The 139380-nt window shown below is 44.3% G+C and overlaps 2 protein-coding genes and 1 long non-coding RNA gene across 8 annotated transcripts; 1 reads left to right on the top strand and 2 right to left on the bottom strand.

Annotated features, from left to right (window-relative positions):
- Positions 1-14291: 14291 nt before the first annotated feature.
- Positions 14292-15850, bottom strand: LOC106571535 (uncharacterized). The gene is made up of 2 exons (XR_001320939.3): positions 15630-15850; positions 14292-14429 (listed from the first exon to the last, which is right to left on the bottom strand). It is a non-coding gene; the product is annotated as an uncharacterized LOC106571535 (long non-coding RNA).
- LOC106571525 (NACHT, LRR and PYD domains-containing protein 3) lies at positions 14680-29910 on the top strand. Of its 3 annotated transcripts, XR_014378979.1 has the most exons (10): positions 14680-14797; positions 17542-17842; positions 18238-18273; positions 19195-20929; positions 24161-24334; positions 24416-24595; positions 24765-24917; positions 25010-25047; positions 27127-28585; positions 28796-29910. XR_014378979.1 is itself a non-coding variant. In XM_045693624.2 (9 exons), exons 1-9 carry the CDS (start codon positions 14795-14797, stop codon positions 27729-27731), a joined length of 3225 nt encoding a protein of 1074 aa, XP_045549580.2. In that variant the 5' UTR covers positions 14680-14794; the 3' UTR covers positions 27732-29910. The 3 variants fall into 3 exon arrangements, 2 of the variants coding, with proteins under 2 accessions (XP_045549580.2, XP_082812826.1); XM_045693624.2 differs by having other exon boundaries at positions 27127-29910; XM_082956700.1 differs by having other exon boundaries at positions 17531-17842; positions 27127-29910.
- A 9778-nt stretch (positions 29911-39688) lies between these two features.
- Positions 39689-100669, bottom strand: map3k1 (mitogen-activated protein kinase kinase kinase 1, E3 ubiquitin protein ligase). Of its 4 annotated transcripts, none has more exons than XM_014144678.3 (20): positions 100140-100669; positions 67752-67902; positions 65809-66027; positions 65394-65594; positions 62245-62361; positions 61652-61803; positions 59396-59520; positions 57972-58053; positions 54595-54763; positions 54135-54389; positions 51883-52004; positions 51212-51303; positions 50770-50962; positions 48735-50145; positions 46286-46438; positions 45761-45923; positions 45121-45252; positions 44249-44391; positions 43120-43251; positions 39689-42746 (listed from the first exon to the last, which is right to left on the bottom strand). In XM_014144678.3, exons 1-20 carry the CDS (start codon positions 100628-100630, stop codon positions 42597-42599), a joined length of 4653 nt encoding a protein of 1550 aa, XP_014000153.2. In that variant the 5' UTR covers positions 100631-100669; the 3' UTR covers positions 39689-42596. The 4 variants fall into 4 exon arrangements, with proteins under 4 accessions (XP_014000153.2, XP_014000160.2, XP_045549577.2 ...); XM_014144685.3 differs by having other exon boundaries at positions 59396-59517; XM_045693621.2 differs by lacking the exon at positions 100140-100669 and adding an exon at positions 89076-89216.
- Positions 100670-139380: the final 38711 nt, after the last annotated feature.

The following is a 139380-nucleotide window of genomic DNA, read 5'->3' as shown; positions in this document are numbered from 1 at the left end:
CTGAGTAGCGTTGTCGCTAACAAGCTCGGTAGGTATCCCCCATCTTACAAACATACCTTTGAGGCGGGTGATGACCTGCTGGGTAGTGAGCGGGTGAGCTATCTCTATGTCCCTACAATAGTAGTCCACCACTAGGAGGTAATTCTTACCCTCTAGCTCACACAGGTCAGCTGCAATCTTCTGCCACAGACCCTTGGGTAAAGGTGTCATGACAAGGGGTTCTCTCTTTTGAGTTGGTTTGTTCTCTGTACAGAACCTGCATCACGTTTCTCGCGATGTGGGTGCTGATGCCCGGCTACCACACCGACATCTTGGCTCTTTCTTTGCCCTTTGTCAGCCTCATGTGACCTTTGTGTATCTGTTGTAGAACTTCTCTCTGTGAAGCTGAGATGACAATCCTGTCTTGATATAGCACAAGTCCGTCCCGCTCTGATAGATGTGTGTGGTATCCCTGTAGCGTGTAGAGTAGCTGCGCCATTCTCTGAGGCCAGCCTTTTCAGATGTAGCCCATGACCATTTGGAGGTGTGCATCGTAGCGTGTCGCCTCTCTGATGTCATCCAGCCTGTGTGCAGACACTGGTCTGCTCTCCCCCACAGCTTCCACATATGCTTTGACTTCTTCTGTGTCTGACGTGTTTTCTTTCACTGGGTTTCTTGACAGTGTGTCAGCCACCACTAACCGCTTCCCATGAAACACTGCTTTCACATAGAAACGTCTGAGGCGCATGAGCAGTAGCTGACACATGAGTGGTGCTTTGTCCAGGTCGTACGTGTTGATCAATGGAACGAGTGGCTTATGGTCTGACTAAGACAAAGCTGCCCATGCCCTGCAGGTAGCAGTCAAACCGTTCACATGACCATATACCTGCCAGGCACTCTTTTTCAATTTCCGCGTATCTGTTAGTGAACGTGAAGAAAATGCAACAGGACGGAGCTCGCCACCCTCTTGTTCCTGTAGGAGGGTAGCTCCGAGGCCATAGCTGCTTACGTCCGCACTGACCACAGTTGGTTTGCCGGTGTCGTAGTATGCTAATACGTTTGTTGACACTCTGTCTCTTTTTTCAACAGCTCAGTGATGGGGTGTAGCACTGATGAGAGGCCCGGAAAGAATTTCCCCAAGTAGTTCACCAGTCCCAGCATTTGGCGAAGCTCAGTGATGTTTGTTGGACTGGGCATCTCGGAGACGGCTTTCACAATGATGTCATCCGGCTTTATCCCATCCAAGTACAGGATCTCCGACTTCCCACAGTGGCACTTGTCTTTGTTCAGCTTTAGTCCTGACTCTTTGATGGTCTGTAGCACTTGGCTCAGATTCGTGTCACGGTCTTCCTTATTTGCACCGTAGACCAGCATGTCATCGATCACGACAACTGTGCCCTCGTGTCCTCTCAGGAGCTTGCTCATCTCCCTCGGAAAGCTCTCTGGCGCGCTGTGTATTCCAAAAGGAAGGCGCTTTTTGGGGGAAAAAGTTTTGCCCATGCTGCAGAGGGCTGTATCAGTCCACTAATACAGGACTATTAAAGGACCAGCACTGCAGAGGGCTGTATCAGTCCACTAATACAGGACTATTAAAGGCCCAGCACTGCAGAGGGCTATATCAGTCCACTAATACAGGACTATTAAAGGACCAGCACTGCAGAGGGCTATATCAGTCCACTAATACAGGACTATTAAAGGACCAGCACTGCAGAGGGCTATATCAGTCCACTAATACAGGACTATTAAAGGACCAGCACTGCAGAGGGCTGTATCAGTCCACTAATACAGGACTATTAAAGGCCCAGCACTGCAGAGGGCTATATCAGTCCACTAATACAGGACTATTAAAGGACCAGCACTGCAGAGGGCTATATCAGTCCACTAATACAGGACTATTAAAGGCCCAGCACTGCAGAGGGCTATATCAGTCCACTAATACAGGACTATTAAAGGACCAGCACTGCAGAGGGCTATATCAGTCCACTAATACAGGACTATTAAAGGCCCAGCACTGCAGAGGGCTATATCAGTCCACTAATACAGGACTATTAAAGGACCAGCACTGCAGAGGGCTATATCAGTCCACTAATACAGGACTATTAAAGGACCAGCACTGCAGAGGGCTATATCAGTCAGCTAATACAGGACTATTAAAGGACCAGCACTGCAGAGGGCTATATCAGTCCACTAATACAGGACTATTAAAGGCCCAGCACTGCAGAGGGCTATATCAGTCCACTAATACAGGACTATTAAAGGACCAGCACTGCAGAGGGCTATATCAGTCCACTAATACAGGACTATTAAAGGACCAGCACTGCAGAGGGCTATATCAGTCCACTAATACAGGACTATTAAAGGCCCAGCACTGCAGAGGGCTATATCAGTCCACTAATACAGGACTATTAAAGGACCAGCACTGCAGAGGGCTATATCAGTCCACTAATACAGGACTATTAAAGGCCCAGCACTGCAGAGGGCTATATCAGTCCACTAATACAGGACTATTAAAGGCCCAGCACTGCAGAGGGCTGTATCAGTCCACTAATACAGGACTATTAAAGGACCAGCACTGCAGAGGGCTATATCAGTCCACTAATACAGGACTATTAAAGGACCAGCACTGCAGAGGGCTGTATCAGTCCACTAATACAGGACTATTAAAGGCCCAGCACTGCAGAGGGCTATATCAGTCCACTAATACAGGACTATTAAAGGCCCAGTGCACTACTTTTGTGATATATTTTTATATTGGGATTTTTCAGGTGATGCTGCCGCACCCTCAGCACCCCTACTTCCCGTGGCTATGTCTGTGTCTGAGGAAGCGGCCAGATGAGTCTCACACTTAGGAGAACAATAGGTGAAACTGGTTTGACAGGTGTTGTCACATTCCTAACCACCCACTTGCTCATGAGATTGGCCACCAAAGTAACGCTATTTGGTGGAGGGTGTGATTTTATTGGAGGGCTAGTCTGTGATTTAAATGTCAGTTGGTTGTTCGTTGCTGAGTCGTGTCACTGCAGCAAACTGATGGAAACAGTTGGACCACAGGCCAGCTCCCTGACACACAGTGGCCACGTTCCAGGACGGTTTTATTGCAGTCAAGCTGCACATGGCAACCAATGGCTGCGTGCTACATCATCATCTGTGCAGTCAGCATCAGATTGGGCGTGTTCCACAGCTAATGCGAGGCGACGCAACAACCAATGGTCGCATGCCACGTCATCAACTGTGTCATCGACTGACAAATTGCTATAACGTATGACGTAGTTAGCTGATACATAAAATACCTATCCAGGCGATCTGTCAGGCGTCAGCCATGTCTAAGCATAGGAACTTGCCAATTGCTACATCATTATGATGTGGTTAACCGATACGTGAAACACCTATCCAACATTTTTTTATATATATATTTAGATATCAAAATGTACCTTTACCAGTTGAATGTAATTTTTTTGTTGTATCACTATCTTTCTGAAATATTGTAACAAAATATGCAATTTAGACAATATACGTGCACATCAATATCCATTACACATCATTATCCATGATACATCAATATCCACGATACATCAATATCCATTATCCATGATACATCAATATCCATTATCCACGATACATCATTATCCACGATACATCAATATCCATTATCCACGATACATCAATATCCATTATCCACGATACATCAATATCCATGATACATCAATATCAGGAAGTTAAAGCTTGGTCGCAAATGGGTCTTCCAAATGGACAATGACCCCAAGCATACTTCCAAAGTTGTGGCAAAATGGCGTAAGGACAACAAAGTCAAGGTATTGGAGTGGCCATCACAAAGCCCTAACCTCAATCCTATAGAACTGAAAAATCGTGTGTGAGCAAGGAGGCCTACAAACCTGACTCAGTTACACCAGCTCTGTCAGGAGGAATGGGCCAAAATTCACCCAATTTATTGTGGGAAGCTTGTGGAAGGCTACCTGAAATGTTTGACCCAAGTTAAACAATTTAAAGGCAATGCTACCAAATACTAATTGAGTGTATAAACTTCTGACCCACTGGGAATGTGATGAAAGAAATAAAAGCTGAAATAAATCATTCTCTCTACTATTATTCTGACATTTCCCATTCTTAAAATAAAGCGGTGATCCTAACTGACCTAAGACAGGGAATTTTTACTAGGATTAAATATCAGGAATTGTGAAAAACTGAATTTAAATGTATTTGGCTAAGGTGTATGTAAACTTCTGACTTCAACTGTATATATTTGTACATATATACATTCAGATGGGTCATGTACATTCAAGGACATTTTTACATTGCTAGAGGGAAATGCGTCTCAACTACTGGCCTTGGGACTCCACTACATTCCTAAAGAAAATTTACTTTTTACTTCATGGAATGTCCATGATGTAAAAATACTTGAAAGTACTACTTAAGTCTTTTTTTTTGTATCTGTACTTTCTCCAATTTTTTTTTTTTTTACAACTTTTAATTTTACTTCACTACATTTCTAAAGAAAATAATGTATTTTTTTACTCCATACAGTTTCCCTGACACCCAAAAGTACTTTGAATGCTAAGCCGGACAGGAAAATGGTCCAATTCACACACTTATCAAGAGATCTTCCCTGGTCATCCCTACTGCCTCTGATCTAGTGGACTCACTAAACACATGCTTCGTTTGTATATTATGTCTGAGTGTTGGAGTGTTCCTACGGCTATTTCTTAAATAAATAAAAAAAAGAGAATCGTGCTGTCTGGTTTGCTTAATATAAGGAAGGTCAAATAATTTATACTTTTACCACTGATACTTAAGTATACTGCTCAAAAAAATAAAGGGAACACTTAAACAACACAATGTAACTCCAAGTCAATCACACTTCTGTGAAATCAAACTGTCCACTTAGGAAGCAACACTGATTGACAATACATTTCACATGTTGTTGTGCAAATGGGATAGACAACAGGTGGAAATGATAGGCAATTAGCAAGACACTCCCAATAAAGGAGTGGTTCTGCAGGTGGTAACCACAGACCACTTCTCAGTTCCTATGCTTCCTGGCTGATGTTTTGGTCACTTTTGAATGCTGGCGGTGCTTTCACTCTAGTGGTAGCATGAGACGGAGTCTACAACCCACACAAGTGGCTCAGGTAGTGCAGCTCATCCAGTATGGCACATCAATGCGAGCTGTGGCAAGAAGGTTTGCTGTGTCTGTCAGCGTAGTGTCCAGAGCATGGAGGCGCTACCAGGAGACAGGCCAGTACATCAGGAGATGTGGAGGAGGCCGTAGGAGGGCAACAACGCAGCAGCAGGACCGCTGCCTCTGCCTTTGTGCAAGGAGGAGCACTGCCAGAGCCCTGCAAAATGACCTCCAGCAGGCCACAAATGTGTCCGCATGTGTCTGTTCAAACGGTCAGAAACAGACTCCATGAGGGTAGTATGAGGGTCCGACGTCCACAGGTGGGGGTTGTGCTTACAGCCCAACACCGTGCAGGACGTTTGGCATTTGCTAGAGAACACCAAGATTGGCAAATTCGCCACTGGCGCCCTGTGCTCTTCACAGATGAAAGCAGGTTCACACTGAGCACATGTGACAGACGTGACAGTCTGGAGACGCCGTGGAGAACGTTCTGCTGCCTGCAACATCCTCCAGCATGACCGGTTTGGCGGTGGGTCAGTCATGGTGTGGGGTGGCATTTCTTTGGGGGGCCCCACAGCCCTCCATGTGCTCGCCAGAGGTAGCCTGACTGCCATTAGGTACCGAGATTAGATCCTCAGACCCCTAGTGAGACCATATGCTGGTGCGGTTGGCCCTGGGTTCCTCCTAATGCAAGACAATGCTAGACCTCATGTGGCTGGAGTGTGTCAGCAGTTCCTGCAAGAGGAAGGCATTGATGCTATGGACTGGCCCACCCGTTCCCCAGACCTGAATCCAATTGAGCACATCTGGGACATCATGTCTCGCTCCATCCACCAACGCCACGTTGCACCACAGACTGTCCAGGAGTTGGCGGATGCTTTAGTCCAGGTCTGGGAGGAGATCCCTCAGGAGACCATCCGCCACCTCATCAGGAGCATGCCCAGGCATTGTAGGGAGGTCATACAGGCACTTGGAGGCCACACACACTACTGAGCCTCATTTTGACTTGTTTTAAGGACATTACATCAAAGTTGAATCAGCCTGTAGTGTGGTTTTCCACTTTAATTTTGAGTGTGACTCCAAATCCAGACCTCCATGGGTTGATAAATTGGATTTCCATTGATTATTTTTGTGTGATTTTGTTGTCAGCACATTCAACTATGTAAAGATAAAAGTATTTAATAAGATTATTTCATTCATTCAGATCTAGGATGTGTTATTTTAGTGTTCCCTTTATTTTTTTGAGCAGTGTATATTTTAGCAATGACATTTAATTAGTATTTTACCCAAGACCCAACATTCACTTGGTGGCTTGAAGTATGAGTGCTGAACTAGGATCTGTTTAGCATTTCTGAGTAGAATGAATAACATTACTTTGACCCGGGGGACTGTTTCCAGTTCAGCATTCTTAGCCTGAGACATTTCATAAATGCGTACAGAGGAGTACTGTTCAACGATCAGCTTTGCCTAGATCATACTGAATCAGTTGTCTCTGGAATAAGATTTTATGGACAGGGGTGGGTTTGATCGTAGATCAGCACTCCTACTCAACACCAGTTGCTGTAACCTAACATTTTATAATCCATTTTCCCTTGCTGTCTAATGTCCTTCCGGAACCCCACCTCAACATTGTTCTGTCAAGGCAACAAAAGCAAGTTGGCATGCTCTTGCAAGGATTTTAACTCACAACCTCTCCTTTGGGAATTCACGACCATAACCACTACTACAACTATTTCTAAACTATCTTCAGGGGGACCAAGATCAAGAACACCTTTGAATGGTCTACAAAGCATTGTACATTTTTTACATTTTATTGTTGCATTGTTACTCCACAACATAATATGTTATCACAACTCTATTAAAAGGACATTCTATACAAGTTGTCACTTCATTCGTGCTATTTGATGGGAACTAGCCCCTACACACCTCAAGTTTGCTCTTTCAGGCCCACAAAGGCAAAAATAAAAATGTTGCTCCTCCGGGATTTGAACTCTCAAACCTTCCTGTCAGAGATCAACCACCATAACCACTAGTCTACCAGTCAGACAGAGTTAACATAGAGCATTTGGATGTATTGAGACTTTCCCCCTTTTCACACGCTATTATTACCTTACAACCTTATTCTAAAATCGATGACATTTTAATTTTCCCTCAATCTACACACAATACCCTATAATGACAAAGCAGAAATCGGGTTTATACATTTTAGCAAATTCATTCAATTTTTTTTTTTTTTAAGAAATACCTTATTTACATAAGTATTCAGACCCTTTGCTGTGAGAATCAAATTGAGCTCAGGTGCATCCTGTTTCCATTGATCATCCTTGAGATGTTTCTACAACTTGATTGGAGTCCACCTGTGGTAAATTCAATTGATTGGACATGATTTGGAAAGGCACACATCTGTCTATATAAGGTCCCACAGTTGACAGTGCATGTCAGAGCAAAAACCAAGCCAAATCAAATTTTATTTGTCACATGCGCCGATTACAACCGCTGTGGATCGACCTACCCCCGCCACACCAACCTCTCAGAATGCTCTCGATGGTGCCAGGGGCGAAAATCTGATATCAACTTTGGAGGGGACAATTACATTACATTTTCTCAAGAGCAATTCTTGAGGGGGACACCAAAAGTAGTGCTGTAACACATAGCCTACGTTGTAATATGGTAAATGTATATTGAGGAACCAAAGAAATAAGGTGTTTGCCGTACTCCTAACTACCGGTACCCAAAACTACACAACTAATCACAACAGCAATACCATTGCCTTTAACAAATCTTAGTTCAATCACCAGTTTAAGTTGAGAGTGGGGCTATCCATGGCATTTTCCAATTATGTTCCTATTTTACAAGTCAAAAAAATTGAGAACCTTTCATAATGTTGCCAAACAAAGACTCAACAAACTTACCTGAGACTCCGTCTCTGCCAGTCTGTCCCTGCATATCTGTCCCCAACTCTGCTGTCTGTGTGCCATCTGTTGCCTGCTCTGCCTAATGACGTCATTGTGAAACATTTCCATTAGAATTTCATTTCTTTCTTATGAACATTTTATCAACTCGTCTTTGAGATATTAGGCTACTAGGGTTCTTACTTTGCGTTTTGGTGTACTGAAAAATACTCTGATGTCCGTCTTTTTTCTGCCATTTTTCTACCTGGCTGGCTACACACACACAATATGTAGGTTATTTACAGTAGGAGATGGGCTTCTATCGTCTTATCTTCTATCATTCTATAAGGGCTTCGATCTAAAAGGTAGCTAGCAAATGTGAAACGGATTGCAGTGACAAGAGTTGACAGCTGTATGAGTTCACCATTTACACAACATATGCTGCAACCTTTTGTAATTTTAATCGTTTGTTTCATATTGGCTGGCTTCTAACAATAGCTGAATTTGCAAAGCTAGCGAGCACCAATTCAGTGGTGTTTGCTATAATCTTTGCTACCCGGGTTAACCTGTTATGGCTAGGGGGCAGTATTTTCACGGCTGGATAAAAAACGTACCCGATTTAATCTGGTTACTACTCCTGCCCAGTAACTAGAATATGCATATAATTATTGGCTTTGGATAGAAAACACTCCAAAGTTTCTAAAACTGTTTGAATGGTGTCTGTGAGTATAACAGAACTCAAATGGCAGGTCAAAACCTGAGAGATTCCTTTACAGGAAGTGGCCTGTCTGACCATTTCTTGAACTTCTTTGCCATCTCTATCTTTTACTAAGGATCTCTGCTCTAACGTGACACTTCCTACGTCTTCCATAGGCGCTCAGAGCCCGGGAAAAAACAGAATGTCGTCATCCCAGCCCCAGGCTGAAACACATTATCGCTTTTCTCAAGTGGCCGATCAAGGGACTGTGGGCTTAGGCGTGTGCCCTGGCCGCCCCCGTCTTTGTGATTTTTCCTCTGTTTGCCGAAAAGGAGATTCCCGGTCGGAATATTATCGCTTTTTTACGAGATAAATTGCATAAAAATTGATTTTAAACAGCGGTTGACATGCTTCGAAGTACGGTAATGGAATATTTAGAATTTTTTTGTCACGAATTGCGCCATGCGCACGACCCTGATTTTCCATTTCGGATAGTGTCTGGGACGCACGAACAAAACGCCGCTATTCGGATATAACGATGGATTATTTTGGACCAAACCAACATTTGTTATTGAAGTAGCAGTCCTGGGAGTGCATTCTGACGAAGACAACAAAAGGTAATCAAACTTTTATAATAGTAAATCTGATATTGGTGAGTGCTAAACTTGCCGGGTGTCTAAATAGCTAGCCCGTGATGGCTGGGCTATGTACTTAGAATATTGCAAAATGTGCTTTCACCAAAAAGCTATTTTAAAATCGGACATATCGAGTGCATAGAGGAGTTCTGTATCTATAATTCTTAAAATAATTGTTATGCTTTTTGTGAACGTTTATCGTGAGTAATTTAGTAAATTGTTAGCAAATTCCCCGGAAGTTTGCTAGTTCTGAACGTCACATGCTAATGTACGTTCAGAACGTCACATGCTAATGTAAAAAGCTGTTTTTTGATATAAATATGAACTTGATTGAACAAAACATGCATGTATTGTATAACATAATGTCCTAGGTGTGTCATCTGATGAAGATCATCAAAGGTTAGTGCTGCATTTAGCTGTCTTCTGGGTTTTTGTAACATTATATGCTAGCTTGAAAAATGGGTGTCTGATTATTTCTGGCTTGGTACTCTGCTGACATAATCTAATGTTTTGCTTTCGCTGTAAAGCCTTTTTGAAATCGGACAGTGTGGTTAGATAAAGGAGAGTCTTGTCTTTAAAATGCTGTGAAATAGTCATATGTTTGAAAAATTTAAAAGTTTTTGTATTTTTGAGGAATTTGTAATTCGCGCCACGCCTATCATTGGATATTGGAGCAGATGTTCCGCTAGCGGAACGTCTAGATGTAAGAGGTTAAATAAAGGTGAAATAAAATATATAAATAAAAGTTCCCTTGCGACAATTTAGCTTTTGCAACGAGACCATTAAATATATTTAAAACAATGGTAGAAGAGAGTGTAGTTCTGTTCAGTTTATCGCTAACATTATCACAGGGACTTTGAAGCACTAACTTACATGCATGCTGATCTTGGAATAAATTGACGATAGCAAAGATTCCATCTTTGACGACGCCACATAAATGGAATAGGTACTAGCTAGCTTGATAGTTAATATTTGCGCGCTAGCTCTGCATATTCAGCTAGTGTGTGTGCGCGATTTACTGGATTAACCTCACGTCAGTTACGTGCATTGAGTGCCTTTCAGACAGTAGACACGACCCCTCTGTTACCTAGCAAGCTAAGGAACTGGCAGTGGATCAAACCATTGTGAGGCAAAGGGTGGGGGGGTCGCAATCTTTTTAAACTTAAAAACGCGCTATTAAGTGTCTATAATCAGCACAATTGCTTTCATTGCGTATTATTAATATTATTTAAATTACATAGTTATGTTTCAGTGATATATTGGGGGGGACAAATCATATTTTTCCCAGGATGGGGGGGTCGTGTCCCCCCCGTCCCCCCCGGGATTTCCGCCCCTGGATGGTGCAGCTGTAGAACTTTTTGAGGATCTGGGGACCCGTGCTAAATATTCTCCTGAGGGGGAAAGGTTTTGTCGTGCCCTCTTCACAACTGTGTTGGTGTGTTTAGACCATGATAGTTAGTTGGTGATGTGGACACCAAGGAACTTGAAACTCTCGACTTGCTCCACTTCAGCCCCATCGATGTTAATGGGGGCCTGTTTAGCCCTGCTTTTCCTACAGTCAGCCCCTATGTCTTGCTCACATTGAGGGAGAGGTTGTTGTCATCAGGCCAGGTAGCCCTGAGGCATGGTTCCAGGGCTCAGGTCCTCTGAGAGGGGAGGGAGAGAGAGAGAGAATTAGAGGGTGCATGAGATAGGAGAAATACTCCAGATATAACAGATTGTGTCAGAGGGCTAGGGTCAAACTATTGCAGCATAAATACTGGAGGCTGAGATACGAGGGGTAGGGAGACACTGTGGCCCCGTCCAATGATCCCCTCCGGACAGGGCCTATGATGTAGTAGACCCTATAAGAAAACATTGTTACTTTTTGCATTTATTATGCTTTAAGTCTTACAAATACACAAAAACAACACATTTCTCAATTTTGGTGGAAGTTGGCCCTTAGCTAACCACAACTTTCCTGTCAAAGACGTTCATGAACTACGACAGCTATAACTTCACGATCTGACAGTGTGGGGTAGAGAAATCCCAACTAACGGGTGAAAAATTAACCGGGTTTTTTCTGTGTATATGTAGAACTGTATACAAATACACTAATAATGCATCCAGTCTCAGGTTATTGGTGATACTTTCCATTCTGCCCTTTGACCCCTTGCAAAGGGCCTTAAATTTCCACATTCTGGTGACATCCTGACCAACTTTGTTCGCATTTCATTGTTTGATCTAGCATGTGACTATTTTTTCCCCAGCACCTGTCCCATGTTGGCTGACCTACTGTGCAGTTAAATGGAAAGGTGCTACATGATGTGGACATGACATGTGATTTGGGATGAGGGGAAATGTCAATCAATGACAATTGAAATTGCTCATTTATTCTGCACATCGCTATATTTATTCATGTAGACATACCTTGAATATGTGGGTGAAGCATTTCATTTGTAGTCTTTCTTAATTTGTCGTTTTGAAATATATTTAACATCATTTGCTGGGATGTCTGTAAGAAATCACTTATGATTATCATTATTTCAATTTAGTGTAATGACATCACTCACTTCTCCTGAAGGGTGCACATATTATGATTCACTATTCGCCATAAATGTAAAAGCATTAGATTAGCATATGCATGGGCCAAAAGGAGTTTCCAACATAATTGAAAGGGAGCACTTTGGGAGAACTGAGATTCGGTACAAATTACTGCGCAACTCCTTCCTCCCTCCTTGAAGTAATCACTGCTTAGACAGGAACGGGCAGGTGAAACCAAGGCCTCCACTACATGGTTTTAACCTGTCTAGTCATTTCTAAATCAGGGATTACTTCTAGGGAGGAAGAAAGGAGAGATGTATGTAAAAGATTGAGCGAGCCACTGTGGAAGCTGCACAACCCAATCCTGTTATTTGCATATAATATACTTTTGTCCTCTGACCTGTATGCTGTCTGTAACCATTCCACAGATATCTCGTACAGTGGAAACACTTGAGCCTCACTCCTACTCCAGGTAAATTCATTAGCATGAAGTTTGATTTATGAATTCAAGCTACCAATTAGTATTTGGTAGCATTGCCTTTAAATTGTTTAACTTGGGTCAAATGTTTCGGGTAGCCTTCAACAATAAGTTGGGTGAATTTTGGCCCATTCCTCCTGACAGAGCTGGTGTAACTGAGTCAGGTTTGTAGGCCTCCTTGCTCGCACACGCTTTTTCAGTTCTGCCCACAAATTTTCTATAGGATTGAGGTTAGGGCTTTGTGATGGCCACTCCAATACCTTGACTTTGTTGTCCTTAAGCCATTTTGCCACAACTTTGGAAGTATGCTTGGGGTCATTGTCCATTTGGAAGACCCATTTGCGACCAAGCTTTAACTTCCTGACTGATGTCTTGAGATGTTGCTTCAATATATCCATAATTTTCCTACCTCATGATGCCATCTATTTTGTGAAGTGCACCGGTCCCTCCTGCAGCAAAGCACCCCCACAACATGATGCTGCCACCCCCGGGCTTCACGGTTGGGATGATGTTCTTCGGCTTGCAAGCCTCCCCCCTTTTTCCTCCAAACATAATGATGGTCATTATGGCCAAACAGTTCTATTTTTGTTTCATCAGACCAGAGGACATTTCTCCCAAAAGTACAATCTTTGTCCCCATGTGCAGTTGCAAACCATAGTCTGGCTTTTTTATGGCGGTTTTGGAGCAGTGGCTTCTTCCTTGCTGAGCGGCCTTTCAGGTTATGTCGATATAGGACTCGTTTTACTGTGGATATAGATACTTTTGGACCTGTTTCCTCCAGCATCTTCACAAGGTCCTTTGCTGTTGTTCTGGGATTGATTTGCACTTTTCGCACCAAAGTACGTTCATCTCTAGGAGACAGAACGCGTCTCCTTCCTGAGCGGTATGACGGCTGCGTGGTCCCATGGTGTTTATACTTGCGTACTATTGTTTGTACAGATGAACGTGGTACCTTCAGGCCTTTGGAAATTGCTCCCAAGGATGGACCAGGTTTATGGAGGTCTACGATTTTTTTTTTCTGAGGTCTTGGCTGATTTCCCCATGATGTCAAGCAAAGGTAGGCCTTGAAATACATCCACAGGTACACCTCCAATTGACTCAAATTATGTCAATTAGCCTATCAGAAGCTTCTAAAGCCATGACATAATTTTCTGGAATTTTCCAAGCTGTTTAAAGGCACAGTCAACTTAGTGTATGTAAACTTCTGACCCACTGGAATTGTGATCAAGTGAATTATAAGTGAAATAATCTGTCTGTAAACAATTGTTGGAAAAATTACTTGTGTCATGCACAAAGTAGATATCCTAACCGACTTGCCAAAACTATAGTTTGTTAACCAGAAATTTGTGGAGTGGTTGAAAAACGAGTTTTAATGACTCCAACCTAAGTGTATGTAAACTTCCGACTTCAACTGTATATACATAAACTGTATGAAATTATTTGATATTGTAAGCCATGAAATGTAGATTAAATATTTGTGCAATGAAAACTGCAGAAAAATACAGTGTATATATATATATAAAAATGGAATGTAGTGGAGTACTTTAAATACATTTTTGTTAAGTAATTTACACCACTGGACTTGAAAGGAACACCTCAATTACCTTGACTAACTGGTACCCCCTGTATATACCGTCGCTATTGTTATTTTACTGCTGCTCTTTAATTATTTGTTACTTTTATTTCTTATTTAACACATATTTTTCTTAAAATAAATTGTTAGTTAATGGCTTGTAAGTCAGCATTTCACTGTAATGTCTACACATGTAGTATTCGGCGCATGTGACAAATACAACTTGATTTGATTTGTTACACATGAAAACATGTTGTGAACCTGATTTGTTACACATGAAAACATGTTGTGAACCTGGTGTAACATTATTGAAACTGTGCTGACACCTGGTGGACATCAACAGGAACTACACCACCCACTATAAAACAGATGGGATGCTTTACCAACATTGCTCTTTTTTATTAGACACTAATATACATGTCCAATATACAGACATTTAAAAGTCGTAATGTAAAGCACAAACGACTGGAAAGTTCTTCAAAAGCAGCTGTAGTGAGTCAAGCATCTTGAGGTTACCTGAAATAGATTAAAGCATATATTTTCTAATTTATTTAACTAGGCAAGTTGAACTCAACAACATCGACACAGACAGAAGTGACCTGCTATATTTGGGAAACAGGATTAACACAGAGAGAACTTGGCAAAATACATTGTATGTTTTTGTAGGCTGGTATATACAGTATCATCGGTAACAATTGTGTAGAAGCCACCTAGCTAATAAAATACTGGGGCTGGCAGTCATTAGTTACATTTCAATCATAGCGATAGCCAAATTGAGGCGCAATAGAGTTCACCGGCGAATAGCGGAAATAATAACTAAACCAACGAACGAGAAATGGTGGAGGCTACCAGAATGACGAGAGACGTTTTTCCGAATAAACATGGTGAGTGAAAAACGTCTTTACATAGCCCACTCCCTACCCGGTATCTCGTTCTACCGCTATACGACTTTGTATGCGTTGTTCGTTGGCAACCTTGATATTTATCACGTTTTTGGAACGGATTCCTGCTTACAATCAGAAAACGAAAAAAGCTAGACAGTCAGGGAGAATCGGAAATGCTAAATAAGATGGAGGATTGTGATTGCGAAATGAAGGGTAGAGTCCTAGATAACATCAACTGTTAAACAATGGATAAAATACTTTTTAGTTGTTATGGTTAAAATGAGCAGAGCAGTATTCCACTCCTAGGGGACTTCAGTAGTGTGCTGAACCAATTTACACGTCCATTTCTAGTAACAAGACCCACCAGAACTAATAATACCACCTGATGCTTCAGATAGTGTGGGCAAGTGTTGTTACTGGTGTAGAGGTCTAGGCGGCACTGATCTCGGCACCTACAGCTATTTATACCGAACCCGCTGGCTTTCTGTCCGACTCACCTGCTACCGCAGGACCTGGACCCAAACCCAACCCGTCCCGCTACGTTTAGGCGCATGTGACGCAGCTCACTTGCCAGCAATTATGCGCCCCATAGGCAATATCAAAATGCACAGAAATAGGTTAAATTACCAGAGTCTCACATGGCCCTTTATTAGGCTTCCGGTATTACTAGACATAGTTTGAAGAGCGCAGAGTTGGACTTGAACTTTCTCTTCATTCAATCAATAACATTTATTTCTAAAGCCCTTTTAACATCAGATGTCACAACGTGCTATACAGAAACTCCAAACAGCAAGCAATGTACTCTCTTAAACTACTACGTTGTATAACCTACCTTTTAGGAGTGGGACGATTTTTCAGGCGGAGAAAAATATGGGTGTTAAATATTTATTTATAGGCAATGTAGTAAACTATAGTCTAATCCTATTTAGGAAAGACGAGTGCCTACTCTACTTCAGACCACTCTCACACGACATGTATGGCTACTGAACTGGAAGCAACAAGGACGACAGTCGACACTTTTAGGAGGTCGGTTTCCAGGCAGAGACTAAATGGATAGTCAATGTTTATTGAATAATAAAATGTGCAAGGCTCGCTCACCATGGTAGCCTGTGCGCGCGTTTTCCTTTTCAATGATTATCCATTTTTTTATTGTACTTTGACTCACGTTGAGCGCCCTCCACTTCTTTCCATTATCAGTATTTATTTTTCAGACACTGTAGTAAACTATAGTCTAATCATATTTAAATGAATGTAAAGGTAACTGCCACGTTATTCCCCACATGCTTAGGTAGACTATTTCATTGAAAGCACAGGTATAGGCCACCAGGCGCACTTGCTCGGCCAGCTGGGAGAGTCAGCGACTGAAGCAGTGAATTGTGAGTGTTCATAATGCGACACTAGGTAGGCCTAGGCTAACGCACACAAAGCAGAAAGATGCCCGTTTCCCAATAATCTGCGGGACAACAAAAACCTTTTCACCCGTCTTCTCAGTCTGACCGCGCCGCAATGATCTCTGTCCGGACTCGCAGGTTTCAAATGGTTGTGAGAAGTCATAGTTGATGTACATTGTTATATCCATATTTGTAGTGCACAAATTAAACGTTTTTTTCTTATTCATGGAAACTCCGTTGACTAGGCTTGATTGAATAGGACCCTCAGTCTGAAGGCAAGTTGCTCCAGTAGTTCATAGTAAAGTCAATAATACTGATGAATGAAAATGTAACAATTTATTATGTTCAGAGTCAGCACATTGACAAAATCACAGGAGGAACAAGAAACTTCTCTCCAATTTTGGGTGATAAATGTTTATAAAACGAAATTCCATGGTTGAATTGCAGACACCTATCCAATCGTCTTAGGTTTCTACAAGTGCCTATAAGGGGCAGGAATAGGGCTGTAGGGGTTTATTTGAAAAGGGTAGATAACATAATATCACAACTGGTTTCTGCCTCCAGCAAAACTTCCTTGGCTCCATGTGATGTCATATTACAGTGGGGTTGCAGGAGCCTGTGTCTTGTAGAAAGGGAAGGAAGAGGAGGTGCTGTTATAGAATGTATGGTATGTGAGCAGGTGAACTTGAATAATATGCCCATGTTAATTAGTAACTAACGTCTAGTTATTGCAATATCACACTCTATTCTAGTAAACCAGTAACAGGACAGTCACCTCCAGACAGGAGCAGCAGACCTGAGTTAGTCATGAGACAGAAGATAACTTTCCAGACCAGTTCACCATGTCAGCAGCTGTGCAGGGGGTCAAAGACCAACAGTAAAGATCAAACTGGAATATTCAAGTTAATACACACTCGACCTTCAGAGTGGCTGTTCCCTAAGTGAAATATGCAATTACATGTTAAACGTGACAGTAGGATCTCGCCGCCTCATGCTTGCTCTGCACAACAATAATACCCATTGTAAAAAGCCCATCTGAACTATCTTGGCTTAACGATAAGAATCTTTCACCATTTTCCTACCTCCTCACTAGGCACAGATGTCAGTTCTACGTCTATTTTGGAGTAACATTTGTTTGAGATGTCAACGAACCGTGAAATCAACAAATGTCACTATGTCATTAATTTAGGTTAGAAGTTGGATGAAAAAAAGACTAAATGCCCTTATGTTAACTTTTTGCAAATGTAATCCATTGTTCACATTGATTCAATGTCATCACATTGCTTTTTTTTTGGTTGAAATGATTTGGTAACAAACACACAGACAATATTGATTCAAACAGTTTTTGCCTAGTGGGTCATGTCTTCAACTGACCGATCAACAATGGAGACACCTGTCCCTGAGCAGCTGCTGGCCATTCTGGAGGACAACCTGTGTGAAAAAAAACTTCAGAAATTCAAATGGCACCTGGTCCAGGGTGTAAAAGGTTTCCCTCAACACATCCCAAAGGCCCGGCTGGACAAAGCCGACCACCAGGACACTGTGGATAAGATGGTGGAGACTTACGGCCTTGAGGGTGCAAAGAAGATCACACTGGAGGTCCTGAGGAAGATGAAGCTGATTTATCGCACTAATATGTGGACAGAACCAGCAGGTTAGATGATTTAAAAACATTTAAAGGGATAATAGTCATCATTATAATAGTCATATTTGTGTTAGTATTGAAATAGCTATGGTCTGGCTCTGGCCTGTTCAAGAACTACAAGTTATACCCATTAGCTTATGTCATGTTCATGACAATATTATGACGCTGTGATGACATACAGTTAATGTGTTTCAGAATGTATTGCCAAAATTCATGGTATCAATGTACGTACATTTTGTTTAATAAAGGTTTGGGGTTGGTGCTCCATTGTAGTTTTAGCACGGCTGTGATAGTCGACGGTACTACTCAGATAGCGCCTTTATATATGACCTCAGCACGTGCTTAAAGCCATGCTAAAACCACCATAAATCACACAGCCTCTCTCTCCCCTCTCTCTTTCTCAGGCCGGAGTGCTCCAGCAGTGGTTCAACAAGTCAGAGGTGAGCAATACAAATGAACACAATGGCTACATTTGACACGTGGCACGTCATATTCTGTTTGTAAAGTGGTTTTCTGGTTGAGAACCAGATAAACGTTGTCTTTTCTTTTCATGACAAAACCAAAACGTCCTAGGAAGAATACCACAAAGTTGCTACTTTCCACACAACAAGTACAAAACCTGACCAAAAGACGACATCATGATGTCAAACACATGCAGTTATCATGACCATTAAATCAATAACTAGGGGCACCGTGCCCTGTGGGCAGTCTGTCATCTGATTAATGCAATTTCATCTGATGACTGTAACCATAAAAAAATATTTAAAAAATATGACTGAAATTACCACAGAATCTTTAACTCAATAACCCGTCTACTAATAAACTATGGTCAACTTCCTGTCTATTTGAAATGTAATGATTATTTTGCTTATGATCACTGTCACCCTATGTGTTGAGCTATTCAATTGTCATAGAAAATTATTTTGTTGCAAATGCAACTGTGACCATGTAAAGAATTGTTAGGCTACTCATACTCATACATGTTTTACCCATACTCCAGCAAGCTATCACAGGTGTGTAGAATCTGTAGAAAAGCTTTTCTTGTGCCGAGTTGCGGTAGCTCTGTAAAGTCCTGAAATCGGATCTTTGGGCTTCGTTTGAATGGCACATGGGAGTTACCACAGGTTATGTTGATGAGTCCTCCCTTTTACCTGGGCCTTTTCCCATATTGACCTAGAACATACAGGCTACACTACAGGCTTATCAGTTTTGATAATCTAGCCGAGGCTACTTATTAGCCTACTGTCTGGAATTTATCTTGCGTTGGTCTGCAAATGTGATAAAAAATGCATGTGTTTTATTATAGGCTAAAAGTGTAAAGAATAAACTGAATCTATCTTTGTTTCCCCTTGCAATTGAAGATGAACTGAAATCGTACCTAAAGAAGAAGTATGACCAAATATATGAGGGGACGTCAAAGAAAGGGGATTTCGTCTATCTAAACAAGATCTACACTGAGCTTTACGTGATAGATGGGGCCATGGGAGGGGTCAGTGGTGATCATGAGGTCAGATGTCTGGATTCCAGAACACCAGCCACAGGAGAGACCATTAAGCTCAGTGAAATATTCAAACCACAGCCTGATCAGAAGAAACGAATCAGAACAGTGCTTTCACTGGGCATCGCTGGCGTGGGAAAAACTGTCTCTGTTCAGAAGTTTATTCTCGACTGGACAGAAGGAAAAGAGAACCAGGATATTGACTTCATCATTCCACTTCCTTTTCGCCAAATCAATAAAATAAGAGAAGAAGACTGCAGTCTGATTGACCTGCTTCATCAGTTCTTCCCCTTCATGGAACCAATCGATACTCTGGAGGAAGGTTTTAAGGTTCTGTTCATCTTTGATGGTCTGGATGAGAGTCGACTCCCTCTGGCCCTTAATCATAATAAAGATGTGGCTAAAGATACAAAAACAGCACCGCTGGACGTCCTGATCACAAACCTCATCACAGGACAGCTCCTCCCTTCTGCTCTCATCTGGATCACCTCCCGACCTGCAGCAGCCAATCAGATTGATCGAAACTACATCCACCAGTGGACCGAGATACGAGGGTTCAATGACCCTCAGAAGGAGGAGTACTTCAGGAAGAGATTCTGTAATGATGACCAGGCCTACAGAATCATCAACCATATAAAGTCTTCAAGGAGCCTCCACATTATGTGTCACATACCAGTGTTTTGTTGGATTTCAGCCACTGTTCTGAATGATATCCTGGGTAAAACAAAGAGTGGAGAGATGCCAAAGACTCTGACTAAAATGTACGAACACTTCCTGCTCTGCCAGACTGATAAAATGACAGAACAGAAGTATCCCACAGGTAGTAAAAACGCTGTCCTTCAACTAGCAAATCTAGCATTCTGTCAACTGCAAAAAGGACAATTGATTTTCTATGAGAAAGACCTGCGAGAGAGTGGTATTGACATTGAGGTGGCTATAGTGTACTCCGGTGTGTGCACTGAAATATTTCTGGAGGAGGAGAAAGTGTTTAGCTTTGTGCATCTGAGTGTTCAGGAGTTCCTTGCAGCTCTGTATGCTTACCACTGTCACACAACAGACAACAACAATGTACTTCTCCCAAAGCTGACAAGGAAACATTCAATATATTGTTTTGGATGTATTCCACAGTCTTGGACATCTGTGTTTGACTTCCATAAGACGGCAATCGACAAAGCCTTAGAGAGCCAGAATGGACACTTGGACCTTTTTCTCCGCTTTCTGCTTGGTCTTTCACTGGAGTCCAATCAGAGACTCCTGAGTGGAATCCTACCAGAGACAAAGGACAGAGAGGACATTGAGAAAACAGTCAGCTACATCAAGGAGAAAATCCAAGAGGGCCATTCTCCAGAGAAGAGCATCAACCTGTTCCACTGTCTGAGTGAGCTGAAGGATGAGTCTCTGGTGCTGGAGATCCAGAGCTATCTGAGATCAGGGAGTCTGTCAGTGAATGACCTGTCACCTACACAGTGGTCAGCACTCACCTTTGTGTTAATGACATCTGAGGAAACACAAGAGGCATTTGACCTGAAGAAATACATCAGATCAGAGGAGGGTCTCCTGAAGCTGTTGGCAGTCATCACCTCCAGCAGGCGTGCTCTGTAAGTAGGCTCCTAAAGTTGAAGTTGGTCTTTGTATATCCCAGGGACACAAGTTCTATTTTGGTCTCCATAAAATCATCAAATCGTATTTGTCACATGCGCCGAATGCAACAGGTGTAGACCTTTATAGTGAATTGCTTACATACAAGCCCAACAATGCAGTTAAGGAAAAATAAGTGTTTAAGTAAATACATTTTTTTTTTAAAGTAACAAATAATTAAAGAGCAGCAGTAAAATAACAATAGCGAGGCTATATACAGGGGGTACCGGTACAGAGTCAATACAGTACGTGTAGGTAGAGTTAGTGACATTTCCACATGATCTGCTCTTTCCAAAGTAGAATTGACAATATTTAAATGAATTGCACCATCCTTGCTAATTTCAAGTGCTTGCCACCAGACGAGTAATGAAATGGATGTGCCATTCAAAATGTAAAAATGTAAAGCAGACACCTCCATCAGGGAGAGTGATAGATCCGAGAGGGATACTACTACTTTATACAACGGGTGGGTCTAATCTTGCACTCTGATTGGTTAAAACCGCATTCCAGCCGGTGTCAGTTCCACAAGTTACCACCGGCTAAAGCTATGACGTTGAAATGCCTATTTACTCTGTTCCATCTCACTGTCTCATCAGCCCAGCCAGACAAGTATAAACTTCATCTCCCATTTCTTTTAGACTAGCAATTGTTTTTCAGTAGCGGAGATTTGTGAAAAACCTGCGGTCTGTCTCTCTGACATTTGCAACATTGTTTGAATATTGAAATTCGATCTCCAGCTGTCCCATAGTAATGAATGAGTCGGGGCGAGACAGACAGACAGACAGACAGACAGACAGACAGCTTTTCTCAGGTAGCTGAAATCATGAATTGGCATCATTTTTATGGAAATGTCAATAGAAAACAGGTAAGACGAAACAAAATGCAGCTTGTTTGCAGTCTTTCCAGCTTCAGTTTGAAGTGATTGTGTTAGCTGTGTTGTTGGCTAGCTCCTCTTAACAGTGTCCTGATGAGAGCACACATTTTCTATGCCAGGTGAAATCGTGCATCATTAGCTCATTGTTATGGATGTATCCAAATAAATGTCTCAAGAAAACAGTTAAACAAATGCAAATGCAGCTTCTGTTGTTATTCTGGCTGCACTGTTTGACGTGACTGTATGTTAGCTGTAGTTGGCTAGCTAGCAAGCAAGGGATAAGAACATTACCAGCCAGTATGGCAATAGAACATTTAGAATGAACGGCTGGGTCGCGTCCATAGATACAGAACATAAAGACTGAACGACTGGATCGCTCCATAGATACAGAACATAAAGACTGAACGACTGGGTCGCGTCCATAGATACAGAACAAAAAGACTGAACGGCTGGGTCGCGTCCATAGATACAGAACAAAAAGACTGAACGACTGGGTCGCGTCCATAGATACAGAACATAAAGACTGAACGGCTGGGTCGCATCCATAGATACAGAACATAAAGACTGAACGGCTGGGTCGCGTCCATAGATACAGAACATAAAGACTGAACGGCTGGGTCGCGTCCATAGATACAGAACATAAAGACTGAACGACTGGGTCGCGTCCATAGATACAGAACATAAAGACTGAACGACTGGGTCGCGTCCATAGATACAGAACATAAAGACTGAACGGCTGGGTCGCGTCCATAGATACAGAACATAAAGACTGAACGGCTGGGTCGCGTCCATAGATACAGAACATAAAGACTGAACGACTGGGTCGCGTCCATAGATACAGAACATAAAGACTGAACGACTGGGTCGCGTCCATAGATACAGAACATAAAGACTGAACGACTGGGTCGCGTCCATAGATACAGAACATAAAGACTGAACGACTGGGTCGCGTCTCTGGCGAACGACCAGCCGGCCTGGGTATCAACCCTGGGTTTTTGTGTCAGGACTATATCTCGTGGAAGGATGAAATAGTATAAAAAAATACATCAAAATAACGTTTTTCATGAAAATATGTTAATCATTATTTGAATATGTGGTAACACTCGTGCAAATATGTCCCCACAACACCGGCTTCTCTGGCATTATCACTTAAATACAAGACACCTCCATCAGAGAGGGATGGATCAGAGAGGGACGGATCAGAGAGGGACAGATCGGAGAGGGACAGATCGGAGAGGGACGGATCGGAGAGGGACGGATCGGAGAGGGATGGAGCGGAGAGGGATGGAGCGGAGAGGGATGGAGCGGAGAGGGATGGAGCGGAGAGGGATGGAGCGGAGAGGGATGGAGCGGAGAGGGATGGATCGGAGAGGGATGGATCAGAGAGGGATAGAGCGGAGAGGGATGGATCGGAGAGGGATGGATCGGAGAGGGATGGATCGGAGAGGGATGGATCGGAGAGGGATAGAGCGGAGAGGGATGGATCAGAGAGGGATAGAGCGGAGAGGGATGGATCGGAGAGGGATGGATCGGAGAGGGATGGATCGGAGAGGGATGGATCGGAGATGGATGGATCGGAGAGGGATGGATGGATGGATCGGAGAGGGATGGATGGATCGGAGAGGGATGGATGGATGGATCGGAGAGGGATGGATGGATCGGAGAGGGATACTACGACAATATAAGATGTTTTAAACACAATAGTTGATATTAGAGGAGCCAATACTGCCATGTGATTTGATGTATAGCATTGTTGAAATAAATGTTTCATTCTGCTTTAGCTTAAACGACAAGTGCAGTTAAAAATGTTATTTTCTTGTGTTTAATGTATATTTCCACAATATGAGGTAGTCACAATTTCACAGTATTATTCCAATGTTGATAATGCCCTTTTAATGTAAGAGCTGTTTGAAAAGACCACCTGAAATGTCAGCCTGTTTTGGTGGGATGGAGTTTTGGCCTGCATGGTGACATCACCAGGAGGTGAATTAGTTAATAGACCAATAAGAAAGAGTTCCAAACCTCTCTGCCAATAACAGCTCGTTGTCAGTTTTCCCCTCCCCACTCAGGCCACTCCCAGACAGTCCTAGCTAAATTCAAAATTCTTGCTTGAGAAATTGCTCTTGCTAAGAAGCTATTTTGGTTTATTTTTGACCGTTTTGATTGTTTTCAATCACAGTAAGGTACATAATTGTTACCCAGAAATTATTTGATAATGAGGTCAAAACTGCTGCATTGGACCTTTAATGCATACACTATGACAAAGAGTTATGCAATTTAACATGTGTGTCATTCTGTAAAAAACATTCTTCTCCAGACTAGATAGCTGTAACCTTACAGCAAGATGCTGTGAAATGTTGGCAAAAGCTATCGGCTCAAACTCCTCTTACATGAAAGAGCTGGACCTGAGTGACAATGACCTACAGGATTCAGGAGTGAAACTGCTCTCTGCTGGTCTGAGGAGTTCACTCTGTAAACTGGAGACACTAAGGTGAACAATTCTGGACTTGAATTGGGCTCTGTTTATTTGTTCAATTGCGCTTTCTTTGTTCATATTTGTATTTGATTTCAGACTGAATAGATGTAACCTCACAAAGAACTGCTGTGTAGCATTGGCCTCAGCTCTGACTCTGAGGCCAAACGCCTCACACCTAAGGAAGCTGGACCTGAGTGACAACAATCTACAAGACTCGGGTGTCCAGAAGCTTTCTGATAGACTGAATGATCCACAATGTAAACTGGAGACACTGGGGTCAGTTGCTTTGGGTTATATGGGGCAATTTTCTAGGACCTTGTATAAAATGTCTGTAGCTATCATAATGTATGAGTGTTCTCAATGTAGGCTTGAATAAAACGTTATCTAGCCTTTGGTTTATACCTGTGAACTGAAGAAGAGTTGATGATAGCAACTGTTCCTACAGGTTGTCGTTCTGCGGAGTCACAGAGAAAGGCTGTGCTTATCTGGCTTCAGCTCTGAGGTCAAACCCCTCCCACCTGAAAGAGCTGGACCTGAGCTACAATCACCCAGGAGATTCAGGAGTGAAGCTGCTCTCTGCTGGACAACATACAGTCAGGTGGGTCACAACAATACATACTGTGAAATGGGTGATAAACACTAATACTACAAAATATTAATTATGTGCATTCTCTGCTCTTCTCTTACTAGTTTTCACCCTGGAGGAGAATACTGGTTCAGCGTTAGATGTAAGTGTGTTCGACTTTGCTCTCAGTCTGCATGTTAGCGCTGGATTAAAATTATACTAAAAAAAGAGTTCTGTACTTTGCCCTTAACAGCCTCAATTTATCAGGGCATGGACTGTACAAGGTGTCGAAACACGCTGGCCCATGTTGACTCAAATGCTTCCCAAGTTGTGTCAGTTGGCTCGATGTCCTTTGGGTGGTGGACCATTCTTGATACACACGGAAAACTATTGAGCGTGAAAAACCCAGCAGCGTTGCAGTTCTTGACACAAACCAATGCGCCTGGCACCTACTACCATACCCTGTTCAAAGACACTTAAATATTTTGTCTTGCCCATTCACCCTTTGAATGGCACACATACACAATCCATGTCTCAGGTGTCTCAAGGCTTAAAAATCCTTCTTTAACCTGTCTCCTCCCCTTCATCTACACTGATTGAAGTGGATTTAACAAGTGACATCAATAAGGGATCATAGCTTTCACCTGGATTCACCTGGTCAGTCTGTCATGGAAAGGGCAGGTGTCCTTAATGTTTTGTATACTCAGTGAACAGAAATATAAACACAACATGTAAAGTGTTGGTGCCATGTTTAATGAGCTGAAATGAAAGATCCCAGACATGTCCCATATGCACAAAAAGCTTATTTCTCCCAAATTTTGTGCACAAATTTGTTTACATCCCTGTTAGTGAGCATTTCTCCTTTGCCAAGATAATCCATCCAGTTGACAGGTGTGGCATATCAAGAAGTTGATTAAACAGCATGATCATTACACAGGTGCACCTTGTGCTGGCCACTCTAAAATGTGCAGTTTTGTTACACCACACAATGCCACAGATGTCTCAAGTTTTGAGGGAGCGTGCAATTGGCATGCTGACTGCAGGAATGTCCACCAGAGCTGTTGCCAGATAATTGAATGTTAATTTCTCTACAATAATTTGGCAATGCGTCCAAGCGGCCTCACATGATAATGCACGGCCCAATGTCTTAAGGATCTGTAAACAATTCCTGGAAGCTGTACATGTCCTAGTTCTTCCATGGCCTGCATACTCACCAGACATGTAACCTATTGGGCATGTTTGGGATGCTCTGGATTGACACGTACGACAGCATGTTACAGTTCCCGCCAATATCCAGCAACTTTGCACAGCCTTTGAAGAGGAGTGGGGCAACATTCCACAGGCCACAATCAACAGCCTGATCAACTCTATGCAAAGGAGATGTGTCGCGCTGCATGAGGCAAAGGCAAAGGCTGACTGGTTTTCTGATCCACGCCCCTACTTTTTTTTAAGGTATCGGTGACCAACAGATGCATATCTGTATTCCCACATGTGAAATCCATAGATTAGGGCCTAATGAATTTATTTCAATTGACTGATTTCCTTATATGAACTGTAACTCAGTAAAATTGTTGCGTTTTATATTTTTGTTCAGTATATATTAATGTTTCATCTTAAATGTCCATTTAGTTAGGCAATTTATGTTAATAATTCATAGGACAACAATCTCGTTTGATAAAATAGATATGCCTAATATTTATAATCTCAATTGGCTTGATTTAGTTACAAAATAATGAAGTGGACAGTTCTTTACTTTAAAGGTTACATTTCCCTAGCGCCATCCCTTGACTAAAACATGTGATGGGGCTACCGTTTTGTTGCTTTTCCAATCCCAGACTGTTGTTTTAACTGTGCGCTCCGTAACTCAAAAAACAACAAAATGGCTGTCTGGCATCTTTTTGAGGGGTTAACAGCTAAGGGATGCGGCTGGAGAAACCACTCTCAAATAGACCAGAGCTATGGAGTCCATGAGATCAAAATGATCATTTTAATTAACCGTGTTTTGAAGCTATCGTGTTTTTGTTTGATTTATTTTGTACAATTACTAATTATGGACTTAATAATTTTGTACAATTATTAAGTCCAAAAATGGATGTACCAATTCCAGATTGCCCCTTGAAGACTAATGATTAATATCCACTGTATCAGTATGCATTTTAATAGAGCACAGTTTAAATGACTTGCTTACACTTTACATCGTTATGTAAATATTGATAATTTTTTTCCTTCATTCCTCCATCAGATGTCTGTAACCTCACACTGGACCCGAACACAACATACAGAAATCTATCTTTGTCTGAGGAGAACAGGAAGGTGACATGGGTGACCAGGAAGCAGCCATACCCTGATCACCCTGAGAGATTTGACTACTATCAACAGGTGCTGTGTAGAGAGGGTCTAACTGGCCACTGCTACTGGGAGGTCGAGTGGAGTGGGAATAGGGTTGAAATAGGTATGACATATAAAGGAATCAGCAGAAGAGGACAGATAGATGACTGTGTTTTGGGACACAATGACAAATCCTGGTGTCTAGATTGTGATGGTAACCAATACACTGCCTGGCACAATGATGAGGACACTGCCATATCTGTCTCCTCTCACTCCAACAGAGTAGGAGTGTCTCTGATTTGGTCATACGGCAGTTTGACCTTCTATAGCATCTCTTCTTCTAACACTTTGACACACCTGCACACATTCTGTACCAAATTCACAGAGCCCCTCTACCCAGGGTTTTATATTACAAACAACTCTTCAGTGACTTTGTGTCATAGATACCGAATGAGAAGTTCCCAGGCTCAATTTCCACCGCATATAGGCAAGAGCCTGATACACTATGCAACAGAGTGAGACTTGAAAGGAGCGCACCTTAAAATCGAGGTGAGAGAGAGAACCTGCTACAGTTGTTTAGATAGGATTTAGAAAATTAAGATTCTGAGTTTATAAAATTGAAAACGATTTCTAAGATGCATACTTTCACATATCATTAAGTCCTGCATTCAGACACGAGTCCTGCATTCAGACACGAGCCCTGCATTCAGACATGAGTGCCAGAAATGTTCCAAAAAGCGGAATCAAAGCAGAATAGCAAAACTAAGGGCTTGTGGAATGGAATATCAGCTGCAGGATAGTAAAACTTGGGGCTTGTGGAATGGAATTTCAGCTGCAGGATAGTAAAACTTGGGGCTTGTGGAATGGAATATCAGCTGCAGGATAGTAAAACTTGGGGCTTGTGGAATGGAATATCAGCTGCAGGATAGTAAAACTTGGGGCTTGTGGAATGGAATTTCAGCTGCAGGATAGTAAAACTTGGGGCTTGTGGAATGGAATATCAGCTGCAGGATAGTAAAACTTGGGGCTTGTGGAATGGAATATCAGCTGCAGGATAGTAAAACTTGGGGCTTGTGGAATGGAATATCAGCTGCAGGATAGTAAAACTTGGGGCTTGTGGAATGGAATATCAGCTGCAGGATAGTAAAACTTGGGGCTTGTGGAATGGAATAGAGCTGATCACAGGCTATGGGATCAAATGCAAGTTTAAATGAGCAGGACTTGTCCATACTACTCTCTCTATATGACGAATGATAATGTTAATCTCAGCCCACCCATAGCTGTCACTATTGATGAGGAAACACCAATCTAGGTGCTTTAAACCAAATACAGCATCTGGTCCTGATGGGGTTAAACCACAGGTGCTTTGTGAGGTCCTGATGGGGTTAAACCACAGGTGCTTTGTGAGGTCCTGATGGGGTTAAACCACAGGTGCTTTGTGAGGTCCTGATGGGGTTAAACCACAGGTGCTTTGTGAGGTCCTGATGGGGTTAAACCACAGGTGCTTTGTGAGGTCCTGATGGGGTTAAACCACAGGTGCTTTGTGAGGTCCTGATGGGGTTAAACCACAGGTGCTTTGTGAGGTACTTCATTACGCACATGTCTATGTTACTCATTATGGCAAATATCCCAGTGGGTGCAAAACACCACGCATAGTCATGAGAAGTGTCAGTCTGTAAAAAGGCAAATGCAGGGCAGCAATTCAGGCCAATAGCACTGACCTCAGTCACAGATCATGAAGTGTTTTGAGAAGGTTGTTCAGGAGCAAGTCTGTGCTTTCCAGGACCCTCTACAATATAGAGGAGAAAGATAGGGGTTGATGACCCTATGCCCTGTTTTTGTTTATCTATTTTAAACAATGTTTATTTTTTTTAACAACCATATTTAAGGTGTGACTACTTAAGGTGGACTGATGGTGTAATCGTTTATTGCTCTTTATTGTTTTATATGTATATTATTGATCCTTCTGAAGTGATGTATTGGACCTGTAAGATGGGACAGAGGTCCTCCACGATTAGCTAATGTATTGAAGGATGTATTGTACAGTCATTTGGTATTTTATTAGGATCGCCATTAGCTGTTGCAAAAGCTGCAGCTACTCTTCCTGGGGTCCAAACCAAACATGAAACATAACACAAGAACACCATTAGACAAGAACAGCTCAAGGACAGAACTACATACATTTTTAAAAAGGCACACATAGCCTACATATCAATGCATGCACACTTTTCCATTGATTCTATTGGATTTAGTCTATTCCAGTGAATCTTTTGTCTCTTATGAACATCATTATGAACTTGTTTCATCAGTCACTAGTACTCTGCTCGTTGTCTTTGCTGGTAACATCACATTTCTCCTCTGGGGATTAATTCATCTCTCGTTAACAGATGTTCCATTTCTACAATTAAGCAAGATTTTAGTTCTGGGTTAGGGATGAATGAATTTAACAGGACTGTGTCCATGTACATCTCAGATGCTATCTGGTGAGTGCAAGTTGATTACCTGTTTGTTGTGAATAAAAATGGCTGACCAAATGGAAGCGTTGAACTATCCAGGGATACTTAAATAGATTTAGCAATAGGAACACTTTTTTTGTATTACACGACACTTGATGTGACGTCACAGAGGACAAAACAAGCTATAAAAAAATGCTTTATTTCTTTTGTTTATCTGAAATAAATCATATTTAACAATGTAATCAAGTCTCAAGTAGTGATTTTCTACTGAAAGAAAATAAAGGCCTATAGATGCGGTAAAGAGGTCAATGGAACAGAGACCATGGGGGATAGAAGGATGACGGATTGGCACACACCAAACAAATCTGATCTAACAAGGTGGATATTCATCAAATCAGTCATGATTGGTGTATTTTAACAGGCCCAGAATGTGGTTACTAAAGTCAGATTTAGATATATCTGGCTGTTTTAGCTGCATAACATTTAGAAGTAGTCCGTTTTCAGGTTTAGAAGAAGTGACTGCTAAATGCTAACTCCTGTTCGTATAATTTAAGCTGGTAGCATAGCTAGCATACAGAAATCTGTGGTGGTAGATAAAGTCGTTTTTAACTAATGCAGTTGATTGGTGACTATGACATGAACATGTATTGGTTTTAACATCCATACAAGCGTTATACTCTGATTTTACCTCAACATATATATATATATATATATATATATATATATATATGTGTATTTCACAGTATATTACACTAAATGTAGGATAATTTTGCTGGGGGGCAATCAGGAGATTCGGGATCTTTCCCCAACACGTTTCCATGGCATTTCCATTGTTTTGGTTGAGTTCCATTGACCTCTTTACTGCATCAATCAAATTGAATACTATCAAACAACTATGATGTAATAAAGAATGACATTTTGATAGAACATTACTTATGCCATAACAAATGAGGTTCCAGGAATTCCACGACATGGCATTATTTCATTCTGTGCTGCTGAGCTGATCTTTTCAAGTTTCAAGTTGTATTTATTACACTCATGTGGCCGTCACTACAAAGTGAGATCCATACAACATATTCATAGAAAAAAATAACAAATTTAAAAAATGCAAATCAATAATGTCCTGCATTCTTTAAAGTGACTCATTAATCAATGAGCAGAAATATGGGTTGATGACCTCATGTACCATTCTAGACTTTGGTATAGTCAGTGGGTTTTGGCTGCGGGAGTTCCTGCCTGACACTTTGATTCAGTCAGGGGGTTGCAAGTCTCTGAATTTAGATTTTAGGAGGCTGACAGCGAAGTCAGTACAGAGTTGTGTCCGTCTTCCATGAAGCCGGAGTAAGGTCAGGGTTTGAAGGTCCTCAGTATAACTGGAGTATCCTCCTAGGATGGTGAGGCATGCTATCTTCTGAAGACGCCCCAGGCCATCAGGCTGGCCCTGGGTTAGTGAGCTGTGCCAAGCAGGAGCGGCATGCTCCATCGTGGGGGTTAAGTAGCTGGTGTAAGTGCTCAAACGGTCTTCCTGTGCAACATGGAACCTTTTAAGGCAGCGAAGGAGAAAACGTTTTCTGTTGCACTTCGTCCTTCTGTACCATTACCCCTAAAATCTTTACACTATCACACACTTTGAGATCCCGGAAGTCCAGAAGTCAGTGGTGATTTGAGCTACAGCTTACAAGAAACGGGACACGGATATGGACACATACAAGAAATCCCGCTACGACCTCCAACGAGACATCAAACATGCAAAAGGACAATATGAAAGGAAGGTGGAATCCGACTCCAACGCTCGTCGTATGTAGCAGGGCTTGCAGATAATAAAGGATTACAAAGGGAAACCCAGTCGTGAGTTGCCCAGCAATGCAGAACTCTAGAATGAGCTAAATGAATGGCTTTTATGCTCGCTTTGATGAATATACCACCGTGCCTTGCGTAAAAGCCCTTGTTTTCCGCATGACTGTGTGATCTCGCTATCCGTGGCCGATGTGAGCGAAACATTAGAAACAGGTTAACAATCACAAGGCTGCCGGGCCATCCGTAATACCAGGCTGTGTTCTCAGAGCATGCACAGATCAGCTGGCAAGTGTCTTCACTGACATGTTCCTTGTCCCAGTCTGTTTCAAGTTGACCACTATTGTCCCTGTTAACAGGAGCTTCAAGGTAACATTCCTAAATGACTATCGCTCTGTAGCACTCACATCTGTAATTATGAAGTGCTTTGAAAGGCTGGTCATGACATTCCAACATCATCATCAAGTTCGCTGACGACATTACGGTGGTAGGCCTGATCACCGACGGCGATGAGACAGCCTATAGCGAGGAGGTCAGAGATATAGCAGTGTGGTGCCAAGACAACAACCTCTCCAACGTCAGTAAGACCAAGTAGCTGATCATGGACTATAGGAGAAAGAGGGGAGAGCACGCACCCATCCACATCAACGGGGCTGTAGTGGAGCGGGTCGAGACCTTCAAGTTATTTGGCGCCCACATCACGAAGGACTTAAGATGGTCCACACACACCCACAGTCGTGAAAATGGCACGGCAGCGCCTCTTCCCCCTTGGGAGGCTGAAAAGATTTGGCATGGGCCATCAGATCCTCAAAAGGTTCTACAGCTGCACCATCGAGAGCATCTTGACTGGCTGCATCACTGCTTGGTTTGGCAAATGCACCACTCTCGAACGCAAAGCGCTACAGAGGGTGGTGAGGACAGCCCAGCACATCAATGGGGCCGAGCTCCCTGCCATCCAGGACCTCTATATCAGGCGGTGTCAGAGGAAGGGCCGAAAAATTGCCAAAGATTCCAGCAATAGACTGTTCACTCTGCTACCGTCCGGCAAATGGTACCGGAGCGTCGGCTCTCGGACCAACAGGCTCAGAGACAGCTTCTACCCCCAAGCCATATGACTGCTAAATAGCCAGACTGCTATATAGTCAATTAATGGTACCCTATGCACACTCAGACTATATATACACACCATATACACACTCACACACTACATTGACACTCCCACACATATTCACATAAACTACATACTCACATACACACACATACCAACAACAGAAATGTACGAACACACTTTTACATTAATAAATTGCTGCTTATTATTATCTATTCTGATGCCTAGTCACTTTACCCCGCCTTCATGTACATATCTAACTCAAATACTCCGTACCTCTGCACATTGATCTGGTACTGGTACTCCCTGTATATATAGCTGCACATTGATCTGGTACTGGTACTCCCTGTATATAGCTGCACATTGATCTGGTACTCCCTGTATATAGCTGCATATTGATCTGGTACTCCCTGTATATAGCTCCACATTGATCTGGTACTCCCTGTATATAGCTGCACATTGATCTGGTACTCCCTGTATATAGCTGCACATTGATCTGGTACTCCCTGTATATAGCTGCATATTGATCTGGTACTCCCTGTATATAGCTCCACATTGATCTGGTACTCCCTGTATATAGCTGCACATTGATCTGGTACTCCCTGTATATAGCTGCATATTGATCTGGTACTCCCTGTATATAGCTGCACATTGATCTGGTACTGGTACTCCCTGTATATAGCTCCACATTGATCTGGTACTCCCTGTATATAGCTGCACATTGATCTGGTACTCCCTGTATATAGCTGCACATTGATCTGGTACTCCCTGTATATAGCTGCACATTGATCTGGTACTCCCTGTATATAGCTGCACATTGATCTGGTACTCCCTGTATATAGCTCCACATTGATCTGGTACTCCCTGTATATAGCTCCACATTGATCTGGTACTGGTACTCCCTGTATATAGCTCCACATTGATCTGGTACTCCCTGTATATAGCTCCACATTGATCTGGTACTCCCTGTATATAGCTGCACATTGATCTGGTACTGGTACTCCCTGTATATAGCTCCACATTGATCTGGTACTGGTACTCCCTGTATATAGCTGCATATTGATCTGGTACTGGTACTCCCTGTATATAGCTCCACATTGATCTGGTACTGGTACTCCCTGTATATAGCTGCATATTGATCTGGTACTGGTACTCCCTGTATATAGCTTCACATTGATCTGGTACTGGTACACCCTGTATATACAGTGCATTCGGAAAGTATTCAGACCCCTGGACTTTCTCCACATTTTGTTACGTTACAGCCTTATTCTAAAATAGATTAAATAGTTATTTTTCCCTCATCAGTCTACACACAATACACATAATGACAAAGAAAAAACACATTTTTGGCAACTGTATTAAAAATTAAAAATTTAAATATCACATTTACATTAGTGTTCAGACCCTTTACTCAGTACTTTATTGAAGCACCTTTGCCAGCGATTACAGCCTTGAGTCTTCTTGTGTTTGACGCTACAAGCTTGGCACACCTGTATTTGGGGAGTTTCTCCCATTCTTCTCTGCAGATCCTCTCAAGCTCTGTCAGGTTGGATGGGGAGCGTCGCTGCACAGCTATTTTCAGTTCTCTCCAGAGATGTTAGATCGGGTTCAAGTCCGGGCTCTGGCTGGGCCACTCAAGGACATTCAGAGACTTGTCCCGAAGCCACACCTGCGTTGTTTTGGCCGCTTAGGGTTGTTGTCCTGTTGGAAGGTGAACCTTGACCCCAATCTGAGGTCCTGAGCACTATGGAGCAGGTTTTCATCAAGGATCTCTCTGTACTTTGCTCCGTTTATCTTTCCCTCGATCAAGACTAGCCTCCCTCCAGACGTGACGCTTGGCATTCAGGCCAAATAGTTGAATCTTCGTTTCACCAGAACAGAGAATCTTGTTTCTCATGGTCTGAGAGTCCTTTAGGTGCCTTTTGGCAAACTCAAAGCGGACTGTCATGTGCCTTTTACCGAGGAGTGGCTTCCTTCTGGCCACTCTACCATAAAGGCCTGATTTGTGGAGTGCTGCAGAGATGGTTGTCCTTCTGGAAGGTTCTGCCATCTACACAGAGGAACTCTGGAGCTCTGTCAGAGTGACCATCGGGTTCTTGGTCACATCCCTGACCAAGGCCCTTCTCCCCCGATTGCTCAGTTTGGCCAGCCAGACAGCTTTAGGAAGAGTCTTGGTGGTTCCAAACTTCTTCCATTTAAAAATGATGGAGGCCACTGTGTTCTTGGGGACCTTCAATGATGCAGACATTTTTTGGTACCCTTCCCCAGATCTGTGCCTTGAAACAATCCTGTCTCGGTGCTCTACAGACAATTTCTTCGACCTCGTGGCTTTTTTTTGCTCTGATATTCACATTCACTGTCAACTGTGGGACCTTATATAGACAGGTGTGTGTCTTTCCAAATCATGTCCAATCAATTGAATTTACCACAGGTGGACTCCAATCAAGTTGTAAAAACATCTCAAGGATGATCAATGGAAACTGGATGCACCTGAGATTCATTTTGAGTCTCATAGCAAAGGGTCTGAATACTTACGTAAATACATTTGCAAAAACAAATGTTTTAACTTTTCGCTTTGTCACATTTCAGCCTCAGCAATCTACACACAATACTCCATAATGACAAAGCAAAAACAGTTTAGAAATTTTTGCAAATGTATTAAATAAAAAAACAGAAATACCTTATTTACATAAGTATTCAGATCCTTTGCTATGAGATTTGCAATTGAGCTCAGGTGCATCATGTGTGGAGATGGGAGAACCTTCCAGAAGGATAACCAGGGTCTGGGAGACTAGTCAGGATAGAGAGAAAGATGAACAGAACAAAGTACAAAGAGATCCTTAATGAAAACCTGATCCAGGTTCACCTTTCAAAATGACAACGACCCTAAGCACACAGCCAAGACAACGCAGGAGTGGCATCGGTACAACTCCTTGAGTTTCCCAGGCAGAGCCCGGACTTGAATCCGATCGAACATCTCTGGAGAGACCTGAAAATAGCTGTGCAGCAACGCTCCCCATCCAACCTGACAGAGCTTGAGAGGATCTGCAGAGAAGAATGGGAGAAACTCCCCAAATACAGGTGTGCCAAGCTTGTAGCGTCATACCCAAGATGACTTGAGGCTGTAATCGCTGCCAAAGGTGCTTCAACAAAGTACTGAGAAAAGGGTCTGAATACGAATACTTATGTAAATATGATTTCAGTTTATTTTTTATGAACTACCAAACATTTCTAAAACCTATTTTTGCTTTCTCAATATGGGGTGTTGTGTAGATTGAAACAATCCTGTCTCGGTGCTCCCCCCCCCCCCCCCCTCCTCCCTCTCTGCTGATGACTTCGTCAACCATTTTGAAAAGAAGGTTGACGACATCCGATCCTCGTTTGCTAAGTCAAACGACACCGCTGGTCCTGCTCACATTGCCCTACCCTGTGCTCTGACCTCTTTCTCCCCTCTCTCTCCAGATGAAATCTCGCGTCTTGTGACGGCTGGCCGCCCAACAACCTGCCCGCTTGACCCTATCCCCTCCTCTCTTCTCCAGACCATTTCCGGAGACCTTCTCCCCTACCTCACCTCGCTCATCAACTCATCCTTGACCGCTGGCTACGTCCCTTCCGTCTTCAAGAGAGCGAGAGTTGCACCCCTTCTGAAAAAACCTACACTCGATCCCTCCGAAGTCAACAACTACAGACCAGTATCCCTTCTTTCTTTTCTCTCCAAAACTCTTGAACGTGCCGTCCTTGGCCAGCTCTCTTGCTATCTCTCTCAGAATGACCTTCTCGATCCAAATCAGTCAGGTTTCAAGGCTGGTCATTCAACTGAGACTGCTCTTCTCTGTGTCACGGAGGCTCTCCGCACTGCTAAAGCTAACTCTCTCTCCTCTGCTCTCATCCTCCTAGACCTATCTGCTGCCTTTGATACGGTGAACCATCAGATCCTCCTCTCCACCCTCTCCGAGTTGGGCATCTCCGGCGCGGCCCATGCTTGGATTGCGTCCTACCTGACCGGTCGCTCCTACCAGGTGGCGTGGCGAGAATCTGTCTCCGCACCACGTGCTCTCACCACTGGTGTCCCCCAGGGCTCTGTTCTAGGCCCTCTCCTATTCTCGCTATACACCAAGTCACTTGGCTCTGTCATATCCTCACATGGTCTCTCCTATCATTGCTATGTAGACGACACACAATTCATCTTCTCCTTTCCCCCTTCTGATAACCAGGTGGCGAATCGCATCTCTGCATGTCTGGCAGACATATCAGTGTGGATGACGGATCACCACCTCAAGCTGAACCTCGGCAAGACGGAGCTGCTCTTCCTCCCGGGGAAGGACTGCCCGTTCCATGATCTCGCCATCACGGTTGACAACTCCCTTGTGTCCTCCTCCCAGAGTGCTAAGAACCTTGGCGTGACCCTGGACAACACCCTGTCGTTCTCTACTAACATCAAGGCGGTGACCCGATCTTGTAGGTTCATGCTCTACAACATTCGCAGAGTACGACCCTGCCTCACACAGGAAGTGGCGCAGGTCCTAATCCAGGCACTTGTCATCTCCCGTCTGGATTACTGCAACTCGCTGTTGGCTGGGCTCCCTGCCTGTGCCATTAAACCCCTACAACTCATCCAGAACGCCGCAGCCCGTCTGGTGTTCAACCTTCCCAAGTTCTCTCACGTCACCCCGCTCCTCCGCTCTCTCCACTGGCTTCCTGTTGAAGCTCGCATCCGCTACAAGACCATGGTGCTTGCCTATGGAGCTGTGAGGGGAACGGCACCTCCGTACCTTCAGGCTCTGATCAGGCCCTACACCCAAACAAGGGCACTGCGTTCATCCACCTCTGGCCTGCTCGCCTCCCTACCTCTGAGGAAGCACAGTTCCCGCTCAGCCCAGTCAAAACTGTTCGCTGCTCTGGCACCCCAATGGTGGAACAAGCTCCCTCACGACGCCAGGACAGCGGAGTCAATCACCACCTTCCGGAGACACCTGAAACCCCACCTCTTTAAGGAATACCTAGGATAGGATAAAGTAATCCTTCTAACCCCCCCCCCCCCCCCCCTTAAAATATTTAGATGCACTATTGTAAAGTGGTTGTTCCACTGGATATCATAAGGTGAATCCACCAATTTGTAAGTCGCTCTGGATAAGAGCGTCTGCTAAATGACTTAAATGTAAATGTAAATGAAACAAAAATAGCTTCTTAGTAAAGAGCAATTTCTCAAGCAAGAATTTAGCTAGGACTGTCTGGGAGTGGCCTGAGTGGGGAAACTGAAAACGAGTTGTTATTGGCAGAGAGGTTAGGAACTGTCTTTTCGTATTTATTCTATTAACTCATTTACTGCCTGGTGATGTCATCAGGCATGCATAAACTCCATCCCAACAAAACAGGTTGAAATTTCAGGAGGTCTTTTCAAACAGCTCTTACACTTTTATATATACATTTTTTTGTGGCACTTTGGGTTTTTGAAAAGCGTGTTACAATTAAAAATATATATTATTATTGAAGTCAGACAAGGCATGTCTTGGTTGAATAGACTTTTAGGCCAGTATTCCACTGAGTGACTTGTACTGAACCAACTGACAGGTCCATCTCCAACACAACCGCTGTGTCAGTCTGGAATATCTTAACTGGCATGTTCTCCTCTCTTCCTGAATGTGTGCTGCCATAGAAATAGAATGAATACAACGAGTGTCCCCATTCCACAGACACTCTTTTGCTTGTTTCAGCAACGAGCAACAAAGTTTAATCACGTTAAGAGTCCATGTTACAGCAGAAACTGACTCAACCGCACGAACCAGTCTTCAGTTAAACGTTTGACGGTTATTTTCTTTTCATGACAGTCTTCATCCATAACCGCCGGCTCCGCGGTAATTGTGCTAGCCCTATCCTCCAGAACAAGTCCTACCACATGATGCTTCGGACACTGTACTCAAGTGATCATGGTTTTGATAGGCCTCACCTAAGAGTTATTGTAACAAAAATAAATAGGCTTTAACGAAACACAAAAAATAAAAAATTAGCAGTAAACAGTAGCCTACCAAGAAAGTCATTGGTCACTATCTTCCTCCTCCTGTGCACTGAAACCATCTCCTTCGGTGTCGGAGTTGAATAGCCTCAGAATTGCTTCATCCGATATTGGATCGTTTTCATTGTCGCTCTCGTCACTTTCATCCGTAGGCAAATCCCCCGCTGAGCCCTCTTCAACACGCAGCAGTCCAGCCTTTGAAACCCGTTGATGATAGTGGATTTTTTGACAATGCTCCACGCTGTCAGGACCCACTGGCAGACTTGACCATAAGTTGCTCTTCGCATGCGGCCCGTTTTAGTGAAGGATTTCTCCCCACTTGTCATCCAAGCCTCCCACTGAACACGGAGCGCCACCTTAAATGCACAATTTACACTGATGTCGAGTGGCTGCAAATACTTTGTTGTGCCCCCAGGAATCAGGGTGACAAAATGACTACCGTAATCAGAATGATGGGAAGTTTGAGAGCGCTCGATTTAATCTAAACAGTAAACAAAAAAGTTGTTTGACCGTAACCCATTCGGCAATTTCATTGGTCTAATGAAAGCTTCATGCCGCCAAAAAACTGAGCACGTCACAGAATGTTTTTATTTTTATTATTTTAATTTTTTTAATTGAAAGCGGGAAAAATCCATATATTAGCCGCGTCATTGTTTAAGCCGCGAGGTTCAAAGCCTGGGAAAAAAGTAGCAGCTTATAGTCCGGAAATTACGGTAGTTATTTATTTTATCTTTATTTAACTAGGCAAATCAGTTAAGAACAAATTCTTATTTTCAATGACGGCCTAGGAACAATGGGCTAACTGCCTTGTTCAGGGGCAGAACGACAGATTTTTTTACCTTGTCAGTTCGGGGATTCAATCTTGCAACCTTTCAGTTACTAGTCCAACGCAGTTAAGGATCCATCTCAGATGACCAGGTTTTATTTAAACTTTATTTTAAAAGGGAAGACATAGGTTGGACTGAATAGCACCGGCATTCTGAAGTAGAGGTTGCTCTAACTCATAGTAAAGTCAAGGATACTCGTCTGTATGACCATTGATAAACTGAACACAGTAGTTATGTGGTTCTGACGCTTTGACAAAGAATTGACAGGAGGAACAAGAAACCTTTTTCCCAATTTTTTGTTTATTTACCATAAAGACAAACACCAAAATAAGTTCCAATTTATGCAATAAAATGCTTAGAATGGGGTAAAAATTGTAATAATTAAAATATCTTGATACATTTTAACTTACAGGATACAGCTTAAGCCATTTTTTTTCTTAATCCAGAGATTTCATGAGTTTATTTGCACAGTAAAGGTGCTAATATAAGTTAGCCCTTAAGCCCTGAAAATCTTTGAAAAAAACGAAGTAAAAAAAAAAAAAAGATTATATATATATATATATATATTGAGAAAGTGAACTTTGGTAGAAGAGACTCTATAGGACACCTGAGGTAGTAGAGACTGGAATAAAACAGCAAGATGTTCTTTACAAATAAAAAAGTACCACCAAGTGACACAGGAAACTGGAAACAATTTCACACAAATTTCAGTCCAGCTTAGATCCAAAAAAAAGCACATAAGATTACATCACATCAGCATAAAATAAGACAAAATAGATCAAGACCAGCAAGCTGGCTGAGACAGGTTGGACAAGAGGATTCAGAAGGCATTAAGAGATTGGTAAGAATTATAGACATGACAAATTGAAGTAATACTGATTAGCTTTTATGAATGACAGAAACAGATTTTTCTTCCAGTATATAAAAAAGACCAGAGTGCATAACTTTAAAGCTTTTAAAAAGGCATAAGAAAAATAACCCGAAGCAGGAACAAAAAAATAAAATGGAAAAGAGTGTGGTATAAAAATACAGTCAAGTACAATCATTTTAGCTACCAAACTTCACATGTATTTACATTTAACTCTTCAAGCTTGATCAGCTTGTACTCCACGTAAAGAATAGGATTTGTTTTAAATAGATTACATTTTCTGCTTAAAAAATGAATTTTTGAAATTGTCTCAAGCCCTTGCCATTAAGGGATTCCAAATAAAAATAGCAATTAAATGCATATTCCCATTTTAAAAAAGGTTGAATTTGGAAACATTCTACATCTTAATTATCATCCTTTTACTTTCTTAATGGATTACAACCAGAACAACAACACTTGAAGAGTTATAGTTCATAAATTAACACCATTTAGGAACATGCTTGAGAATTCTAATCAAAAAGAGATGGTAAAACATTTTCAAGCAGAAAAGTCAGTCTTAAATCAGAAATATCCCTCCACCAAAAATAAAAAACATTGTACAGCATTTATATTCATTATATAGAGTATCCACAATGGAAAATAGAAGAGTCATAGAAAACCTCAGATGTACATGGATTTTATAACAATTTGTTTTAAAAATAGAGCCAAGATAAAAAATAAAAAAATGTGTTGAATTGTAGCGTGACATTCTACAAAGGAACAGCACCAGAAGAATGGTAGATCAATATTGAATATAGCGGTTTTGAATGTATGGACACAGCATTTAGGGCTCATAAAATGATTAAAAAAGGCTAAAATATGTGCGATGCACATGGCTCAATTGTAACAGCGAGAGTTAAGAGACCAACAGGGTGTTTTCATTTTAACAGTGTGGCACGACATCAAAATGTTGTTCGGAAAACTTACGCCCATACACAATAAACGTCTCAATCTCTTAAGGATAGCTTTGAATATACAATAACACCAAAAAAAGATAGCTATAGCTTTTTGGGGTGTTATTGTATATATATATATATATAAAATCATAACTTCATACATGGGATCTTTCTATCTCAAAAAAAAGAAAGAAATCAAAGAACAAAATAACATTTGAGACAATACGGGCATCATAAGCGTTCACATTCAGCGTTTTGCTAGCCAAACTAGCCATGTTTCTGTTAGATATATCACCGCTCCCTGAAATACTTAAGTAATCTTCATGATTATTCGACTAAGCTTTATGGCCCAACAGTAAAATGCACATCTTAAAGGCATCTTTATAGAAATGCAGTTATGCACAAATTCAACCGATTAAAACTGCTTCATTATGCCTTTCTTCTACACATAGGATACTCTAAAAACAAAAACCGAGTCGGAAACTTATGACCCGACGTTACAACATAACAGTGTTAAAAACCATTTTACTCCGTCGTCTCCAGATTGCGGTTCTAAGGACTTATTTGTTGACTCACGGGGGGTTAAAATGGGAAGAAGAACTTCTCGAAACCATTGCAAAATGGCTACCAAAGTGCTGAAGGAACCATTTCTTTACCAGAACAGAGGCTTGATAAAACAGAGCAATACAGACTACAGTATACCAACATGGCACTAACTAAAAAAGCACCGTTTTCGTAGTAGAACTTTTGCAACTCGCTTTTTGCATTTTGTGCTAAGGTACAGCAGTTTGAGGCCATAGTAGTAGAACGGGAGGGTATTACCCAGGTATCCCATCCATCCCAGGCCCTCCACTCATGACTGGGGGCAGTTTGGTGTGGATGGAGGGCGATCTGGGGTTAGGGAGGCTGGTCTGGGGTGGATAAAGGGCGATCTGGGGTTAGGGAGGCTGGTCTGGGGTGGATAAAGGGCGATCTGGGGTTAGGGAGGCTGGTCTGGGGTGGATAAAGGGCGATCTGGGGTTAGGGAGGCTGGTCTGGGGTGGATAAAGGGCGATCTGGGGTTAGGGAGGCTGGTCTTGTGTTATGGAGGCTGGTCTGATTGTCAGCGGTGGGAGGAGGAGAGAAAAGCAGGCAGGCTGGCTGGGCCTTCAGTAGTAGACACTATGGGATAGGGAGGCTAGGGGACTGGGGGAGGATGTTGGGGACCGGGGGAGGCTAGGGGACTGGGGGAGGATGTTGGACTGGGGGGGAGGCTAGGGGACTGGGGGAGGATGTTGGGGACTGGGGGAGGATGTTGGGGACTGGGGGGGAGGATGTTGGGGACTGGGGGAGGATGTTGGGGACTGGGGGAGGATGTTGGGGACTGGGGGAGGATGTTGGGGACTACCAGTTGAGGCGGAAGACCGGGTGCTTGAGGAGTTCCCTGGATGGGGGCCGGTCGGCAGGCTGCAGCTCAAGGCAGCGCAGGGTGACGTCCCTCAGGCCAGGGGTCAGTTGGGGAGGGATGGAGGGCGCCGTGGTGGCACTCGCAATCTGGGGGAGGGAGGGAGGGAGGGTGAGGTCATGGTACTGTTGAAACCCAATCAACCTTTGGATGAAACAGGCCAATAGGGTGCTTTTTCAGGTATATGTATTTTACAGCTATACGTGTACATCAATCCTAAAACAGTAATGTTGTGCCAATTCCATCTAGTGATGTAGAACAGTGACTGGTTTTTAGTGGGTCACATATTCAATGGTAACGTTAAAAAGAGTACTAATAACATTTCTAGGATTAGGATATTTCTGGTTGTGAAGACACATTGATCACATTTAAAAAAAATAAAATGTATTTATCGCTTATCTAACTGAATAGACATGGTTTCCTTAAAATCGAACTTAGTGGCTGTGCTTGTATTGGTGGCACCTTGAATATGAGAGCGAGGTGGTTGGAGTGTTTCTCTGCGTTCCAGGGGGGCTTGGCACACGACATCTCGATGATGGCACAGCCCACACTCCAAACATCACAGCTCCGGCCGTACTGCTGTCCACGCAGCACCTACAGAGTCGAACACAAAAAGGTATCAACATCTGGACAACTGCGTGACGTTTATTGAATAAGCCTTTACTGCACGCGCCCACTACACACACTTAACTCTACTCCATTCATAGTCTAGCATTTGCAAATAGCAGCAGAAAGGACTGAAATGGCAAGTCATTGTTTTATAGCACTTGACTGGGTGTTGTTGAGGAGTGGCATAGTTACACAAGACACTTTTTGGTGGATGGACATAATGTCAAACCAAAAGGAGTGAAATGTATTTTGGAGCCTCCCATAGATGGGCATTATGTTTTGTTGTGTCTATTTAGTTGCCCTGTTTCTACATTTGTCACATGACTATGGCTTCAATTTATTCCCAGGCCAAATCTTGCTTTCGTATGTTTGGTGAAAGCCATTTAAAATGTCCTTGGCTTCCGACAAAGCTTTTTTCCGGCGGTGAAACCCAGCCGCCATTATGCGGGCCATTCAGAGTCACGTGTTCGCTACGGAAGTGAATTAAAGTGGATTTAGATTTCTCAGTAACTCCCAAATGTAAGAGCATTTTAATCCCCTTTGAAAGAGAAGGCCCCCACAATGGAGGCCGACCCCTTAATGTCTTGTTATTGTAGTGGCTCCCAAAACCTTGTTTAATTAGGAGGGAGTTCAACTGCCCAGGCCTCCCACAGCATGACAGCCCAGTTTAATACCAGGATGATCAGGGCCCTCTTCAAAACTAACAGCCCCCACAGACGGCTAATGCTTCGGCTTCTACCTCTTTCAGACCCTCTCCACAAAGAGGATACAGAGGACTGGGGGGTTTTGATCTTAGGACATTGGTTTAAGTGGCGGAATTTACTCGTTTTATGCGAGCCATCACTTGTACGCAGTGTGTGTGTGTTCGGCTGTGTCTGAAATGCACTATGGCTCCAGTCAAAAGGATTGCACTATAAAGGCCGGGAACAGAATGCTAATTCTAAACGCAGATTTACTCTCTCTCCCTTTCATCCATGCGTACCTCTGGGGCCATGAAGGCGATGGTTCCCAGGAGTTGGCCCTGGAACTCCCCTGCTCCAGTGCCCTTGGAGGCCAGTCTGGCTGCAGCACCGAAGTCAGCTATCCTCAGTCTCTGACCTGTGCTGTCAATCAGCAGGTTGGCACCTGGAGGAGAGAAGGTGAGTTATAGTATGACATAACAGGACAGGTAGGGTGAGGTGTGTTCTGACTAGTCACCCAGTCTGTAGTTAATTATTCCTGACCTGTCCAGTACAAACCCAGTAGTCAGTCTGTAGTTAATTATTCCTGACCTGTCCAGTACAAACCCAGTAGTCAGTCTGTAGTTAATTATTCCTGACCTGTCCAGTACAAACCCAGTAGTCAGTCTGTAGTTAATTATTCCTGACCTGTCCAGTACAAACCCAGTAGTCAGTCTGTAGTTAATTATTCCTGACCTGTCCAGTACAAACCCAGTAGTCAGTCTGTAGTTAATTATTCCTGACCTGTCCAGTACAAACCCAGTAGTCAGTCTGTAGTTAATTATTCCTGACCTGTCCAGTACAAACCCAGTAGTCAGTCTGTAGTTAATTATTCCTGACCTGTCCAGTACAAACCCAGTAGTCAGTCTGTAGTTAATTATTCCTGACCAATACAAATCACAAGCCCTTATTATAGTTTCTTATTTTTACACTACATTTGTCATTTAGCAGACGCTCTTCTACAGAGCGACTTGCAGTTAGTTACCACTCACAGTCTCCAAAGTTCCACCCGTAAAAGGTGAAACACATGGAATCAGTGTGTTCCCTGAGAGCCCACCTTGAACCCTGTGACAGGCAGCTCAATAGCAGCAGGGACTTCCTGTGCGCTGGATGGCGTGTATGTGTGTGCCCTCACCTTTGATGTCTCTGTGGATGATCTGGTTCTCGTGGAGGTAGGCCAGGCCTCGGAGCAGCTGCTCCGTGTAGTTGATGATCACAGCCTCCTTGAAGGCTCCATACTTGTTCAGGAGATGGGACACACTGCCACCTGGACACAACAGAGAGAGGATCAACCCATGAAATATAATGACTATTTATCCTAATAATGGTACACCCAGTACTTCTATTTCTACGGGAGCAACATATGTGATTGTTATAGGAGGAAGCACAATAGTTTATAGTAGGGATGGGGTCAAAAGTTACAATATCTACTATCAAGTTCAACTTCTGGTTAGTTCCAATTGGACATGACTTGTCTTATTTACATACAGGAAGTTAATGCTGCTGATACATATTCATCACTCATTAAAGGTACAATTAATACTATTTTATGTACCCAGTTCTGAAAAGTTGAATAAATACAAAATGAATAATCACATCAAAGATAAAAAGCAAGAAAAGAAAAATCTATCAAATTATTATTTATTTTTTTATCAACTAAATCAAAATTGAATTGAACAAATGAGGAAAGCCCCCCCCCCCCCCCCTTAAAACATCCAAATTTTTTCAATGTGGGATATCATCATCATCATCATCGAGGAGGAGGAGGTCGTTACCTGCCATCCACTCCACCATCAGGTTGTAGTTGCTCTTCTCGCAGGTGGCCCCCAGCATACGGATGATGTTGGGGTGGTTGAGGTGGGCCATCATCCGGATCTCCTCCCTCAGAGCAGTCACCACCTCCTCTTGCTCCGACGATGTGTTCCTGACGTAGGTCACCTATAGTCAGGGAGGACATGAACACACAGGGTTATCAGGGGAAGAGAGCTGGACATTCTCTCTTTAAGGGCAACATCTCAGTTTGAGATCACTAGCTAAAATGAAGTCACAACTCTGACATGGAATCCCCGGAGTTTCTGCACCAGGGGACACAAGAGCCCAATGGGCCCCACCTAGCAACAACACCTAGCCCGTATTCCCTAAACACTCCTGTAGATGGGAAAGCATTGAATAGGTATAGATGCGCTATGGTAAGAGCTCTGACTGGCTAGGACACATTTTTATAACCATCTATTTCTCTGACATCAACAGGTGTGCATCAGGGCAGACATCTGTGGTTGCCATGTGTCTCCTCTTCTCACCTGTTTGACAGCCATCAGGGTGCCAGTGCCCACGTCCTGGGCCTGGTAGCAGGAGGAGAAGGCCCCCAGGCCAATCTGCTGGCCCTTCAGCCACTCCTGGCCCTCCCTGTAGGGCTGCTTGGCTTTGGTATGGCCAGGCAGTGTCTCTGGAGTCTGGGGAAGCATGGGATGACAACACGTCAGTATGACACACACATACATTACATACAAACCTGAAGTCGGAAGTTCACATACACCTTCGCCAAATACATTTAAACGCGGTTTCACAATTCCTGACATTTAATCATAGTAAAAATGTCCTGTTTTAGGTCAGTTAGGATCACCACTTTATTTTAAGAATGTGAAATGTCAGAATAATAGTAGAGACAATGATTTCATATTTTATTTCTTTCATCACATTCCCAGTGGGATAGAAGTTTACATACACTCAATTAGTATTTGGTAGCATTGCCTTTAAATTGTTTCACTTGGCTCAAATGTTTCGGGTAGCCTTCCACAAGCTTCCCATAATAAGTTGGGTGAATTTTGGCCCATTCCTCCTGACAGAGCTGGTGTAACTGAGTCAGGTTTATAGGCATCCTTGCTTGCACACGCTTTTTCAGTTCTGCCCACAGATTTTCTATAGGATTGAGGTTAGGGCTTTGTGATGGCCACTCCAATACCTTGACTTTGTTGTCCTTAAGCCATTTTGCCACAACTTTGGAAGTATGCTTGGGGTCATTGTCCATCTGGAAGACCCATTTGCAACCAAGCTTTAACTTCTTGACTGATGTCTTGAGATGTTCCTTCAATATATTCACAATTTTCCTTCTGCATGATGCCATCTATTTTGTGAAGTGCACCAGTCCCTCCTGCAGCAAAGCACCTCCACAACATGATGCTGCCATCCCCGTGCTTCACGGTTGGGATGGTGTTCTTCGGCTTGCAAGCCTCCCCCTTTTTCCTCCAAACATAACGATGGTCATTATGGCCTAACAGTTCCATTTTTGTTTCATCAGACCAGAGGACATTTCTCCAAAAAGTACAATCTTTGTCACCATGTGCAGTTGCAAACCGTAGTCTGGCTTTTTTATGGCGGTTTTGGAGCAGTGGCTTCTTCCTTGCTGAGCGGCCTTTCAGGTTATGTCGATATAGGACTCGTTTTACTGTGGATATAGATACTTTTGTACCCGTTTCCTCCAGCATATTCACAAGGTCCTATGTTGTTGTTCTGGGATTGATTTGCACTTTTCGCACCAGAGTACGTTCATCTCTAGGAGACAGAACGCGTCTCCTTCCTGAGCGGTATGACGGCTGCGTGGTCCCATGGTGTTTATACTTGCGTACTATTGTTTGTACAGATGAACGTGGTACCTTCAGGCGTTTGGAAATTGCTCCCGAGGATGAACCAGACTTGTGGAGGTCTACCATTTTTTCCTGAGGTCTTGGCTGATTTCTTTTCATTTTCCCATGATATCAAGCACTGAGTTTGAAGGTACGCCTTGAAATACATACAATTGACTCAAATGATGTCAATTAGCCTATCAGAAGCTTCTAAAGCCATGACATTTTCTGGAATTTTCCAGGCTGTTTAAAGGCACAGTCAACTTAGTATATGTAAACTTCTGACCCACTGGAATTGTGATACAGTGAATTATAAGTGAAATAATCTGTCAGTAAACAATTGTTGGAAATATTACCTGTGTCGTGCACAAAGTAGATGTCCTAACCGACTTGCAAAAACTATAGTTTGTTAACAAGAAATTTGTGGAGTGGTTGAAAAACGAGTTTTAAATGACTCCAACCTAAGTGTATGTGAACTTCTGACTTCAACTGTACATACATACGTACGTATGCATGCATGTATATACACACACACGTGTATGTGGACACCCCTTGAAATGAGTGGATTCGACTATTTCAGCCATACCGTTGCTGACAGGTGTATAAAAATCAAGCACACAGCCAATCTCCATAGACAAACATTGGCAGTAAAATGGCCCTTACTGAAGAGCTCAGTGACTTTCAATGTGGCACTGTCAAAGAGAGCTTCCCCGGTCAACTGTAAGTGTTATTGTGAAGTGGAAAAGTCTAGGAGCAACAACGGCTCAGCCGTGAAGTGGTAGGCTTCCCACAGCCAGCATGTGTATAGGCAATAGGCCTAGTACCACACACACACTGTGGGTTAGATTTAGGGCTTCAGTCAATATTGGCAGTTTGATATGATTATTCCCATGTATTCTCTGACCTTGGGTGTGACAATGTTCTCTACTTATATGTTAGTTATTAAGCCAGTTACTGGGGCAGTTTCCTGGGCACAAATTAAGCCTAGTCCTGGAGAAAAAGGAAGCTCAATGGAGAAACATAAGGCTTAATCTGTGTCTGGGAAACTGCCCTTTTGTTTAGGGAACACTGAGGAAGTCTAAAGCCGTGTTGGGACATATTTTCCTGAAGGTGCACATTGACTCACATCTGCCTGGATGATGATGATGTCCTGGTCTTTATCCACCTGCAGCTGGGGGATGACGGGCAGCGCATCCTGCGACTCTGACATGGCCATAACTACGGCCAGCGCTGCCTCCTCCTCCGCCTCCATCTTCTCCTTGCACTTCTGGTGCTGCGTCACGTCCTCGCTGTACATCCCCACCTCTCCCCCTCCTCCCGGCCCGTCCCCAGCCCGCTCCGGCGACAGCACGGCCACCTCCGACTGGAACGTGACGGTGGTGTCACCAGCAACGGGCAAAGATGCTTCCAGGAGGTCTTCCATGGAGGAGTTGAGCTCAGCAGAGGCGGCCAGTCCACGGAACTTCTCTTCCACAGGGGTGAAGCAGCTGTCCTCGCTGCTGATGAGGGTGGTGGTACCCCCCATGTGGCCCCCTGTGGAGGGGCCTTCACCTCTAGAGGCGCTGGTGGAGAGGCTGGGCGATTCCCCCTGGAGGTCCAGCTTCATGCCCATCTTGGAGGCTCTTGGAGTGGGCGAGGTGCAGAGGGTCTTGGCTCCCTCGGAGGGGGTGGGTCGGGAGGGCTTTGGTCTGTGGATCTGGCTGGAGGGGAGGGGTCGGGCCTGGGTGAAACAGGGGGAGGGGAGCTGCTTCTCTGGGTCCTTGTTGCTGAAGGGCTTCTGCTGGGGAAACCTGCGCTGGGTGCCTGGAGAGCAGGAGGAAGCAGAGGAGGGGGCAGTTGACGCTAGCTTGCTGGGGACGAAGCTCTGGGGCCGGGGTTTGGTACTGTTGTCAGGGCCTGGGAAGGAGGGGGGAGGGTGGGAGGCGGAGGGCGAGGGGAGGCTGGGGGTTTGGCTGGAAGGCGTAGAGTTCAGGCACTGGCTGAGGGGGCGGTTACGCGCCTGAACGGGGGGCTTTGGGTGCTCGGCCAGGGCCCCACCGCACGTGGAAGTGGCCATATTGGGACGCCCAGCGCTAGTTGAGATGGCCGCTAACCTCTCACTTATATCCTCAGGACTCGCTCCCACGTTGCCGGAGAAACCTCTCCCTCCCTTCCCGCTGGTCATCTGGACCGTATGCGTCGGGGTGTTGCTCTCGGTTACGTTGGGCGAGTTCTGAGGCGCGGAGGGCTCAAGGAAGGCGGCGCTGGCCCGTTGGTGCGCCTCGCTGGCGCTGTGCTCCATGCTCTCCAGGCCCAGGTTGATGGCGTCCAGGATGTCCATCTCCTCGGCGATGGCGAGCAGGCGGCGGCGCATGCGGGCGTAGTGCGTGGAGCTGGTGACGCTCAGCATGTCCAGGAGCTTCACGAAGACGTGCGGCACGCGGGCCACCATGCGCGCGGCGCTCAGGAACACGCGGCGAGACAGCTTGCCCACCATAGAGTGGGAGTTGTCGATGGACTGCAGCGAGAAGCTCAGTAGGGGGAGCAGCTTCTGATACCTGGACAGAGGAACAGGAGAAGGACAACTGAAAAGGCTGTAGCTTCCTATTCCCTATAGTACACTCTCTTGCAATAAAACCACTGTGTGAGCTATAAACACACGATTCAAGGAAGTGTTATCCAGACCAGAGTTTGGTCATCACGAGTCTACATATTTTAATTTGGAAGAAAAAATATTTCAATTACCATAATGTCATCAACATTAAGAACAGACCAAACTACTGAATTACAAGCTACAAACCAGGACACCATTTTTAATAAAGTTTGTAGTGTTTATTAATAGCAATGCCCAAAGAATCCATAATAGGACATTAGGTGCCTTAACCCAAGCATTCAGAGTAATGGGCCAGGTCAAGGCTATGTATCCAAGGCTACGCACTCAAGCGTACAAGGTTTTGACTTTGTCTAGGTGATCGAGGCTATACCATGACAAGGTCACCATATCACTGCTGTGAGCTCAAGGCTACGTGACTACAAGATCCAAACTACTAAGTCAGGGAAATATCACTGGGCACAACGCTCATCCCTGTGGCACTCTACCTCTCCCAGGGAGTCAGACTCGAGTCAGCAGCTAGGTGAATCAGGCTATACAAGAACAAGTCTAAGACGATAAGATTGCGTACCTATCCCCCAGGGTCTGAGACTGGTGCCAGTCCCCTCCGGAGACGATGTGGGGGTAAAACTCAGCAGGGAACTCCAGCAGGAGCCTGTCAATCAGACACAGACGGCCCAGCAGGGCCTGCCAGTTATTGGCCTCCGTCTGGGGCCCCAGGATGCAGTTCAGGACATAGTCCACCCCGCCAATACCGATGGACCCTGAGAGAGATGGATAGGGAGAGATGCTTACAGTGGATGTTGAAGACATATACACCTGGGCATTAATGGCCAGATGGATACTGAGTATTAGACAAGTGGCATATTTACTGTTGTTGAGAAGAAAAAACACTTAAGACAACAGATATAGTCAAAGTCGCATATATAAATTGTGGTGAGTATGTGATATGGGGCGAAGACTACATTTCCACTGATACCCCAGAGGGGCTGCATGGGATTTGTAGCTCTTACCTGCTTTGAGGATCTCTCTACCCACAGCCAGCTCTCCCAGCTGACCTTTACACAGCTCCAGTAGTGTGGACACCGACAGCTGGCTGGTACGACTGGACACAGAAATGACACTCAGAATTAATGTCCATGCTAGAGTACTAACGGCCGTCATTCATACTTTTATACAGTGTGTTCTCTTGTGGACAGACTACGTTAACATTCTGACCAAATTAAACAACATTTTAGTTCTGGCTTAAACGAGATTATACAGTGTGCAACATAGACCTACTGAAATGAGACAGGAATCATGGAAATCTGTTGACTAACAGTATTATACCACAAGTAAAGGTGCCCATATTTGAGTCAGTTCTTGGAGATACACAGAATATCATGGAAATTCATATCTGGACCTGGAAGCCAGTTCCACTGCTGATGAATGAAAATCTGATCAGTGACTGATTTAGACCTGGGACACCAAGTGGGTGCAATGAATTATCAGGTAGAAGAGAAAACCAGCAGGACCCGGACCTCCAGACTCAGATGTGAATGTCCCTGATAGAACTCACCACTGATCATACTGGGAGAAACCGAACAAGTCCTGTTGTGGATTCTCCACCTGAGGGCACTAGCTACAAGCAGTTGTAGTCAGGCTCCCATATCTATCCCACTCTGTAGTTTCAGACTGACTTTACCTGTTGGCGTCGGCACATTTGACCAGGATGGTCTCCACCACAGGCCGGAGCAGCTGCTGCAGGCGTGAGCGTTCAGACACGGAGTGGCAGGGCGTGTACACCAGCATGGCCCGCAAGGTTTTCTACAACGAGGGGGGTAAGAGACCAGGGTTCACATTAACACTTCAAACATACAGTCAGTACTACAAACACTTTATCCCTAGTCTTGTGTGTGGAACATGGGTAAAGACAAGAACAGTGAATGTGACAACAATATTGTCCAGTCTAAAGTATAAAAACTTACTATCAACTATGAGTTTTAAATACTTTATATAAAGCCCACCCCCAAAAACTTTTTTTTTGCCCTACATGACTAAACCAAACAAACACGGCAAATGCTGAGATGGCAAGTTGCGTAAAAAAATGTAAAATTGAAAAATGAATGCGCAACACAAGACCTCTTGGAGCCCAAATGTAATACTAATAAGGAGGTTGGGGAAATTACGCGTTCGACCCAGTCGAGTTAAGACCCCGTCTATTCCTGTGAGAATATGTCCACCTGGGCCTGACCACAAGGGCTTTGGAGACCCTCTGTGGCCTCGGCTGGAGGTGGAGGAGACTTGGAGGTGCTCCCCCCAGGAGAGGGGTAGAGGTGCTGGGTTACAGGCGGTGCAGCCTGACCCTTACTCCCAGAGAGAGAGAAGTGGTGACTGATAGAGAGTTGCATTGGAATGCTGCCCAGAGCCCGATAGAGAGAGAGGGACTCAGAGACTTTCTCCCCCTCCCTCCCTCCCTCCCTCCCTCCACCAGGCAGACATGGCTACTCCTTCCTCCAACCACCTCATCCCACTCACAAATCACTCAAACACAGCACTACATACACTCACTCCCTCCCTCTCACTCCCTCCACCTCCATTACTACATTCTCCCCAGCCTACTCTACTCTCAGGAGAGATGGATCATATCAATAAACAAGTATTTTGGCAAAACAAACAAAACTTCCAAAGGGGAAGCCACATCACATGGTATGACAAGGCAAGAAAATAGGACCCCCATCAAAGTTATTGAAATGGTGGCTCTGGCATTTTCACTCGTTACAAGGTCCAAGGTAGTGCGCACGTTGCCCGTGATCTGAGCACACTTTCCAAGGCTGCCTCAAACAAAGTAGAGGCTTTTGAAAACGGCGATTTAAGTCGATTTTTGTCCAACTCTTCCAACTCTGGTGGTGCCCATGGTATTTTTAGTCCACACCCCGCCATCACCAACATCCCCTGCTTTGTCTTAATAGAAGAATACAACAGACGCCAAAAGTCTGTCTGCTGCTAAACACGCTGGAAAGCCCCCAGAGAAGACAGAACCCTTTTTGTTTTCCATAACCGCAGCTCTGCTGAAGCAAAGTGCCGCGGGGGGAAATGTCGAGCTCCCCAGAGGGTCTGCATATTTTTTAAAACAGCCACCAATAAATATTGTTCTCTAAAAGAGACGAAGTAGAAGAAATTAGGCTAGGAGGAGTGAAAAAAGAGATGCTCAGTCTGTCCTTGGAGAATCCCTGCTGCTTTGACTTTAGGACTAGCCAGGCTAGCTTGTTGTTGAAGTGGACTTTAGGACTAGCCAGGCTAGCTTGTTGTTGAAGTGGACTTTAGGACTAGCCAGGCTAGCTTGTTGTTGAAGTGGACTTTAGGACTAGCCAGGCTAGCTTGTTGTTGAAGTGGACTTTAGGACTAGCCAGGCTAGCTTGTTGTTGAAGTGGACTTTAGGACAATTTAAGAGCTGTGGTGGGCGGGAGACAGGCCAAGGGGTGAAAGCGGAGATCAGGTAGCACTAACTAATCAGTACCGATAACAATACATTTCATGTCTTCAGCACTGGGTTCATGGCAATGAGCTGAAGTTACTTGACCGTCTATGCATTGCAATCACTGTGTACATACAGTACAGTGTATAATTTGTCTTTGAAGTGATGGTGATTTCTGGAAGATAAAAGCTTTGGAAGCGCCGTGATAGAGGTTGTTTATGGACGGGGCTTCAGACTTTATGGGGCCAAAATGCTTTCCTTGACAGCTGGAGTATGGTACAGTCATATTTAAGAAAATAAGGTACTAAAACACTCACACTGCTCTTTTTTACTAGCCCCAACTTCACTGATAACTATTTAATTATCAGCCATGACTGTGATATGTGGTTGTCCCACCTAGCCATCTTAACATGAATGCAGGAAGTGTTAAGTGGGTCTGGATAAGACCACCTGCTAAATGACTAAATGTTGAGTCTCACCAGTGCAGCCACGTAGACCTTGTAGACAGGGTCAGCACACACCATGGAGAGGACGCTGCAGCACGACTCCACCACCACGTCACCTGACACCTCAGAGCAGCCCGCCCCGGCCCCTAGTCCCGCCCCCGGCCAGGAGCGTTCACCATTGGCCAGGAGGAGCGCGCCGCTGACGTCATGTGACAGCCGCCGCAGGGCCATCTCCCTGATGTTCCAGTTCCTGGAGAACAGACAGCCCACCACCTCCATGCCAAACACCTTGGGAGGACAGAGACAGTAAATTAGTCTGAAAGGAATATGGCACTGATCAGATAGAGACAAGTACACGTAAACCCCTCTTTGTAGGCAAAGGGAAAGGAATAGTCCCAAAAAATGCAAGCTCAAAAGGTTATTCAAGAATTTGAAAGTATAAAACAGGGTCCCCACATTATAGACACCACGTCCATCTTCCCACCCCTCACACCTTTATCCAGGGCTCGGCCAGTTCTTTGTAGGTCTGGGGGATTTGCTGGACCCCGTATTGTGGCAGGGTGAAGTCCCCCTCCTGGGACGATGATCCCCCTCTGGAACCCCCTTCGCTGTGGGATGATGACGCCGCCGCATTCTCCATGGAAACAGATGAGGGGTCATGGCTGCCGAGAAAGACGCCAAAGTCAGTTAGCTTTTAGCGACTTTTGGGGGACTCAAAATGGTGGTGGTAGGTAGGTAACTAGACTAAGTTTGAATTGTAGTTCTGAGCATTTGATATTATAATAAAGAATGGTCACAAATATGCTGATTCAGGCTTGGTCAGGATTCAGGAATATACTTTCAGAATATAATGAATGGGGGGAGAAGTTGTCAATAGGGGGAGAATCATATTCTAAAGACGCCAGGAATCAACCCAGTGAAACCGGAAAAATTGGTAACTCTTTCCTTCATGTTGTATTGGCACAATAGTCATGTGACATGGCGGGTCATCATAATTGCAAACAAACAACAAAAAAAAGGTAGAAAAACAACTGGGTCCGATTTCAGGGTGGAGGGGGTAACAGATACTTTCTGACAGTATTCATGTCTTAAGGGGGGAAAAAACAACAGCTATCATTTCATTCCCAGGCAGACGCACAAAACAAGGGCTGGTGCCTGGCTGTCTGGCTCACATAACCGCAATGTGGAGGAGATCGAGCTCACGACAAACCTACGTACACACACACACACACACACACACACACACACACACACACACACACACACACACACACACAGGTGCGCACACTAACATACGTGTGCATCCTCACACACGGCACTTCAAGTTCAAAGAAGTTCTTGAGGCTGGTGTATTTAGCATGTACTTATTTATGGTAGGACATGGGCTCATTCAGGGGTAATATTATACAGCACTAGAGCCTTCAGATAAACATTGTGGAGACACATTCAAATGTCTACAGTTTTTAGTGCTTTAATGTTTTACAGTGGCTGGTTGTAAGGGTTGAGAGCTAAGGGAATGGTGATGTGTGGGGGGGTGAGTCTCGAATGGTGATGTGTGGGGGGGTGAGTCTCGAATGGTGATGTGTGGGGGGGTGAGTCTCGAATGGTGATGTGTGGGGGGGTGAGTCTCGAATGGTGATGTGTGGGGGGGTGAGTCTCGAATGGTGATGTGTGGGGGGGTGAGTCTCGAATGGTGATGTGTGGTGGGGTGAGTCTCGAATGGTGATGTGTGGGGGGGTGAGTCTCGAATGGTGATGTGTGGGGGGGTGAGTCTCGAATGGTGATGTGTGGGGGGGGTGAGTCTCGAATGGTGATGTGTGGGGGGGTGAGTCTCGAATGGTGATGTGTGGGGGGGTGAGTCTCGAATGGTGATGTGGGGGGGGTGTGAGTCTCGAATGGTGATGTGGGGGGGGGGTGTGAGTCTCGAATGGTGATGTGTGGGGGGGGGGGTGTGAGTCTCGAATGGTGATGTGTGGGGGGGGTGAGTCTCGAATGGTGATGTGTGGGGGGGGTGAGTCTCGAATGGTGATGTGTGGGGGGGTGAGTCTCGAATGGTGATGTGTGGGGGGGTGAGTCTCGAATGGTGATGTGTGGGGGGGTGAGTCTCGAATGGTGATGTGTGGGGGGGTGAGTCTCGAATGGTGATGTGGGGGGGGGGGGTGAGTCTCGAATGGTGATGTGTGGGGGGGGTGTGAGTCTCGAATGGTGATGTGTGGGGGGGGTGTGAGTCTCGAATGGTGATGTGTGGGGGGGGGGTGAGTCTCGAATGGTGATGTGGGGGGGGGGGGGGGGTGAGTCTCGAATGGTGATGTGTGGGGGGGGGGGTGAGTTTCGAATGGTGATGTGTGTGTAATATATATATATATGTGTGTGTGTAATATGTATGTATGTATGTATGTATGTATGTGTGTGTGTGTGTGTGTGTGTGTGTGTGTGTGTGTGTGTGTGTGTGTGTGTGTGTGTGTGTGTGTATGTGTGTGTGTGTGTGTGTGTGTGTGTGTGTGTGTGTGTATGTGTGTGTATGTGTGTGTGTGTGTGTGTGTGTGTGTATGTGTGTGTGTGTGTGTATGTGTGTATGTGTGTGTGTGTGTGTGTGTGAGAGAGGCGGTGGGGCTGTTGACACTGATATTCCTGAACTCCCAACCTGGGTTCAGTTATTGGCTTCTATTAAGCTTTAAGCGGAATGGCTCTGGCACACTGCGTTAGCGTAGCCCTGTTTGACCTAGCATGATATAGCCTAGCGCACCAATAACATGCTAATGTGATGGCTCTGGCACACTGCATTAGCGTAGCCCTGTTTGACCTAGAATGATATAGCCTAGCGCACCACTAACATGCTAATGGGAGACTAGTCAGGATCGAGGCAAAGATGAACAGAGCAAAGTACAGAGAGATCCATGATAAAAAACCTGCTACAGAGCGCTCAGGACCTCAGACTGGGGTGAAGGTTCACCTTCCAAAAGGACAACGACCCTAAGCACACAGCCAAGACAACGCAGAAGTGGCTTCGGGACAAGTCCTTGAGAGGCCCAGCCAGAGCCTGGAATTGAATCCGATCTCTGGAGAGACCTGAAAATAGCTGCGCAGCAACGCTCTCCATCCAACCTGACAGAGCTTGAGAGGATCTGCAGAGAAGAATGGGAGAAACTCCCCAAATACAGGTGTGCCAAGCTTGTAGCGTCATACCCAAGAAGACTCGAGGCTGTAATCGCTGCCAAAGCTGCTTCAGCAAAGTACTGAGTAAAGATCAGAATACTTATGTAAATGTAACATCAGTTGTTAATTTTTAAAATGTCTAAAAACCTGTTTTTGTTTTGTCATTATGGGGTATTGTGGGTAGATTGAGGGGAAAATACGATTTAATCAATTTTAGAATAAGGCAGTAACGTAACAAAATGTGGAAAAGGGGAAAGGGCCTGAATACTTTCCGAATACACTGTAGCGTAGCTCACCGCTAACACTCAAGGTTCTTTCCCGTCTCTGTGCTACTGTGTCATTGACGTAGCCTGCAATGAATCCATCACAGATTCATTGTGCAGTTCCACACGATATGCTCTAATCTAAATCCTTAACACTGAGCTTATAAACAGCTTATAAACCATTCAATAGTTAGCTAACTGTTAGTTAACCATAGCTTGCATTCAGCTTGCATGAGATTCGTGAAGCTCCACAGCTGTTCTGTCATCTCAGACGAGGCAGGTGTTTCCTTTCCTCCCAGACACAAATATAGTGAAGCCGCTTCCCCCGTCTTTCACACAACAATACCAGATACCAGCTGGTGCGCTGTCAAATCATTCCCCTTCCCCCCATCCCAGGAGTCTTTCCAGGAGTTGCTAGTTCCTAGCCCACACAAACACACGTTAAAATTACCTGTAAAAATCATGGGACTTCCACTTGGCTCTACAGAGGGGGCAGATGAGCGTCTCGTGGTTCCGCCGGCATTCCTCAGCCCCTGCGAGACAGGCAGAGACGGACCAACAGAATTAGCTCTCCCCCCAGTTTAGAAAAATGACAATGCACTGACTGGGTGTCAAGGAAGTCAATGCACCAATAAAATGGAGCAACAATTAGACTGGAGTTTAGAGAGAGAGAGAGAAGAGGGCTAGGGCCTCGGCACGAACGTGACAGACTATCGAGAGGGCTGTGTGTGTGTGTGTGTGTGTGTGTGTGTGTGTGTGTGTGTGTGTGTGTGTGTGTGTGTGTGTGTGTGTGTGTGTGTGTGTGTGTGTGTAATGGGATGGGGGTAAGCGGAGTGGAGTGTGGTGGTGCTTGCTGGACTATAAAACCTTCATGGATGACTGCATGGAGTCACTAAATGTCAGACGAGTCCATGTCTGAGGCCGGGCCACAGACACCCAGGTCTCAAACAGTCAGTCGGTCGATGTTAGGGGAGATCGCTAACAGCTCGGAGCCTATTATAATTTCCCTCTTCAGAGTCAGCCTCTGTTTGACGAGGTGTGGGGTGATAAAACATGTATTTTGAGAGAAGCTGATACGGTGAAACGACACTAAAATAAACAGAGTAGAAGGTCTGAAAGTCTTGTTTCCACTCAGTGCTTTTCTTCACCAGTTGGTGTACAGTGGTAGCGCCATAATGGATATACATGTGCTTAGTGTTCCTAAAAGCAACTACAACAGAATACCATATGCCCCACAAATAGAAAAATCTGGACCTTGATGCCAGTTTAACTGCTTTTTAAAAAAGTATTCTTCCCCTCTATATCAGGAACGGATTTAGACCTGGGACACCAGGTGAGTGCAATTACTTATCTGGCGGAACAGAAAACCAGCAGTACTCAGGACCTTGTAGAGTCAGATTTCAATACCCCTGCCTTATGAACTAACCCTAAGTGCTACTTGGGTAAAACTATGTTGACAATGTCAGAGCTCACCTTGGCTTAGATGACAGGAACCATATTACACTGTACACGCGTCAAAAGTTTAAATGAGTTGAACTTTTGATAGCGTACTGTAATACTCACAGACATGCAGTCTTTTGATAGCGTACTGTAGTACTCACAGACATGCAGTCTTTTGATAGCGTACTGTAGTACTCACAGATAAACATGCAGTCTCCTGATCGCGTACTGTAGTACTCACAGACATGCAGTCTCCTGATAGCGTACTGTAGTACTCACAGACATGCAGTCTCCTGATAGCGTACTGTAGTACTCACAGACATGCAGTCTTTTGATAGCGTACTGTAGTACTCACAGACATGCAGTCTTTTGATAGCGTACTGTTGTACTCACAGATAAACATGCAGTCTCCTGATAGCGTACTGTTGTACTCACAGATAGACATGCAGTGGTGGTGCAGCTTGTTCCTGCAGCCTTCCTCACACACAGTCAGACTCTCCTCATCCAGCATGTCCAACAGACAAATAGGACACATCTGCTCCTCTTCATCCTTCAGACTACTGACAGAGAGAGAGACGGGGTGAGAGAGAGAGACAGAGGGGGTGAGAGAGAGACAGACGGGGTGAGAGAGAGACAGACGGGGTGAGAGAGAGACAGACGGGGTGAGAGAGAGACAGACGGGGTGAGAGAGAGACAGACGGGGTGAGAGAGAGACAGACAGGGTGAGAGAGAGACAGACGGGGTGAGAGAGAGACAGAGGGGGAAGAGAAAAATAAAGGACATAAACACATAAACACATACATACATACAGTTGAAATCGGAAGTTTACATACACTTAGATTGAAGTCATTAAAACTCGTTTCTCAGCAACAACCACAAATTTCTTGTTAACAAACTATAGTTTTGGCAACTCGGTTAGGACATCTACTTTGCGCTTGACATAAGTAATTTTTCCAACAATTGTTTAGACAGAATATTTCACTGTATCACAATTCCAGTGGGTCAGAAGTTTACATACACTAAATTGACTGTGCCTTTAAACAGCTTGGAAAATTCCAGAAAATTATGTAATGGCTTTAGAAGTTTCTGATAGGCTAATTGACATCATTTGAGTCAATTGGAGGTGTACCTGTGGATGTATTTCAAGGCCTACCTTCAAACTCAGTGCCTCTTTGCTTGACATCATGGGAAAATCAAAAGAAATCAGCCAAGACCTCAGAAAAACCATTGTAGACCTCCACAAGTCTGGTTCATCCTTGGGAGCAATTTCCAAACGCCTGAATGTACCACATTCATCTGTACAAACAATAGTACGCAAGTATAAACACCATGGGACCACGCAGCCGTCATACCGCTCAGGAAGGAGACTTGTTCTGTCTCCTAGAGATTAACGTACTTTGGTGCGAAAAGTGCAAATCAATCCCAGAACAACAGCAACAAAGGATCTTGTGAAGATGCTGGAGGAAACAGGTACAAAAGTATCTATATCCACAGTAAAACAAGTCCTATATTAACATAACCTGAAAGCCGGCTCAGCAAGGAAGAAGCCACTGCTCCAAAACCGCCATAAAAAAGCCAGACTACGGTTTGCAACTGCACATGGGGACAAAGATCGTACTTTTTGGAGAAATGTCCTCTGGTCTGATGAAAAAAAAAAAAATAAATAGAACTGTTAGGCCATAATGACTATCGTTATGTTTGGAGGAAAAAGGGTGATGCTTGCAAGCCGAAGAACACCATCCCAACCGTGAAGCACAGGGGTGGCAGCATCATGTTGTGGAGGTGCTTTGCTGCAGGAGGGACTGGTGCACTTCACAAAATAGATGGCATCATGAGGTAGGAAAATTATGTGGATATATTGAAGCAACATCTCAAGACATCAGTCAGGAAGTTAAAGCTTGGTTGCAAATGGGTCTTCCAAATGGACAATGACCCCAAGCATACTTCCAAAGTTGTGGCAAAATGGCTTAAGGACAAAGTCTAGGTACTGGAGTGGCCATCACAAGGCCCTGACCTCAATCCCATAGATTTGTGAGCAGAACTGAAAAAGCGTGTGCGAGCAAGGAGGCCTACAATCCTGACTCGGTTACACCAGCTCTGTCAGGAGGAATGGGCCAAAAATTCACCCAACTTATTGTGGGAAGCTTATGGAAGGCTACCCGAAACATTTGACCCAAGTTAAACAATTTAAAGGCAACGCTACCAAATACTAATTGAGTGTATGTAAACTTCTGACCCACTGGGAATGTGATGTAAGAAATAAAAGCTGAAATCATTCTCTCAACTATTATTCTGACATTTCACATTCTTAAAATAAAGCGATGAGCTAAAACAGGGAATTTTTACTGAGATTAAATGTCAGGAATTGTGAAAAACTGAGTTTAAATGTATTTGGCGAAGGTGTATGTAAACTTCCGACTTCAACTGTACACACACACACACACACACATACACACACATACACACACACATAAATAACAGCCAGGGCATAAAGGGAAAGAGACATTTGTGTTAAACCAAGCTGGACCAGTGTGTTAAACCAATGCTTGACCCTCGTTCACATCAAAATCCAAAATTTGACACCACTTATGTTTATACAACTTGGTGGTATTCAAGGGCCTTCTGGCATAATATGTTTTACAATACAACATCTGTACTCTGTGTGTGTGTGTGCGTGTGTGTACACACTACCTGCTGTCGTTGCTCGAGGCGCCAGAGTTGCTGGACGGACAGGACGTGTGGGGGTTGGACATGCGCGACACAAACTTCTGAATGGTGTTGCGCGACGGCGCCTTGATGCGCGAGCTGCGGCGATTGTGGTACTTCTGGAACAAGCTCTCCACCTGGAGACAATGCCACAGTTAGCCGTCGTAGGGAGAAATCTGCCCTAGACGCTGATCTTGGATCAGATTGTCATTTTCTCGACTAGTGGTTAAGTATCTACATATTCAAGTCCATATCTAATGTGCATTCAAGATGGTGCAAGTCATTGAAAGTTATCCTAAACATAAATTAGAAATATTCTAGCTTTCTTTGGAAATTGGTCATTACAAAATGGGTTTAGCTAATCATGTAGGCCCTTGTCAAACTATTGTTTTGAGCTGAAGCATATTGTGCTGGTACGGATATCCCCATTTTCACATTGTCCTGTCCAGCACGGTTTCAGCATGTTGGATCCTTAAACAGGCCAGCACAGTACAGCTCAGTTCTCTCAGCTCAGTAGGGAGAAAGGGGAATTACACAGATTGGTTACAGGGCATGTCGGTTGGTTGCTGAAAGGTTACCTCAAAGTTTTTGAGGGTTTTCCTCCAGAGCAGGGGGTCTGAGGGCTCCAGCTGGAAGACACGGAGCATGACGAAGAGGACGTGGATACAGAACGCCCCTCGGCCACAGCTACAGGTCTACAGTAAATGGAGAGGATAGCAGACCGGGGGGGTTACTCACGTGTGTGCATATACATACCAACACCGTACTCACACACACACGCGCAGGCACACACAGATGGCCATAAATGGTCACGCAGACAGATACAGACCTGCTGTAGTGATTACCCAGCCATTTGCTACTGTAGTGATTACCCAGCCATTTGCTACTGTAGTGATTACCCAGCCATTTGCTACTGTAGTGATTACCCAGCCATTTGCTACTGTAGTGATTACCCAGCCATTTGCTACTGTAGTGATTACCCAGCCATTTGCTACTGTAGCGATGGAGTGATTACCCAGCCATTTGCTACTGTAGCGATGGAGTGATTACCCAGCCATTTGCTACTGTAGTGATTACCCAGCCATTTACTACTGGAGTGTTTACCCAGCCATTTGCTACTGTAGCGATGGAGTGATTACCCAGCCATTTGCTACTGTAGTGATTACCCAGCCATTTACTACTGTAGTGTTTACCCAGCCATTTACTACTGTAGTGTTTACCCAGCCATTTACTACTGTAGTGATTACCCAGCCATTTACTACTGTAGTGATTACCCAGCCATTTACTACTGTAGTGATTACCCAGCCATTTGCTACTGTAGTGATTACCCAGCCATTTGCTACTGTAGTGATTACCCAGCCATTTGCTACTGTAGTGATTACCCAGCCATTTGCTACTGTAGCGATGGAGTGATTACCCAGCCATTTGCTACTGTAGTGATTACCCAGCCATTTGCTACTGTAGTGATTACCCAGCCATTTGCTACTGTAGTGATTACCCAGCCATTTGCTACTGTAGTGATTACCCAGCCATTTGCTACTGTAGTGATTACCCAGCCATTTACTACTGTAGTGATTACCCAGCCATTTGCTACTGTAGTGTTTACCCAGCCATTTACTACTGTAGCGATGGAGTGATTACCCAGCCATTCGCTACTGGAGCGATTACTCAGCCATTCGCTACTGGAGCGATTACCCAGCCATTCGCTACTGGAGCGATTACCCAGCCATTCGCTACTGGAGCGATTACCCAGCCATTCGCTACTGGAGCGATGGAGCGATTACCCAGACATTTACTAACGATAAATCGCTCCAGTAGTAAATGGCTGGGTAATCACTCCATCGCTACAGTAGCAAATGGCTGGGTAATCACTACAGTAGTAAATGGCTGGGTAATCACTACAGTAGTAAATGGCTGGGTAAACACTACAGTAGTAAATGGCTGGGTAAACACTACAGTAGTAAATGGCTGGGTAATCACTACAGTAGTAAATGGCTGGGTAAACACTACAGTAGTAAATGGCTGGGTAAACACTACAGTAGTAAATGGCTGGGTAATCACTACAGTAGTAAATGGCTGGGTAAACACTACAGTAGTAAATGGCTGGGTAAACACTACAGTAGTAAATGGCTGGGTAAACACTACAGTAGTAAATGGCTGGGTAAACACTACAGTAGTAAATGGCTGGGTAAACACTACAGTAGTAAATGGCTGGGTAATCACTACAGTAGTAAATGGCTGGGTAAACACTACAGTAGTAAATGGCTGGGTAAACACTACAGTAGTAAATGGCTGGGTAAACACTACAGTAGTAAATGGCTGGGTAATCACTACAGTAGTAAATGGCTGGGTAATCACTACAGTAGTAAATGGCTGGGTAAACACTACAGTAGTAAATGGCTGGGTAAACACTACAGTAGTAAATGGCTGGGTAAACACTACAGTAGTAAATGGCTGGGTAATCACTACAGTAGTAAATGGCTGGGTAAACACTACAGTAGTAAATGGCTGGGTAAACACTACAGTAGTAAATGGCTGGGTAAACACTACAGTAGTAAATGGCTGGGTAATCACTACAGTAGTAAATGGCTGGGTAATCACTACAGTAGTAAATGGCTGGGTAAACACTACAGTAGTAAATGGCTGGGTAATCACTACAGTAGTAAATGGCTGGGTAATCACTACAGTAGTAAATGGCTGGGTAATCACTACAGTAGTAAATGGCTGGGTAAACACTACAGTAGTAAATGGCTGGGTAAACACTACAGTAGTAAATGGCTGGGTAAACAAAAAGAGCCTGCCAACGTACAAGTGAAGCAAATGATTAAAGTAACTGTCCAGTGTTTCCAGATTTCTATGAAATATGACCTATAATTACTTACAATACGAGTGAAATGGTTTTCCTTCCAACAAAAATGGTAATTAACTACTGTATGTTAAAAAGCAACAGAATAGTGTGGGCACTCATTGGCCATCAAAAATACGAATGCGAGTAGACGGCTGACTGGTCAGCTCATCCTCTTCAGGAGTATGACATCATACTCTGAGAAAATACAACGTGTTCTTGTTGAGATACAAGTTTGACGTGTGGTTTTTGAACCGTTTTTTTTCTTAGTACAACTACATATGAGGATATTATTTTCAATGATATATATTATTATATTGTTTTGACAATATTGCAATATTTTTTTTGAGCTAGTCTCCCCAGGACTGTAGGGGGAGAAAATCGAATCGCAATAAAATCACAGTATCGAATGGCAACACATATCGGCACCTAAGTATCATGACAATATCGTATAGTGAGGTCCCTGGATATCCCTAGCCCTATTATCACTTCAATTTATGTTTTGGCCACAAATACGAGTATAGGACGAGTCAACAACATTATTTGGGTACGAGTTAACAGAATACAAACTTTTAAAAGTCAGATTTTCAAATGGACAGTTACTCGAAACGCAAATTGGTAAAAGCTGGAACCGTTGTTGCAGCCAAGCCTCAATCTAGCCTGCCAGTTGGAATCTCACAAACCTGCATCAGCTTAATCAATTCCCAATCGACCCCAAGTCTAGACACTTGTATATATCAGTATAATAGTTGATAACACCCATCTAATCCTTTTAATATCGCCACAAGTACATAGACGGTAGAGGGAGTCGATTTGAAAATTAGTCTTGATTCTGTTTAAATCTTTCTTCATTGGTCTGAGTGGACTTCCAGCAATTCCTACCTGTGGACCAATGAACACCCTGTATTTGTTGTCGGGGCTGTCTCCTCCAATCAGAAAGGAGTTGGGGCCTATCTGCTGCAGTAGGTAGAGGCGAGCCCTCATGACCTTGTTGACACGGCGACTGGTCTCCTCAGGACTGTAGGGGGAGAAGCCGTCTGGGGAGGGCGCCCGGCGAGGGGGCGTCACCCTGCCACTCTGAAACTACACAACAACATCAGATCAAGACAGCCTCAGAACAATAGTTACGTGGGTATATTATACTGTCACTAAATAGTCACTTAGGACTTCATATTGCTATGATACTTTTTACAGTTCTTTTAAACCCCAAGTGAAGAGGCTTCATATCTAATCAATGTTACATTATCATCAAAATGTTTTAATGTCTGTGCGCTACGTCTGTGTGTGTGCTAATCACCGGCACGGGTGAGGCCCTCTTCCTGCGCACCCCGGGGGACTCAGGCTTCCCACCGGCCCTGCCAGAGGAAGAGGAGGAGGAAGAGGGGGTTCCAGGGGAGGGGCTGCGGCGGCCTCTGCTCTGCTGGGGGGAGGAGCTGGCGGGGGCGTCGGCGCCTGCCTCTGCCCCTTTGCAGCCCGCCTCGCTCCCGTCCGGTCGCAGGGGGACAGGCTTCACCACCTGAGGGAGAGAAGGTCAGGGGGTTAATGACAGGTTGGGGTAGGCCACATGAGGCCTAAATGACAGTAGAGTCCCTTTACAGTGGAACGTTCAGACAGACATTTGTTATGTAAAACAAACATGCTTCTCTGACACGTAGAACATGTAGAACAAGGAATCATGTCAGCTCTATCCATGGCATTTCTATCTGCGACGTTGGTCAACTGAACACGGGTCTGTAGATCTGGTGGAAGCATTGAAATTTCCACGCAGCCAATCGGAAGGCATGATGTAGCCATATTACCATAATACATATATCCATCTAATCCTCTCAGAAGACTGCCAAGACTAGAGGTCAGGGGGGGCTAGAGGTCAGGGGGCTAGAGATCAGGGGGCTAGAGGTCAGCCTCTGTGTCTGCTGTGAAAGACTAGGTGCAACGTAATGATGCAACATCCAGGGTTTGACATGTCCAATTCTGATAGATTTCAGTCATGAAAACAAACTTTATTTCAAAGCATTAACAGTATCAAATCAGTCTTTAGAGTAGTGAATATTTAAGAGTTGCTTGGATCTATAAAATGTTAAGCGTGGCACAGTACGCTAAGTACACACACGTGTGGTGTTCGTGTGTGTGTATGGACCTACATGTTTATACAGTATTATAGCCGTGTGGTGTTCTCTCGCTCTCTCTGTGTGTGTGTGTATGTATGTATGTATCTACATGTTTATACAGTATTATAGCCGTGTGGTGTTCTCTCGCTCTCTCTCTCTGTGTGTGTGTGTGTGTGTGTGTGTGTGTGTGTGTGTGTATCTACATGTTTATACAGTATTATAGCCGTGTGGTGTTCTCTCGCTCTCTCTCTGTGTGTGTGTGTGTGTGTGTGTGTGTGTGTGTGTGTGTGTGTGTGTGTGTGTGTGTGTGTGTGTGTGTGTATGTATGTATCTACATGTTTATACAGTATTATAGCCGTGTGGTGTTCTCTCGCTCTCTGTGTGTGTGTATGCATCTACATGTTTATACAGTATTATAGCCGTGTGGTGTTCTGTGTGTGTGTATGGACCTACATGTTTATACAGTATTATAGCCGTGTGGTGTTCTGTGTGTGTGTATGGACCTACATGTTTATACAGTATTATAGCCGTGTGGTGTTCGTGTGTGTGTATGTATCTACATGTTTATACAGTATTATAGCCGTGTGGTGTTCTCTCGCTCTCTGTGTGTGTGTGTGTGTGTGTGTGTGTGTATAGACCTACATGTTTATACAGTATTATAGCCATGTGGTGTTCTCTCTCTCTCTGTCTGTGTGTGTGTGTGTGTGTGTGTGTGTGTGTGTGTGTGTGTGTGTGTGTGTGTGTGTGTGTGTGTGTGTGTGTGTGTGTGTGTGTGTGTGTGTGTGTGTATATAGACCTACATGTTTATACAGTATTATAGCAGTGTGGTGTTCTGTGTGTGTAGACCTACATGTTTATACAGTATTATAGCCGTGTGGTGTTCTGTGTGTGTGTGTGTGTGTGTGTGTGTGTGTGTGTGTGTGTGTGTGTGTGTGTGTGTGTGTGTGTGTGTGTGTGTGTGTGTGTATAGACCTACATGTTTATACAGTATTATAGCAGTGTGGTGTTCTGTGTGTGTGTGTGTGTGTGTGTGTGTGTGTGTGTGTGTAGACCAACATGTTTATACAGTATTATAGCTGTGTGTGCATGCATTTGTTTCTGTGTCCATGTGTGTCAGGATGCAGCAGCTCACCACCGGGCCCCTCCTGCTACGTCTCTCCAGCCACTCGTGCTTCCAGGTGGGCATGCAGGTGGCCTTGAGCTTCTCCCGGATCATCCGCTCCTCGGGCCGGTCCTCCATCTTCTGCAGACCCCGCAGGGTATCCTTACTCTCCATGTCGCGACTACAGAGAAACCGCAGAGGGGGCGGAGTTAGACAATGGCAACTGCTTGGCATCTGACCGCAAGGCACTACAGAGGGTAGTGCTTACGGCTCAGTACATCACTGGGGCTAAGCTACCTGACATCCAGGATCTCTATACCAGGCGGTTTTAGAGGAAGCTGTGGCATATCAACAGGCTGATTAAACAGCATGATCATTACACAGGTGTACCTTGTGCTAGGGACAATAAAAGGCCACTTTAAAATGTGCAACACAAAGCCACAGATGTTTCAAGTTGAGGGAGCGTGCAATTGGCATGCTGACTGCAGGAATGTCCATCAGAGCTGTTGCCAGAGAATTTAATGTTCATTTCTCTACCATAAGCTGCCTCCAACATCGTTTTAGAGAATTTGGCAGTATGTCCAACCGGCCTCACAACCGCAGACCATGTGTAACAATGCCAGGCCAGGACCTCCACATTCGGCTTCTTCACCGGGCCTGGCTCCCCAGTGGGTGGGCCTGCCTGCACCCCTGCCTACTCATGTGAAATCCATAGATTAGGGCCTAATGAATTTATTTAAATTGATTTTTATATGAACTTTAACTCAGTCAAATCTTAGACATTTTTGCATTTAAATTTTTGTTCAGTATATGTACATATCTACCTCAAGTACCCCTGCACAGACTCGGAACTGGTAACCCGTGTACAGGGCCTGAAAAACGTTTTGGTCCACCATGATTGTTTCCATAATTTAAAAAATAAAAGGTTTTGGTGGGTTTTTTTTTTAAACAGATTAGCATTCATGCTTTGTAATGTTTCTCAAACAAATGTATTACTAGTAAAAAGTGGTATATTGCTAAATATTTACATTTGAACCAAAATATTACAGAGACAAAATATTCAGCTACCCCCGTTAAGGGCGGGAGGTTACCGTGGTAACGAGGGCGCTAGCTGCTCTAGTTAGTGACAGAATCTGACTAGTAGCCGGTGCCTTCACTAGCAGTTGAAGCAAAAATCAAACATTGAAAAACAGCCTCGCTTGTGAACAAAACAATGTAAGTAGTCAAGACACAGGACAAAGTCTCACTTTAGTACACTTGAGTAAATTAGACCAACTTCAATGCCTGTGCGCAGCACTTCCAAAATGACTTCCATCTCAGTGTGTACAGCTCCCCAGCCAGGTGTTGCTGTGCGTCGCGGGATGGATAGATATATAAGTCCTAGTTCTTTGTGTGATTAGCAACAAGCTATGAACCAAAATGACAGAAACACTTTGAAAACAGCTACTGCAGCATTTATTTAGCTGTAAATGTGCCAATACTTGGCGGGTGGTGTGTGTTCATTTTAGACCCTGCCATATAGCCAAGTTACTCATTGTGTATTTATTCCTTGTGTTATTATTTTTATATTATTTCTCTGCATTGTTCGGAAGGGCCCATAAGTAAGCTTTTCACTGTTTGTCTACAACTGTAGATTTGATTGACAATACCCAGCAAACTAGAAACATTCCCAGAACATTATCCAAGATTCCCATGATGTTCTAGTTAGGGTTCTCTCTTACATTAGGTTGATAAACATTCAGAGAATGTTATTAATAAAATCTTTATGTTCTAACATTCACTAAAATGTTGTGCACAACATTATAAAAACCACCACAGAACATTCCCCAAAAGTTCTCATTGGGTTTCCGGGTAATGTAATAATGTACCAGTAATGTTTTCCCAGCAAACCAAAATTGGTTCTGTGAAACTTTCACAGAACCAATGGTGATGATTATAGAATGTTTGCATAAAACATTTGCCTAATGTTGCAAAAATGTTCCTATAAAACATTTAAAAAGGTTCCCAGGATATTTCATTAGGTTGTGGGACCAGTCTTGTGAGAACATTGTGGGGACATGACAAAAGATACACTACCGGTCAAACGTTTTAGAACACCTACTCAGTCAAGGGTTTTTCTTAATTTTTTCTACATTGTAGAATAATAGTGAAGACATCAAAACCATGAAATAGCACATATGGAATCATGTAGTAACCAAAAAAAGTGTTAAATTCAAATGTATTTTATATTTGAGATTCTTCAAATAGCCACCCTTTGCCTTGATGACAGCTTTGCACACGCTTGGCATTCTCTCAACCAGCTTCATGAGGTAGACACCTGGAATGCATTTCAATTAACAGATGTGACTTCTTAAAAGTTCATTTGTGGAATTTCTTTCCTTCTTAATGCGTTTGAGCCAATCAGTTGTGTTGTGACAAGGTAGGGGTGGTATACAGAAGATGGCCTTACTTGGTAAAAGACCAAGTCCATATTATAGCAAGAACAGATCAAAACGACAGTCCATCATTACTTTAAGACATGAAGGTCAGTAAATACAGAACATTTCAAGACCTTTGAACGTTTCTTCAAGTGCAGTCGCAAAAACCATCCAAGTGCTATGATGAAACTGCCTCTCATGAGGACCGCCACAGGAATGGAAGACCCCGAGTTACCTCTGCTGCAGACGATAAGTTCATTAGAGTTACCAGCCTCAGAAATTGCAGCCCAAATAAATGCTTCAGAATTCAAGTAATCAAATCAAAGTTTATTTGTCACGAGTGTCGAATACAACAGGTGTAGACCTTACAGTGAGATGCTTACTTACAGGCTCTAACCAACAGTACAAAAAAGTTATTAGGTGAACAATAGGTAAGTAAAGAAATAAAAACAGTAAAAAAGACAGTGAAAAAAAAACAGTAGCGAGGGTATATACAGGCACCGGTTAGTCGGGCTGATTGAGGTAGTATGTACATGTAGATATGGTTAAAGTGACTATACATATATGATAGAGAGTAGCAGTAGCGTAAAAGAGGGGTTGGCGGGTGGTGGGTGGCAGGACACAATGCAGATATCCCGGCTAGCCAATTTGTGGGGGCACTGGTTGGTCGGGCAAATTGAGGTAGTATTTACATGAATGTATAGTTAAAGTGACTATGCATATATGATTAACAGAGAGTAGCAGCAGCGTAAAAGAGGGGTGGGGGGGGGGGGGGGGGCACACAATGCAAATAGTCCAGGTAGCCATTTGATTACCTGTTCAGGAGTCTTATGGCTTGGGGGTAAAAACTGTTAAGAAGCCTTTTTGTCCTAGACTTGGCACTCCGGTACCGCTTGCCATGAGGTAGTAGAGAGAACAGTCTATGACTGGGGTGGCTGGGGTCTTTGAACATTTTTAGGGCCTTCCTCTGACACCGCCTGGTGTAGAGGTCCTGGATGGCAGGCAGTTTAGTCCCAGTAATGTACTGGGCCATACGCACTACCCTCTGTAGTGCCTAGCGGTCGGAGGCCGAGCAATTGCCGTACCAGGCAGTGATGCAACCAGTCAGGATGCTCTCGATGTTGCAGCTGTAGAACCTTTTGAGGATCTCAGGACCCATGCCAAATCTTTTTAGTTTCCTGAGGGGGAATAGGCTTTGTCGTGGCCTCTTCACAACTGTCTTGCTGTGTTTGGACCATTTTAGTTTGTTGGTGATGTGGACACCAAGGAACTTGAAGCTCTCAACCTGCTCCACAACAGCCCGTCGATGAGAATGGGGGCGTGCTCGGTCCTCCTTTTCCTGTAGTCCACAATCAACTCCTTAGTCTTGGTTATGTTGAAGTTGTTATTCTGGCACCACCCGGCCAGGTCTCTGACCTCCTCCCTATAGGCTGTCTCGTCGTTGTCTGTGATCAGGCCTACCACTGTTGTGTCGTCTGCAAACTTGATGGTGTTGGAGTCGTGCCTGGCCATGCAGTCATGAGTATACTGGGAGTACAGGAGGGGACTGAGCACGCACCCCTGGGGGGGCTCCAGTGTTGAGGATCAGCGTGGCAGATGTGTTGCTACCTACCCTCACCACCTAGGGGCTGCCCGTCAGGAAGTCCAGGATCCAGTTGCAGAGGGAGGTGTTTAGTCCCAGGGTCCTTAACTTAGTGATGAGCTTTGAGGGGACTACGGTGTTGAACGCTGAGCTGTAGTCAATGAATAGCATTCTCACGTAGGTGTTCCTTTTGTTCATGTGGGAAAGGGCTGTGTGGAGTGCAATAGAGATTGCATCATCTGTGGATCTATTTGGGCGGTATGCAAATTGGAGTGGGTCTAGGGTTTCTGGGATAATGGTGTTGATGTGAGCCAATACCAGCCTTTCTAAGCACTTCATGGCTACAGATGTGAGTGCTACGGGTCTGTTAGTCATTTAGGCAGGTTACCTTCGTGTTCTTGGGAACAGGGACTATGGTGGTCTGCTTGAAACATGTTGGTATTACAGACTCAGACAGGGACATGTTGAAAATATCAGTGAAGACACCTGCCAGTTGGTCAGCACATGCCCGGAGCACACGTCCTGGTAATCCGTCTGGCCCCGCAGCCTTGTGAATGTTGACCTGTTTAAAGGTCTTACTCACGTCGGCTACGGAGAGCATGATCACACAGTCGTCCGGAACAGCTGATGCTCTCATGCATGCCTCAGTGTTGCTTGCCTCGAAGCGAGCATAGAAGTGATTTAGCTCATCTGATAGGCTCGTGTCACAGGGCGGCTGTGCTTCCCTTTGTAGTCTAATAGTTTGTAAGCCCTGCCACATAAGACGAGCGTCGGAGCCGGTGTAGTACGATTCAATCTTAGCCCTGTATTGACGCTTTGCCTGTTTGATGGTTCGTCACAAGGCATAGCAGGATTTCTTATAAGTTTCCGGGTTAGATTCCCGCACCTTGAAAGCGGCAGCTCTACCCTTTATCTCAGTGCGAATGTTGCCTGTAATCCATGGCTTCTGGTATGTACGTACAGTCACTGCGGAGACGACGTCCTCGATGCACTTACTGATGAAGCCAGTGACTGATGTGGCGTACTCCTCAATGCCATCGGAAGAATCCCGGAACATATTCCAGTCTGTCCTAGCAAAACAGTCCTGTAGTTTAGCATCTGCTTCACCTGAACACTTTCTTATAGACCGAGTCACTGGTGCTTCCTGCTTTCATTTTTGTTTGTAAGTAGGAATCAGGAGGATAGAATTGTGGTCGGATTTACCAAATGGAGGGCGAGGGAGAGTTTTCTACATGTCTCTGTGTGTGGAGTAAAGGTGGTCTAGAATTATTTTCCCTCTGGTTGCACATTTAACATGCTGATATAAATTAGGTAAAACTGATTTAAGTTTCCCTGCATTAAAGTCCCTGGCCACTAGGAGTGCCACCTCTGGGTGAGCAGTTTCCTGTTTGCTTATACAGCTGACCGAGTGCAGTCTTAGTGCCAGCATCTGTCTGTGGTGGTAAATAAACAGCCACGAAAAGTATAGCTGAAAACTCTAGGCAAGTAGTGTGGTCTGCATTTTATCACAAGATACTCTACTTCAGGCGGGCAAAATCTAGAGACTTCCTTAGATTTCGTGCACCAGCTGTTTACAAATATGCACAGACCGCCCCCCTCGTCTTACCGGAGTGTGCTGTTCTATCTTGCCGGTGCAGCGTATATCCCGCTAGCTGAATATCCATGTCATCATTCAGCCACGATTCCGTGAAACATAGGATATTACAGTTTGATGTCCCTTTGGTAGGACATTCATGATCGTACCTCGTCTAATTTATTGTCCAATAACTGCACGTTGGCGAGTAATATTGACGGTAACGGCAGCTTTCCCACTCGCCTTCTGTGTATCCTTATGGAGGCACCCCGCTCTGTGCCTCTGTACCTGCGTCTCTTCCTCTTGCAAATAACTGGGATGTTGGCCTTGTCGGGTGTTCGGAGAATGTCCTGTGCTTCCTACTTGAAGAAAAAAATCTTGGTCTAATCCGAGATGAGTGAACGCTGTCCTGATATCCAGAAGCTCTTTTTTTTGCCGTAAGATACGGTTGCAGAAACCCCACATAATAGCACAATTGGTTGGGCACCCGTAAAACTGCTGCCATTTCTTCTGCCGCCATTTTACCTCAACAGACATCTTAATAACAACTGTTCAGAGGAGAACAGGCCTTCATGGTCGAATTACTGCAAAGAAACCACTACTAAAAAAGGACACCAATAAGAAGAAGAGACTTGCTCGGGCAATGGACATTAGAACGATGGAAATTTGTCCATTGGACTGATGAGTCCAAAGTGGAGATTTTTGGTTCCAACTGCTGTGTCCTTGTGAGACGTGGTGTGGGTGAATGGATGATCTCTGCATGTGTATTTCCCACCGTGAAGCATGGTGTGGGGGTGCTTTGCTGGTGACACTGTCGTGATTTATTTAGAATTCAAGGCATACTTAACCAGCATGGCTACCACAGCGTTCTGCAGCGATATGCCATCCCATCTGGTTTGTGCTTAGTGGGACGCTCATTTGTTTTCAACAGGACAATGACCCAACACACCTCCAGGCTGTGTAAGGGCTATTTGACCAAGAAGGAGAGTGAAGTAGTGCTGCAACAGATTACCTGGCCTCCACAATCACCCGACCTCAACCCAATTGAGATGGTTTGGGATGAAATCGGGCCACAGAGAAGGAAAAGTAGCCAATAAGTGCTCAGCATATGTGGGAACTCCTTCAAGACTGTTGGAAAAGCATTCCAGGTGAAGCTGGTTGAGAGAATGCCAAGAGTGTGCAAAGCTGTCATCAAGTCAAAGGGTGGCTATTTGAAGTATCTCAAATATATTTGGATTTGTTTAACACTTTTGGTTACTACATGATTCCATATGTGTTATTTCATAGTTTTGATGTCTTTACTATTATTCTACAACATAGAAAATAGTAAAAATAAAGAACAACCCTTGAATGAGTAGGTGTTCTAAAACGTTTGACCGGGGGGGTATGTTCCCAAAATACAAAAACTGTCCAGTTGTGCAGATGAGGGAGACAGAGTGTGCAAAAAACATTCACCTGATGTTTCAAGAATGTTCCCAGAACACATTGTCTGTTCTTTAAAAAGCTCCCAGAACATTTCATTCGGGTTGTGGTAACATTGTGGGGAAATGACAAGAGATACTGCATGTTCCCAAAACACAGAAAATGTCCAGTTGTGTTGACATTCAGATAATGTTTGTATCAGGATGCACAAAATATTCCTTTGATGTTGCAAAAATGTTAACAGAACAGCCTTTTTTAATTCCCAGAATATGTTCAGTTGAAGTCGGACGTTTACATACACTTAGGTTGGAGTTATTAAAACTCGTTTTTCAACCACTCCACAAATTTCTTGTCAACAAACTATGGTTTTGGCAAGTCGGTAAGGACATCTACTTTGTGCGTGACAAGTAATATTTCCAACAATTGTTTACAGAGAGATTTCACTTATAATTCACTGTATCACAATTCCAGTGTGTCAGAAGTTTACATACACTAAGTTGACTGTGCCTTTAAACAGCTTGGAAAATTCCAGAAAATGTTGTCATGGCTTTAGAAGCTTCCGATAGACTAATTGACATCATTTGAGTCAATTGGAGGTGTACCTGTGGATGTATTTCAAGGCCTACCTTCAAACTCAGTGCCTCTTTGCTTGACATCATGGGGAAATCAAAAGAAATCAGCCAAGACCTCAGGAAATAAATGGTAGATCTCCACAAGTCTTGTTCATCCTTGGGAACAATTTCCAAACGTCTGAAGGTACCACGTTCATCTTTACAAACAATAGTACGCAAGTATAAACACCATGGGACCACCAGCCGTCATACCGCTCAGGAAGGAGACGCCTTCTGTCTCCTAGAGATGAACGTAATCTGGTGCGAAAAGTGCAAATCAATCCCAGAACAACAGCAAAGGACCTTGTGAAGATGCTGGAGGAAACGGGTACAAAAGTATCTATATCCACAGTAAAACGAGTCCTATATCGACATAACCTGAAAGGCCACTCAGCAAGGAAGAAGCCACTGCTCCAAAACCGCCATAAAAAAGCCAGACTACGGTTTGCAATTGCACACGGGGACAAAGATCGTACTTTTTGGATTAATGTCCTCTGGTCTGATGAAACAAAAATAGAACTGTTTGGGCATAATGACCATCGTTATGGTTGAAGGAAAAAGGGTGAGGCTTGCAAACCGAAGTGCACCATCCCAACCGTGAAGCACGGGGGTGCAGCATCATGTTGTGGGGGTGCTTTGCTGCAGGAGAGACTGGTGCACTTCACAAAATAGATGGCATCATGAGGTAGGAAAATTATGTGGATATACATCTCAAGACATCAGTCAGGAAGTTAAAGCTTGGTCGCAAATGGGTCTTCGAAATGGACAATGACCCCAAGCATACTTCCAAAGTTGTGGCAAAATGGCTTAAGGACAACAAAGTCTAGGTACTGGAGTGGCCATCACAAAGCCCTGACCTCAATCCCATAGATTTGTGAGCAGAACTGAAAAAGTGTGTGCGAGCAAGGAGGCCTACAATCCTGACTCGGTTACACCAGCTCTGTCAGGAGGAATGGGCCAAAAATTCACCCAACTTATTGTGGGAAGCTTGTGGAAGGCTACCTGAAACATTTGACCCAAGTTAAACAATTTAAAAGCAATGCTACCAAATACTAATTGAGTGCATGTAAACTGACCCACTGGGAACGTGACAAAATAAATAAAAGCTGAAAGAAATAATTTTCTCCACTATTATTCTGACATTTCACATTCTTAAAATACAAGTGGTGATCCTAACTGACCTAAGACTGGGAATTTTTAAAAGGATTAAATGTCAGGAATGTTTTTGGCTAAGGTGTATGTAAACTTCCGACTTCAACTGTAATTAGGTTGTGGGAACAGTGTGAGTACATTAAAAGAGAAGTTCCCAAAACACAAAATAGGCTCAGTTGTGATGGCATTCAGGCAATGACGTTAGGTTGCACAGGACATTCCCTTAATGTGGTAAGAATGAAATAAGGATGTTTTTATGACATTCATAGCATATCTGTTTTAGGTTTAACATAATATTCCATTGATGTTCACGCAATATACATTTAATCTTGTCTTAGAGGTCTACAGAACACTTCAAGGACATTGATAAAGTTACATTTTAAGTTTTACCTAATATTACCACAACATTCTCAGCATGCAAATTAAAGCCGATTGGAACGTTTTAAATTTATTTAACTAGGCAAGTCAGTTAAGAACAAATTCTTATTAAATTCTTATTTACAAATGACGGCCTACCCAGGCTAAACCCTAAACCGGACGACGCTGGGCCAATTGTGCGCCGTCCTATGGGACTCCCAATCACGGCCGGTTGTGATACAGAACCGGGGCCTGTAGTGTCACCTCTAGCACTGAGATGCAGCACCCTAGACCGCTGCGCCACTCGGGAGCCAATACATCACCATGATGTTTTACTCCATATTTAATGGCAATTTACATATTAGGACTGTATTGTAGGTGATAGACACAAGTGGCATTTTTATTTAATTCATAGGAAATTTGAACAGTATTTAAAAATCATACAAACAACCATATTTACACTTCATATATATTGACAATCTGCACATGATTTAATTCATAGGAAATTTGAACAGCATTTAAACATGGATCTTGTGATCTCTGGGTCTCCACTTGTATCATCTCATCTTCTGTATACTGCCCCATACAACCCGAGAGCAAACAAATCCTCCTCCCACCCCTGGCCAGTCTGTGTTTAAGGCTGTCGGGTCAGAGTGCTTCAGAACAAATATTCCGCCTCACACGAGAGGATGTTATGATAAGGAGGCAGCAGTCTGAGCCCGTTAGAGTTCCAGTACATCATACAAATGGGAACTGACAGCCTTGTTCGCTGCACTCCCAATGCTGCTTTGTGAGTGAGCCTCCCCTTTCAGCTCCCAAACACTTTGCCTTTAAAAAAATTTGTTGGCCTACAAACCCCTCTAGTCAGACCTCGGAGTGCTGTGGTCAGGTCAATTCATCGCTTCACTACAACAACCTAGGAGTCTTTTTCCATTGGCTGGACTTGGAGGTGTGGGCTGCTCACCAGTCAACTGTGCATGAAGCTTGCGCTTATCAAAGGATAGAGTTCATGAGCCATTTTCACAAATCTTACACTTCAATAAAAAAGGTATATTCTCAGTTTGATGATAGAAAAAGTGAAAAAGAACTTTAAAGTCCATAGAACTACAAAGTCCTTGAACAAACAAAAGGATTTTGGTTACCATTCAAGACCTCCAATTTGAAAAGATCTGAAGACTACAATATCCTCAGACAAAACCAATACCACAACTAGCTTAGACATCATGCGAACACAACCGGGAGCTGAACTGAACTTCAAAAGGATTGCACACGTCGCATCAAACGTGGATCTAGCATGCCTGCCGATCATTCAGCGTGCTGTGTTTTAGGGACCACCCACTGTAGATGTCTGACTGTCGACATTTTTCACTCGATTCTACATGTAAAAAGTCAGTGCGCAAAGTACGTTCAGAGGGGCTAGATACTCTCGACCAGCAAAACTATTGGTGTGTCTGTGCCCTTATGGTCGTCAGCCAGAAGATTAAAGTCAGAGGGTAAAGATCTCCTTATATAATTGTTGTATCAGCCTCTGAGATGAAAGATTCCTCCACTGGATATATAGTAGTTTACCAGACCTCACTGCATCCCAAATGGCACCCTGTTCCCTATATACGGGCCTAAAAATTACTCACCCGGCAGGCCGATAGGAGTCACATGCAGGCCAGGGCCAGCTATGGAAACCAGACATTTTTCATTGATGCTGTGATCAATGCTTCTACCCCCTTCAGGCCTTTTCCGTTGGTCGATTGAATAGGAGGCTCGACTTGCTGCAGCTAACGAACGCTGTCAGTTCGACAATAACAAGTGGTTGGGTTGGTTGGGGGAACAGGAAGAGAGGAGTCTTCCTGTTCTGAGAACTTAAGAGCCGTTTGAAGCGTAAGATGTAGCAACTAGGAAGTAGGCCGGGGTTTAAGTCAACATTACAGGGTAACGTTTATGTGGGGTTGATGCTTTGTAATTGTTAGTGGAATGACAATGTGATTGGGAACATCGATTGGGGACATTGCCCTGTGTTGTGTGCCGTCTTTCAGATGTGACGTTAAACGGATGTCCTGACTCTCTGTGGTCACTAAAGATCCCATGGCACTTATCGTAAGTGTAGAGGTGTTTAGCCGGGTGTCCTGGCTAAATTCCCAAACTACCCCTCAAATCATCCCCAGCTTCCAATTGGCTCTTTCGTCCTCTCCCCAGTAACTATTCCCCAGGTCGTTGCTGTAAATGAGAATATATTCTCAGTCAATTTACCTGGTAAAATAAATAAGACTTAATGTGTCAGCTTAACTACCATGTGTTTAGACTTTCTCTGCGGATGATGTGTTGGGTACAAACAGAGGGGGGCTCAAGTGGGCTTCCTATGGGCTAGTGGGAGGGCTAGTGGGCGGGCTAGTGGGAGGGCTAGTGGGCTTCCTATGGGCTAGTGGGAGGGCTAGTGGGTGGGCTAGTGGGCTTCCTATGGGCTAGTGGGCTTCCTATGGGCTAGTGGGAGGGCTAGTGGGCTTCCTATGGGCTAGTGGGAGGGCTAGTGGGCTTCCTATGGGCTAATGGGAGGGCTAGTGGGCTTCCTATGGGCTAGTGGGAGGGCTAGTGGGCTTCCTATGGGCTAGTGGGAGGGCTAGTGGGCTTCCTATGGGCTAGTGGGCTTCCTATGGGCTACCTATGGGCTAGTGGGCTTCCTATGGGCTAGTGGGAGGGCTAGTGGGCTTCCTATGGGCTAGTGGGAGGGCTAGTGGGCTTCCTATGGGCTAGTGGGCTTCCTATGGGCTAGTGGGAGGTCTAATGGGCTTCCTATGGGCTAGTGGGCTTCCTATGGGCTAGTGGGAGGGCTAGTGGGCTTCCTATGGGCTAGTGGGCTTCCTATGGGCTAGTGGGAGGGCTAGTGGGCTTCCTATGGGCTAGTGGGCTTCCTATGGGCTAGTGGGAGGTCTAATGGGCTTCCTATGGGCTAGTGGGCTTCCTATGGGCTAGTGGGAGGGCTAGTGGGCTTCTTATGGGCTAGTGGGCTTCCTATGGGCTAGTGGGAGGTCTAAATGGGCTTCCTATGGGCTAGTGAGAGGGCTAGTGGGCTTCCTATGGGCTAGTGAGAGGGCTAGTGGGCTTCCTATGGGCTAGTGGGAGGGCTAGTGGGCTTCCTATGGGCTAGTGGGCTTCCTATGGGCTAGTGGGAGGGCTAGTGGGCTTCCTATGGGCTAGTGGGAGGGCTAGTGGGCTTCCTATGGGCTAGTGGGAGGTCTTGTTGTTCATTAGGAGTACTCTCAAAACAAGTTATTTTCTGAGAATTAACTTAAAATGTTGTTACATATACATCCTTCTCAGTAGATTTTCCTTACAGTTTAAACTGTCTGTGATTAACTCTGATAGCAATGCTGTTCTGTGGCATGCTCTTTGAAAATGATCACAGTGCATGTCTCCAAAATGTCCTTGTACTGTATAAGTGATCGTTAGCATAGCGTAAGTGCCTTCAGCTAAGGAGAAGAAATACACACATTTGGGCACCATAGTTCCTAGCTACACTCCACGTTGTGTCAAGCCAGCAAATGAAAAGAGAAGTCAATGTAGCCCAACTCCATTTTTACAGATCTCAAACCTTGCAAAATAGTGTGAAACGAGCACAGTGTGAAAGTCAGTTAAAAACAACTGGAGCGGCCGCCTCTTCAGTCCCCACTGGCAGAGACCGAGGCCGCCTATTCAGTCCTCACTGGCAGAGACCGAGGCCGCCTCTTCAGTCCCCACTGGCAGAGACCGAGGCCGCCTATTCAGTCCCCACTGGCAGAGACCGAGGCCGCCTATTCAGTCCCCACTGGCAGAGACCGAGGCCGCCTATTCAGTCCCCACTGGCAGAGACCGAGGCCGCCTATTCAGTCCCCACTGGCAGAGACCGAGGCCGCCTATTCAGTCCCCACTGGCAGAGACCGAGGCCGCCTATTCAGTCCTCACTGGCAGAGACCGAGGCCACCTATTCAGTCCCCACTGGCAGAGACCGAGGCCGCCTATTCAGTCCTCACTGACAGAGACCGAGGCCGCCTATTCAGTCCCCACTGGCAGAGACCGAGGCCGCCTATTCAGTCCTCACTGGCAGAGACCGAGGCCGCCTATTCAGTCCTCACTGGCAGAGACCGAGGCCGCCTATTCAGTCCTCACTGGCAGAGACCGAGGCCGCCTATTCAGTCCTCACTGGCAGAGACCGAGGCCGCCTATTCAGTCCTCACTGGCAGAGACCGAGGCCGCCTATTCAGTCCTCACTGACAGAGACCGAGGCCGCCTATTCAGTCCTCACTGGCAGAGACCGAGGCCGCCTATTCAGTCCTCACTGGCAGAGACCGAGGCCGCCTATTCAGTCCTCACTGGCAGAGACCGAGGCCGCCTATTCAGTCCTCACTGACAGAGACCGAGGCCGCCTATTCAGTCCTCACTGACAGAGACCGAGACCGCCTATTCAGTCCTCACTGACAGAGACCGAGGCCGCCTATTCAGTCTTCACTGACAGAGACCGAGGCCGCCTATTCAGTCCCCACTGACAATGGAACCAGATAGGAGTTTACCATCTTTCCTCTGAATAAAGAGTCAGTGGTGTTGCCGTCCCCTCGCCTCTTAAATAACAGCTATCCCACAGGGCCGTGGGCCGGGAACAAAGGGGCATTGTGGGTCTGTGCAGGTGGGACCTGGAAGGGCCGGCAGGCTGGGAGTTCATTTCAAACCTCCACGTAAGCAGAGACTGCGTCACACACACACACACACACACAGCCAAGCTCGCTGGGCACACACCCTTTCTCATGGGTTTCAACGCTCCCAAAAACTCAGGTTACCGGTTCACACAGTCCCTGCCTCTGCTGGAGGGAACAGAGGAGCCAGAGCTGCTCAACAGTGTATAATGACAGACGGAACCTGGTGTTGCTGGTCAAAACAAGGCTGAGCAGACTCAACAACAACCATAAACAAATTCAAAAACAGACACAGCATAGCTAACCTTTCAGGCAATACAAAAAGGCAGCAATTGAATTTCGCCTGACAAAATAAAAATGGTTACATTTAAAAAGGGAAAGAAACATATCCACATGACTAACCGACAAAACAAAAAAGGTCAACTGCTCTGACTAACATATGAAAAAATCCGACTATCTATAACCAAATTAATCAATGACAATGAGATTCAGCACCTCTAAATAGTGAGTGGAATCTAATGCTGACATGGAACTAATATCCATCATTAATGCTGTGAGGACCATATCTCTGTAACTCTCTGGCTCAGCCCCCCCAGTGACTTGGAGGGATAGGGGTAGCTTAACTGAAACCTTATTACAGCCGGCTTGCATCATGACCATGAGTTTGGTGATCTAACTCCACGGACCCACTGAGAGACCCCCTGAGCGAGCAACCGATGGTCAACTAATCCCGGGAGGAATCTCCTCGACAGACCAATAAAAGTTGACCAGAGATTTGAGACAATAGTTCTACTATTAGGAACCAACAGAAGTGAACTGGTTAGATGGCAGAAACAGAAGTGAGAAAGACAATCCTCACAACTTGCCAAGTCATGAGACTAAGCAACCTGACGGAGGCATTTTAAGTGTAAATAAAATGGGAATGACGTTTTAAATGAGCGCTTTCAAATTAAATGTTATTTAAGCCATTTGACTGATGAATCTGGCAGCTTTGAAAGCCCTTAGTTGTATTAATGCTGATTCAAAGTGCTGCCTGTAAACAGCCAGAGAAATCAAATGAATGCCGTTTCAAAGCAAGATCCTGCCCAATGTTTCCCCCTGGAGAGAACCAGCCATGGAAGAACTATTTTGACAAAGTGCTGCAGTACTCCCAATAGAACCATGGGGCCGGAGAGTAGACCGTACCCACTGAAAAACATTGAGGGGGGAATTCTGCTGCACTGAATTAGGGCTGTGACAATACCAGTACCGCAATAGTTTTTCCACGGCAAAAATGATAACATGAAGCAGACTACCCTCTTTGGTCCTTTAAAACCCTGCTGAATGTTAAATATTGTGTGCTACAGAAAATAAATGTGAATTTTGATGAAAACATAAATTATATTTGTTTCCAACATTAGGGATGTTTTCCTAAAGAAGTCAAATCCGCTTCATGTTTTGTTTCCTTGCCACGATACTAACGAGTATGGCGATACTGGCATTGCCCCGCCCTACACTGAATGTTCGCTTCAGCATCAGGTAGCCTGCCCAGTGCTGACACATTCCCCTCCATCTAGAGCTGCCTGAGACTGTGTGGGGGGGAAGGGGGGTATCCATCACTTTCTCTAGGGAAATAAGAGGGCCAGGGAACAACCTCGTTGACATATTGATTGAAAAGAAAAATGGGAGGGGAAAAGTAAGCCCTATCAATCGTATTCATTCCAACACAAGAAAAAACGGCTCACCTGACCTTATCGAACATGAGAATCTATCATCCACTGTAATAAACCTGAGCTGAAGGGACACTTCACAAGTTGTGTTGAAGTTTGTATCTTTGACGTGAACTTCATCTCAGGCAAGCAAACAAACCAGCAGCTTATGGTCGGAGAGTAGAAATTAGATTCCGAGCAGATATCCGCCACATGTGCCGGACGGACCGAAACTGGTCCACCAAGAGGAGAAGTTCCCCATTCCGGTTTCAGATCATGTGGGCAGGCGAGGGGGGGGGGAACAACGGCACGACATGGGACATTTCGCAAGATTTAGAAAATATGTATTTCGCAAATTGACAGTTTGAAACCATCCACCTCCACCCCTGTCAATTCAGATAAAAGGGTTGGTAAGAAAGGAAGAGGAAAGACGAATCAGGGGCTCAATAGCAGCCCGATAAAAAGAGGAAATCAGCTTTCTTTCCTTTTTACCCACAGACAGTGGTGGTGTCATTGGTTAGAAATACTATTGGTAGTCACAGGAGTTGATTTTTTGTTTCTAAAGAGGTAACAAACACTTATGAAGACCCTAACCATAAAGATGTTGGACATTACATTTAACATTGGAGTAATGAAGACCCTAACCTTAACCTGTTGGGTCTAGGGGGCAGCATTTGCACGTCTGGATAAAAAAAATGTACCCGATTTAATCTGGTTACTAATCCTACCCAGTAACTAGAATATGCATATACTTATTATATATGGATAGAAAACACTCTAAAGTTTCCAAAACTGTTTGAATGGTGTCTGTGAGTATAACAGAACTCATTTGGCAGGCAAAACCCTGAGACATTTTCTGACAGGAAGTGGATACCTGATGTGTTGTATTGACTTTAAACCTATCCCATTGAAAAACACAGGGGCTTAGGAATATTTTGGCACTTCCTATTGCTTCCACTAGATGTCACCAGCCTTTACAAAGTGTTTTGAGTCTTCTGGAGGGAGATCTGACCGAACAAGAGCCATGGAACGATGATGTCCCATTAGACACCTGGCGCGCGAGTTCATGTTGGGTACCCTCGTTCCAATACGTTATAAAAGAGTATGCATTCGTCCACCTTGAATATTATTCATGTTCTGGTTAAAAAAGGCCCTAATGATTTATGCTATACAACGTTTGACATGTTTGAACGAACGGAAATATATTTTTTCCCCTCGTTCATGACGAGAAGTCCGGCTGGCTTACATCATGTGCTAACGAGACGGAGATTTTTGGACATAAATGATGAGCTTTTTTGAACAAAACTACATTCGTTATGGACCTGTGATACCTGGAAGTGACATCTGATGAAGAGAATCAAAGGTAATGGATTATTTACATAGTATTTTCGATTTTAGATCTCCCCAACATGACGTCTAGTCTGTATCGCAACGCGTATTTTTCTGGGCGCAGTGCTCAGATTATTGCAAAGTGTGATTTCCCAGTAAGGTTATTTTTAAATCTGGCAAGTTGATTGAGTTCAAGAGATGTAAATCTATAATTCTTTAAATGACAATATAATATTTTACCAATGTTTTCTAATTTTAATTATTTAATTTGTGACGCTGACTTGACTGCCGGTTATTGGAGGGAAACGATTTCCTCAACATCAATGCCATAGTAAAACGCCATTTTTGGATATAAATATGAACTTGATAGAACTAAAAATGCATGCATTGTCTAACATAATGTCCTAGGAGTGTCATCTGATGGAGATTGTAAAAGGTTAGTGCATCATTTTAGCTGGTTTTATGGTTTTGGTGACCCTGTCTTTGACTTGACAAAACATTACACACAACTCTTGTAAATGTACTGTCCTAACATACTCTAAATTTATGCTTTCGCCGTAAAACCTTTTTGAAATCGTAAAACGTGGTTAGATTAAGGAGATGTTTATCTTTCAAATGGTGTAAAATAGTTGTATTTTTGAAAAATTTGAATTTTGACATTTATTTGGATTCAAATTTGCCGCTCTTGAAATGCACCTGCTGTTGATGGAGTGCACCACGGGTGGCACGCTAGCGTCCCACCTAGCCCCAAGAGGTTAAAGATGTTGGACATTACATTTAACATTGGAGTAATGAAGACCCTAACCTTAAAGATGTTGGACATTACATTTAACATTGGAGTAATGAAGACCCTAACCATAAAGATGTTGGACATTACATTTAACATTGGAGTAATGAAGACCCTAACCTTAAAGATGTTGGACATTACATTTAACATTGGAGTAATTTAGCAGACACTCTAATCCAGAGCAATTTACAGTAATGAGTGCATACATTTTCGTACTGGTCCCCCCGTGGGAATTGAACCCGCAACCCTGGCGCCATGCTCTACCAACTGAGTTACACGGGACCTGTGTGGCAGGACATCTGCACAGACTCTCGCTTTGTCCCTCTCCAACCTGCTGTTTGGTTTGCTTGCCTGAAGAGGTTTAGGTCCAAATCCCATTCCTGATTGGAGGATAACTGGGTCACCATGTAAGAGATAAAAGTTCATGACGAATGTTATGCAACACAGGAAACTGGACTCTGGTGTACCATTCAGAGCGCCCTTTTGGGAGGTGTGCCTCTGTCCAATAAGGTTATTTCTGGGAAATAGTTTACGGCTATTGAGCATCCCTAGAAGGAAAACTTCAGTATCGCATCATTGGACAAGAAAACATGTTCAATTCACAGTTGAGAGTTTATACCCAATTACGTTTTGAACAATGGCAGGTCTACCCATTTAATAGCAATTAAGTTCGTTTGCTAACATTTTGGTAGCAAAGTTCTCTAGCTTTTATTTTAAACAAATAAAAGAGTAGAAATCCATCAAACGTTGGACTAAAGTTGGGACGCCGTGACTTTGAAATGTCTATCTAGTTCATAACGTGTGATGATCACATACGATGTAGGCCGCTGACTGACTTAACGCATCAGTGATTCACATTCTCCACTTTAGAATTTTGGCCTATGAGGAAGACTCGTTTAAACATGTTCATACCAGTCTACCATAACATTTTCTTACCATACATTACCATAACATTTTCTTGACCTCTAATGGCATCCTGCTTGAGTCTACTCATTCAGATGAATCTTACCAGATGCCTTCCAAAACAGGCCATGTCTGAATAGAGATCTTTTTTTGCAGGTCATCTGAAGCCTTCGTTTTAGTGCAGCCAGCTTCTAAATATAGGCCTAGTGCTGAATATAGGCCTAGTGCTGAATATAGGCCTAGTGCTGAATATAGGCCTAGTGCTGAATATAGGCCTAGTGCTAGTAGAGGCAATATGCCATGGTCTCGCCTGCTATATATGTCTGATAAACAATTGAAAGTCACAAAAGTAGCTACACAATCAGTTTGTTTCATACCACTATAGCGGTTGCTGATGGCAAGTGGGAGCGTTGTGTGCATGTGTGTGTGCAATGTGTGTGCGTGTCGTTTAGTTCAGTGCCCACTGCTTGGCTATGGAATGTAGATGGAATGCAGAGAAATTCCTCCCAGCCAGAGTTATTCAGAGCGCTTGGCCCCCACTGTGATGGGGGTATATGGAGGAGGTCAGGACCCCGCCATCTCCCCACCATCCCTCTCTGAGCAGGGGAAGCCCCATTAACCTCTCCCGGGAGCCCTCTTATCAAGCCACAAACCAGGCCAATAGTACTGCTGGTGCCTCTCATTCACACACCACGTCCTCATCACAAACCAGACTACTTTCAATGGTTCAACAACAAAAAAGACAAAACTTTTCCAGAGAGAAAAAAAAAAAATGCTTAACTTCTGCAGCATGAATCATCACGGAGCTGAAAAGGCTTGGTGAGAATTGATGTGGATGAGGTGTTCCCCGCCCCCAGGGCCCTCTCCCCCCGCCCCCAGGGCTCTCTCCCCCCGCCCCCAGGGCTCTCTCCCCCCGCCCCCAGGGCTCTCTCCCCCCGCCCCCAGGGCTCGGGCTCTCTTTCCTCTTCCTCCCCCCCAGCGTGTCAGTGCCCCAACGAGCAGACACTCCATTAATGTCCCACTGGCCAACGTGCTGGAAGTGGAGCATGGCCTCCGGGGAGGAGGAGGAGGAGAAAAGGGGGAATCATGAGGCGGGATGAACACTGGTTTTAGGAGGAGCGGTGAGGCGGGATGAACACTGGTTTTAGGAGGAGCGGTGAGGCGGGATGAACACTGGTTTTAGGAGGAGCGGTGAGCGTAATATCGCTCTCCCTTTTCAACCGTGGCTTGGCCAATCACAACGTACTTGTCAAATGCAGGTATAGAACACATCCCTACGGCAGACGCGAAGAGAGGAACTATGAAAAGTAGCCATTCCCTGGAAAATCATTCAATGAGTCTCCTGATGACATAGAATACACAGAAACCCAAGCATCTGACAACTATGAGCCATGACATCATCAGTTCTCTCAACTGATGTCACTTCTCTGATGCTAAAAGACGCCAATCTCAAGGTCTCCGGAACATTCTAGACAAAGATAAACACAACCACCATAGAAACCTGTGCTGGGGGCCAACCTTGGTCTAAAGTGTTAAAAAACAATGTATTTATGTATTGGTGTGTTAATTTCACAAACAAAACATGTCTTTAAATATACCTTGGGTTTATGAGAAGCATCATAGCTTCCTCTGCCGTGAGTCTCCGGGCGACAACGACGTGGATGTCGATTAAGGCAACCCCCCCCACCTCTCTGATTCAGAGAAATGAGGAAGACACATTTCAGTTGTACAACTGACTAGGTATCCCCTTTCCCACTGGAGTTAAAGTAGACAGATAATCTTACCAATCTGTCCTGCAAACAAGGCAGGTGTTAAATATTCACTCTGCTGTCTCAGAACAGAGTAGAGTGGAAACTTAGCAGACACAGGTGATTTCCCCAAGTTAATCAATATTTTCACCAGACACAAGTGGAACAAAGTTCGTAAAAACACATGCAGTGTTCTGCGAATATCAAAGGAGTTTTTATTGCCGTTTTCTTATTGGACTTTTGTGTTTAATGGTCCGACTTTGACCTTAACTCTCCAGCCATCTGGCCAGCTGTTATATCAGGTTTATACAGTTTGCAGAAGAGCATTTCCAGTCCAACTCAAAATGACACATTGCTCATACCGTAAAAACAGCCCACGGGTTGACCGTCTACAATCTTCACATCCAAGTGTGGTAGTGTCACAGTCTCAGCATGCTAAAACTAAGGTGTTGCCGATGAATCACATGGCCCACACGATGAATCACATGGCCCACACGATGAATCACATGGCCCATAGTGGGGCACACGATGAAATCACATGGCCCACACGATGATTCACATGGCCCATAGTGGGGCACACGATGAAATCACATGGCCCACACGATGAAATCACATGGCCCATAGTGGGCACACGATGAAATCACATGGCCCATAGTGGGCACACGATGAAATCACATGGCCCATAGTGGGCACACGATGAAATCACATGGCCCATAGTGGGCACACGATGAAATCACATGGCCCATAGTGGGCACACAATGGAAACACATGGCCCATAGTGGGCACACAATGGAAACACATGGCCCATAGTGGGCACACAATGGAAACACATGGCCCATAGCGGGCACACAATGAAACACATGGCCCATAGCGGGCACACAATGAAACACATGGCCCATAGCGGGCACACAATGAAAGCACATGGCCCATAGTGGCCACACAATGAAACACATGGCCCATAATGAAATCACATGGCCCATAGTGGGCACACAATGAAAGCACCTCTCCCTCAAATTTTTTTTAAATAATTCTAAAACACAAAAAGCCAGAAGCCCATGGGAGCCCCTCTCAGGTCAAGGGTGCAGGGGTCTGCACCCCCCCACCCTCTAAATATCCCCATTTCTTACGTTCTCTCTTGCTCCACTCATCCGTCCCCACTGTGAGCAGAGGCAACAGCAGCAGAGCATTTCACAGGGTTTCAGCGGGCCCTCCCCAGTCACATGTGAAAGCGACTCGAGTCATGGGAAAATCTGGGCCAAATCTGCCCAGAGAATCACATGCATGGCCTCTCCCCGTGCACCACTGACAGGTAGGAAGTGAAGGAGAGAGAGCACACACACGCAAGAGAGAGAGTGCACGCATGCGAGAGAGAGAGAGAGAGAGAGAGAGCGCACGTGAGAAATATGCAAAGTTGGCACTGTAGTAGAACTGCCTAGTTCTCTCCATCCATTACGTTTTCTTGGCTACGTCTAGGACATTAGAAAGTGCATCTGGCTATTCCTGCCTTGGATATTTTCATGCAATCACATTTAGCTCATACTTTTATAGATACATGGCGCTGAAGTATTTTTATCCAGTGATCAAATAGCCCTTCGGCCTAACTAAGAACATCATTGCAAAATATCAGTTGGACGTCGCTTTCAGCGTCGGCATTTTGACAGCTAGTTCCAGGAAAGGTGAGTTTTGGCACGGCCACAACTTTAAGTCCGAGACACCAGACATTAAAACAGAGCAAACAAATCATATTAGTGAAGTCAGATCAGCATGTTGAACGAAAGCTGTGGAGCTGACTGTCCCGGGGCTCAGCCAGGCTCCTGACTGTCCCGGGGCTCAGCCAGGCTCCTGACTGTCCCGGGGCTCAGCCAGGCTCCTGACTGTCGAGCTAGCATCAGCCAGGCTCCTGACTGTCGAGCTAGCATCAGCCAGGCTCCTGACTGTCGAGCTAGCATCAGCCAGGCTCCTGACTGTCGAGCTAGCATCAGCCAGGCTCCTGACTGTCAAGCTAGCATCAGCCAGGCTCCTGACTGTCAAGCTAGCATCTCGCTAACAAGAGCCTCCGACAACACATGTAGTCCACAGGAGGTTGGTGACACCTTAATTGGGGAGAACAGGCACATGGTAATGGCTGGAGTGAAATCTGTGGAATGGTATCAAATGCACCAAACACATGGTTTCCATGTTTGATGCCAATCCATTCGCTCAGTTCCAACCATTATTAGGAGCCGTCCTCCCCCTCAGCAGCCTCCACTGACGTAATCTCTTCCGAGACTCATTCGAACTGGCTCGTGGATAGTTGAATAAAAGTCCTAACATTGCTGTGGTCGAAGGGCAGGGATACTCGGATGAGGGCAAAAAGGTGAAAACGGCTGCATTCAGCCAGGCACAAGCCAGCGTTTTCAGCTGCTTGAGGAAACATGGCTTGAAACAAAAACAACTTGACCTGAAAAGCACAAAGAAAGACAAAAAAGGAAAACAAGTGTGGAACAGTGACCCTGGGGGAGTGTGTGGAGGCCAAGGCAGCTGCCCGGATGAACGCACGGTGGAAGAAAGGCGTGGCTAAGTAAACATTTCTAAGCCCTTCCAAAAACAGCTTTGACTGTAACAAATGGGAGGGCCGCCCGAGCTGAACATGCCAGGCAGGGGACGTTATTTTAACACAGCAAATTCAAAGCAAGGTCCTCATACGATGCATAAATGGACATATAAACTGCTTTGGGAGGAACAGAGAGTGCACAACTTGTTCGTTTCTCTGCCACTATACATTAGCACGTCAGCAGAAGAAAGGAGTGGAGCAATACATGAACAGAATGTTGTTAGGAGCTTGGCAGCTAATCGTCAGAGGCACTGGTCAATATTTAGCTGTCCTTGACCCCACCTTCTGGAAAATATTCAACCAAAACTACAAGCCATGCATTCTTTATCGGCATTCAAGATAGCCCTTCTCACCCCCATAAGCCTCTAGAACATTCCAATAATATACTGAACAAAAATATAACGCATCATGCAACAATTTCAACGACTTTACAGAGTTACAGCTCATAGAAGAAAATCAGTCTATTGTAATAAATAAATTAGGCCCTAATCTAGCCAATCAGAATGAGTTTTTCCCTACAAAAGAGCTTTATTACAGACAGAAATACTCTTATGGTAGAGGAATTAACAAATTCTCTGGCAACAGCTCTGGTGGACATTCCTGCAGTCACCATGCCAGTTGCACGCTCCCTCAAAACTTGAGACATCTGTGGCATTGTGTGGTGTGACAAAATTGCACATTTTAGAGTGGCCTTTATCCCCAGCACAAGGTGCATCTGTGTAATGATCATGCTGTTTAATCAGCTTCTTGATATGCCACACCTGTGAGGTGGATGGATTATCTTGGCAAAGGAGAAAATTCTCACTAACAGGGAGGTAAACAAATTTGTGCACAAAATTTGAGAAATAAGCTTTGTGCGTGTGGACAATTTCTGGGACCTTTATTTCAGTTCATGAAACATGGGACCAATACTTTACATGTTGCGTTTATATTTTTGTTCAGTGTATATCATTCTCCTAATTACTTGCTGCTTCAACTTTGAAGTAGTGTTAGCGACGTATGATTTTTGGAGGTCTGTTTTCAGAACACGTCATGTGAAAGTGTGTGTGTGTACACGTCGATGTCTGTGTGTATGTTGGCTATGTGTTGCATGCATATACGGAGGGCCTGCAGGAGACCCGTTGTTTTAACTGGTAATCTGGCCCTGATTAGGCAGGGACCCATGTGTTTACTTTTCACATGTAATCTCCAGCTTGCCTCGTCCTGCTGCTAACTAAACAGAATCTGGGAGGGGACCCCTAGGTCTGCTCACACGCCTAATGGGGATGGAAATATCCGGGCCTTTTGTTAGTGGCCTCCAGCTCTGAGTGTTGAGCTAACCCCGGGCTTTAAACAGCCAGTTCTGGTGAACGTGGAGAGGCCCAGGCAGGCTGGTTAGACAAAACAGTCAAACCCAGCCTCCAACCCTCTGGAGTCCAGGGCCAACCCACAACCCACTGGGGCAGGGCCATAGAAAACAGACCTACAACTAGGCCCCTCTCTCTCTCAACAACACATTACCATCGGAAACCCAACGGCTATCAGGTAAGGTCTTGGTTAAAAGATAGCCATTAAAACAAAAGACATTTGCCCCCAAATCCATTTAAAAGATGATATATTAACATGGGCTTCTAAGAACACCCCTTCTGTTCCAAAACCAGTCAAACACTATCCAGCAATCGTCCTTCATGCAGATGCTGTAGCATATGTCGAGCATGAGACGTGTTTTCTGTGAACACAATAGTATGGGCTCCCCTGTCTTAAATCATATACCAATTATCACAAATAGCATTAGGCTTTTTCAGAACGAGTTGGAGAGTGGAGAAGGACAAAAGCTGGCTTCTGACCCCCCCATGTGAAGAATAGAATTTGAGAGCATTCCAGCCCCTGGTCTGCCTAGCAACAGTGCATTTCAGATGCTTCGGGCTGCTCCAGTCTTGAAGTAACTGCTCGTTATAAACATTGCCATGTTACCTTTATAAAATCTTTGCATTTAGCCAGGCAAGTCTTGAACCTTCGCCAGGAGTTTTATGGAATGGATAACAGTGAGAGCTACTTTTCAGTGTCTGACTCAAAGTTGTGTTGTTTGTGTGATTAAAAACGTCACGTCCATCACTATAAAATGTAGAGGTTAGAACAGCTCTGAATCAAACCCTGAAAAACAGACATGTTTCCCTCTAGATACTAGAAGAAGTATAAACAAGGCAATATATTGAATGTGAATATCTGTCAAAGAAATACTAGTAAAACTAATCATCTCTCTGCAAAAAATTCTCAGTCTGGAAAATCCCAATCCTTGGATTAAAATGATTCAGTGAAAACTAAAAATGTTGAAAGCTACGCTGAGTCATTGAAAACCGATCTGTCTGCGGCCATCTCCTCCACAAAACATAAACATAGCGCCTTTTAACATACCTTGATGGTGGAGTTGGCAGTGGACATAGGGGCTGCGGTCAAACCAGATCTAGATGACCAGATCAAAGCACTCAGCACTAGTCATGTGATTTGGTGGGAGGAGATCGGTGGCTCCCCTTGACTCCGTACTATCCTCGGGAAGTAAAGTGTCGCATTTTACACTCAAACGCTACTTTGCCGACCCTGCATTGAACACTGGACAGTAAGCGCATACAGATAAGATCCTCTGGTCTGGTCCCTTCTCCCCTCAATGTCAAAAGGAGCTGACGTTAACATATGATCCATAAGAAACTGAGCCATAGGACCACTCTCCACAACGTTTCATGACTTTGGAAGATCCAGAACTAGTGCCGGGACGACACCAGTACCGCCATACTCCTTAGTATCGCGGCAAGGAAACAAAACATGAAACGGATGTAACTTCTTTATGAAAACAGTCCTGATGTTGGAAACAAACATCATTGTGTTGTTATCCAGAGTCATATGTATTTATTTTCCAAGCTATAAACACACAATATTTTACATACAGCAGGTTTTTAAAAACGGACCAAAGAGCTGGATCTGCTTTGTGTTTTCATTTTTGACATGGATAACACATCACAACACTGGTACCGTCCCGGCCCTATCTAGAACTTTGGTTGATGAGCATTGACCTTACCCATGGTCCTGGACTTTCTGTATAGGTTAACAGTCTGAAGTGAACATTTGCAGCTCTTTCTAGAAATCACACCCATGCTGGTGTCATTTTTCCATATGACTATACTGACATCCCCAGTTAGTCTTTGAGATGATGTGAGGTCATACTCTTTGAAGGGCCATGGGGTTTGTACTACATAGGCTTTCCCTCTACTTCACCCATGGAGTCATTGGGCATCCAGATGTTAACCAGATACTAATCTGACTCCAAAACAGCCGCTCCCCCCAGCTGTTCAGTGACCATCCCAGTGTTGGAGTCATGATGACTCATTCTATCACGATGACAGGATAACAAGATGTTAATGACATGATGCCCCCCAGGCTGAAAACGACTGAAGACAAACATGACTTAAACCCAAATATTTCTTGAACTCTTCAACATCGCCACCTCAAGACAATTAAGTCAAGCTGTGTTTGAAACCTAAACCCGGAACAGCATCAACTAAATAAAATGTGAGATGAAATTACTTCAGGAAACTCAATTATGGATCTTAAGCAATGTGCACAGAGAGGGGATATTTCAGGCTCTTTTTTTTTCTACAGAAATGTCTACTTAGTGATTTTTGGAAGGGGTGTAGTCCAAAGGAAGTGTGCTTCACAAATTACCTCTGGTCTGATGAGACTGCCGATAATAGCAAGGAGTTTTGTGCAGTTAAGAATACAAGCTACCAGCCAAGTTTATGAGGAGTTTAAACGAGGTGTACAAACACTAATCAAAACGACAACTACAGTACAAGATATAGGCTACTATATAAACGGGGTTAGTCGATCCCTGAATGCTGACTGGATGACAGCCGTGGTATATTTCAGTCATTACGCACGACACAACGCAGAGTGCCTGGACACATGATGGTAGGGCATACACTTTTCCAGGGGGGCCATATCTTATCCTGCATCAGACTGTCGGTCTACTGTAAACCACAACGTCAGAACTCCTGCCACATCCGCTGGAAATGCAAACAAATTAATTGCGACCCCGTGGGTAGGGAACACCCATTGGCCACATACCAGCTTCTTCTTTTCCAAAGGAAACCTCTGCCCTTCAGAAGCAAAAAGCACAATAGTCAGGTTCCACTACCATCAGCCTTTCAAGTGCCAACTGGTCAGTTGAGGTTAAGGCCCTGGTGAATTGTGTCCAGTTTCATTGTAAACATACCACAGAGCCAAGCAAGAGCTCCAATAACTTAAAATGGCCAAGCTGAGAAAATATGGACGAAAAGCCAACGGAGGTGCAGCTTTTCTTGTTTGAGTGACCTGCTGAGGACGTGGTTGGGGGATGTTCTGGCCCTAGGCAGTGCAAGTGATAGCTTCTCTCCTCCATTAGACCTCAACCTCACAATGTAGACAGGATATGTAGGGCACCAACTGGATAAATAATACAACATACACGGTGAAGCCATGAAACTCCTCCAAAAAAGGTAGGCCACATACTGTATCGTACCTACCATTATATCATCTCCCTCAGATACTAACTTTGATTAGGCCTCTATGAATTAAAGCTGCAATATGGAACTTTTTGGCCGACCCAACCAAAATTCACATAGAAATTTGAGTTATAGATCTTTCATTCTCATTGAAAGCAAGTCTAAGAAGTGATAGATATGTTCTATGTGCACTATTTCTATGCTTCCCGTTCTTAAGTTTTGTTTTTGCGTCTTTTACTTTCAGTTTTGTACACCAGCTTCAAACAGCTGAAAACAATATTTTGGGTTATGGAAAATATATTTCAGTCATTGTACCATCTAAACCACTCTCTACACTAAATATTACTTGGTTTTGTCACAAACTGAAATTAAGTGAACTATTAGAATTTTTGCAACCAGGAAATGGAGGAGCGATTTCTGCATAGTGCATCTTTAAATAAGGGGCCTTGCGAGACATGAGACATTCAGTGTGCCCAATCGAGTCTTCCCTGTAGTTAGTGTGAAGCATACAAATAGAGTTCAAAGAAACATCTGACCTTAATGTGTAACCGTCACTGTAGATAGCAAGGGAAGAATTATTTAAATCCTAAGAAACCGTGTCAGCCAGAGGAGAAAGAGACGTTTGACTAAATTCTCTTTTGATCTCTCGTCAGTAAGACAACTGTAGTTTACGAGTAGTCAACGAGGTTCTGACTTAACACACCTGCTTTCTGAAACGTCAGCAACACCTGTCGGATGGCTCATCTTCTACCAGCAAGGGTTGTTCAGAGAGGACAAAACAGCTACGAATAGCTCCATAAAACTCAATGACCCTCTTTAATATTCCTGAGGCAACATGTGAGCGATTCAGTTTGCTGATGCAAACCGAGGCGTTTCACTTTATCCGACTCAAAATCACGATGTGGCTTCTACAATATGTGAATGCTGGGGTGGAGTACAACACACCAGCCGTCCTTGAAAGCACGCAACGTGTCCAGCTAGAGCATTTCAATAGGATGTGGAAGCCTAAAGGCATTTGCCTGAGCATTAGCCTAATTATGGCTAATATTGAAACTACACAATATACACAAAAGTATGTGGACACTCCTTCAAATTAGTGGATTCAGCCATTTCCGCCACACCTGTTGCTGACAGGTGTATAAAAATTGAGCACACATCTATGCAATCTCTATAGACAAACATTGGCAGTAGAATGGCCTTACTGAAGAGCTCAGTGACTTTCAATGTGGCACCGTCATAGGATGGCACTTTTCCAGCAAGTCAGTTAGTCAAATTTCTGCCCTGCTAGAGCTGCCCCAGTTAACTGTAAGCGCTGTTATTGTGAAGTGGAAACGTCTAGGAGGAACAACGGCTCAGCCGCGAAGTAGTAGGCCACACAAGCTCACAGAACCGCCGAAAAATCGGCTGTCCTCAGTTGCAACACTCACTACCGAGTTCCAAACTGCCTCTGGAAGCAACGTCAGCACAATAACTGTTTATCAGGAGCTTCATGAAATTGGTTTCCATTGCCGAGTTCGACAGACTAATCTGGGTTTGGCGGATGCCAAGAGAATGCTACTTGCCGAAATGAATTGTGCCAAGTGTAAAGTTTGGTGGAGAAGGAATATTGGTCTGGGGCTGTTTTTCCATGGTTCGGGCTAGGCCCCTTAGTTCCAGTGGAGGGAAATCTAAACGCTACAGCATACAATGACATTCTAGACGATTCTGTCCTTCCAACTTTGTGGCAACAGTTTGGGGAACGCCCTTTCCTGTTTCAGCATGACAATGTCCCCGTGCACAAAGCGAGGTCCATACAGAAATGGTTTGTCGAGATCAGTGTGGAAGAACTTGACTGGCCTGCACAGAGCCCATCGAACACCTTTGGGATGAATTGGAATGCCGACTGCGAGCCAGTCCTAATCACCCAACATCAGTGCTCAACCTTACTATTGCTCTTGTGGCTGTATGGAAGCAAGTTCCCGCAGCAATGTTCCAACATCTAGTGGAAAGCCTTCCCAGAAGAGTGGAGGCTGTTATAGCAGCTAAGGGGAACCAACTTCATATTAATGCCCATGATTTTGGAATGAGATGTTCGATGAGCAGATGTCCACACACTTTTGGTCATGTAGTACATATCTATGTAAACTCTGACAAACTCATGACTAAGATATTTCACTCAACTTCTTTAGCATTCATCAGTTTTTAAGTGTAATAAAATATCTGATATGGGATTGTGTTTACTTGTATGCTTTCTGTAATGCAAGTCCCTGCAAGCCAGTGACACAATGATGATGCCTCACTAAATAAAATATGCCAATTATGGGTTTGGCTTGTGATGTCTTGCTCCACTAAATGAAAAAAAAAAGGGTATAATATATACTTAACATTCATTATTGTCTCTATATTTCATTGGCCCAAGGATCAGTAGAGAGAGGACTAAAGTTCAACCAGGAAACTATTGTGTGCAGAAAAGGGCTTGGGCCTCTGAGGTCCAACCGTAGAGTTCAGTTTGTTGGAATTTTACCTTTGTGCGGTGAGCGGATACCGATGGTTTGCCTTAGCCCATTATCCCGGACAAGAAACACCACAATAGAATCCAGCTCTCTTTCCATCCATTTCTTTAGCTTTCAACGTCCTATTCATCTTTCATTATCTGTGCCGTTCCAAAAGCCAATGTCTCATGTTGCAACAAATTCTCATCTCACAATCTTTCTTTCTAAAAAGCTGTCATTCATCCTGGGCTGATCTTTGCGCTATATGGCTGTGTTGAGAAAGGAAGTCTGATAAAAAAATGTTTTCAGTAATTGGTCAAAAGACCTATCAGTTCAGCTCTGAAAAAAGAGCTGATGTGAAAAGATGTGAAAATATCAGAATTGGGCTGCCTGTCAATACACCCATGTCAATCATTAATCCTTAAGAGTCTATTGACGCAGCCGTGCAGCAACCTATTTAACATAATACAAAAATCCCCATCAAAATCTGCTAGTTTTAACAGTGCTGTTTGTCAGACCAGGGGACATCACCAGAATTGTTCTCACAAAAATGTCTGTAACATCTGAATGGTTTGGCCTACTAACTATGACCACCACGATGGTGTCCTCCGTTCTGCTCTACAGCCCGTCTGAAGTCGGTACCGCCAATGTGCCAACTTCTGTCTGTAGCGTCCGAACCGTTTGGGCTACAAACTAATATGACTCCACTATGGAAAGGGAAGACTCTCACGAACACAATGGTGGTTAAATATGTGTCCAAAAAACAAACATTTTTGCTGAGATTTCTTATATCTCCTAGACATAGGACAGACACTTGAAAACCTTATGAGTGTCTGTTTCGCCATTTATGACTGTGTTATTCAATGCGTTTCTATGGGCTATAGCAGTAAAGGCCAAATAAAATATTTTATCAAAAGCGTTTTAAATATTTTGTTTGATACTTACAGGGGTCCTAAAATGATAAATCAAATAGCTAAATGATCCATGGTATGACCATCTTAAAACAATTCCATGTTAGTTTAGGAGAATACCCACCCCACCTTGAACCAGGTAGCCTAGCGGTTAGAGTGTTGGACTAGTAACCAGCAGGTAGCCTAGCGGTTAGAGTGTTGGACTAGTAACCAGCAGGTAGCCTAGCGGTTAGAGTGTTGGACTAGTAACCAGCAGGTAGCCTAGCGGTTAGAGTGTTGGACTAGTAACCAGCAGGTAGCCTAGCGGTTAGAGTGTTGGACTAGTAACCAGCAGGTAGCCTAGCGGTTAGAGTGTTGGACTAGTAACCAGCAGGTAGCCTAGCGGTTAGAGTGTTGGACTAGTAACCAGCAGGTAGCCTAGCGGTTAGAGTGTTGGACTAGTAACCAGCAGGTAGCCTAGCGGTTAGAGTGTTGGGCCAGTAACCAACAGGTAGCCTAGCGGTTAGAGTGTTGGGCCAGTAACCAGCAGGTAGCCTAGCGGTTAGAGTGTTGGACCAGTAACCAGCAAGTAGCCTAGCGGTTAGAGTGTTGGACTAGTAACCAGCAGGTAGCCTAGCGGTTAGAGTGTTGGACTAGTAACCGAATGGTTGGTGGATTGAATCCCTGAGCTGACAAGGTAAAAATCTGTCCTTCTGCCCCTGAACAAGACAGTTAACCCACTGTTTCCCGGTAGGCCGTCGTTGTAAACAATAATTTGTTCTTAACTGACTTGCCTAGTTAAATAAAAGGTTAAATAAAAATAATTGACACTAGATGTTGATTGTTAAACACTACTCACAAAAGGAAATATATAGAAGTTGGCTGATTTTTAATAGCAACCATTACAGAACTGTGTGTGATCACAGTACACAGGAAAACAAATGAATTTGAATTGTAAAACATTGCATAAAAGGATGTTCTATAAAATGGAAAACCAGCAGAATTGGGATACCTGCTTGAAGCACTTGACCTACTGTAAATCTGATGTCACACAGAATGTCTTTCACCATTAACTTTTTAATAATAAAAACAATTCCGTTAAAATATTAGCTGCTTTTCACATGTGTTTTTCTATGTGTAACGTGATAACATTTACATTTCTTACTCAGAAAACCTATTGGTAGTGCAACCTAGTGCTGCTGACCGTGGCACATCTGTAAATAGACACTTTGCCTCTACTTCCAAATGACACATAGCCTACACAAATGGTCCTTCTACAGGAGGGCTTGTAAGAAAGCGTTCCACGTTAAGGTACACCTGTTGTATTCGGAGCATGTGACGAATAACATGATACAAGTTGGAGAATTACCGACCTTGAATTCTCTGGTCTTTGAAATTTTGACCTACGCTTTTGAAAAAAAAAAGCCTACATAAGACCCATAACCATTATTAATTAATTATTTATAAACCAATAAAAACGTTTTGTTGTCATAAAAACAATGTTTACAGTAAACACGCACTTGCATTTCATAAATCGCTATTGCAAGATTAAAAAACTGATAGAAACGTGCGCCAAGATGAGGAAATCTCACAAATTAATATGAAACTGTGCATCAAAGTAACTAGCTACATCTGCAACTGACAGAATCCAACCAACAAGATAAAAAGTATAACGATGATCAAACAATCCATGCACTGAGTCAGTCCTGTATGTACAGCTTACCTATGTTGTGTAGTATTAACTTCTGAAGTTACGGTTGCACCATTATCCGGACTGAGATGGTCGCTGCTGTTTTTCAAAGAACTTTTCAACAATTCCTGAGCGGCTGTAGACAAACTATTAGTCGTTTTATCCGAGAGAGGGTGATCAGTTAGTGAGTTGCTCTGCTGAATGTGGGGAGTTTTCTGTAATAAAGTAGCCTGGACCGCACCAGGCGAGGAAATGGACAAGAAGTGAAGCTGCGCAGATATCGGAGCCGTCCCAGTCTCAGGAGATAGGAGCAGCGACTCAGGTTTATCCAGATCCACACTTCGGACTTTGCGTAGATCTTTACGTCTCCATTGTGAGTTTTCCCCGGTACTGCTCTTCGTCTTTCCGTGACTGCTTGGAAGACTAGGGGTGCTTGTATTTCCTTGAAGACCGCTTTCAACGTTTGTGCTGTTATTCGACTCATATATTCCCGACGACGAGGTCCGGCTCCCCGCCGTCGCCATTTTCAGTCCCGGAGTTGATCACTTATTAGGTTCTATGAAGAGGGAGTGGAGGGCATTGGGGGATGGTCGGGAGGGAGGGAGGGAGGAGCGAGAGAACCGTGGTGTTTACATTCGACCGTAAAATGCGCTTCAGTTGGCGTATTTTGCGCAACTTTACGCAAGGTCTAAATCTCTCAAAATAAGATCGACAAGAAATGCTACGTGACTCCAGTTACAGGCAGCATGTGATATCACATCAAAACGCTTCAAATTATTAATCAGAATGAAGTTATTAGTTTTATTTTAGATGTATTTAAAAACTGCAGAGAAAGTTAAACCATACATAACTACAAACCATTGGTAGCTGAAAACACACCCAGGGAACACTCAGGTTAAAATACATGAAACAGAACACAAAACGGGCACAAGAATGCTGCATTTTCACAGGCAACCCAATTCTGAGCGTTTTTGCACTAATTGGTCTTTTGACTAATCAGATCTGCTCTTTTGCCAATAATTTGGCAAAATATCAGAATTGTGCTGCCTGTGTTAACAGCTCTATTTGAGCTATTTAGCGCAGTAAAAACACCTGTCAATTAGCCACCAATAATCTCAACCAATAGAAAACAAGAAACACTTAACAATGAACACGTGTTTGTAAAGGTTGTAAACTGATGGGAAATTTGACCTACTAACTGGAAGTTTCATAAATCACTAAGTAAAACAAACATAGGTCTACATTGAACACATAAATACTTTGAATAAAGATTGTTGTTATTGTTGTTCTATGGTTTAGCCTTAGGCCTACATAAATGAACAAAACAAACAGAACTTATAACTAGTAATATAATTATTTCTCTTTTGAATACATCAGTATTCTGTTCTGATATTTACTTATCAGTATAAACTGCAGAGCTTGTCCCAAAGCACCAGGGAGGTCTCTGGCCATGACCAACCAGTTCAGTGTCTTCCTCTTTTTCTAGGGCAACCGTTGGTCTGGGCAGAGTGTCAGCTTTGTGAACCTGCACATTGCATGTCCCCCTGAATCTATCTTTTGTTATTCAAGTTATGTAATGGCACAATTGAGTTTAAGGTCCTAACAGCAAATAAATATTGGGCTTGAAGGCTTCAACACAGACTCACATCATGTGAAGTATATTCTTATTTGGAAATACAGTACTTTTCCCCTTCACTGTATTCATGTCATGTACATTGTTGAAAATATCAGCCCTCAAATGAAACCGTTGATATGGTTTTCCTCTTGATATAAAGGGATTGTTCTTCTTGATTCAAAGTGCATTACATGTAGGTTACACCAATGCTTTTATGTAGGAATAGTATGTGCTATTATGACCTATAGTGCATGATATTCAGGGAGTTTTATGTTAGTGTCAAATACATCACATAGAGGAGTACTCCTTATTCAGTGTTCTGTTTACTGTATAAAATTCCCCCAAAAACATTACCTCCACAAACATGAAAGTCAATGCCGAGCTATCTTGATTTAACAATCAAAAACTCTTGAACATGGACCGTTTCAGACTGTGATTTTGAGCGTGCAAACTCAGCAAAAAAGTTTGTTTTCCCAGAAATCGGTAGTTGGGCAAGCAGGGTATTTTCTTTCTAAAAAAAACAGAGAGCAGAGTGGATCTTTGAGCCTTGGGGAGAAAACAATTTCCTGTCAATGTGGATTCAATCCATCACCAAGCGCTATTCATAGCCACTCAGACTTCCTGTAGCTTCTACACGTCCTGCTCACGTGGGCCTGAACACATGAAACATGCCCACACACCTCCTCACTCATGGTAATTTATACCAGGGTTGTTTTGGTCATTGAGGCTTACAAAGGTGTCATCGTTTGATCATTGACAGGGTAGAATCAAATGAAATGTTATTTGTCACATGCTTTGTAAACAACAGGTGTAGACTAACAATGAAATGCTTACTTACAGGTCCTTTTCCAGCAATGCAGAGTTAAAGATAAAACATATAAAATATAAATAGTGACATGAGGAATAAATACACAGTAAATAATGAATAACAATAACATAACATAGTAAAAATAACATGGCTATATACAGGGAGTACCAGTACTGTGTCGATGTGCAGGTGTACGAGGTCATTGAGGTAGCTATTTACATATAGGTAGGGGTAAACTCACTAGGCAACAGGATAGATAATAGACTGAGCTGTAGCAGCAGCGTATGTGGTGAGTATGAAAGTGTGTGTGTGTGTGTGTGTGTGTGTGTGTGTTAAAGATAAAACATGTGTGTGTGTGTTAACGATAAAACATGTGTGTGTGTGTGGGGGGGGGGGGGGGGGGGGGGTCAGTATGAATGTGTGAGCATGTTATGTGTGTGGGTACCAGTCTATGTGTAAGCGGTAGCAGTCTTATGGCTTGTGGGGTATCTTTTCAGGGTCCTGTTTGTTCCAGACCTGGTGCACTCGTACCGCTTGTTGTGCAGTAGCAGAGAGAACAGTCTAGGCATTGTCATGCCCTTTTCACAACTGTGTGGGTGTGTGTGGACCATGTTAATTCCTTAAAATTAATGATGTGAGTGCTACGGGGCGATATTCATTTAGGTGGGTTACCTTGATGCATTTGTGTTCATTTACCTTTATTTTAGTTTATTCAACAGGTGTTTCAACTTCTTAAGAACTTTATACTGTGAACATACTAAATAAACATGACAATTTAACTTATATGTTTATGAGAAACATAATAATGAATTTCGTAATATCGATGTTTAGGTCACTGTAATTATATCTGCCGCTGTGGCCCTGCAGTCTCCAGTCCTGGTGTCTTCAGCTGACACCTTGCCAGGGGTCAATAGGACTCCTGCTCCTCCCCTGGGGCTCTTATAAGCCTTCACCATTGAGGTACTCCTATTGCCTGTTCCTAGGCAGAGGGGGCAGCCGTCACCGGATCCACCACCGCTGGCTTGTTGGCTCCCCTCTTCCAGCGCTGCTTCACAGCCTGCACTGGCCTCCACAGTATCATTCGCCCTGGTCTGGTGACCTCAAGCACCTTTTGTGACGGGGCGGGTAGGTAAACCAAAAGACAGGCCTTCTGGTCTACATTTCTTCCTCTCTGGATGACCACAAGTATTCACGTCATTCCTCTCAGTGACTGTCTACCCTTGCTGCCCTTTGTTGTTGATTTCAAAGCACGCTGTGTGGTCAGAAACGTGCTTTCCCCATCCTGATGAGCACTTCCACTTTCCCTCCTGCTGAACTTTTCCTCCTGTGGACTGAATCCCTGTATGTCTCATGTTTAATTGTGCGTGCATCTAAACGTAAGTGCCTTGAGATCTGTGTCATGTTATGTGGAGCTACATTTTGTGGTTTATTGTGTACAATTAGCATGTGTTGAGCTTGTTAGCTAGCTCATGCTCCCACTAGCGTTAGCAGTACCGTTAGCATTTTGCATTGGAATGCATTAGCATTTTAGCATGACTGTTAGCGATTAGCGATTTCTAAGCATTGCTCATTTATAGTGCTAAGCTGTTTTCTATTCTATATATATATATATATATATATATCACTCATGCTCATTGCAATTATATTATGTATACATTTTAATGTTACTGTAATGTTTATTTGAGCACATTTGCCTGAGTTTCAGTTTTAGAAGTCCAGTATTTGCCAGTCTATTGCCATGTGTCACGCCCTGATCTGTTTCGCCTGTCCTTCTGCTTGTCTCCACCCCCCTCCAGCTGTCGCCCATTTTCTCCATTATCCCCTGGGTACTTATACCTGTGTTCTCTGTTTGTCTGTTGCCAGTTGGTTTTGTTTTGTCAAGCCTACCAGCGCTTTTCCCTCTGTTCCTGTCTATTGATTCTTCCTGTTTTTCTCGGTTTTGACCTTTTCTGCCCGCCCTGACCCTGAGCCTGCCTGCCGTCCTGTACCTTTGCCCCACTACTCTGGATTATCGACCCCTGCCTCCCTTGACCTGTCATTTGCCTGCCCCTGTTGCTGTAATAAGCATTGTTACTTCAACACAGTCTGCATTTGGGTCTTACCTGAAACATGATACCATGTGACTAGGCCTTATACCTGTTGTAGTGAATAGCCCTTGCTGTTATATACTTACCTATGCTAGCTTAGACAGCCATGTCATTCATAATATAGCAGTGCTATAGCCTAAGTTTTCTTTCTCCACTTTCCTTTCAAAACAATAGTCAATGTCAGGTCTCACTGGACATGACTCTCAGTTATCTGAACCGTGAGTGGTCAGATGTGTGTGTGATGTGTGAATGTGGACATCTTCTTCCATTAAACTCCCCTTAACCTGGACAACCCCCTCATCCTTCTTCTGACCAGACATCCTGTAGTGGTTGCTACCAGCATTTAGCCAGCACCTAAGGTTTCTTATTTACATTCACGGTCCTTCGATTCTCTACAACCCTAACCCTATTTTTCACCAGCACCTAATTAAGGATGTGCGTATGACCGCTAACTTTTCTATAGATGCAATTTTGATGTTTACCATTATATTGTCAGATGCGATTTAAAAAATAACTGTAAAACTGTACCCTCAGGCAATTACTAACAACAACCCTCAAATGACAAAAGCTTTTCTAGTCTGAAGTACAAACTCAAGAGTGGGATTAATACCCAACTGTAGTGAGAAAGGTAATTGTGAGGCATTTCACAGGTTTTACAAATGTCCAGGGCCCGGTTTCTCAAAAGCAGTTTATGGGTAAATTCGTCATTAGAACCATAGGATCCGATATGGCTCTAAAATGAACGTAGCCTTAAGATACTTCTGGGAAACCAGGCCCTGGAATGTAATAACTCACTCAACACACAGCATAAAGCAGAAATCTGTGTTTTGTTTTTTATTTTTGGTCAAATTGATGAAGCCTCCCGCTTCAGAACGTTTTCATCCTACTGGATAAGGACCAATCTACAGGTACAGTACAATGTTGGTTCAGTTAGGGTAGAACCAGATTAAACACTGACTTGGCATCATTTAGCGACAAATTACTTGTATTAAAAAAAAGACTGGGCCACAGCGACCGTGGTCACCCTCACTGTCATTCTTCATCAGCCAGTGGTTCACAAAAGGTACAAATGCAAGAGGTTTTATCTATTAGTTTGCCACACCATTATCACCAACCACACATACTGTATCTTCTTCAGGCCCAAGGTTGCTGCTTCAATCTGGGACCAAATACTTTGGGGTGTAGGCAAGCCAAAGGTTTCCAAGCGCAAACAAGACAGTCGTTCATTAGGGCACGTAACAGAAAATGGATGTCGCTGGAGGGGATGGCTGCTGTTTTACAGGCTCCCAACCAATTGTGCTATTTTGTGTGTGTTTTTTTTCTCTCGCTATTTGTAACTTATTTTCTACATAATATTTCTGCCACCGTCTCTTATGACCGAAAAGACCTTCTGGAAATCAGGACACCGATTATTCACCTCGTACTGGACTAATCATTTTTTCTTTAACGAGTTAGACACAAAGGATTTACTTCAGACACCCGACAAGGCCCAAATCCCCGTCATTCGCCTGAGAAAGAGACGGAGACATAGGGGACGTAGGTCGGGGTGCGTTGTAAGGATCCAACTGCCTCGACCATCAGTCCTATTAGCCAACATACAATTATTGGATAACAAAATAGACAAGCTACGATCATGAATATCTTACCAACGGGACATTAAAAACTGTAATATCTTATGCTTCAACTAGTCGTGGCTGAACGACGACATGGATAACATACAACTGGCGGGTTTTACGCTGCATCGGCAAGATAGAACAGCCGCCTCCGGTAAGACAAGGGGTAGCGGTCTGTGTATATTTGTAAACAACAGCTGGTGCACAAAATCTAATATTAAGGAAGTCTCAAGGTTTTGCTCGCCTGAGGTAGAGTATCTCATGATAAGGTGTAAACCACACTATTCATCAAGAGAGTTTTCGTCTATATTTTTCGTAGCTGTCTATTTACCAACACAAACCGATGCTGGCACTAAGACCACAGTCAATGAGCTATATAAGCAAACAGGAAAACACTCATCCAGAGGCGGCGCTCCTAGTGGCTGGGGAAATTAATGCGGGGAAACTTAAATCCGTTTTACTTAATTTCTACCAGCATGTTAATTGTGCAACCAGAGGATAAAACCTCTAGACCACCTTTACTGCACACAGACTGGAATATGTTCCGGGATTCTTCCGATGGCATTGAGGAATACACCACACCAATCACTGGCTTCATCAATAAGTGCATCGACGACGTCGTACCCACAGTGACCGTGCGTACATACCCCAACCAGAAGCCATGGATTACAGGTAACATCCATACTGAGCTAAAGGGTACAGCTGCCGCTTTCAAGGAGTGGGACTCTAACCCGGAAGCTTATAAGAAATCCGGCTATGCCCTCCGACGAACCATCAAACAGGGAAAGCGTCAACACAGGACTAAGACTGAATCGTTCTATACCAGCTCCGACGCTCGTCGGTGAAGCAAAGGCACGTGACACGAGCCTACCTGATGAGCTAAATCACTTCTAAGCTCGCTTCGAGGCAAGCAACACTGAAGCATGCATGAGAGCATCAGCTGTTCCGGACGGCTGTGTGATCACGCTATCCGTAGCCGATGTAAGTAAGACCTTTAAACAGGTCGACATTCACAAGGCCGCAGGGCAAGACGGATTACCAGGACGGTACTCCAAGCATGCGCTGACCAACTGACAAGTGTCTTCACTGACATTTTCAACATGTCCCTGATTGAGTCTGTAATACCAACATGTTTCAAGCAGACCACCATAGTCCCTGTGCCCAAGAACACTAAGGTAACCTGCCTAAATGACTACCAACCCGTAGCACTCACATCTGTAGCCATGAAGTGCTTTTGAAAGGCTGGTCATGCCTCACATCAACACCATTATCCCAGAAACCCTAGACCCACTCCAATTTGCATACCGCCCCAATAGATCCACAGATGATGCAATCTCTATTGCACTTCACACTGCCCTTTCCCACCTACGTGAGAATGCTATTCACTGACTACAGGTCAGCATTCAACACCATAGTGGCCTCAAAGCTTATCACTAAGTTAAGGACCCTGGGACTAAACACCTTCCTCTGCAACTGGATCCTGGACTTCCTGATGGACCACCCCCAGGTAAGGGTAGGTAACAATACATCTGCCACGCTGATCCTCAACACAGGGCCCCTCAGGGGTGCGTGCTCAGTCCCCTCCTGTACTCCCTGTTCACCCATGACTGCATGGCCAGGTACGACTCCAACACCATCATTAAGTTTGCAGACCACACAGCAGTGGTAGGCCTGATCACCGACAACGATGAGACAGCCTATAGGGAGGAGGTCAGAGACCTGGCCGTGTGGTGCCAGGATAACAACCTATCCCTCAACATGATCAAGACAAAGGAGATAATTATGGACTACAGGAAAAGGAGGACTGAGCACGCCCCCATTCTCATCGACGGGGCTGTAGTGGAGCAGGTTGAGAGCTTCAAGTTCCTTGTTGTCCACATCACCAACAAACTATCATGGTCCAAACACGCTAAGACAGTCGTGAAAAGAGCATGACAAAGCCTATTCCCCCTCAGGAGACTGAAAAGATTTGGCATGGGTCATCAGACCCTCAAAAAGTACTACAGCTGCACCATCGAGAGCATCCTGACTGGTTGCATCACTGCCTAGAATGGCAACTGCTCGGCCTCCTAACGCAAGGCACTACAGATGGTAATGTGTATGGCCCAGTACTTCACTGGGGCTAAGCTTCCTGCCATCCAGGACCTCTATACCAGGCGGTGTCAGAGGAAGGCCCTAAAAATGGTCAAAGACTCCAGCAGCCCTAGTCATAGACTGTTCTCTCTGCTATCGCATGGCAAGCGGTACCGGAGCGCCAAGTCTAGGTCCAAAAGGCTTCTTAACAGCTTCTATCCCCAAGCCATAAGACTCCTGAACAGCTAATCAAAGGGCTACCCAGGCCCCTCTTTTATGCTGCTGCTACTCTGTTTATTATCTATGCATGGTCACTTTAACTCTACCTACATTTACATATTACCTCAATTTCCTTGACTAACCTGTGCCCCCGCACATTGACTCTGTATTGGTACCCCCTGTATATAGCCTCGCTACTGTTATTTTACTGCTGCTCTTTAATTATTTGTTATTTGTTATTTTTTACTTAACACTTATTTTTCTAAAAACTGCATTGTTGGTTAAGGGCTTGTAAGTAAGCATTTCACTTTAAGGTCTACTGTTGTATTTGGCGCATGTGACTAGTGAGATTTGATGACATTTGATTTGCAGTGGAAAACAAACTGCAAATCCAGGCAGTCCTTGCCTGTTTTAGTCCACTTTCTTCCATTTGGTGACTAATGAACGCGACCACATTGTCCTGAGGTGGAGCAAAACCCCACTACTACCACATAGCTGGCATATAGTTGGAAGGCTTGTGGGACTGTCTGAGATCCTGCATTCTCTACATTCCTTTGTCAGGTTTGTTTCCTGTGACAAATATACCATCAACCATTAAAGTTTAGGAACATGTTCATAAAAGGTCAATTGCGCAACTGTCAAGTGACATTTGTGTTTACACTACACACAGTATGACTGAACGAATTTAGACCAATCAAGATTCAATACAGATAATAATTTATTTAAAGGGATAGTTCACCCAAATTACAAAATACATTTTGAATGTTTCCTTAGCTTGAACACTGTGTCTATGGAAAATTAGAGATTGCGATCTCCACACTTTGATTTTGTTTATCTAAGCTGTCACCAACTCTAAATATTGGTATTTTCTAGCCAAAAACCAATGAAAATCAATGTAGGTCTACTCCCCGCCTGAAATGTAAAGAATGCTGCAGCTACTTTGCTGTACATTGGTTTTTGGTGGGAAAATGCTATTAGCGCAGTAGCTATATACATTTTGCAGACCCTGTGTCACGCATTGTACATCATCAGAAAATTCTTTATAGCTTTACGATACATTTCTCCTCCTTTCTCTGGTGACAAGCCTCACATTGAGGTTTATTTTGGGTTCAGAAAGTAATTGAAGTTCTATACCGTGCAACAGCCGACACCCCGTCGTCGCCCTTCTCTGAGAAACACCAAACCCATGCCAATGTCCCAAAAAATGTTTCACCATTTTCATTGTGTTTAGCAACGGCTTTTCCCTAAAGACATGCCACTCATTCCATGTGATTTGGCATTGATTTCACACCAGTGCGCTGGCCTGACAACCACACAAATGTCTTTAACCTCTGTGTGTCAAATGCACTCAATTTGCGTGATGGCCTCTTGATGAATGCTTTCTGGTCATGTTCAACTATGCACTGATTCCCCATAAAATCCAAATCCCAATTATTCTGTCCCAAGGAACAACTCACGCTGGGCGTATTAAGCTCTTGCATGCGGATGCGGCATCTGTCCGACCGGGTTTGGGACCCCGGCCCAGAATCTGTCAGATTCAGTTGGGGTGGGGAGTGTGGGAATAGCTTTTGTTTGTGGGACCCTAGCCCCCCAACCCCCCACCCACCACTTTTGGAGCCTGGTAGGTGCATACGTTCTTCAAACAGAGGCATTCTGAAGCTCAAGGTTTCATGTCCTCAAGAATGTGTAATTTCCACCCCAACACTATCCTACTCCACTGCTGTGCAGCTTGATATGAAACTCTTTGGAAAGCTCTAGAATGTCTGTTCACACAGTGGCGCTGTGTCAATCCTCGAGGGGGAAGCCCATCAACTAGTCTATGTGTCGGTGTCAGTGACAAATCAAACAAACATTCATCACAACTTCATGTGTGTATAATTGCTAAATGTCATCCGCAATCAAAGGTTATCTTTTGTGAAAAGGCTCCCCTGTTGTGTGGCAAGAGCTTGGGCTCTCTGTCCCTGCTTCTCTCTCTGCCGAGCCCCCCTCGGCCACTTGGGCTCTCTGTCCCTGCTTCTCTCTCTGCCGAGCCTCCCTCGGCCACTTGGGCTCTCTATCCCTGCCTCTCTGCCAAGCTCCCCTCGGCCACGCTCCTTTTCAAGGCTAACACTAAGCCCTATGGAGACAGGCCACTCTCTGCATGTTAACGGGATCAAATGATCATATTTCATTGGCTATTTTTTGTCGTCCCTGTAATATGAAATCCCATGCCAAGCCTGGAGTATTATGATCTGGTAATCAAGTTAATGGAACGCTCTGATCTTCTTCTGGTGTTGGATTGGAGGGCAGGGGCCAGTTCTATCCAGGAAGTCTGGCTGTGTCCAAAATCCCTGGGACCCCCCCCCCCCCCCCCCCCCCACTCCTCAAGTTGCTACAGGGGCCTGTTCTATCCAGGAAGTCGGGCTGTCCAAAATCCCCGAGACCCCCCCCTCAAGTCACTACATGGGCCCGTTCTTTCTTTCTATCCAGGAAGTCTGGCTGTGTCCAAAATCCCTGTGACCACCCCACCCCACCCACCCCTCCAGTCACTAGAGGGGCCGTTCCATCCAGGAAGTCTGGCTGTGTCCAAAATCCCTGGGACCCACCCCCCAGCCCTCCAGTCGCTAGAGGGGCCCGTTCTATCCAGGAAGTCTGGCTGTGTCCAAAATCCCTGGGACCCCCACCCCTCAAGTCACTACAGGTGCCCGCCACATCTGGGCTCAAATAGTTTTCGATGTCTTCTAAGTACTTTAGATGCTCTTGATTGAGCTTCCCTGGCGCAATGGAACCAATAGAAGAGTTCCAAAAGTACAAACACCACCCATCAGGTAGGCTCTAGCAAACACTCAAAAGTTTCTGAACGATTTTGAACCCAGATCCGGCTCAGTCCACAGTCTGTCAATGTGTAAGCCTAGTCACATGATCCCCACATTATGACAACACAAACACCCATGGCTGTACTTCACTTTGTGTGTCTTTGCATGTCTTTGCCTGTCTTTAAGATGTCTTTGCATGTCTTTGTATATGTTTGCCTGTCTTTAAGGTGCCTTTGCGTGTCTTTGTGTGTGTTTGTGTGTCTTTGCCTGTCTTTAAGGTGTCTTTGTGTGTCTTTAAGGTGTCTTTGCGTGTGTTTAAGGTGTCTTTGCCTGTCTTTAAGGTGTCTTTGTGTGTGTTTAAGGTGTCTTTGTGTGTCTTTAAGGTGTCTTTGTGTGTGTTTAAGGTGTCTTTGCCTGTCTTTAAGGTGTCTTTGTGTGTGTTTAAGGTGTCTTTGCCTGTCTTTAAGGTGTCTTTGTGTGTGTTTAAGGTGTCTTTGCCTGTCTTTAAGGTGTCTTTGTGTGTGTTTAAGGTGTCTTTGCCTGTCTTTAAGGTGTCTTTGTGTGTGTTTAAGGTGTCTTTAAGGTGTCTTTGCGTGTGTTTGCCTGTCTTTAATGTGTCTTTGTGTGTCTTTGTGTGTCTTTAAGGCGTCTTTGTGTGTCTTTAAAGTGTCTTTGCCTGTCTTTAATGTGTCTTTGTGTGTCTTTGTGTGTCTTTAAAGTTTCTTTACGTGTCTTTGCGTGTGTTTGAGGTGTCTTTAAATTGTCTTTGCCTATTTCCAAACGTGAACCCCTGTTGGGAAGACTCAGATATTAGATCACATTACTCTCCCTGGCACTTTCACTTCCAGGAAGACTCCTCTGTAGGTCATTGGACACTAGCTTTTTTACCCTCTCCAAGCCCTCGCATTTCATCTCACATGTTAAATGGCTCTGCCTGTCATTGCTTATGAAGTGACAGCGGCAGATGAGACGAAAACACTAAATCACACTCAGTACAATTAAGACAATTAAGCAAGGGGGTGTGGTCAATATACCACGGCTAAGGGCTGTTCACAGGCACGATGCAATGCGGAGGGCTAGGTCCCAGCCCTTAGCTGTGGTATATTGGCCATATACCACAAACCCCCGAGGTGCCTTATTGCTATTATAAACTGGTTACCAACGTAATTAGAGCAGTAAAACTACATGCTTTGTCATACCCGTGGTATACGGTCTGATATACCATGGCTTTCAGCCAATCAGCATTCAGGGCTCAAACCACCCAGTTTATAACAAGGAGCACAAAGCTTCTTATTATTATTTTATTGTTTTTCTTTTATTTTTTTACTTTAGTTTCTTTAGTAAATATTTTTCTTAACTCTTATTTTTCTTAAAAACTGCATTGTTGGTTAAGGGCTTGTGAGTAAGCATTTCACAGTAATGTTTTGTATTCGGTGCATGTGACAAATAAAAATATATTTGATTTGAAATGAATTGACATGCAATTGTATATAAAAATATAAAGTGCAATTGATGTCAGGGATTTCTTCATCGTAAATATATATTTATGTCTTTTTACTTGGAAATGTTTTATGTCAGAATGTGTATAAAACAGCCATTTGTATTAGGCTGGAATTTCAAATACTTTACTGTTCTGCACGTACACTGAACTAACTTGTGACACATTCTCCCCCTCAAAAAAATATGCATTTTAGAATGTTATCTTTTAATCATGACTACATATTAGTTTCTGAACACTCTCTTTTTTTATTTTCTTGCCAGTAGTAAACAAATCCACTGTGATAGTGAAACATATACACGTCTTCCCAGTATGTAGAGTTGAAAGGTCCAGTCTTTCCCACCAAAAGCATTTCAAATCCACCATTGTATCTTTGTTTGTGTTCGAGACAGAGGGAAATGGGAACAGAAGGAGAGAAAGCAAGAGACAGAAAAGGAGGCCAACTTGCTTTCTTAACCCAGGGGTTGATTTACTATCTATATGACTCAAGTAGGCTAGAAAGGCATTATACGTCTTAAGTGCAGAGCTGAGAATACGGAATTGTGAACAGTCAAAGAAATGTTGAAATGCATAATACTTTGAAGAAAAAAAATCTAGATGAAAGGGCTGTGTTTTGTTTGTTAATTTTTTTCTTCACAATCATGTGACATTCCTCCCCGCCCCCAAAAAGTAAATACTGGTTCTTCATCTATAAAGTGGCTTAAATAGCCACCATCTCCAATTGTAACACAGCTACAAAGTATGCACCACAGCACAGGAAACTCTGAAGGGTTTGAGATAATTATGTTTCTGAGTCCGCAAAGACAGTGTTAGAATCCTGGGGTTCGTCCCAAATGGCACCCTATTCCCTGTGTGTGTGTGTGTGTGTGTGTGTGTGTGTGTGTGTGTGTGTGTGTGTGTGTGTGTGTGTGTGTGTGTGTGTGTGTGTGTGTGTGTGTGTGTGTGTGTGTGTGTGTGTGTGTGTGTGTGTGCGTGTGTGTGTGTGTGTGCTACTACTACTGATGAGGACAATTCAGAACCCCAAACACACCTAAAAACATCAAAATACACACAGAGATATGCACACACACAAACAAACACACACGTGGGAATTATCCCCATGAGGGAGAATTTTCCTTGTTTTACTATCCTTGTGGGGACAAGAATAGAAGATCCAATCAACCCGCACACACACACACACACACACACACACACACACACACACACACACACACACACACACACACACACACACACAAACAAACAAATGATAAACCTATCAGTCTCCTGCACGATATAGTCATTACAGCATAGTACCTTCAATTCCATTTACCCCTTAGTCTCCCCACTTGCAATGGGACACTAAAAGGGATCCCATCCAGGAATACACCTCTCCTACAGCCCTGCATGAGCACAACGAAAGATTAAATCACAGTACTCCTCTTCAGACTTATCCTTTCATTGACGGGGAACAATGAAATCTCTCCACCAAGCTGTTTCCTGCCCTTACCTAAACATGGAAGCTGGCCTCCTCTCCTCCTCGCATCAGCATGAAAAAAGGGGAAAAAATGTATTTATTCATTTGGTTTCCATGTGTGGGCTCTTCCTAAGGCATGTTTATCTATCAGTGAGGGATACAGGGACTGCGACCGCGAGCAGCGAGGGGATGGAATTTCCAACATGGAAAGGAAGTAGTGGAAAGCGGCCATGTTTTTTTTGGCGAAACAACCAATTGTTTTTAATTCAAGAGACACACTACCAAATAGGTCATTCCCCCCTTCCAAAAAAATAAAAAATAATCCACCAAATTACACATTCAAAAAGACTTTCAAATTCAGACTTTCTTTGAGTGAGGCACTCTGACAGTGATTTGACTAACAGCAGCAGAAGCTGTTTATGGATAGCTATTTAGATAACAACATAACATAGCTAGCTACTCATATAGCCACAGTACATGGAAACTCATGGGATGTTCTGATAATGGTGTGTTTTATCAACTGCAGAGAGACAGACAGAGAGCCACAGAGCCATTATCATTTGAGTCCACTCCACTGTCAGTGGCTCTAGCTTCTCTTCTGATACTGTTAAGAGCTGCCCGGATAGTTACTTCCTGTTTTAGCTTTCCTAAGGTCAGAGGTCAGACTGATGGCCTACAAAGTCCCAGAGCCTCTGTCTGTCTGCAGACAATATCCTCTTTATCCAGGCCACACTGCTTTCACTCACACAGCAGTACAGCCCAAATACAACCACATCACTCACACAGCAGTACAGCCCAAATACAACCACATCCCTCACACAGCAGTACAGCCCAAATACAACCACATCCCTCACACAGCAGTACAGCCCAAATACAACCACATCCCTCACACAGCAGTACAGCCCAAATACAACCACATCCCTCACACAGCAGTACAGCCCAAATACAACCACATCCCTCACACAGCAGTACAGCCCAAATACAACCACATCCCTCACACAGCAGTACAGCCCAAATACAACCATATCCCTCACACAGCAGTACAGCCCAAATACAACCACATCCCTCACACAGCAGTACAGCCCAAATACAACCACATCGCTCACACAGCAGTACAGCCCAAATACAACCACATCCCTCACACAGCAGTACAGCCCAAATACAACCACATCCCTCACACAGCAGTACAGCCCAAATACAACCATATCCCTCACACAGCAGTACAGCCCAAATACAACCACATCCCTCACACAGCAGTACAGCCCAAATACAACCACATCCCTCACACAGCAGTACAGCCCAAATACAACCACATCCCTCACACAGCAGTACAGCCCAAATACAACCACATCACTCACACAGCAGTACAGCCCAAATACAACCACATCCCTCACACAGCAGTACAGCCCAAATACAACCACATCCCTCACACAGCAGTACAGACCAAATACAACCATATCCCTCACACAGCAGTACAGCCCAAATACAACCACATCCCTCACACAGCAGTACAGCCCAAATACAACCACATCCCTCACACAGCAGTACAGCCCAAATACAACCACATCCCTCACACAGCAGTACAGCCCAAATACAACCATATCCCTCACACAGCAGTACAGCCCAAATACAACCACATCCCTCACACAGCAGTACAGCCCAAATACAACCACATCCCTCACACAGCAGTACAGCCCAAATACAACCATATCCCTCACACAGCAGAACGTCTTCAGTTATTTAGGGAATGTTGGTGCTGTATTTGAGATTGAGACAGGAGACACATTTCCATGTCTCACCAAAATTGTCATTAATGTACTAAATCAAGATGGTTGCAGATTGTTGCTGGTTTTCTGCTGACTTGTTGAAACATTATGGGCTTGTTGTTCAGTGTTTCTATTTAAGACGATAAAAATAAAACAGGCATATGACAAAGTGTGTCAAAACCTCCTAATTCATAATTTCTCCTAATCCATTATTTTCTGACAAATAATTGAAGATGTTGTGCTGATGTGCTGATGTGGCTGTGCGGCTCTGTGAGTGAAAGCAGTGTGGCATAGAGTCTCATTGCTGTGTTTCTTCTGATACAACATGTTGTCTTACGGAGGAAGACGTAGGCCTGTATAGATAGCAAAGACAGATGGTGAAGAAAAATCAGGTTTCTAATTGCTAGCCTTTGCCAAGGTCTCTTAAATCAACTTACAACCATTTGGATTTTCCCACTCTTCCCACAATTCATTTCACCCACTCTCCCACTCTTGTTCACCTGCTATGAGTGTTCCACAATGTCTAAAATAACTTTACGTTATAATATATATATTATGAGATAAGCCGGGTCTTGAATGAATCACACTTATTCAGCTGTGAGTCATTCCCTGCTAGTACAGGTTGTCACGACAACCTTATATCATGAAAAACTACAGAGCTGTTGATTTTGAAAAAGGATTTTGTTGAGACATGTTAATGTCTTTCTAAGGAAGAGCATACCGATGCATGTCATTGATATCCTAAACATTGTACTTGTCAGGAATTGGTTCTACTTTTCACATACTGAGAACTCATGTGCAAATTCAGTAAATGGGATATGTGTGTTTGGTTCCTCGATATAAGCCTCTCACTGTTCCTGGTTGCCAGTAAGGGCAGGTACAATGCCACTCATTTCGGCTGCCGTCTTTGTGTAACCCACACAAGCTTTGGCTTGTCTGCCGTTGTTCCAACACACCTAACCGTCAAACGGAGGTTCCGATGGAATGCATTTCAAAACAAAGGTGAGTCATGGTGCGATCAACACGGCACACAAGATGAATATTAATCTTCCCTCTCAAGATACAAGTGCTTCTCACTTAACACAAAGAATTTGTGCTGTCGCACCCTTTGTGAGGTGAGAATTGTAACACATTTGTGAGCGTGTTGACACTTCGTGTTAAAGTCTCTGTGCAGTGTAACCACAAGTTGTCCCCTTTAACATTTAACTCTTCAACTGCTGAGCTTGTGTGGTCCACTACTCCATCAAGCACCATGCTTTAGGCCCATAGCCACGAAACTGAGGGGGTAAACACCCTGGACCACCAACCAACATCATCATCCCCTAATGTAAACACTAAAAGCCTGAACGCAGAGCCGGCTATCACCACGGCAACGTTGTGTACATTTACTTCCCAAAGACAAATCCCGGTGCTTTTCATTTCACACTAAGTACTGGATATATATCGTCGAGGCTCTGTGGGCTTTTGAACCAAACCCACGATGAAAGACGAGAGAAGGAGAGTTGGGAAAGAGAGAGAGTTACTGTACACTCCAATCCCCGTCTGGACAAGAGGGTTATGGGTAGGGGGGTTGGCTGGGTACAGCTGCTCCTAGATACAGCTGCTCTCCTTCATCAGGATAAGTGAACGGGGGAGCCAAAAAAAAGTTGAAAAACGATCCGCCTCCTTGATTTCTGGCCAAGAATAATGCTTGGAGGAGAACACTATCCAATTAGTGGTGGAATCATTAGGTTTATAATCAGGTTAGTGCATTTTGTTATTTATCTTATGTTTGTTGTGTAGTAAATATTTCACCTTTTATTTTCATCGTTTTTTTATTCCTTTTTGTCCTGTGAAGCGCATTGTGTTGCATTCCGTGTCTGAAATGTGCTGAATAAATAAAGCTTGATTTGATTTTGATTTGACAAAGGTTGGATACAATCGTTACAGACTCAAATGGTTACTACCTGTTTATGTAGAGTATTACTGGGTTAGTATATTAATACTGTTTGGGTTCAGTGGTAGACTACACTACCTCCTCTCTGTTCCTCAGAGGTAGACTACACTACCTCCTCTCTGTTCCTCAGTGGTAGACTACACTACCTCCTCTCTGTTCCTCAGTGGTAGACTACACTACCTCCTCTCTGTTCCTCAGTGGTAGACTACACTACCTCCTCTCTGTTCCTCAGTGGTAGACTACACGACCTCCTCTCTGTTCCTCAGTGGTAGACTACACTACCTCCTCTCTGTTCCTCAGTGGTAGACTACACTACCTCCTCTCTGTTCCTCAGTGGTAGACTACACTACCTCCTCTCTGTTCCTCAGAGGTAGACTACACTACCTCCTCTCTGTTCCTCAGTGGTAGACTACACTACCTCCTCTCTGTTCCTCAGTGGTAGACTACACTACCTCCTCTCTGTTCCTCAGAGGTTCAGTGGTAGACTACACTACCTCCTCTCTGTTCCTCAGTGGTAGACTACACTACCTCCTCTCTGTTCCTCAGAGGTTCAGTGGTAGACTACACTACCTCCTCTCTGTTCCTCAGAGGTTCAGTGGTAGACTACACTACCTCCTCTCTGTTCCTCAGAGGTTCAGTGGTAGAATACATTACCTCCTCTCTGTTCCTCAGAGGTTACACCTGTACTGGGCCTAGGAAACTTGGATCCGTTCCAGAAGTTTTACTTCACAACCCTATTTCAGATGCTATTTACCTGGTATTTAACAAGACAAATAAGCTTTTTTTGTTTGTTGATTTTACAACCCATAAAGTCTATTGTACCGTTTAGATTATGTCATATTCCAGTTTTCTTTTTGTATGTAGTTAAAACACTTTGAGCTGCAATAACATTATCATTATGCATTTCTAGTAATGTTTTAAATTTACAGTCCTAATTCAGCTACTTATTGGGACATTTTTTTTTACATTTAATTCTATTTCACCTTTATTTAACCAGGTAGGCTAGTTGAGAACAAGTTCTCATTTACAACTACATTGAGGGATACTAGAGCATTATTTGAATGTACTCTGTGTGGTAAACAGATAATATTATTCTAATGTAGCTTCTGTATGTGGTAAACAGGGAGTATTGTTCCCAGAGAAGTGAAGGAGCAGCCTGGTCTCATAGACTAGACGTAACATAGTAAATGTAAATCCAGGACACTCAAATTGTTATGATATGTTATGTTTGGTATGGTTACATAAGACAGAAGGTTGATGAAGGGAAAAACGAAAGGAGGGTGGTTGGTCGGGTTGGATGTGTCACGACTTCCGCCGAAGTCGGTCCCTCTCCTTGTTCGGGCGGCGTTCGGCGGTCGACGTCGCCGGCCTTCTAGCCACCGCCGATCCACTTTTCATTTTCCATTTGTTTTGTCTTAGTCTTACACACCTGGTTTCACTCACCCAATTACCTGTTTGTTATTTAACCCTCTGTTCCCCATGTTTGGTTGTGAGTGATTGTTTGTTGTATTGTGGTCCGTATTGTGGGCTTGGTAATTCTATTGTATTTTGATGACTTTGAGTAAAGTTACTTTTATTTACTCATCTCTGCTGTCCTGCGCCTGACTCCTCTGCACCAGCTACACATAGACCCTTACAGGATGGGTGTGTGTATAACAAGAATGTTTTGTCTAGCAACCCAATCTAGCAATCACGGACAACTTAACAACTTTGCAACTACTTACTACTTTTGAGCTATTTTGCAACTACTTAGCATGTTAGCTAACCCTTCCCCTAACCTTAACCTTAACCATTTCATCCTAACACCTAACCCTAACCTTAACCCAAACCTTAACCCCAAACCCCTAGCTTAGCTAATGTTAGCCACCTAGCTAACGTTAGCGACAACAAATTTGAATTCGTACCATTTCATACATTTTGCAAATTCATAACATACTGTACGAATTGCAATCCGTAACATATCATATGTAATGGATGATGGACATCCTCAAATTAATACATAACATACGAAACGTAACATAGCATACTAAATGGAGTGACCTGGTTTAACACTTAATTTGTTATGTCTACCCCTGAGTCCAGGTTGGAAGGAGGGTAGAAAGAGGAAAGTGCTGAATTGCCAAGAGGGAGAGGCCGGCTGCATCCTGCAGGGGAGGGGAGGTGAGGGGAGGCTAATGTCAGAGGTACTGGCTTGTGTCTCCTCCCACCTGGGGTTTTTGGTGCAGTCCGGTGCCTAGTACAGAATGGTCCCTTCACTCCTCAAAACACTCCTAATCTAGCCTACCCCCCCGGGACGCTCCAACCCACCCACACAGGTAGACAAATTGGAAAAAACAACTAGGGTGGGTCTCTCTTGTATCTGCTTTAGGACTAGGTTGATATCTGAACTGAGTTGGTTGATTGAGGTGTAGAATGAACTGTTTACATGCATGACAGTTTCTGTCAGTCTTTCAGTCCAACAAAGCTGCATTTCAATATTTAAATCTTAATTTCTTGCAGCCTCACAGATAAAGACACAGTAGTGTGTTGTATGCCTTCTTAAACATGTAAGAATGTACAGGAAAATGTACAGAATTTACAGTAACATTTACAAAATGTACAGTAACACTTTAATCGACTGGCACCTACGTAAAGACTTTCTAACTCATGCATTACCCGTACCCATTTATAAACTGGGTGGTTCGAGCCCTGAATGCTGATCGGCTGACAGTCGTGGGACATCAGACCATATATATATGGGGCTCCCGAGTGGCGCAGCGGTCTAAGGCACTGGTTCAGTCCCTGGTTCAAATCCAGGCTGTGTCACATCTGGCTGTGATTGGGAGTCCCATAGGGCAGTGCACAATGGGCCCAGTTTGGCTGGGGTAGGCCGTCATTGTAAATAAGAATTTGTTCTTATGACTTGCCTAGTTAAATAAAAAAATACCACAGGTATGACAAAACATTTACTGCTCTAATTACGTTGGTAACCAGTTCATAATAACAATAAGGCACTTCGGGGGTTTGTGGTATATGGTCAATATACCACGGCTTAATCAATCAATCAAATGTATTTACAAAGTCCTTTGTATATCAGCAGATGTCACAAAGTGCTATACAGAAACCCAGCCTAAAACCCCAAACACCAAGAAATGCAGATGTAGAAGCACCGTGGCTAGGAAAAGCTAGAAAGGCATTAACATAGGAAGAAACCTAGAGAGGAACCAGGCTCTGAGGGGTGGCCAGTCCTCTTCTGGCTGTGCCGAGTGGAGATTATAAGAGTACATGGCCATAAAGGCCAGACTGTACTTCAAGATGTTCAAACGTTCATAGATGACCAGCATGTGATTGTAGTGGGTGCAGCAGGTTAGTAGCTCAGGAGGTTGAGACAGCAGGTGCGGTAGAGAGAGAGAGAGTCGAAAACTGCAGGTCCGGGACAAGGTAGCACGTCCGGTGAACAGGTTGAAACAGGAGCAGCAGCACGACCAGGTGGACTGGGGACAGCCAGGAGTCATCAGGCCAGGTAGTCCTGAGGCATGATCCTAGGGCTCAGGTCCTCCGGGTCCTCTGTGATGCATCGTGCCTAAGAACAGCCCTTAGCCGTGGTATATTGGCCAAATATACTACATGGGTAAATGCAACAGAAAGACGAAAATAACAGTAGCACTTCATATCAAATCAAATGCTATTTGTCACATGTGCCGAATACAACACCTTACTGTGTTGAAAGGTTGCTAGATCGAATCCCTGAGTTGACAAGGTAAAAATCTGTTGTTCTGCCCCTAAATAAGGAAGTTAACACACTGCTCCCCGATAGGCTGTCATTGTAAATAAGAATTTGTTCTTACCTGACTTGCCTAGTTAAATAAAGGTTAAAAAAAATTACAGTGAAAGAATACTATTTGAGGAGAGTGCACAGTTATGAACTTGAAAATGTATTAATTAGGCACATTTGGGCAGTCTTGATACAAAATGTTGAACATAAATGCAATGGGTCATTGGATCAGTCTAAAACTTTACAAATACACTGCTGCCATCTAGTGGCCAAAATCTAAATTGTGCCTGGACTGGAATAATACATTATGGCCTTTCTCTTGCATTTCGAAGATGATGGTACAACAAAAATATATATTATCTTTTACCAGATCTAATGTGTTATCAAATCAAATTATATTCTACCACATTAATTAAACATTTCCACAAACTTCAAAGTGTTTCCTTTCAAATGGTATCAAGAATATACATGTCTTTGCCTCAGGTCCTGAGGCAGTTAGATTTGTTATTTTACGCGAAAATTGAAAAAAGGGCGAATCCTTGACCAACAATGCAGTTCAAGAAATAGAGTTGAGAAAATATTTGCTAAATTAAACTAAAGTAAAATTTTTTTATAAAAAGTAACACAATAAGATTACATAACAATAACATATATTTTATTTATTTATTTAACCTTTATTTAACTAGGCAAGTCAGTTAATTAAGAACAAATTCTTATTTACAATGACGGCCTAGGAACAGTGCATTAACTGGCTTGTTCAACAACAGTACAGAGGTATCAAGTCAATGTGCGGGGGTTTCAAGTTAGTTGGGGTCATTTGTACACGTAGGTAGGGGTAAAGTGACTATGTATAGATAATAAGCAGCAAGTAGCAGCAGTGTAAAAACAAGAGGGGGGGTTGGGGGGGAGGGGTCAATGAAAAGTCCGGGTGGTCATTGGATTAATTGTTCAGCAGTCTTATGGCTTGGGGGGGTAGAAGCTGTTAAGGAAACTTTTGAACTGGCCCGTGTGGCACAGTTGGTAGAGCATGGTGTTTGCAACGCCAGGGTTGTGGGTTCGATTCCCACGGGGGACCAGTATGGGGAAAAAATGTATGAAATGTATGCATTCACTACTGTAAGTCGCTCTGGATAAGAGCGTCTGCTAAATGACTAAAATGTAAATGCTATACATAACACATTCATAACATCTGACATAAAGACTTCATAACACCTTCATAAATGTTCTGTCAGCCTTAATGTATTCACCAGGCAGACATGAATGTAGCGACTGTCTAAGGGAGGTAGCATGCAGATAGAAACAGATTTAGCCCGAGACTGTAGAAATATCTAACAGGAAGTGACCTCTATCTTAGAGCTTGCTAGTGATCATCTGTTTTTTTAGCGCTTAACGGGGGACTTTATTTTGAAAGAAAATTATGAATAATCTGACACACTGGTTCCACATTTATGTCATATATGAAATGGTTGTTACATACATATGTTATAAAGGCTGACACAACATGTGTGAAGGTGTTATGACGTCTTTATTTCAGGTGTTATGAATGTGTCATATATACCCCCTTCATAGAAAGTGTTTCCAAAATAACTTGCGATCATTGACATAAATTGTACTACTGATTATGAATACAGAACCTATGGGTTATGAATGTCCTGTGAAGTCCTACTTCAAATAAAGTTTAAATAAAGTACCTTCAAATGTTACAGAATGTATAACACAGCTCTCTATTAAAAACAAATGAAATTAATATTCCAAATCCTGTCTGAAAGGTGACTAAACCTCCAGCCGCCATGCAAAGATGGAAATAAAATGACTGGGATAGCAACAGACTAATTACAGAATTAGGTTGTGCTTATTCTGCAAAAAGCCATTTCTCAACCACATGACTATGTGAGTTTTGTCAGCCATGGGCTAAGCGCTAATGCCCTTATTCCCAGCAGAACAATTAATAGGATTTAAACCCAGCAGTCAGTCAAGTCCTGCTCCATCCTCAGGATACGTCCCAAATGGCATCCTATTTGCTATATAATGCGCTACTTTTGACCACTAAGGAGGAAATAGTGCACTGCATAGGGAATAGGGTGCCATTTGGGATGCAGATTCAGACTCCATCCCCTCAGACAGACACCATGTTGTTTTGGCTGGCTCTGAGGGCTCTGCATGGCGATTAGTCTGACAAACTAATCTTCAACTGCTATGTTTTCTCCCCAACAACAGCTTAAGGATATGTCCCAAATGGCACCCTATTCCCTATGCAGTGCACTACTTTTGACCAGGGCCCATGCCCTATGTAGGGAATAGGGTGCCATTGGAGATGCAAAATAAGGGTTTTTCCAGAGGTATAATAAGGTCTAGTTGGCATTTTATTGTATGACATCATCACTTGTTTGCACTGTGGTGGAGTTTGTACCTGTGCAACTAATGCCACTAAATATTAGCATTTTCCTTGAGCTCTGTAACCCACAGAGTTCTGTAACCCACAGAGTTATGTAACCCACAGAGTTCTGTAATCCACATAGTTCTGTAACCCACAGAGTTCTGTAACCAACAGAGTTCTGTAACCCGCAGATTTCTGTAATCCACAGAGTTCTGTAATCCACAGAGTTCTGTAACCCAAAGAGTTATGTAATCCACAGAGTTATGTAACCCACAGAGTTATGTAACCCACAGAGTTATGTAATCCACAGAGTTATGTAACCCACAGAGTTCTGTAATCCACAGAGTTATGTAATCCACAGAGTTCTGTAACCCAAAGAGTTATGTAATCCACAGAGTTATGTAACCCACAGAGTTATGTAACCCACAGAGTTATGTAATCCACAGAGTTCTGTAACCCACAGAGTTCTGTAATCCACAGAGTTATGTAATCCACAGAGTTCTGTAACCCACAGAGTTCTGTAATCCACAGAGTTATGTAATCCACAGAGTCCTGTAACCCACAGAGTTTTGTAATCCACAGAGTCCTGTAACTCACAGAGTTCTGTAACCCACAGAGTTCTGTAATCCACAGAGTTCTGTAATCCACAGAGTTTTGTAATCCACAGAGTTCTGTAATCCACAGTGCGGACCACCATAAAATGTAGCAGTAAATGCCTCGCTTGATCCCCCAACAATAGCCAAATTAGAGATACTAGTCATAAAACTACCACTCTTTCACGCTCTTCACATACGCTGCTGCTACTCTGTTTATTATCTATCCTGATTGCCTAGTCACTTCTACCCCTACCTACATGTACATATTACCTCAATTACCTCAAACTACCTCCTACCCCTGCACATTGACTTGTATTTAGCTTCATTATCGTTATTTTATTGTGTTACTATTTCCTATTTTATTTTTCTTACTTTTGTTGGGAAAGGGCTCGTTGTATTCGGCGCATGTGACAAATAAAATTTGATTTGAACCCTTTTTTCTAAGAGCATATGGGGTAGTTTACATAATGTATCCCACAACCACCCATTGACTGGGATCAATTGTAGTGCATAAGACCAATACCATGAAAAACATCTGAAATATGGTATGCATGGTCACAGTAGGCTGCATGGCTACAGTAGGTTGCATGGCTACAGTAGGCTGCATGGTCACAGTAGGTTGCATGGCTACAGTAGGTTGCATGGCTACAGTAGGCTGCATGGTCACAGTAGGCTGCATGGCTACAGTAGGTTGCATGGCTACAGTAGGCTGCATGGTCACAGTAGGTTGCATGGCTACAGTAGGTTGCATGGCTACAGTAGGCTGCATGGCCACAGTAGGTTGCATGGCTACAGTAGGTTGCATGGTCACAGTAGGCTGCATGGTCACAGTAGGTTGTATGGTCACAGTAGTCTGCATGGCTACAGTAGGCTGCATGGCTACAGTAGGTTGCATGGTCACAGTAGGTTGCATGGCTACAGTAGGCTGCATGGCTACAGTAGGCTGCATGGCTACAGTAGGTTGCATGGCTACAGTAGGTTGCATGGCTACAGTAGGCTGCATGGTCACAGTAGGTTGCATGGCTACAGTAGGTTGCATGGCTACAGTAGGTTGCATGGTCACAGTAGGCTGCATGGTCACAGTAGGTTGCATGGCTACAGTAGGTTGCATGGCTACAGTAGGCTGCATGGCTACAGTAGGTTGCATGGCTACAGTAGGCTGCATGGTCACAGTAGGTTGCATGGTCACAGTAGGCTGCATGGTCACAGTAGGTTGCATGGCTACAGTAGGTTGCATGGCTACAGTAGGCTGCATGGCTACAGTAGGCTGCGGTACATGTTAAGCAAGCAGCGTGACGTCCATTACAGTTGCAAGGTCATAATTACATTGAGGTTAAAAGAAGCAGTTCATTCTATGTCTAATCTAACGGTTTGCCAAAATGAATCCTCCCAATAAGAATGGCTTCAAAACATTGTTTCCATCATAGACTGAAACAGCTATTTCCTCACGTAGCAGAAACTACCCATCCTGCAATATTTCCTGTCATTTACCCAATGAAGGAAGGAACATTTCTGTCTTTCCCTGGACTAAGTAGGAAAGTTGGAGTTTGAGAATGTTCACAGCTCCAAAGTCCTGGGAATCCAGGAAGTCAATCTAGTCCAAAAAGAGAGATAACAGATAGGCAGATATTTGGTGTACATCCCAAATGACACCCTATTCCCTATATAGTGCACTACTTTTGACCAGAGGGCCCCAGTCAAAAGTAGTGTACTATTTAGGGAATAGGGTGCCATTTGGGATGCATGCTTGCTCTCATGTTTCCTTAGTAGTGGCTATATTAAACAAGGCTAATGTTTTTCTCAGTAGACTGTAAGACTTTAACAGAGTGTGCCACTCTACTTGGCCTATTCTGTGGAATCTCAACATTTCCAAAGAAAACTAAGAATCCAGTGTCTAGCCACAGCAACATGTTGGAGCTTACATCACAAGCATGCCTTCATGCAACTCTGGTACATATAAGGAAGGAATGTTGCTCTCTGTCTCTCTCTCTCTGTCTCTCTCACTCTGTCTCTCTGTCTCACTCTCTCTCTCACTCTAGCTCTTTTTCTCTCTTTCTATCTGTCTGTTTCTCTGTCTCTCTCTGACTCTCTCTCTCTCTTCTCTTGTCAGAGTAGGTTTTTCCCTCCTTATTTTTATTTTTTTTTACAATCTGTTGGTTCCCAGGGGATCCAAGCTTTATGAGACCATCTATCAAGCCCATCTATTCTTCAGAGGTTCAAAAGAGGCACCCTACCACTCCACTGTGCCACATGAGTGGCTGAGGTGCAAACATCCAACTCTGGGGTCCGGGTTGATGTTGTCGGGGGTCATCTCAAAGACACATACAGTGGACAAAGACATGTTGTACAGTGTCCGTAGACAACCCTTAGTGATGGGTTGCTTTGGTAGTGTGGGTATATTCCTACGAGGATCACCCTATAAATAGAATACATTTATTTTCCTTTCAAGAATTAGAAATGTGTTTAAATTTTTTTTATAATGTTATAATATTCCTTGTGCTGTTACAGGCTTTGGTTTTTTCCATTTATTTCCATTTACATTACATTTTAGTCATTTAGCAGACGCTCTTATCCAGAGCGACTTACAGTAGTGAATGCATACATTTCATACATTTTTTTTCTTCCCGTATTTATATTTTGAGGTTGGATGTTAGCACGTTAGCATATGGGGCGCACCGATTGGTGTCACCTCGTTAGTCAGTATGTGTTACCCCAGTGCTGGTTGCCATCTTGTTAGTGGGAAGGTGTTTCACCTGTGCTGGCCCAGATGCTATTTAAGAATGGCTGGCCGAGTTCTCCAGTTGTCTTGAGAGATGTGGAGAGTCAACACCTTTAGTTGGCTCTCCCTACTTGATTTCTAGAAAAACATTCCTTTGTCTAATCTTCCCTGTTTTTGTTTTGCTCCACCATGTCTGTTTGCTTCCTGTCTTTAAGTTTGGTGTGGGTTTTTATTTTGTTTGCCTCTTCTGGGGTAAATTTAGTGGGTCTCATGGTGGGTGTCTTTTAGGTCCCAGTTGCTGTTGCTAGGCAACATTCAGTGGACACCCCCACGAGTGTCATTCAGAACCCCTCCTAAAACCCCACCTGTTTCACTTTGGTTGTTGGTCAGTGACTCTTTGTTAGTTCCCCCTTCTGTTCTTACTGGGGAACATAACAGTATCCTTCTTCCCAGTGTGTATTTAACTTGTCTAAAGCATGGTATCTTTATAGCTTTGTCTTATTTATAATGTTTATATTGTGTTGTCTAATTGTGTGTGATTTGTGTGTAAAACTGAGTAAACAATCACCTTCTAGGGGAATTGTGATTCGACTTTAACGAGACCTTTCAGGGGATGAGTGGATGAATGGGTTCATACTCAGTTTTAAAGATGAAATACTGTCGAATTTCAGGTATATTCTCTCAAATATGCCTTTCTCACAGGTGTTTTCATCTGAATTTCTTCTGAAGGTACACTAAAAAAGTCTCTCATTTCGGCAAAGTGGCAAAAGAGCACAGCCCTCAGCATAAAAGTGCTGACAAATCGATGTCTCATGCAAATCTTATCCAGGGCAGCTTGGCTTGACTCCACTCTGAGAAAACTAGTTCAATTTCTATCAACTAGCCTAGCAGAACTTCACTTCAAATGTTCATCAAGTAGTAAAGATAAATCCCTCCCCCAAAAAAAACAGGAAGTGAGTAGTAGTGCATGTTGCGATTGGTGCGATTGTGTCGTAGATGTCCTTTTCCGTAGGAGAGGAGAAAGGTCTTCACAAGTGAGGATGTTTGAAACCCAGCGATGTCTGAACATACCATGAGGCCTTCCCAGATGTCCGGTAGCAGCCTCAACGCTAATGAGACCTCAAGGCTTCATCTGGGGGGGGGGGGGGAAATAAGTGACGCACACACTCTTTTGATTTCTTCCTGGACACAGGAAAGAGGGGGCAGACAGAAGCGATGCACATTTCCTCTCTATTAGGAAATCCTGCACCAAATAGAATGTCTATCAGTTAGTTAGTTATTGATGAAATCCCAGCAGGCAAAACTGGTTGGAAAGACGTCATTATGACATATTTTATGATCAGCTCAGGTCGTTCATCATTAGATTTTTTTTAAGACCTCTTCAACTGGTTGTAATCTGGTTGTTGCTGACCAGATTAATAACCTAAATACGTCTTTCCCTAATATCATGAGGGTTGTAAACTCGTTACCTGACGTCTTAACTTCCAAAAAACCTTTTGATAGCCTGAATATAACGTCAATATGACGGCCCGTGCCAAATTTTGGCCACTGGCCTGCAGCTTTATTTTGACAATGTAGGGAAAGTGAAACACATTTATAGGTGCAGTATCTACAGATTTAGCTCCAAACGGATCTTCACAACATTATCACAAACCAACAATGGTATGTGTTGGTGTCACGTCCTGACCCTTGTAAGAGGTCATTTTCCATAGTAGAGTGGTCAGGGCGTGACAGGTGGGTGTTTTGGGTGGTTTTGGTTTTCTGTTTCTATATGGGGTTTTCTAGATTTCTATTTCTATGTTTTTGTTTTCTATGTTTTGGCCAGGTATGGTTTCCAATCAGAGGCAGCTGTCTATCGTTGTCTCTGATTGGAAGCCATACTTAGGCAGCCTGTTTTTCATGTGTGGGTGTCGGTAGTTGTTTTCCGTTTTGTCAAGTGTACCTTACGGAACTGTTGTCGGTCGTTTTGTTGTTTTGTTGCAGTGTTTTTCCATTAAAGAAAAGAATGAGCACTATACACGCTGCACCTTGGTCTCCTTTAGACGACCCCTGTTACAGTTGGAGCATTTGAGTGTGACTATTCTATTACTGTATTAAATCAAATCAAATTGTATTTGTCACATGCACCGAATACAACAGCTGTAGGTAGACCTTACAGTGAAATGCTTACTTACAAGCCCTTAACCAACAATGTAGTTTTAAGAAAATACTGAAAAAAATAACATAAGAGATCATAACATTGAGTGTAGGAGATGGTTGGAAGACTCATGACTATGGTGAATGTTGATTTGGGACTTCATGTTCCCTTGAGACCACAGAAGCTTCCACAGTTGTCGTTTTGTGTAGTGGCCAAGTATCTGTGTGTGTTCTGCCTTGGCAGCTCATGTGGTGGAGAGTGGCTGTGAGTTGTGACTCTCTCTCTGTCACGATCGTCGTAATGATTGGACCAAGGCGCAGCGTGAGTAGCGTTCCACATCTTTATTATAACGTGAAACTTCAGCAAAATACAAAAACAATAAATGATCAAACGAACGTGAAGACAGTGAAGTGCAAATAGGCACCTACACAAAAACAAGATCCCACAAAACACAGTGGGGAAATGGCTGTCTAAATATGATCCCCAATCAGAGATAAAGCTAAACAGCTGCCTCTGATTGGGAACCATACCAAGCACACCAACATAGAAATAAATAACATAGAACACCCCCAGTCACGCCCTGACCTACTATACCATAGAGAACCAAGGGCTCTCTATGGTCAGGGCATGACAGTACCCCCCCCCCCCCCCAAAGGTGCGGACTCTGGCCGCAAAACCTGAAACCAAATAGGGAGGGTGGGGGGGATGATTAGTGTCGGTGGCGGCTCTGGTGCAGGACGAAGTACCCACTCATCCCGCGGATCCGCCAGCATCGGGGGCGGCTCTGGTGCGGAATGAAGAACCTGCTCAGCTCGGGGATCCACCATCTTTGGTGGTGGCTCTGGTGCGGGCCGAAGAAACCGCTCATCCCGCGGATCCAGCCTTGGACCCAGGCTGAACACTGTGCCTGGACTGGATCTCGATGCCGAGGAAGACTCCTGCCATGGAGCGGGACTGGACACCGGCCCTAGCCTGGACATCGGTGCAGAGGAAGACTCCTGCCATGGAGCGGGACTGGACACCGTGTCTGGACTGGGCATCGGCGCCGAGGAGGGCTCCTGCCATGGAGCTGGACTGGACGCCATGTTTGAACTGGACATCGGCGCAGAGGAAGGCTCCTGCCATGGAGCGGGACTGGACACCATGCCTGGACTGGGCACCGACGCAGAGGGAGGCTCCTGCCATGAAGCTGGACTGGACGACGTGTTTGGAAGCTCCAGGACCGTTGACCCTCACTGAAGGTTCCAGACCGTTGACCGTCGCTGGAGGTTCCGGGTTGTGGACTGTCTCAGGAGGTTCCGGACTGTGGGCCGTCTCAGGAGGTTCCGGACTGTGGGCCATCTCAGGAGGTTCCGGGCTGTGGACCGTCTCAGGAGGTTCCGGGCTGTGGACCGTCTCAGGAGGTTCCGGGCTGTGGACCGTCTCAGGAGGTTCCGGACTGTGGACCGTCTCATGAGGTTCTGGACTGTGGACCGTCTCAGGAGGTTCCGGACTGTGAAACGTCGCCGAAAGCTCTGGACTGGTAACTGTCGCCGGAAGCTCTGGACTGGGAACTGTCGCCGGAAGCTCTGGACTGGGAACTGTCGCCGGAAGCTCTGGACTGGGGACCGTCTCCGGAAGCTCTGGACTGGGGACCGTCTCCGGAAGCTCTGGACTGGGAACTGTCGCCGGAAGCTCTGGACTGGGGACCGTCTCCGGAAGCTCTGGACTGGGGACCGTCTCCGGAAGCTCTGGACTGGTAACCGTCGCCGGAAGCTCTGGACTGTGAAGGCGCACTGGAGGCCTGATGCGTGGGGCTGGCACATGACGTACCGGACTGGGGAGGCGCACTGGAGGCCTGGTGCGTGGAGCTGGCACAGAATGTACTGGGCTGTGAAGGCGCACTGGAGACCTGGTGCGTATAGCCGGCATCAATTGTACCGGAACTATGACACACTTCGCACGGTGAGTGCGAGGAGCTGGCACAGAACATACTGGGCTGTGAAGGCGCACTGGAGACCTGATGCGTATAGCCGGCATCAATTGTACTGGACAAATGACACGCTCCTCAAGGCGAGTGTGGAGAGCTGGCACAGGACTCACTGGGCTGTGGATGCGTACTAGAGACCTGATGCGTGGAGCCGGCACAGATTTCACCAGACTAATAGCACGCTCCTCAGGACGAGTACGGGGAGCTGACTCAGGTGGCATTAAACTGATTACACGCTCCTTAGGTTAAATGTTGTGCATCTTCCACCAACTCAACAACTCTCTCCGCTCTTTCTCCTCCAATACCTCCATCCACTCTCTGACGGTCTCTGACTCTCTCCGTTCACTCTCCTCCAGTTTGTCCCTCTTCTCCCAGACTGGCTCTGGTTCACTCCTCGGCTCCGCCGACCACCCCTTGTGCCCCCCCCCAAAATACTTTCGGGCTGTTTTTTGGGCTTTCTATGTGGCCGCGAACCCCGGGGTCGTCGCTGTCCTCCATCATAACCTTCCGTCTGCCGCTCCTGCCGTTTCCAAGGAAGGCGATCCTGTCCTGCCAGGATTTCCTCCCAAGTCCAGGATCCCTTCCCACCCAGGATCTCCTCCCAAGTCCAGGATACACTCTCCTGGGCACGCTGCTTGGTCCTGTTGTGATGGGATCTTCTGTCACGATCGTCGTAATGATTGGACCAAGGCGCAGCGTGAGTAACGTTCCACATCTTTATTATAACGTGAAACTTCAGCAAAATACAAAAACAATAAATTATCAAATGAACGTGAAGACAGTGAAGTGCAAATATGCACCTACACAAAACAAGATCCCACAAAACACACTGGGGAAATGGCTGCCTAAGTATGATCCCCAATCAGAGACAACGCTAAACAGCTGCCTCTGATTGGGAACCATACCAAGCACACCAACATAGAAATAAACAACAAAGAACACCCCCAGTCACGCCCTGACCTACTATACCATAGAGAACCAAGGGCTCTCTATGGTCAGGGCGTGACACACTCTCTCTCTCTCTCTGCCTCCCTCTCCCCCTCTCTCTCCCCCCTTTATCGCTCCCCTCTCTCTCTCCCCCTCTCCCCCCGCTCTCTCTCTCTCTCTCTCTCTCTCAGTCTCAGTCTAGTAATTATGTAGGTCGTGGAGGAACAGCAGCACTGCCTTGAACCAGCACCCTGCCTTGAACCAGCTCCCTGCCTTGAACCACCGCCCTGCCTTGAACCAGCACCCTGCCTTGAACCACCTCCCTGCCTTGAACCACCACCCTGCCTTGAACCAGCTCCCTGCCTTGAACCAGCTCCCTGCCTTGAACCAGCTCCCTGCCTTGAACCTGCTCTCTGACTTGAACCAGCTCCCTGCCTTGAACCAGCACCCTGCCTTGAACCAGCACCCTGCCTTGAACCAGCACCCTGCCTTGAACTAGCTCCCTGCCTTGAACCAGCACCCTGCCTTGAACCACCTCCCTGCCTTGAACCAGCGCCCTGCCTTGAACCAGCGCCCTGCCTTGAACCAGCGCCTTGCGTTGAACCACCGCCCTGCCTTGAACCAGCACCCTGCCTTGAACCAGCACCCTGCCTTGAACCAGCTCCCTGCCTCGAACCACCTCCCTGCCTCGAACCAGCGCCCTGCCTCGAACCAGCGCCCTGCCTCGAACCAGCTCCCTGCCTCGAACCACCTCCCTGCCTCGAACCAGCGCCCTGCCTCGAACCAGCACCCTGCCTCGAACCAGCTCCCTGCCTCGAACTACCTCCCTGCCTCGAACCACCTCCCTGCCTCGAACCAGCACCCTGCCTCGAACCAGCACCCTGCCTCGAACCAGCACCCTGCCTCGAATCAGCCCCCTGCCTCGAACCAGCCCCCTGCCTCGAACCACCACCCTGCCTCGAACCAGCTCCCTGCCTCGAACCACCACCCTGCTTCGAACCAGCTTCCTGCCTTGAACCAGCTCCCTGTCTTGAACCAGCTCCCTGCCTTGAACCACCTCCCTGCCTCGAACCAGCGCCCTGCCTCGAACCAGCGCCCTGCCTCGAACCAGCTCCCTGCCTCGAACCAGCTCCCTGCCTCGAACCAGCGCCCTGCCTCAAACCAGCGCCCTGCCTCGAACCACCGCCCTGCCTCGAACCAGCACCCTGCCTCGAACCACCTCCCTGCCTCGAACCACCTCCCTGCCTCGAACCACCTCCCTGCCTCGAACCAGCACCCTGCCTCGAACCAGCACCCTGCCTCGAATCAGCCCCCTGCCTCGAACCAGCCCCTGCCTCGAACCACCACCCTGCCTCGAACCAGCTCCCTGCCTCGAACCAGCACCCTGCCTCGAACCAGCTCCATGCCTCGAACCAGCACCCTGCCTCGAACCAGCACCCTGCCTCGAACCAGCTCCCTGCCTTGAACCAGCACCCTGGTCATATTTATTAGGCACAAAGTGGACCGAAATGGTTCAGAATAGAGTGAAATGGGGAGGTACTACTATCTGAACTTCCAATAAGAAACAGGTTTTTGTTTTATATTATGCTACAGGGTGTGGCTTAATGAACAGTTGTCTTGTTTCATGTTTGGCTCTAATATGTGTTCATACGTTTGTAGTATTGGATTAATTAGTACTTGTTTTTTACACCCAAGACGCATAACTAACAGTATAACTATGGCACCAAGACATGGATTAAATTGATTAAATTGATTAAATTGTTCCCACCCTCATCAATCTACACACAATACCCCATAATGACAAAGCAAAAACTATTTTTTATAAATGTTTGACAAATATATTTAAAAAAAAACCATAAATATCACATTTACAGTATTCAGACCCTTTACTTAGTACTTTGTTGAAGCACCTTTGGCAGCGATTACAGCCTCAAGTATTTTAGGGTATGAGATGCTACAAGCTTGGCACACCTGTATTTGGGGAGTTTCTCCCATTCTTCTCTGCAAATTGGATGGGGAGCTTTCCTGCACAGCTATTTTCAGGTCTCTCCAGAGATGTTCGATCGGGTCCAAGTCCAGCCTCTGGCTGGGCCACTCAAGGACATTCAGAGACTTGTCCCACAGCCACCCCTGTGTTGTCTTGGCTGTGTGCCTTGGGTCGTTGTCCTGTTGGAAGGTGAACCTTCACCCCAGACTGAGGTCCTGAGCGCTCTGGAGCCGGTTTTCATCAAGGATCTCTCTGTACTTTACTCCGTTCATCTTTCCCTCGATCCTGACTAGTCTTCCAGTCCCTGCCCGCTGAAAAATATCCCCACAGCATGATGCTGACACTACCATGCTTCACTGTAGGGATGGTGCCAGGTTTCCTCCAGACGTGACACTTGGCATTCAGGCCAAAGAGTTCAATCTTGGTTTTATCAGACCAGAGAATCTTGTTTCTCATGGTCTGAGAGTACTTTAGGTGCCTTTTGGCAAACTCCAAGCTGGCTGTCATGTGCCTTTTACTGAGGAGTGGCTTTTGTCTGGCCACTCTTCCATAAAGACTTGATTGGTGGAGGGCTGCAGAGATGGTTGTACTTCTGGAAGGTTCTCCCATCTACACAGAGGAACACCGGAGCTCTGTCAGAGTGACAATCGGGTTCTTGGTCACCTCCCTGACCAAGGCCCTTCTCCCCCGATTGCTCAGTTTGGCCGGGCGGCCAACTCTAGGAAGAGTCTTGATGGTTCCAAACCTCTTCCATTTAACAATGATGGAGGCCACTGTGTTGTTGGGGACCTTCAATGCTGCAGAAATGTTTTGGTATCTTTCCCTTCGACACAATCCTGTCTCAGAGCTCTATGGACAATTCCTTTGACTTCATGGCTTGGTTTTTGTTCTGACATCCACTGTCAACTGTGGGACCTTTATAAAGACAGGTGTGTGCCTTTCCAAATCATGTCCAATCAATTGAATTTACCACAGGTGGACTCCAATCAAGTTGTAGAAACATCTCAAAGATGATCAATGGAAACAAGATACACCTGAGTTCAATTTCGAGTGTCATAGCAAAGGGTCTGAATGCTTATGTAATAAGGTATTTATGTTTTTTATTTGTAATACATTTGCAAAAATCTCTAAAAATCCTGTTTTTGCTTTGACATCATGGTGTATTGTGTGTAGATTTATGAGTATTTTTATTTTTTTTTAATCCATTTTAGAATAAGGCTTTAACGTAACAAAATGTGGAAAAAGACAAGGGATCTGAATACTTTCCGAATACTTTCCGTAACACTGAGACAAAAAAAACAGACAATTCAAGGATTTCTCATGACTTGCTTATGTTCAAACCTCAACGGGATGTGTTTAATGTGTTTAATGTGTTTAATCAAATCCAGCTTTATTTATACAGCACGTTTCAGACATGGAATGCAATGCAATGTTCTTCACAGGAAAAAAACAAATAAAAAACTATGAAAATAAAATCTGAAATATTTACTACACAATAAACAAACATAATGTTACGGTTTTCGTCGGTTATGGAGGACCAAAACGCAGCAGGTATGTGTAAGCTCATCTTGACGTTTATTAACTTCCAAAATGAACGTACAAAAATAACAAAACAAGAGAACGAACGATTAATAGACAGTCTGGCAAGGCACACGGCTAAACACAGAACAATCTCCCACAAAACACACAGACAAACACACCCAACTAATATAGGACTTCCAATCAAAGGCAACACCACACAGCTGCCTTCAATTGGAAGTCCACCCCAATTAACTCTACATAGAAACACACTTACTAGGCTACACATAGAAATACATAAACATAGACCATAAACCAAAAACCCGGAAATACTAAATCAAACACCCTTTTACCAAAACACCACCCCGAACCACATAAAACAAATACCCTCTGCCACGTCCTGACCAAACTACAATAACAATTAACCCTTATACTGGCCAGGACGTGACACATAAGATAAAAAAAATGAAAGAATGACACAAACTGAACAACTAAAGGGAAAAGCAAAGCTAATAAGGTGTGTTTTAAGATCTCTTTAAGATCTCTTTTAAATATGTCCACAGTTTCAGCTCCCCTCAGGTTCTCTGGCAGGCTGTTCCAGAGGCTGGAGGCATAGTAACTATAGGCTGCCTCTCCATGCCTCTTGGTCTTAGGCTTTTGGATAGTTAAAAGGCCAGTGCCAGAGGACCTGAGGGACCTACTGGGTACAGAACTTAAAAGCATATCCGACATGTATTGGGGTGCACAATCGTGGGTTGATTTAAAAACCAATAGAAGAATCTTACAGTAAACCCAAAAGGCTACCAACAACCAAAATGTCACATTCCGACGTTACTCCAAGTAGCTGATTATTCGTAACAATTCCACCACACACCTAGTTCAAGTGGCTGTCATGGTAATGTGAGACCCAGACATACCCTGTAGTTGCTTTGGCCCCCAAAAAAAGGGGTTTCCATGGTAACATATTATTTCTGAAAAAGGATACACAAATCCTTTGATCCTGAACTCTTTCACATAGAACACTAAAGACGGCTGTGCTTTTTGTTATCCTACTCCCTACCCTTCAGCTTAAACAACATGCCATGGTTATCCTACTCCCTACCCTTCAGCATAAACAACATGCCATGGTTGTCTCTATGGTGGACTCACCAACACCATATAACACATTCGTTCTACCCCAACACCTGTAAACAATGTTCAAATGGTACTTTGAAGAGCCACCTCCAATGTGAGGCATCACTCAACTTGCCCATCATATTTTGGACAGCGTGACTCCCCTCTCTCTGGGTATCCAGATACATCAAGACAATAGGATTACATACACACTGCTTTGAGATAATAATGCCACAGACCTGGGTTCAAATAGTATTTTGAAATCTTCCAAATACTTAAGCTGCTTAATTGAACTTGCCTGGTGCAAATGGAACCAATGGAATTGTCCCCAAAGTGTAAACCCGTCCAACAGGCCCTCCAGGGAGGCTCAAGTCAACCCCTTAAAGTATCTGAAAGATTTCACTATTTGACTGTTTCACTATTTCAATCCATGTCTGTTATGGGATGAGCAGAAGCCTTTCCAATAGAGAGGGTGAAAGCTGTTTTCCAGTAAGTGTGCTCCAGCAACGGGTTAAGAGATACATTTGCGCTTCTTTCCCCTGTTGTTGTGCCATCTGGCCCTCAGTATGTGCCCTGGGTAGTTGTCTGGAGGGATCGGCCAATCAGAGCCAGCCTGCTGCCTAGTGCCCCAGTCCCACAGGAAATGATCCGACACCGCTGTGCCAGGAGGGCTGCAACCACCCCGCTCCCAGCGATACTCAGGATGTCTCAAGATATCAAGCTGTTGTCATGCTTCAAAGTGAAGTCTGTGATATCTAGTAGCTATACGTTTGCTGCTCCATATTTGAGCTTGAATTTTTATGATATGTAAAATTTTAGATAGAAGGGTAAACACCTCTCTGTGTAGAGCAGAAATATTAGGCTTGAAAAGAAGTCTCGCCACATGTTTGTGTGTCCGCTGAAATCACGTGCACTGACAGCGTTGTGATTCCTACTGTGCTCAGGGTCAGTGTCTCGTTCCCAAGGTCTCTGATATCTCCGACCCGCCAGGCAGGAATGATACTTTGTACCAAGTACACTAGTACAGTAGTATGCTATTGTTTTTCTCCTTGAAACCAGGCTCTTCGGTACATTCCCCAGCCTGGTTCCTCTACTAGCCTACTATAGCCCATAGAGACTTGACCTCCTTTTTCATTAAAACTATGAACAGCGATTGCTACTGTATGTCCAAGTGACTGTTAAAAAGCTGTTATCACCTCCTCATTCAGTCTCTGTTTTCATACAGCCCAATAGCTGACCATAATACGTTTTGGTTTGCATCCCAAATGGAACCCTATTCCCTGTATAGTGCATTACTTTTGACCAGAGCACTATGGGAGGTAGTGCACTACTTTTGACCAGAGCCCTATGGGAGCCCTGTGGCCCTGATCAAAAGTAGTGCACGATATATGGAATAGGGTGCCATTTGGGACACAGAGGTGGTATTGCTTTTGCGAGATTGACATGTTTGCTCCCACTTTGCTATTACAGGAAAATGAAAATCATGTCGTTACCCCTCGGCCTGAAACACAACACCTGCCCTGGTTTTATGGGATGTTGATGAATAACTGCGAAAAAGCCGGGTTCCCACCGAACACAAAAAGCGCTTTTATTTGTCCAGCTGTGAAGCAAGCCACCACTGCATATTAACAAGAGAAAAATAAGAAAATAAAAGTTTCATATTTTTGGGATCTGGCCAGAGTGAAAGGTCAGGAGAGGTCAGAGTGAAAGGTCAGGAGAGGTCAGAGTGAAAGGTCAGGAGAGGCCAGAGTGAAAGGTCAGGAGAGGTCAGAGTGAAAGGTCAGGAGAGGTCAGAGTGAAAGGTCAGGAGAGGCCAGAGTGAAAGGTCAGGAGAGGTCAGAGTGAAAGGTCAGGAGAGGCCAGAGTGAAAGGTCAGGAGAGGTCAGAGTGAAAGGTCAGGAGAGGCCAGAGTGAAAGGTCAGGAGAGGTCAGAGTGAAAGGTCAGGAGAGGCCAGAGTGAAAGGTCAGGAGAGGTCAGAGTGAAAGGTCAGGAGAGGCCAGAGTGAAAGGTCAGGAGAGGCCAGAGTGAAAGGTCAGGAGAGGCCAGAGTGAAAGGTCAGGAGAGGCCAGAGTGAAAGGTCAGGAGAGGTCAGAGTGAAAGGTCAAGAGAGGCCAGAGTGAAAGGTCAGGAGAGGTCAGAGTGAAAGGTCAGGAGAGGTCAGAGTGAAAGGTCAGGAGAGGCCAGAGTGAAAGGTCAGGAGAGGTCAGAGTGAAAGGTCAGGAGAGGCCAGAGTGAAAGGTCAGGAGAGGCCAGAGTGAAAGGTCAGGAGAGGCCAGAGTGAAAGGTCAGGAGAGGTCAGAGTGAAAGGTC

This window comes from Salmo salar, chromosome 01 (genome assembly GCF_965601325.2).
Source record: "Salmo salar chromosome 01, fSalSal1, whole genome shotgun sequence".
In the NCBI taxonomy this organism is placed as follows: domain Eukaryota; kingdom Metazoa; phylum Chordata; class Actinopteri; order Salmoniformes; family Salmonidae; genus Salmo; species Salmo salar.
Note: the sequence above shows the minus strand (reverse complement) of the source record. Positions and strands in the feature narration are given on the sequence as shown.

Bases quoted from the DNA above. Each gene is read 5' to 3' on its own strand.
- map3k1 (XM_014144678.3), bottom strand. From the start codon at position 100,630: ATGGCGACGGCGGGGAGCCGGACCTCGTCGTCGGGAATATATGAGTCG. The intron at 66,028-67,751 runs GTGAGCTGCTGC...TCTCTCCCTCAG, and splicing joins GTAGCAGGAGGGGCCCGGTG to GTGGTGAAGCCTGTCCCCCT. The intron at 43,252-44,248 runs GTACGCATGGAT...TCGACTCTGTAG, and splicing joins TCGCCTTCATGGCCCCAGAG to GTGCTGCGTGGACAGCAGTA.
- LOC106571525 (XM_045693624.2), top strand. The intron at 20,930-24,160 runs GTAAGTAGGCTC...ATTCTTCTCCAG, and splicing joins ACCTCCAGCAGGCGTGCTCT to ACTAGATAGCTGTAACCTTA. The intron at 24,335-24,415 runs GTGAACAATTCT...ATTTGATTTCAG, and splicing joins TGTAAACTGGAGACACTAAG to ACTGAATAGATGTAACCTCA.